The sequence below is a fragment of the Gymnoscopelus microlampas genome (genome assembly GCF_963454915.1).
Source record: "Gymnoscopelus microlampas genome assembly, chromosome: 7".
NCBI lineage: Eukaryota > Metazoa > Chordata > Actinopteri > Myctophiformes > Myctophidae > Gymnoscopelus > Gymnoscopelus microlampas.
This window is the reverse complement of record NC_139944.1, coordinates 54,369,438-54,513,616: the sequence shown is the minus strand read 5'-3', so window position 1 is coordinate 54,513,616 and position 144,179 is coordinate 54,369,438. Positions and strand designations below refer to the sequence as shown.

Here is a 144,179-nt window from a genome sequence, read left to right as displayed (position 1 = left end):
AATAAACCAAATCAAAGCTTAATGTCACACTTTATCATCATCTTCTATTCTACTGCACTGAGCAGCAAACACACATTTAGACCAGTTGTCTGAATGTTAAGGCTTTTACTTTGATAGGAATGTTTACAGCTAGCATCGTTAGCACAACAATGCTAGCTTTATAATGTGTTATCAGAGTCATAATGTTTGTATGGGTGGATTCCATCAACACACTATGTTGTCATCAAGCTGTCATAATGTTGTTTTTATGGAAAGTAGCATAATTGTAAATATTGGTCGTTGCAGGTTGTGTTTTTTGGACTTTAATTGTTTCTGAAGTTTAGTTGTTTATCTGGACTTGTTTCATAATGTTTAAACTTTTTATTTCATTGATTGCATACTTTATTAACAGTTTGCAGTTTTTAAATACATGTTTGCCAATTTAACATGTATTTGTTATACAAAGTTTTCAAGATTTGTTTTGAAATAAGCAGATCTACAAGCTCTCAACTCAACTTGAAATTAGTGACAAAACAGTCTTTTTATTGATTGATTGAATACTTTATTTAGAAGTTTGCAGGAAAAAAAGCACATGGAAATACAGTTCACAATACAAGGTCAACTAAATAGGATCGAAAAAGCCCAGAAAAGATGCTTGTTTCAAATGGTGTCCTCATTTACTCAAAGTCATATGTAGAATATTCAAATGGACCACGTATTTTAGTTTTATTATTATTATTTATGTAAGATTCATACTTTAATACAGTGGTTCTCAACCTTTTCAGGCCCACCAAATAATCATATTTGAACTGGGACCCCCCACCCTGACAAGCACTTAGCATTGTAGGCATTAAATGTAGTTTAACTCGGTTCCACAGATAAATATGCGAGGCATTTAGAGCATGTAGATTGGCTATTTTTTTTTTTTGCCTCTTTCCTAGTTAATATTTGACAATTTGGCCAATGTTTGACCATTTTTATAGTATAATTTGTTCATTACTTTTAAAACAGTAATGGTCAAAAGTAATCAATGTGTAGATACCCTGTATACACTTATGCTGTATGTTGGTTTGTTTACTGTTGAGTGAGAAAACAATGTTGCACATTAAGCTAGTCACCCCCCCCCCCCCCCCCCCAAACGATTGGTTTATCTTTAACCTGTTTAAGAAAAAAGAAAATAATAGGGGAATATACAAAAAAAAAACAAGAGACATAGTATATTTGGGATGGCTCAGGGTAGAAGACGGGGTTAAGCAATATAAATGGGTGAATAGATGTGATGGCATTCACTGCCGACAGTTTTATTTCTTCTTTTTTCTCTTTTTCTACTTTGTACATGTATACTACACTACATGATGTAGTGTTTTATATTTGTCTCCGCCAGGCCAAAAGGCTATGTTTTGCGCCCTGTCTGTCTTTCCGTCCATCCGTCCGTCCGTGTGTGGTTCTGTCTGTGAACAGCTTATCTCCGGCACCGTTGGCTTAATCACAGTGAAACTCCCTGGATGCCAGAGCAGAACCTCTGCCCCAAATGTTCCACATGGGGCTGTTATAGCTCGACCACCAGGAGGCCGATTTTTGACATTACTCCTACAGATTTTGCCCAAACATCACATAAATCGGTACACAGTATCTCTATAGTCATTAAACAGAACTGGTCTTTCAGATTTTTCATGTTACATCCTGATTGGCTAAGATTGTCTTCCAAAGTTTGCAGGAGTGCTCCGTTTTGAACAAAATGCCTCAAATCATGAACACAGCATGCGATTTCTGTGAAATATTGCACGCTCATTCCCACTAGGCCGAGGAAGACATGCCACTTGAACATTTTCAAATTAGCCTCATGGTGGCGCTATAACAGGCCGATTTGTGTTTTTAGCTATGACTGCACCAATCTATGTAAAACTTTGTATGCGCACTCCCTTTTCCACCTTCTACCACCAGACGGATCCGTCCGATTTTTCATATTGAATATTCTATCCTGATTGGCGAATTCCGAACATTGCTGAACCACAATAACCTACCTGACCTGGCGGAGACCTGTGCTCCGAGGAGCATTTTTCTAGTTGTTGATAATATTGTATTTTGGTGTTTTTTTATGCTATGTTGATGAATTGAATACATAGGACCACAGTGGAAACAAGTCCCCAGGACCTTTTGTCTCCACCAGGCCGAAAGGCATGGCCGAGAGCACTTTCTCTAGTTTGTGTTATCCTTTTAGCTCAAATGTCTGACTGTACCTCCTGCTGTTTACATTTCTGTCTAAGTATTCAATCAATCAAAAAAACTGTACTTGTGGAAAGAAAATGGACATCAAATGAAACATTGTAATCGTAGGCTACCTGTGTACATTTCTGATGCTACATTCTCTATGAAGCTGCCAAAGAGAAAGGCAGCAAGCGTATTGAAGTCTCCTCTTTTCAGGGCGTAACATTCTCAGCTGGTTGACAAGATGGAAGGAGCTGCATGGATGCATTCGGGGGCTGTGGAGACCAGAGAGACTGGCCTGGAGACGTTCACAGGGGGAGGAGGAGGAGGAGGAGGAGGAGAACATATTAGCACCCCCCATGGCCTGGAGGATCACAGTGATGGGAAAGTGTCTGGACATCCCAGTGAAACAGAGGTTAGTGGATTCAATGTGATCTCCTTCCTTTTGAAAAGGTTCACCTAGAATGACATGACCAACATAGCCTGGACGCCAGGTTGAAAGTCTTCAGTGTATTGTGCAACTACATTTATTTTAATGATGATATAACCATAGTCTAAATGGAATAATCGTGTGTGTGTGTGTGTGTGTGTGTGTGTGTGTGTGTGTGTGTGTGTGTGTGTGTGTGTGTGTGTGTGTGTGTGTGTGTGTGTGTGTGTGTGTGTGTGTGTGTGTGTGTGTGTGTGTGTGTGTGTCCAGAGAAGTGTCTGTATTATAGATAGCCTGCACCTTTGACACTAGCCTAGAGGAAACTTTTATATCCAAGGTAATTTAATCACTCCTACATACCAACCACTCCTACATACCATCTCAGAGCTGGGCTATAGGTACAGACTATTTGTTTTTATATTTAGCAGCCTAGGACATTATACCCACAGACTGGTTGTTAGAGGGTTTCAACAACTTGCTGCCCAAAAAGGAGGCAAAAAGGCTGTCAAAGTACTGAGCTGTCAAGGGGCACGGTGGCGCAGTCGGTAGCGCTGTCGCCTCACAGCTAGAAGGTCCTGGGTTCGATTCCCGCCGTGGACGCTGGGGGCGTGTCTTCTCCTCCGCGTCACCTGCACCCATACCCTAGGTGGGGTTGGCGTAAGGGCCCACTCTGTGTGCAGTTTGCATGCACCACAACGATATATATATAGCCCGATTTCAACAGAGAAACTCGTGAAATGCTTAACAATCTGTTTACTCGCCGACCATTTCAAATGTCGGGCAGTGTGTAGGGGCCCTTACACCCACAAGTCAGTCTGTCTCTCCACGTTCAACCTCACTTCATTCTCATTCGCTACAATGTAACTCACACACGCCTTCATTCCCACAATGCATCTCAGGAGGTCTTTTTTAAGAAGACCAACATCTCTGTTCATTCTACATGCTCATCATTGTTTTTGATTGATTGAATGAATACTTTATTAACAGTTTGCAAAGAAAAGCACAGTAAAGTACAGTTCAATACTAAGAGGATTAAACCCAACAAAGCACTATGGCTTGTTTCCATTGAGGTCCACCTCCCCGGCCTCCTCCCTGTGGCATTTAGTTTCCATATTAATGTATGATTCTGTGGATTGTACTGTGATCTGTGGTATCTTAACTGTTCATTGAAAGGTTCAATGTTATGTTAATTTAATAACTATTTTAGGCTCTGCTTCAGGGGCTTTGTGATCTCAGATTCTGTGTCATGCTTGTATAGGTAATTATAGAATCACAGGAGCAGAGTCGCACTGCCAAACTGAATGCAATAACGTTGCAATAAATGCAGTAAAATAGCAGTGTTTGTGTGTGTGTGTGTGTGTGTGTGTTTGTGTGTGTGTGTGTGTGTGTACTGTATAAAGCAGATGTCTACCAGTGATGTCCAACTACCAGCCCTGAGTCAGGACCTGAGCTCTGCTGCCCCCTGGAGGACTGCTGTCTGCATGACTCCCATCTACTGCACTGACTCTGAGACAGGCTGTGAGTCTCTCACACGCGCACACACACACACACACACACACACACACACACACACACACACACACACACACACACACACACACACACACACACACACACACACACACACACACACACACACACACACACACACACACACACTGTTTCAAGCCCCGTAAAGTTGAATCCAGACTTTGTGAAGAGCAGAGTACATCCAAGGAGGTCTTTTAACAAAATAAATACAAGTGAAATAGAGAATTCTATTTATTATTACATTTTCTTAAAAACCTTTATTCAAAAATTACAAAAACATATGTTGCTATATACTGTACATGGTAACAACATCCCCAAAAGGGGTTCCCGTCTTTAAAGGTATAGTTACAAATAGGGGTTCCCGCCCTAAATGGGTTAAACACATTTCTGCCTCGCTGTCACAAGTTGAGGATAATGTCCATGTATATGACAGACTGAGCACTATGGTGTAACGTATACAAGTGATCAGAACTTGATCGGGCTGAATTTGATCATTAACGATCAACATTATAAAGTCTGACCAGATCCATAGTTTCACATTGGAATGGAGATGCTTTACTCCGTGCCGATTAGGCTTTACACTGAGTTTTATGAGCTTAGTAAACCTTTTCATAAAGACTTTTTCTTTTTCAATCACTAGTTTCAAGTCTGGGTATACTTGTGATTGGGTTCTACACTGGTTGCAGTCAGTTGAAATCTTTTTTTTTTCACACAGCATGATGTGTGTTTTTATAAATGATCGTCCCATTCATTTTTAAATTGATGATAAAGCAGGGTATGCTTGTGATTGGGTTCTAATGAGTCTTCGAAGACCAGGGCAGGAATTTCAGGGAGGCCTCGAGGGCCATGGCCGTCGTTGTCCTTCAGTTTGGCCTTGTGCCCCTCAAAAAAATGTCATACCCTGAGGCCACAGTGGCCTTAATGCCCCAACTGACTGGACCACTTTCTCCTCTGTCTCTTTCTCCTTAATTTTTTTATCCCTCGATTTTGTAACCCTTTTTTCATCCGGTGCCAATTTGCTAAGTGATCCTGGGCACTACACTCCCCCCCAGCCTAGGGAGGCCAGGGCCGAGCTCATGCCTCCTTTAATGCATGAGAGCCAACTGACCTTCTTGTCACCTGACAGGGGGGAGGTTCCCTGGTTAGACGTAGCGCGTGGAAGGAACACGTTATTCCAACCTGTTCCCTTCTCCTCCATCAGGCGCCCCGGCTGACCAGGGGGAGGCAGTATAGTGACCAGTATTACTACATGTTTTTGTGAGGGTATCAACTACCCTAAGAGACACAGGGAGAACATGCAAACTCCACACAGAGTAGGCCCTTTCGCCAACCCCACAGGGTACCCCCCCATAGGGTATGGGCACTGGTGACGCGGAGGAGAAGACACACCCCCAGTGCCCACAGTGTCCCCGGCGGGAATCGAACCCAGGACCTTCTAGCTGTGAGGCGACAGCGCTACCGACAGTGTCTCTTTCTTGTCATGTAGACACCAGTGTCTCTTTCTTGTCATGTAGACACCTGTGTCTCTTTCTTGTCATGTAGACACCAGTGTCTCTTTCTTGTCATGTAGACACCAGTGTCTCTTTCCTGTTAATATGTAGACACCCGTGTCTCTTTCTTGTCATGTAGACACCAGTGTCTCTTTCTTGTCAATATGTAGACACCAGTGTCTCTTTCTTGTCATGTAGACACCAGTGTCTCTTTCTTGTCAATATGTAGACACCCGTGTCTCTTTCTTGTCATGTAGACACCAGTGTCTCTTTCTTGTCATGTAGACACCAGTGTCTCTTTCTTGTCATGTAGACACCAGTGTCTCTTTCTTGTCATGTAGACACCAGTGTCTCTTTCTTGTCATGTAGACACCAGTGTCTCTTTCTTGTCATGTAGACACCAGTGTCTCTTTCTTGTCATGTAGACACCAGTGTCTCTTTCTTGTCATGTAGACACCAGTGTCTCTTTCTTGTCATGTAGACACCAGTGTCTCTTTCTTGTCATGTAGATACCAGTGTCTTTTGATGAGATTCTGAATTCTTATCTCCCCTGAGTCCCCATCTTTAAACCAACCCAGTGACTAGTGCAGGGCTGAGCATAGATCAGATTGTAAATACCATTATTTATTTCACTGCAGATAGTCTACATATTCAAATTAAAATCATCCTTAACCCTAAAATGATGTTAATTCTTTCTAAAAGACTAAAATCTTGTTTTATTTGATGGCCTTTGTGCCTTCAAAAAATGGCCAAGTGGCCTTACCCCTAAAATGTCGATATTCCAGGCATGGTGAAGACCCACCCCTCGCTCCTCTTTACACCAATAGCACACTGGTTGCAGTCAGTTGAACTCGTAGCCATTTTTCACTGAAATAGAGGCTTCCAAACATGTCTGTAGAAACCAATAGTTGACGTCAGGGTGCTTTGGTCCTTTTTACACTTATACACGTAATGACAGCGGGCTCATATCAGGTGTAACACCCATTCGGATGCCATCAATGCATTGAATGGGACATTATCACGTTTTATCAGACCATTGAATGGGCCAAGTAGGCGACATACTGACCTACCCGATTTGTCAGACCATTCATTGGGTGTTATCAGGACATACTGACCTTCCGACGGAGATGATTTATATAAGTTAAGTTTCGTTTTTGGACCATGACGGAGGTGCGGCGTCTCAAGCGAACTGGAGCCATGTGAAGCACCACTGAGCAGGCTAAAACGAGCGAGTTGCCGTGCTGAACGTTGCGACGTTCGCTTGAGCCTACTCGGCGCCGTCCGAGTTATGTACTGATAGGCACAGAAAATACGAAATCGCGGGTAGGTCAGAATCTCGCCTATTTCGCCCATTCAATGGTGGTCTGGTAAATCGCGGGTAGGTTAGTATGGTGCCTACTCGCCCATTTAATGGTCTGATAAAATGTGATAATGTCCCATTCAATGCATTGATAGCATTCGAAGCCGGTGAATCGTGAGAGAGTCAGAGATACGGCCATTGCTGCACCACGGACAGACACAGGGAACCTAGACACCGGGCACCTAGGCTCTGGAACGCCCTACCTGAGGAGCTACGGTTATCAACATCAGTGAAGACGTACCTTTATGTAAAGTGTTCTTCCTAAGTGGCCCGTAGGGCTCTAGTGTGGAGGGACAAAATGAGAGCTTTTGAGCTCGTAGATCAGCAATTTCTGGCAAATAGAGATGGTGTAGAGAGCGAAAACATTAGCTTCTGTGAAATCCATCCTATTCAAAGCTTTTTGCACACCTATGTATACTGCCCACTTGTGGCGGCGCTACAGAAAGAGCAGTATGCCGAAACCCAATGTGGCTTATAATGATGGCATGAGACTGCTGCTTAAAGACAGGGAAGCACCATAGAAGACAGGGAAGCACCATCAACCACGGCTGCCGACCCGGACGGAGAAAAACACGTTTATAAAATAAGTGACCAAAGATAAAACCGAGAGCTGGATTAAGAAACTCCTGTCACCATAGTAAGCACAATAGTAAGCACCGTGGAATGCCACTGTCGCTTGACAAAAAATAAAAAAGACAAACAATAATCATTACAAAAAAATGCAATCAGTAGAAGAATAAATATGATACAATCAGAAAATACATGTAGTTGTTCTCTGCTGACATAACCTCTCTCCTCCTTCTAGGTCTCTCACTCCTTCATGTGTGCAAAGAGGAGGTTTCCCCTGAACAGCAGGAGAGGAGTCCCAGTCTGGTCCAGGTGAAACTAGAACCTCCACAGATTAAAGAGGAACAGGAGGAGAGGAGTCCCAGTCTGGTCCAGGTGAAACTAGAACCTCCACAGATTAAAGAGGAACAGGAGGAGAGGAGTCCCAGTGTGGTCCAGGTGAAACTAGAACCTCCACAGATTAAAGAGGAACAGCAGGAGGAGTTACTTCAAAGACCAGATGAGCCTGCAGCGTCATGGTTGACATTACTAACAGTGAAAAGTGTAGATGATGATGAAAACAGAGAGGCAGAGCCTCTAGCCAGCAAATCTACTGAACACATGAAAACACAAGCTGATGTAGAGGACTGTGGAACATCACAACCAACTAGTGATGACCAGCTCCTCTCTTCACACTGTTCTGAATCTGACATTACTGAGGACAGTGATGACTGGCCTTCACACTGTTCTGAATCTGATACTGAAGACCGTGATGAGTGGAAGCCCAGTGAACAGCAGTCCGCTTTAAACACACTGAAATCACACAAGACACAATGTGTGGAAGGACAAAGATTGTCTTTTAGCAACAAGTTGTCTCAGAACATGAAATCGTCAAAACAAATACCATCCATGAAGAGTCAAACAGGAAAGAAAAGCTTTTGTTGTAAAGAGTGTGGCAAAGTCGTTCGTTCCAATGGTAATCTGAAAAAACACATGATGATTCATACAGGGGATAAGCCCTCTTCTTGTACAGTTTGTAGCAAAAGCTTTAGTCAAACTAGATATCTGAAAATGCACATGAGGATTCATACAGGGAAAAAGCCATTTGCGTGTTCAGTTTGTAGCAAAAGATTTAACCAACTTCATCATCTGAAAGGACACATGAGTACACATACAGGGGACAAACCCTTTGCTTGTTCAGTTTGTGAAAAAAGCTTTAGTTTAACTTGCTCTCTGAAAAAACACATGAGGACACATACAGGGGGAAAATCCTTTGCTTGTTCAGTTTGTAACAAAAGCTTTAAACATGCTTCAAGTCTGAAAGGACACATGAGTACACATACAGGGGATAGACCCTTTGTTTGTTCAGTTTGTGGAAAAAGCTTTAGTGTAACTCAATCTCTGAAAACACACATGAGGACTCATACAGGGGACAAGTCCTTTGCTTGTTCAGTTTGTAGCAAAAGGTTTAGTCATACTAAACAACTGAAAATACACATGAGGATCCATACAGGCGAAAGGCCCTTTGCTTGTTCAGTTTGTAACAAAACATTTTGCCATGCTCATCATCTGAAAACACACATGAGTACTCATACAGGGGACAGACCCTTTGTTTGTTCAGTTTGTGGAAAAAGCTTTAGTGTAACTCAATATCTGAAAACACACATGAGGACTCATACAGGGAACAAGCCCTTTGCTTGTTCAGTTTGTAGCAAAAGGTTTAGTCATACTAAACAACTGAAAATACACATGAGGATCCATACAGGCGAAAGGCCCTTTGCTTGTTCAGTTTGTAACAAAACATTTTGCCATGCTCATCATCTGAAAACACACATGAGTACTCATACAGGGGACAGACCCTTTGTTTGTTCAGTTTGTAACAAAAGCTTTAAATATGCTCAAACTCTGAAAGAACACATGAGGACTCATACGGGGGAAAAGCCCTTATCCTCCAGATTGTGAAAAACCCTTAAATCTAAAATGTTACCTGAAGATGCACATGAGGACACGTACATGGTAATGAAAAACTTTAGTTGCAGTTTGTGTGCTAAATGTTTTGGTCAAAGGTAACTCATTCACTGCCAGACTTATTTTTGGCTGCGTTTGCCCACTGCCAGTTATTTTCGTTTCTTTTTACCTTTCAACTGGTAACAGAACATTTATATTCATTATGATCACTTGTTGGATCGTTTGTAAACACACACATGTCTAATCCGTGTGCATCACCCAGAGGTGATGCACTGGATCATTCAAAATAAGTTCCTCATTATCTTACATTGTACGGTGAAATGTCTCTCAAAGTCACTCTTTCAGCACATAAACGAACACGAACAAAGTTGATTTAGACAATACAGAACATCACAAAACCCAGTACTGTTTTTAAATAAAGAAATTCACTTACTGTTGATTTTGCTATTTTTATTAAGAAGAAAACCCAGACTGGATCAGCGGATCTGGATCTTCAAATATTAAAATCAGCAGGAAGTTGACATTTATATAAAAGAAAAACAGTACTGGATTTGGTGATGTTCTATATTGTCTGAATCAGCTTTATTTGTGTGTGTTTGTTTATGTGCTAAAAGAGTGACTTTGAGAGCTGTTTCAGCATACAATGTAAGTCAATAAGGAGCATATTTTAAATGATCAATTTCTAATCAATGGAGCAATTTTTTTTAATTTCTCGTCCAACTTTGTAGTTGGCAAGCTAACTACACAACCCAAACCTGTACCAAAGTGTTCTTTCCCTTTAAATTGTGTCACATCTGTATTTATATTCTTTTTTTTAAATATTTTTTTCTTACTGTTTGCCATAGCCTTTTACTGAGGTTGATTCATTTAATTATGTATTTTATTTTATTCTTTTCTATTTCAAATCCTTATTAGCTAGTTTTAATTGTATACAAATGTCCTTTTATAATGCATTTCTGTATTCTGACAATTGTATTCATAGCAAAAGTAGCAGATCTACAAGCTATAGATAGATATGATGCATCTATCTATGTTTGTTGTGTTTCATGTTCAATTCATGTTTGCTTTGGCAATGTAAACATGTTTCCTCATGCCAATAAAGCCCATTGAATTGACATACAGAGGAATCAACAGAGGACGGGGTGATGACAGTGGCTTTGGATACAATAATAAGTCCTGGACTCGTGAATGTAGAGTAATTTAAAACCGTTTCATTGTGCGTTACATTTATAATAAAAAGTAAACTGTCCTCCCTGTCTGTCCTTACTATCTGCACTCCAACAGAGTAGGAGAGCATCTCGACTGCATCTCACCTGTACACCTTCCAGTCCACAGTCACTGAACCCCGGCTGAAATGATAGAGTGAATACACACTGTACAGGATCTCTCTTTCACACACACACAGACACACACACCCCATTAAAGTGTAACAAATGTCAGAAAGCGAAGTGTAACAAATGTCAAACAGCGACATCTAGTGTCATGAGCATCGAGGTCACAATGCGTCACATGACGCATTTTTTATACATTGTATATGTTTCAAAACTTGTGAAATGGGACATTCTGCATAATGAGTACTTTCTACTTTTGGAATTACATTCTGATGCCAATACCTTTGTACTTTTACTCAAGTAAATATTGAATTCTGGACTTATACTTGTAACAGAGTATTTGCACATTACAGTATTGATACTTTATTACTTTTACTTAAGTAAAAAAATTGAGTACTTTTTCCACCATTGTATAGGTGTCTCGATGCAGTGATGAGGAGGACAGCAAGAGCCCTGTGGGGTGGATAGCCGGGGAGCCCATTACTGCCCCAGTGACAGAGACATCGACGGCCTCAAGGACGGCTGGGACGAGCTATTGGCCAGCGGCCGGCCTGTGAACTTCCGGACGGTGAAGGAACTCGCCCTGAACCACGGGGTGCTCGGGGGGGGAAGTGGATGATATTTCTGGACACTGCAAGACGGCAAGATCAGACCCTGTATAGTGAGCCCCCATGACCCCAGCATGACCCCCATGACCCCAGCAGCAACAGGCATGTCATCTGTGCCACGATGAGAACTTCACGGAGGAGAACCAGGTCATAAGGTTAGATTCGGCCATCCGTGCCGCGGGGGGTCAAGTGTTCGCTTTCTTACAAGCCCGACGTGTACACCTGCCTGACTGGGGATCTACCGCAACAACTGCTGGAAGCTCCGCCCGACCTTAGATGAGAGCCAGTTATTGTGTAACCAGGCGTTACCTCATCATCAACACAGTCACCGATCTGGAAGTCACATGATCGGGCCCGTGAGAGCAAGAAGGTGCATCTAGCCCAGAGGGTGTGTAGATAAACCCATTAAGACCTGAGGCGATTCTTAAAAATGTTTTCTAAATCCTAACAGTTTTTTGAAAAAAAAAAAAAGTTAAAGATTTTTCAAAAATAGCAGATCTACAAGCTCATAGCGCGGCACTCGGTGCCGCGCTATGAGCTTGTATATCTGCTATTTTTGAATAGCCAAAGAAATCTAAAGTGACACTGATGCGTTCCAGGTGGGTTAAAAGGAGAAGCTCTTAAAATATAGTCACATATAGGCTAATGCTGTGTGGTTCTACAACTAATCATGACTGCTAGGACCTTTACTGTTCCTGATATACGGTATGTAAACGACATGTCATCAGCTTGTGACTGCAACCTGTTCCTGTTCACGGATGACTCGGCTCTGCTGGTCTCGGACAGGGACAGGCTGCCGGTTGAAAAAGCTCTCAGCTCTGACCTCTGTACGATCCACATCTGGCTCAAGAGTAATCAAATATAAGTATAGGATTTCCTCTCTAGTCAGTAAGAATACTTTGAGGACTCTAACAGGTGCCCTCATCCAAGGTTACTTCGACTATGCATGCTCCTCGTGGTACCATGTGGTATCTTAAAACCACAGACTTTGCAGGTTTTAATGCACTATACTAATTGCCAACAACGCCATATTGTAAAGTTAGTTTGATGTTCCAGAGATGTGAATAGATGTTTGAAGAATGGATTTGAGTCATCACTCCGTAGTGAGGTTCGTTGCTTCGGATTTATTTCATGGAACAGACAGAGTACAAACAGCTTTCCTGGGGAGCCTCAGCTCCCCTAAGCGCGGCCCTCCGGCCTCTGACACACTAAAGTTAGTTACTTTTCAGTCCATCTTTTATAGTAGTGAGATCTAAAGAATAAGAGGAGGTACGTGTTGGGTGTGACAGCCCTCAAAGGTGAACCCCCACTTCCCCTGGCCCTCCACATTTGCAACTGTAAAGAGGCAGGAAAAGAACGGTGTCAGCCCTGATCCCAAATGCATAGCCGCTATGTCTATCAACTAGAACAATAGCCAATGTTAATTGTCACCCCCACCAGGCTCCTCTCTGTCTGCAGCTTACTTGTGAAGTGAAGTCATCTTACATCTATGAAATATACTACAACCACAACACCACTAAGGCCTTAAAAACAAGGCTCCAGACATCCCAAAACAAACTGGTAAGGCTACTTCTTCGCCTTACACCCACAACTCATCTAACCCCTTGATAGATTGCTATATCATTTTACAAACACCTTGGGCTCAGATTACACATTCGAATAAACACACACGGACAACTTTGAGATCTCAGTATTTGACTTGCCGGACAAGGAGGTGCGCTGACAGAAGTCTAGTCACAACTGGTCTGCCCACCGACTCACACAAGCTTTATTACAACACAAGACATTAGGGTCGGCCCACAAAGTACTCAAAGTATCACATAGACAGGGCGGTACTTAGAAAGTACCCAAAGTAATAAGTACAAAAAGTAATCCATATCAGAGTATTCTCTCCCTGTCAGGTTAAGTACCAACAGGGGACTTGGAGAGTGGAGAACAGAGAGGAGATAACAGACCCTGTGGAATGGTCAACACCGAAACTCACATAGCCCATGTAGCCATAACATGACCACACAGTATTGCAAACTTGACACCTCGCCATTCCTCACTCCCAAGTCCTACCTACACACACATATTAAAATGAATATACTCATATATCAAATTAAATGAACACATTAACAAAATGAATACACATTAACCCAATTACTTTATGTCAGCATACTAAACTTAAAAATCGGTTCCTACACCCCTGCTCACTTTACTAGGGTGGGATGGCTCAGGGTAGAGGACAGAGTACAGCAACTTGCAATGGGCCTGGTCTACAAGATACACCACAACGTTAAGACACCCATGTAGGCCTACCTGACAAAGTTCTTCAAAAGCGTAAATGAAGTCCACAATCACAACACCAGATCAGCTCCACTGATCACGTCCAGCCCAGATTTGGCACAAACAATGGGTTGAAACTGTAAAAGTCATAACCTAGTCCTCATTACCCCCCCCCCCCCCCCCCTCGTTTTAAACTGCTTATATTATGTTCTGCATAGTAATGTCTGTCATTTAATGTCACTATGAATTGAGTACAAAGGGCCCTAATGGAAACAAGCCAATAGCTTTCTTGTTTTTTTTGTATTCCTATTAGCTGACCTTGTATTGTACTTTTGTGTGCTTTTTTCTGCAAACTTCTAATAAAGTATTCAATCAATCAATCAATCAATCAATCAATGACATACATGTTGATTGTCAGGCATTGAAGATGGCCTACAAAAAAAAGTAGTTTTTGTTTCAAGTTTGTCTTATAATTCTGAGCCATTTCTTAATGTCTTTAATGGATGTTGTTCAGCTATTCTGTTTAAAACAAATAATCAATGGTTCTTTCTTTAGAGACTGGAGAAATGTTTGACAAAAATTGATTGAAAGAAAAATTCTAAGACAGGATATGTTCATAATATATGCAATTTCTTTTTTACTTTTCTTTTCTTTTACCTCTGTAACTTCTACCCCAAAAATGATTGACAATACTGTTGCTTGTCAGGGATTAAATGTGTACTTTATACTTGTATCTTACAAACCAAAAAGGTTTTGTTTCAAGTTTGTCTAAATCCTTCTGAGCTGTTAATGTCAATTTAAAACAATCAGTGGTTGTTTGAAAATACACTCAAGCTACCTGTCTGACCCCATACTGGAGAACTAAACTTGCTTTAAGGAAAATGTGTGAGGCAGGATTATGTCTCTCTTCATAATGCATGTATTTCCTTTTTTTTTGCATAGCTGTTATTAAATAATTGCCAAATACAGATTGATTATGAAGTGTCTTAAAAAAAACTCATAGGTCTCTATATGACCTAACATTGAAAAAGTATTTTTGCAATATCAACATTGCACATGGTGGTCTTGGCAGTCAGGAGGCATCAAAAGCAGATGCATGGATTGAAGAATGAAACAATTTGCATTTTTGGATTATCTATTTTATTCATGTTTTGAAATGTACTCGTGACCCATAATAATGTGTAATGGATCCAGACCCACTGTTTGGGAAACAGTGCACTAGACTACAGACACACCACTCATTAGAACTATTCATGCTTTATATTCACTGTTGATGGATTATACTTTATACCTATAGAATAGCCTGTACATTACGTTAGCTCAGTCTGAGTGAGGGTGTCTAGTGTCAGCATTTATTTATTCATTCATTTGTTATCTTTAGTTTAGCATCTATCTACATTTTGTAGGTGGCAATTTGGCACCACAGTGCCCTCTAGTGGACGATGTTGTTGACGTTGTGTCAGCATCATTGCAGTTATAAATAGCAGTGGTGTAAAGTAACTAAGTACATGTACTCAAGTACTGTACTTTCCTTTTTTTTTTTACTTTACTATAGTATTTCCAATTTTCAGTACATTTACTTCTACTCCACTACATTTCAGAGGCAAATATTATACTTTTACTCCACTACAATTATTTGAAAACTTTAGTTACTAGTTTACTTTGCAGATATAGATTATTACATTATAAAACATACATTAACCACTTTAGCCCTATTTTATACATAGGCTATTTGAAAATAGCAGATCTAAGGTCCAACTGCAAAAATATACTTTTTGGCCAGAAAATAAAATATTTCACCGGAAGGAAAAAATGTTTTTGGTTGCTCCACTGCGCCCTCTACAGATCCGGTCAATGGAATTTTTCTATTGACCAGATTTTTCCTTCCGGTGAAATATTTTCTTTTCTGGGCATGAAGTGTATTTTACAGAGAAGGTGGGGTTCTGAGAGGCTTCCCACCTCCGAGAACAGACTTTCAACAACACAAAACAGCCTTTGTTTCGGTGAGTAATGAAGTGGTTTAGTTTATTTTTACTACAGATAGAGCCCTCACAGGACAGTGGAATTCCTTGTCTATGAGCAGAGCCGAGCGCCTGGCAGAGCGTTAGAGAGAACTCACTATAACGCTCTGGACCAGAGCTGTGCTCTACCTCATTGGTTCTGAAAGTGGGGTCAGGGGACCCCCAGGGGTCCTTGAGGGAGTTCCAGGGGGTCCCCAGCTAAATGATGGATAGTTAGGAACCAAATGGACCCTTATGGGTCGGTAACTCTGATAGTGTAACAAATGGAACCAAATGGAACCAAATGGACCCTGACGGGTCCATTTGGTTCCATTTGTACACTATCAAACTGGGGTACCAGAGAAAGAAATGCCATTAAATGGGGGTCCGTAGCCCTAATGCATGTCAAACTCGGGGTCCTTGAAATTAAAATGAATCACTGCTAGAGCCGTAAATATCTTCTCTTATGGGGGTCCCTGGCATATCTTTTCAAATGGGGGTCCGCGGGCTAATAAGTGTCAATTTGGGGGTCCTTGACATGAAAAAGTTTGAGAACCACTGGTCTACCTAGCCATGGTTCACATGACGCTATTATGACGTCATGTTTCAGAGCTATGCTCTACCATGGTTCTGGGGACTTGCGTCTCTATGGGTAGATCAGGGCATTGCAGGTCTGATGCTAGTGCGGCACAATAACACTCTGGTCTGCGGGTTTTGTTTACGTTTCGTAACCCTGGTGATTATTAATGTATCTGCACTAAGCGGTGAGTCAAAGCTGTGTTTATTATTATCATTGTTCATTGGTTGATAATAATGTTTGTTTGTGTATTTATTTATTGCTGCTCCCCGTTAGCCTTACGCTTTGATTTGGTTTATTTATCAAAGCTAGCAGCTACCTCTAGCATAGCTAGCAGAAGCTAGCTATGCTAGAGGTATCTGCTAGCTTTGATAAATAAACCAAATAAAAGCTTAATGTTCCACTTTATCATCATCTTCTATTCTACTGCACTGAGCAGCAAACACACATTTAGACCAGTTGTCTGAATGTTAAGGCTTTTGCTTTGATAGGAATGTTTATAGCTAGCATCGTTAGCACAACAATGCTAGCTTTACAATGTGTTATCAGTCATAATGTTTGTATGGGTGGATTCCATCAACACACTATGTTTTCATCAAGCTGTCATAATGTTGTTTTTATGGAAAGTAGCTTAATTGTAAATATTGGTCGTTGCAGGTTGTGTTTTTTGGACTTTAATTGTTTCTAAAGTGTAGTTGTTTATTTGGGCTTGTTTCATAATGTTTAAACTTGTATTTCGTTGATTGAATACTTTATTAACAGTTTGCAGATTGTACAGAGGTACGGTTTACAATGATTATTAAAAGGATAACACAAAAAGCCCTATAGGGGCTTGTTTCCATTGTGGTCCTGTGTATTCAATTAAGATTAACCAGTGGTTCTCAAACATTTTCATGACAAGGAAAGAGAGAGAGAAAGGACCCCCAATTTAACATGTATTTCTCCACAGACCCCCATCTGAAAATATACACATTCTTCTGCTTTAAAAGAAAAAAAAGATCTGTTTTGAAATTAGCAGATCTACAAGCTCACAACACAACAACTTTGAATATAACATTGACATAAAATAATGGTTACTGATGTATTTTAGCTTTATTATTATTATTTATGTTTATTCATTAAGATTCATACTTTAATACAGTGGTTCTCAACCTTTTCAGGCCGTTACTCCCCAAAATAATCATATTTGAACTGGGACCCCCCACCCTGACAAGCACTTAGAATTGTAGGCATTAAATGTAGTTTGACTCGGATCCACAGATAAACATGCGAGGTGTTTTGAGCATGTAGATCAGCTATTTTAACATTTTTTGCCTCTTTCTTACCTAATAATTGACAATTTTTATAGTATAGTTTGTCCATTACTTTTAAAGCAGTAATGGTCAAAAGTAATCAATCAATGTGCAGATACCCTGTATACACTTATACTGTATGTTGGTTTGTTTACTGTTGAGTGAGAAAACAATATTTCACATTAAGCTAATCTCCATCAGGCCGAAAGGCATGGCTGGGACTGTGTTTTGCACCCTGTCCGTCTGAGACCTGTGCTCAGAGGAGCACCTTTTCTAGTTTGTGTTATCCTTTTAGCTCAAATGTCTGAATGTACATCGTGCTGTTTACATTTCTGTCTAAGTATTCAATCAATCTAAAAAACAGTGTATTTATCTGTGGAAAGAAAATGGACATCATTGTTGAAATGAAACATTGTAATCGTAGGCTACCTGTGTACATTTCTGAAAATGCTACATTCTCTATGAAGCTGCCAGAGAGAAAGGCAGAAAGCGTATTGAAGTCTCCTCTTTTCAGGGCGTAACATTCTCAGCTGGTTGACAAGATGGAAGGAGCTGCATGGATGCATTGGGGGGCTGTGGAGACCAGAGAGACTGGCCTGGAGACGTTCACAGGGGGAGAAGGAGGAGGAGAACATATTAGCACCCCCCATGGCCTGGAGGATCACAGTGATGGGAAAGTGGCTGGACATCCCAGTGAAACAGAAGTTAGTGGATTCAATGTGATCTCCTTCCTTTTGAAAAGGTTCACATAGAATGACATGACCAACATAGCCTGGACACCAGGTTGAAAGTCTTCAGTGTTCAATTGTGCAAATACATGTCTTTTAATTATGATATAACTATTAATAAAGAAAAACACCACATGGATGCAACTGGGACGTATAATCAGTGTTGTAGCCTGGGGTCATCGGGTAGTCTAAATGGAATAGTCACTTGTTCTTTTTACTGTGTGTGTGTGTGTGTGTGTGTGTGTGTGTGTGTGTGTGTGTGTGTGTGTGTGTGTGTGTGTGTGTGTGTGTGTGTGTGTGTGTGTGTGTGTGTGTGTGTGTGTGCAGAGAAGTGTCTGTATTAGAGATAGCCTGGGCTGTAGGTCTTACAGGTGTAGACTATTAATAGTTTTTATATTTGGCAGCCTAGGACATTATACCCACAGACTGGTTCTTAGAGGGTTTCAACAACTTGCTGCCCAAAAAGGCTGTCTCTGCTATAATGGCAGACGCTGCTACTTATACCCATAGAGTGACATGCTTATTGTAACACATATGCCATGTGAATGTAACCTTAAATCTAGCTTAGTGATAGTTCAGGCACAGAAAGCAGGAGGAGGTCTGCAATGTTAGCTCACCCCCCCCCATTCATTCATTAACATGTTAATTCATACTTACACCCACAAGTCAGTCTGTGTCCACGTTCAACCTCACTTCATTCTCATTCACTACAATGTAACTCACACACGTTTCCCACAATGCATCTCAGGAGGTCTTTTTAAGCAGACCAACATCTCTGTTCATTCTACATGCTCATCATTGTTTTGATTGATTGATTGAATAGTTTAATGCAAAAAAAAGCACAGGAAAGTACAGTTCAATACAAGGTCTGCTAAGAGGATTAAACCCAACAAAGCACTATGGCTTGTTTCCATTGAGGTCCTTTGTACTCAAAAAGCTTCGTTCTGCAGCTGTCAGTGTTCAGACTCCCTCCACCTCCCCGGCCTCCTCCCTGTGGCATTTAGTTTACATAATAATGTATGATTCTGTGGGTTGTACTGTGATCTGTGGTATCTTAACTGTGCATTGAAAGGTTCAATGTTATGTTCATTTAATAACTGTATTTTAGGCTCTGCTTCAGGGGCTTTGTGATCTCAGACTCTGTGTCATGCTGCACAGGTAATCTATAGAATCACAGGAGCAGAGTCACACCACCACACTGAATGCAATAACATTGCAATAAATGGTCAAATGTCCTTATATGCTCTCCTTTATGTGGACATGGATACATTGTGTGTGTGTGTGTGTGTGTGTGTGTGTGTGTGTGTGTGTGTGTGTGTGTGTGTGTGTGTGTGTGTGTGTGTGTGTGTGTGTGTGTGTGTGTGTGTGTGTGTGTGTGTGTGTGTGTGTGTGTGTGTGTGTGTGTGTGTGTGTGTACTGTATAAAGCAGATGTCTACCAGTGGTGTGCACCTAGCAGCCCTGAGTCCGGACCAGAGCTCTGCTGCCCCCTGGATGACTGCTGTCTGCATGACTCCCATCTACTGCACTGACTCTGAGACAGGCTGTGAGTAACCACACACACACACACACACACACACACACACACACACACACACACACACACACACACACACACACACACACTTTTTCAGACCCTGTAAAGTTGAATCCAGACTTTGTCAAGAGCAGAGTACATCCAAGGAGGTCTGCGCTCAAGCCAAGGACGCCATAAAATGTTATACAAGTCAAATGGAGAATTTTATTTATTCAAATTTTGTAACAGCTGGTCAACATTTTATCCTGCTAAACATTAAACACATTTAGACCTGAAGCCCATTCTAAAAACACCTTCTAAATCCTGACCTAAGTTTTCTTAAAAACTTGTATTCAAAAATTACAAAAATATATGTTCTATATACTGTACATGGGAACAACAACCCCAAAAGAGGTTCCCGTCTTGAAAGGTATAGTTACAAATAGGGGTTCCCGCCCTAAATGGGTTAAACACATTTCTGCCTCGCTGTCACAAGTTGAGGATAATGTCCATGTATATGACAGACTGAGCACTATGGTGTAACGTATACAAGTGATCAGACCGAGAGCTGGATTAAGAATCTCCTGTCCGGTGGTTCTGGCAACATATTTTGGCTAAATATGCTTCAGTTTATATGTGTGTGTGTGTGTGTGTGTGTGTGTGTACAGACACACTTCTGCTGCTTTTATTGGTATTGTAGCGTTTTAGTGCCCTGAGCTAGAAGTGAACCCTGTTCTCCAGCTCTGTCAGCAGCAGACTCAACTGCGTCAAGAAAACTCACGTGGGGGGCGAGTCGCTATCGCTCATTCATTCATTTGTTTCATTGATAAGATAGGCCCACAAATCAGCAGGAATCAATGCTGTAATTTCATTTTCCAATAAATATTCATATTTAAAGCGAGGCCAGCAATGTATGCTTTTATTTTAAGATATTATTTATTTCCACTTTGAAATTAAACTATGAATAAAGTGTGTTGGGTCGCCAAGAAATTTCCCCCATAAAATGGGGTTGTGGTATAAAAAAGTTTGAGAACCCCTCCCATAGATGACAGGGAAGCGCCATAGTGAGCACCATATAATACAGGGAAGCACCTTAGAATACTCTCTGCTGACATAACCTCTCTCCTCCTTCTAGGTCTCTCACTCCTTCCTGTGTGTAAAGAGGAGGTTTCCCCTGAACAGCAGGAGAGGAGTCCCAGTCTGGTCCAGCTGAAACTAGAACCTCCACAGATTAAAGAGGAACAGCAGGAGAGGAGTCCCAGTCTGGTCCAGCTGAAACTAGAACCTCCACAGATTAAAGAGGAACAGCAGGAGAGGAGTCCCAGTCTGGTCCAGCTGAAACTAGAACCTCCAGAGATTAAAGAGGAACAGCAGGAGAGTAGTCCCAGTCTGGTCCAGGTGAAACTAGAACATCCACAGATTAAAGAGGAACAGCAGGAGGAGTTACTCCAAAGACCAGAGGAGGTTAATGGGTCAACATTAATATTACATGGGGTCATATATGGATCTGGATACATCCGCCAGGTGGAATATGCAGGTAGATAACTTTCTCAAATGAGCTCTTCATTCATTGTAGCTGGTTTAAGGGTCAAGCTTATACTATAGAAGGGGGGAAAACATGTAATAGTTAACTTTAATTGTTATCTTTTGCTTAGAGTTCCAACACCTCCCTGTGTGTAAAGAGGAACAGCAGGAGGAGTTACTTCAAAGACCAGAGGAGGCTGCAGGGTCATTGTTGACATTACTAACAGTGAAAAGTGAAGATGATGATGAAAACAGAGAGACAGAGCCTCTAGCCAGCACATCTACTGAACAAATGAAAACACAAGCTGATGTAGAGGACTGTGGAACATCACAACCAACTATTGATGACCAGCTCCTTTCTTCACACTGTTCTGACTCTGACATTACTGAGGACAGTGATGACTGGCCTTCACACTGTTCTGAATCTGATACTGAAGACAGTGATGAGTGGAAGCCCAGTGAACAGCAGTCCGCTTTAAACACACTGAAATCACACAAGACACAACGTGTGGAAGAACAGAGGTTGTCTTTGAGCAACACGTTTTCTCAGAGCATGAAATCGTCAAAACAAACACCATCCATAAAGAGTCAAACGGGAAGGAAAATCTTTTGTTGTAAAGAGTGTGGTAAAGTTTCTCTTTCCAAAGGTACTCTGGAAACACACATGATGATTCATACAGGGGATAAGCCCTCTTTTTGTACAGTTTGTAGCAAAAGCTTTAGTCAAACTAGATATCTGAAAAGGCACATGAGAATTCATACAGGGGATAAGCCCTCTTCTTGCACAGTTTGTAGCAAAAGCTTTACCTGGTCTGCACAACTGAAAATACACATGAGGACTCATACAGGTGAAAAGCCCTTTGCTTGCTCAGTTTGTAACAAAAGCTTTAAACAGTCTGGACATCTGAAAGGCCACATGAGGACACATACAGGGGAAAACTCCTTTGCCTGTTCAGTTTGTAACAAAAGCTTTACCTGGTCTGCACAACTGAAAATACACATGATGACACATACAGGGGAAAAGCCCTTTGCCTGTTCAGTTTGTAACAAAAACTTTAACCGATCTCATCATCTGAAAACACACATGAGGACACATACAGGGGAAAAGCCCTTTGCCTGTTCAGTTTGTAGCAAAAACTTTAACCAATCTCAACATCTGGAAGGACACATGAGGACTCATACAGGGGAAAAGCCCTTTGCCTGTTCAGTTTGTAACAAAAGCTTTAAACTTGCTCAAACTCTGAAAAGACACATGGGGACTCATACGAGGGAAAAGCCCTTATCATCCAGATTGTGAAAAACCCTTAAATCTAAAATGTTACCTGAAGATGCACATGAGGACACGTACATGGTAATAAAAACTTTAGTTGCAGTTTGTGTGCTAAATGTTTTGGTCAAAGTTAACTCATTCACTGCCAGACTTATTTCTGGCTGCGATTGACCACTGCCAGCTATTTTCGTTTCTTTTTACCTTTCAACTGGTCAGAGAACATTTATATTCATTATGATCACTTGTTCGACCGTTTGTAAACACACACATGTCTAATCCATGTGCATCACCCAGAGGAAAAACCTTTCAACCGCGATGGCCCCTTTTCTCATAGCAGCATGTGAATATACCATCTCTTGCCAAAGATGCACGCTTTTCTTACCTTTTCAACTGGCCACATAAAATGTATATCCCTTATGATCACTTGTCCGACTGTTTGTAAACTATGACGAAAACTATCGACTACCTTTTTTCACTGATAAACTAAGCTATGACGAAACAGGGGACATGACGTCTGTGAGCTTGTAGATCGGCATTGTGACGCCATCAAAGCCTGCCAAATTCATCTTTTGTTGACTAAATCAACTGTAGATTTATACTAGTCGACTAAAATATGCATCAGAAAGCTGGTATCTTCCTTCATCTTCATAAAAACAATAAAGCAAGATAACATGAAAACAGTCTTCAAAAGTCTGTCTGTAACCCTGCCTAACCTTAAAGGGCAAGACTACTTTGGTAGAGGTTTGGGTTGTGTAGTTACTTTGCCATGATGTAATTCCAAAGGTGGACAAGAAATCTAAAATAATTGCTCAGTTGATTAACTCTTTCAGCACATAAACGAACACGAACAAAGTTGATTCAGACAAAACAGAGCATCACAAAACCCAGTACTGTTTGTTTTTTAATTAAAAAAAATCGCTTCCTGTTGATTTTGCTATTTTTATTTAGAAGAAAACCCGGACTGGGTCCGCGGATCTGGATCTTCAAATAGTAAAATCAGCAGGAAGTTGACATTTATATTAAAGAAAACAAGTACTGGGTTTGGTATATTTTCTGAATCAGCTTTGTTTGTGTTCGTTTATGTGCTAAAATAGTGACTTTGAGAGCTGTTTCAGCGTACAATGTAAGTCAATAAGGAGCATATTTTTAAAGATCAATTTCTAATCAATGGAGCAATTATTTTGTATTTCTCGCCCATCTTTGGAGTTGGCAAGCTAACTACACAACCTGAACCTCTACCAAAGTGGTCTTGCCCTTTAAATCCTGTCACATCTGTATTTATATTATTTTTTTATTTTTAAATGCAAGACCTTTCTGTTTGCCACAGCCTTTTACTGAGTTTATTGATTCATTTAATTATGTATTTTATTTTATTATTATTTTCTATTTCAAATCCTTATTAGCTAGTTTTAGTTGTATACAAATGTTCTTATATATTGTGTTTCTGAATTCTGACAATTGTATTCATAGAAAAAGAAGCAGATATACAAGCTCGCAACGTGTCACAATGCGACACGTCAGCTTGTAGATCTAATATTTTTTAAAAGGTGTGATAACACATAAAACACACAATTGTTTGCCAAGTTGAAATATTGATTAATATTGTATTTGTTATAAGATAGATAGATATGATGCATCTATCTATGTTTGTTGTGTTTCATGTTCAATTCATGTTTCCTTTGGCAATGTAAACACGTTTCCTCATGCCAATAAAGCCCATTGAATTGACATACAGAGGAATCAACAGAGGATGGGATGATGGCAGTGGCTTTTGATACAATAATAAGTCCGGGACTCGTGAATGTAGAGTCATTTAAAACAATTTCATTGTGCGTTACATCACATACATTAATCCGCCCGACTATATATGAGAGCCAGTTATTGTGCACCCAGACGTTCCCTCATCATCAACACAGTCACCGATCTGGAAGTCACATGATCGGGCCCGTGAGAGCAAGAAGGTGCATCTAGCCCAGAGGGTGTATATTAAAAGGAGAAGCTCTTAAAATATAGTCACATAGGCTAATGCTGTGTGGTTCTACAATTAATCATGACTGCTAAGACCTTTACTGTTCCTGATATATGTAAACGACATGTCATCAGCTTGTGACTGCAACCTGTTCCTGTTCACGGATGACTCGGCTCTGCTGGTCTCGGACAGGGACAGGCTGCAGGTTGAAAAAGCTCTCAGCTCTGAACTTGATACGATCCACATCTGGCTCAAGAGTAATTAAAAGTCAACCAAACAACACTTTTTTTGTATAGATTTCCTCTCTAGTCAGTAAGAATTCTTTGAGGACTCTTAACGGGGGCCCTCATCCAAGGTTACTTTGACTATGCATGCTCCTCGTGGTACCACAACACCACTAAGGCCTTAAAAACAAGGCTCCAGACATCCCAAAACAAACTGGTGAGGCTACTTCTTCGCCTTACACCCACAACTCATCTAACCCCTGCTCGCTTTGCTAGGGTGGGATGGCTCAGGGTAGAGGACAGAGTACAGCAACTTGCAATGGGCCTGGTCTACAAGATACACCACAACGTTAAGACACCCATGGAGGCCTACCTGTCAAAGTTCTTCAAAAACGTAAATGAAGTCCACAATCGCAACACCAGAGGTAGCTCCACTGATCTCGTCCAGCCCACGATTTGGCACAAACAAGGGGTTGAATTTGTTCCCCTGCTATGCCACAAAAATGTGGAATGCCCCACCAAAAGGGCATTCCAGGAGTGTAAACCCTACTCTCCTTCAAAACTGCCCTAAAAGAGTAGGCTACCTTCCGGTGGCTGCCTTTCGAAACTGGCCCCTGTAAAAGTCATAACCTAGTCCCCACTACTAATACAAATAATCAATGGTTCTTTCTATACTGGAGACTGGAGAAATGTTTTACAAAAAATGTTTGAAAGAAACATTCTAAGGGCGCGCTCCCACCGCACTTTTATTTTACCTCTGGGGTGGCGACAGGATATGTTTCTTCATAATATATGCAGTTTTTTATTTTTATTTTATTTTACTTCTGTACCGATACTGGAGAACTAAACTTGCTTTAAGGAAAATGTGCGAGGCAGGATTATGTCTCTTCATAATGCATGCATTTCCTTAAAAAAAAAAAAAAGATTCTTGTTTTTTTTTATATGTTTTACACACATACAAGAATTGCCAAATACAGATTCATTTTGAAGTGTCTTAAAAAAAACTCTTAGGCCTCTATAATATATGACCTAACATTGAAACAGCATTAAACTCAACTCAAAAATGAATCAGCTTTTTCTTTTTGCAATATCAACATTGCACATGGTGGTCTTGGCAGTCAGGAGGCATCAAAAGCAGATGCATGGATTGAAGAATGAAACAATTTGCATTTTTGGATTATCTATTTTATTCATGTTTTGAAATGTACTCGTGACCCCATAATAATGTGTAATGGGTCCCGACCCAATGTTTGGGAAACAGTGCACTAGACTACAGACACACCACTCATTAGAACTATTCATGCTTTATATTCACTGTTGATGGATTATACTTTATACCTATAGAATAGCCTGTACATTACGTTAACTCAGTCTGAGTGAGGGTGTCTAATGTCAGCATTTATTTATTCATTCATTTATTATCTTTAGTTTAGCATCTATCTACATTTTGTAGGTGGCAAATATAAATAGCAGTGGTGTAAAGTAACTAAGTACATGTACTCAAGTACTGTACTTTACTTTTTTTTTTTTACTTTACTAGAGTATTTCCAATTTTCAGTACATTTACTTCTACTCCACTACATTTCAGAGGCAAATATTGTACTTTTACTCCACTACAATTATTTGAAAACTTTAGTTACTAGTTACTTTGCAGATATAGATTATTACATTATAAAACATACATTAACCACTTTAGCCCTATTTTACACATAGGCTATTTGAAAATAGCAGATCTAAGGTCCAACTGCAAAAATATACTTTTTGGCCAGAAAATAAAATATTTCACCGGAAGAAAAAAATGTTTTGGTTGCTCCACTGCGCCCTCTACAGATCCGGTCAATGGAATTTTTCTATTGACCAGATTTTTCCTTCCGGTGAAATATTTTCTTTTCTGGCCAAAAAGTGTATTTTACAGAGAAGGTGGGGTTCTGAGAGGCTTCCCACCTCCGAGAACAGACTTTCAACAACACAAAACAGTCTTTATTTCGGTGAGTAATGAAGTGGTTTAGTTTATTTTTACTACAGATAGAGCCCTCACAGGACAGTGGAATTCCTTGTCTATGAGCAGAGCCGAGCGCCTGGCAGAGCGTTAGCTACGCTCTACCTCATTGGTTCTCAAAGTGGGGTCCGGGGACCCCCAGTGGTCCTTGAGGGAGTTCCAGGGGGTCCCCAGCTAAATGATGGCTAGTTAGGAACCAAATGGACCCTTATGGGTCGGTAACTCTGATAGTGTACAAATGGAACCAAATGGACCCTAACGGGTCCATTTGTACACACTCAAAGTGGGGTTCCAGAGAAAGAAATGCCATTAAATGGGGGTCCGTAGCCTAATGCATGCCAAACTGGGGGTCCTTGAAATGAAAATGAATCACTGCTAGAGCCGTAAAAATCTTCTCTTATGGGGGTCCCTGGCATATCTTTTCAAATGGGGGTCCGCGGGCTAGTAAGTGTCAATTTGGGGGTCCTTGACATGAAAAAGTTTGAGAACCACTGGTCTACCTAGCCATAGTCTCGCGTAACCAGACCCCACAGAAAATGAAAAACAGCGACCTCTGTTTTCTGATATTGTCTGTGGGCAGAATCTGTTCTTGAGAGATTAACCTAGCCATGGTAGATCAGGGCATTGCAGGTCTGATGCTAATGCTAATGCTAATGCAGCACAATAAGACTCTGGTCTGCGGGTTTTGTTAACGTTTCGTAACCCTGGTGATTATTAATGTATCTGCACTAAGCGGTGAGTCAAAGCTGTGTTTATTATCATTGTTCATTGGTTGATAATAATGTTTGTTTGTGTATTTATTTATTGCTGCTCCCCGTTAGCCTTACGCTTCGATTTGGTTTATTTATCAAAGCTAGGAGCTACCTCTAGCATAGGGTCACCAGACCTGTCGACCCAAGACAGGTCAACCCGGACCGGTCGACCCGCTGTCGACCCGCTTGGACCCGACAACTCGACCCAAATTCGACCCGGACAGAGAGAGAGAGAGAGAGAGAGAGAGAGAGAGAGAGAGAGAGAGAGAGACACAGACAGAGACAGACACACAGACAGACACAGACAGACACACAGACAGAGAGAGAGAGAGAGAGAGAGAGAGAGGGAAAGAGACATAATAATAATAATATGTACATTGATTTACCAAAGAATTATTATTTGTCTGTCAAGGCTTTCAAGCAAGCACAGCCATTGAGATAGACACCTCCTTACCTCAAGCCCTATTGTCTTCTTGATGTGATAAGGCTTTCAAGCACAGCCATTAGACACCTCCTTACCTCAGCTCTAAATCCTTACAGTGTGTCTATTATCAATTGGTTCAGCCTGGCGATCCTCAATCTGTGTTGTCTGACAATTATTCTTGCACTCACTTTATTCTCCCCTTTTCAGGTAAAGTGCAAAGTTGCCATGTTATAATACGTTTCTATGAATGCTTTAGCTTCAAGACTGTATTGGTTTTTGTTGCACTCGTTACAAAGCTAATGGAGGCTAATGGAAGCTAAAGGGAGCCACCCAGAGGCCGTTTACAGAACATCATAAAGTGACGTTCAGTCTACACATTAGCAGCAGCTCAGTCAGTGTTGTCGTATATGAGATGCAAATATTATAATTGGGATTTCATTTATATTGCATATTTCATCTTACTTACATTTTGTTTACCAGGTGAATATGTATGCTACACAGCATATGACCGTGTCCTTGTTTAAGGAAGGATAGGCTATCATAAATGTTTAGCTTCAGCCTATTTCCTTTTGATCACCTCAAACACTGATGGATGTAAGACTTGTATACATGTATGCTTGTACTGTCACAGCATAGCAGAGTAAGACCTGTCCTAGGGGTTTTGTGAATAATCACATGAAGTATAAAAGTCTGATATATAAGAAGTTATAGTTATAATGGTAGCAGCTCTGTGTTGTCTGACAATTATTCTTGCACTCTATTTCCTTTTCATCACCTCAAACACTGATGGAAAGTAACTAGTAACTACAGTTACTATAGGCTTTTTTGGTTGGTTATATCATTTTAGTTGACCTTGTAACAGTAAACTCATGTACTGTACTGGTACCTTTTCCTGTGCAAACTTCAATCAATCTAAAGGATCTGGTATTTCTATTATTGGCATATCTTTTTAATGTTAATAATGAGAGCTATACATTTAAGGAAGGATAGGCTATCATAAATGTTTAGCTTCAGCCTATTTCCTTTTGATCACCTCAAACACTGACGGATGTAAGACTTGTATACATGTATGCTTGTACTGTCACAGCATAGCAGAGTAAGACCTGTCCTAGGGGTTTTGTGAATAATCACATGAAGTATAAAAGTCTGATATATAAGAAGTTATAGTTATAATGGTAGCAGCTCTGTGTTGTCTGACAATTATTCTTGCACTCTATTTCCTTTTCATCACCTCAAACACTGATGGAAAGTAACTAGTAACTACAGTTACTATAGGCTTTTTTGGTTGGTTATATCATTTTAGTTGACCTTGTAACAGTAAACTCATGTACTGTACTGGTACCTTTTCCTGTGCAAACTTCAATCAATCTAAAGGATCTGGTATTTCTATTATTGGCATATCTTTTTAATGTTAATAATGAGAGCTATACATTTAAGGAAGGATAGGCTATCATAAATGTTTAGCTTCAGCCTATTTCCTTTTGATCACCTCAAACACTGATGGATGTAAGACTTGTATACATGTATGCTTGTACTGTCACAGCATAGCAGAGTAAGACCTGTCCTAGGGGTTTTGTGAATAATCACATGAAGTATAAAAGTCTGATATATAAGAAGTTATAGTTATAATGGTAGCAGCTCTGTGTTGTCTGACAATTATTCTTGCACTCTATTTCCTTTTCATCACCTCAAACACTGATGGAAAGTAACTAGTAACTACAGTTACTATAGGCTTTTTTGGTTGGTTATATCATTTTAGTTGACCTTGTAACAGTAAACTCATGTACTGTACTGGTACCTTTTCCTGTGCAAACTTCAATCAATCTAAAGGATCTGGTATTTCTATTATTGGCATATCTTTTTAATGTTAATAATGAGAGCTATACATTTAAGGAAGGATAGGCTATCATAAATGTTTAGCTTCAGCCTATTTCCTTTTCATCACCTCAAACACTGATGGATGTAAGACTTGTATACATGCTTAATGTCCCTTTAAAGTTAAAACTGTATATAGAATGCAGATATATGCAGAGAAACACAGAGACACTGGCCATCAACAACATCAATCATATTCCTAAGGCTAGCACCCATCATCAGCACCATCATTCATCCCCATAGCTTGATGGATGTAAGACTTGTATACATGCTTAATGTCCCTTTAAAGTTAAAACTGTATATAGAATGCAGCTATATGCAGAGAAACACAGAGACACAGGCCATCAACAACATCAATCACATTCCTAAGGCTATCAGCCATCATCAGCACCATCATTCATCCCCATAGCTTGATGGATGTAAGACTTGTATACATGCTTAATGTCCCTTTAAAGTTCTTTTGACAAGATAATTTCAAGATTAGAATTGTTAACCACATTTTCACAACTGAGGGAAAAAGGTTTGATTGGCCCATACTCATTGTGCTTGAGAATGGAGGTTTCCAAGTGATGAGCAATGGTCATCTGATGCTTTTTAGCCAGTGATTTTGTTATGTTTTTGAATTTTTTAGATTAGACAAATAACACTTTAAAACAGTTTAAAACATTTATTTTGGCAATAATATCCCAGTCCAGTCAGTTTTTCTGTCATTCATTCCAACATTATGAATGAAGGTATAACATACAAACTTTCATCTGAAACACTGTATGAGCTCTGAACATCAAATGGTGTATACATTTTAAGTTCAGACAGTTTAATTATACACCTTGCCTCACTTTTTGATACTCTGAATGCATGATGATGCTCATCAAACTTCTCTGTAAATAGCTTGCTTGAAAAAAACAAAATGTGGTCCTCTACTAAAAGTATGTCACTTATTTGACAAAAGACTAGCATGTCTTCTTCTATTGCACTGCAAACAACAAGTCCAGCTTTATACTCAACACCATCTACTTTAACCCAAGTGGTTGAGAAAACCTCTTTTGACAAGATGCTTTTTAGCCAGTGATTTTGTTATGTTTTAGCGCGAACCCTACATGGCGTTGCAGTGTGCGTAACAAAGCGATGTTATGTCTCGCTACGGTTAAGCAAATTGGTGTTGTCTTTACGCCTGGGATACACGAACACATTCATTGCGGGGAGCCTGGAAAGGAAACAAAGGTGAACATATACAAAAACACCATTGCAATGGCTAAGGAAAACCCGTTCCGGTCCGCTGGAGGCATTGTGGAGTCTGTACTGAGAGACGACATGCCTCAAGATTCGACGTGCACAATCAGGCTGGATCATCTCACGAGGGCAGCCAATAGACACAGAGAGAAGGGCAGGCCCAAGCATCCCACAGATGTGAACTTTGAGGTGAATAATCTGCACATACCAGAGGACTTTCTCCAGGGCGACATCACCATCCCAGCGGCACGAGAGGCAGACAATGCCCGGCACCTGATTTTCGCGACACCCCAGCAACTTGATCTTCTGCAGTCTGCAAAGCAAATCTTTATGGATGGCACTTTCAAGGTAATTACTATTGCATTATTGTAACAAAAGTACGAGTAGGCTAATATGTGCTTATTTAGCTGCATTTTTATTGATTGCACATTGATTTTAATATTTGATTTGTTTGTTTTGTTTTAAGGTGGTGAAAAAACCGTTCACTCAGCTCTTCAGCTTCCATGCCTTCCTGAATAACGACCGAGGCGAGGACATCAAACAGGTGCCTCTGCTCTTTGCCCTGATGACGCAGAGGAGGAAACGGGATTACGTCGCCGTTTTCGAGGCTGTCAAACGCCTTGCGCCTAGCCTTAACGATGTTAAGGTTGTGACTGACTTTGAAGTAGCTATCTGGCAAGCTGCAACCACAGTTTTTTGTGGCCCTGACGCTGGAGTCCGCGGATGTTCGTTTCACTGGGCTCAGGCGGTGTATCGGCATGTCCAGTCGCTTGGTTTGTCTGTGGCCTACAGACACGATGAAGAAGTCAAAAGTTTTATCAAGCAATTGTTTGCTTTGCCCTACATCCCGGCCGGTGAGATAGTAGACGCATTCAATCGCCACACATCGACGTCGACAGAACGGCTAGAACCTCTTGTGGACTACATCCGTGACACCTGGATGAATGGCCAGTGGAAACCACAGCAGTGGTGCGTTTACCGACAAGCCATCCGAACCAACAACGACGTGGAGGGATGGCACTACAGACTCAACAACGCAGCACAGCGGCCAAGCTTGAATCTGTACCTGCTTGTGTCGTTGTTGTACAAAGAAGCTGGTACAATCTCACACCTACAACGTCTCGTCACAATGGATATGGTGGCACGCTACCAGCGAAAGAAAACTAAGGACACACAGGGCAAACTGGTGAAACTATGGGATGCCTATGCAATGAAGGAGTTGGACATCACCCAGCTGCTGGCAGCTGTTGCTGAGGTGAACACGATGCCACACGGGGTCGGACTGGCAAGAGCGGACAGCGAGGTCTAGCCTGGTCTCCTTTCTCTTTTTTATTCCCCCATTTTTTGTATATAACTATTTTTGATAGTTTGATAGTATGACTGAAATAGTGCACATTCGATCAGACTCAGCCTTTTTGTAATATACTACTATTTTTGACCTTTTTTTCAATCATTGAAATTGTTTTGATAGTATGACTGAAATAGTGCACAAAGACTCAGCCTTTTTGTAATATACATTTTATTTCACATTTTTTTGTATATACTACTATTTTTGACCTTTTTTTCAATCATTGAAATTGTTTCACACTGCCCTGTTTTGTCAAATAAAAGAACAGTTACTTTAATTCATTTCACCTCTTGTGTTGTGTTTAATGATGGCAACTAGTGTAGATCTGCTACTTTCAAATGATTTTAGAGGAGAGGAGGACAAAACAGGCTTACAATATTTACTCTTAAATATACTATAACACTTCTTCAAAAAAAGTATGCAACTGGGGGAGCATGCTTACAATATTTACTCTTAAATATACTATAAATACACTCAGGACCTCCCTCACCGTCACCTTGTACCTTGTACTCTACTACCCTCTAGGGGTTACACAGATATATACTCAGGACCTCCCTCACCGTCACCTTGTACCTTGTACTCTACTACCCTCTAGGGGTTACACAGAGCTACTACTTCAGACAACCAGACCCGGTCGATCTGGGTCGAGCTGTCTCAAAATCGCGGCTGGTCGACCTGTCTTGGGTCGACATGTCTGGTGACCTAGCATAGCTAGCAGAAGCTGCTAGCTTTGATAAATAAACTAAATAAAAGCTTAATGTTGTCATCAAGCTGTCATAATGTTGTTACTTAGGCCTTGTTTTTATGGAAAGTATCTGTCGTTGTGCTTTTCTGACTCTTAATAGTTTCTAAAGTGTAGTTGTTTATTTGGGCCTGTTTCACAATGTTTAATCATTTTTATTTCATTGATTGAATACATTATTAACAGTTTGCAGATTGTACAGAGGTACGGTTTACAATGATTGTTAAAAGGATAACACAAAAAGCCCTAGGGGCTTGTCTCCATTGTGGTCCTGTGTATTCAATTAATTATAGCTGTACAATACAACTCTCGTAGACGTATTTATGATTCTGACGTTTTCAATCTACGAGAGTTGTAGGGTTCACCCCCCATGGACACAGGGACTTTCAGCGCTATACCCCGTAGACACTCCAAACATGTACACATTGAAAATAAAGGTGCTTACCCCCACGCCCCAAATGTTAACTCTCGCTACGGGGTAGTAGTTTAATGTAATAATCCATATCTTTCAATAAAGAAGTGTTTTAATGCCGTCTGTGGCCGAACGCCATTTTTTTCACCCTCGTTTACTTCCTGTTTACATTGAGTGTAATTCCGGGTTTCGCCAGATGGGGCGCGTCACTACCGCCCATTGGGAACTTCCGACAGAATCAGCCACAGACGGGCATTAAAACACTTCTTTATTGAAAGATATGGATTATTGCATTAAATTACTACCCCGTAGCGAGAGTTAACATTTGGGGCTTGGGGGTAAGCACCTTTATTTTCAATTTGTACATGTTTGGAGTGTCTACGGGGTATAGTGCTGAAAGTCCCTGTGTCCATGGGGGGTGAACCCTACAACTCTCGTAGATTGAAAACGTCAGAATCATAAATAAACACGTCTACGAGGGTTGTATTCTACAGCTAATTCATTTAGATTCATTAAGATTAACCAGTGGCTCTCAAACATTTTCATGACAAAGAAAGAGAGAGAGAACGAGAGAAAGACCCCCAATTTAACATGTATTTGTCCACAGACCCCCATCTGGAGATATACACATTCTTCTGCTTTAAAAAAAAAAAGAAGCTCTGCTAATTGTTTTGAAATGAGTAGATCTACAAGCTCACAATGCAACAACTTTGAATATAATGACAAAATGGTTACCGATGTATTTTAGTTTAATTATTATTATTATTTATGTTTATTCATTAAGATTCATACTTTAATACAGTGGTTTTCAACCTTTTCAGGCCGCGACCCCCCAAAATAATCATATTTGAACTGGGACCCCGCACCCTGACAAGCACTTAGAATTGTAGGCATTAAATGTAGTTTGACAAGGATCCACAGCTAAATACGTGAAGTGTTTTGAGCATGTAGATCAGCTATTTTATTTATGTTGGCCTCTTTCTTAGATAATATTTGACAATTTGGCCATTGTTTGACTTTTTTTTATAGTATAGTTTGTTCATTACTTTTAAAGCAGTAATGGTCAAAAGTAATAAATGTGCAGATACCCTGTATAGACTTATGCTTTATGTTGGTTTGTTTACTATTGAGTGAGAAAACAATATTGCACATTAAGCTAGTCACCCCTCCTGGCCCACAGGTTGAGAACCACTGCCTTAATACCTCCAAACTTACATTACTTATTTGATTGGTTTAACTTTAACCTGTTTAAGAAAAAATAATACAGGAATATACAAAGAAAGTAAAGAGAAACATATCATTATACTTGGAATGGCTCAGGGTAGAAGACTGGGTTAAGCACCTTTCTCCCTTTTTCTTTTTTGTACATTAATTATATTTGTCTCCGCCAGGCCGAAAGGCATGGCCCAGACAATGTTTTCCGTCCGTCCGTCTGTGTGTGGTTCCGTCTGTGAACAGCTAATCTCCGGCACCGTTGGCTTGATTGCAGTGAAACTGTGCACACGCACTCCCTGGGTGGATGCCAGAGCAGAACCTCTGCCCCAAATATTTCACCTGGGTTACAGCGCCACCAGGAGGCAGATCTTTGCAAAACACATTTTTTGACAGTACTCCTACAGATTTTGTGCAAACATCGCATACATTGGTACACAGTATCTCTATAGTCTTAAAACCAAACAGGCTTTCAGATTTTTCAAAGTACTGAGCTGTCACTGCTATCATTGGCAGCCGCCACACATGGCGGAGACGCTGTTACTTAATATCCATAGAGTACTGAGTGACATGCTTATTGTATCGTGAAGACATGCCATGATTTTGTGAATGTAACCTTAACTGTACCGTGTGTGTGTGTGTGTGTGTGTGTGTGTGTGTACTGTATAAAGCAGATGCAGATGTCTACCAGTGATGTCTATCTATCCAGTCACAACATGTTTCCTCAGCACTGCATGAATTCCTACGACTGCACTGACACTGAGACAGGCTGTGAGTAACACACACACACACACACACACACACACACACACACACACACACACACACACACACACACACACACACACACACACACACACCTTTTCAGGCCTCATAAAGTTGAATCCAGACTTTGTCAAGAGCAGAGTACATCCAAGGAGGTCTGCACAGGTCTGTTTAACAAAATAGCCAAGTCAAATACAGAATACAGAAAATTATTTATTCAAATTTTATAACAGCTGGTAGTCAGGGGATATTAAAACAAGTCTTGGAATAAATTCCTTACCAAAAGATATCTTCACCAATGTGTTTGCAAAGGTGTCTAGTAACACATCTCACAAAGACTGAAATTCAGTATCCCTAGGAGAATTTCTGACAGCTCCTTAAAGTTGGGGTACCCACCATAACCTTGGTTAAAAAAAAATCCCCCAAAGAAATCAAAATTTAATTCTGTTTTAACACATCGGGTGCCAGCATTTTTTCATAACAACTTACCGTGGGTGCCAGCATTCTCCCCATTGACTGCGCTTTGCTGTTTAAAATGTCCGCGTGCGTTACAAGCAAATCCACGCAAAAAAAAAGCATCGATTCATGTTCTGCCATGAGCCTGGCTACTGGCTGGAACCATAACATTCCCCTCGCGGGTTACAACGGGGGGGGATCGCGCATCGCGCATGACCATTTTTCCCCACAGGAAACAGATTTGGAGATATAGGCGTTTCAAAGTAGGAAATAGACAGGAAGCGGATGGGGGGGGAAAAAGTGTTTCCGGTGAGCGATCTGGCACTTCCTTCGCAGGATTACAATGGGTGCTCCCAGAGCTGCTCTAGCCCCGCCCGCGCGGAGAAAAACGTAAAAAACAAAAAGACTGAAATCACGGTTCAGACCGTGAACGGCACCGAAGCTTCGGAACCGCCACTAAGTAAACACACGGTTCAGACCGTGTTTGGCACCCGATGTGTTAAGTAGCATGTGAGGGGTCAAACTAGGGTGTTTTTATAATTCTGAATCCATTGCAATCATTTGTTTTGCACCAAAACCACTCCTTGGGCTAAAAACGGCCCAATCTCTCAATGGGCTTTTTACACACAAAGTATACATGGCTATGGCCAGAATTAAATTTGTTTTTTTTGTTTTTTTAAACCAAGGTTATGGTGGGTACCCCAACTTTAAGGAGCTGTCAAAAATTCTCCTAGGGATACTGAATTTCAGTCTTTGTGAGATGTGTTACTAGACACCTTTGCAAACACATTGGTGATGATTATTTTTGGTAAGGAATTTACATTGGAAAATATTCTGCTAATATCCCCTGACTATGGTCAACATTAGCCTGGTAAACCATCCCTCCGGAAATCTCTTTGGTAATTTATTTCAGGAGTGAGTCTGGCATGATCGCCCATTCTGCAATATTGGCTATTGCGGCTGTTTAAAGGGCTGCAAGGAGCTAAACATGGGAGAGAGACACTTGTATGACATGCATACACAAGAATTCAGGTCCACTCCAATCCTGTGCGTTTGACCATTTATTCTCCACAAAGCACGTTAAGTACAACAGTACCAGCATGATACTATTATACCTAAACGTGGATGTTACTGTGCGATATGATACGTTACTTTGTTGCGGTCAACAGAAATGATCGGCTCCACACGCTCACCCCCTCTCTATCCAGATTCCCCTGCTACTATGCCCAGGTGAACGCCATGTTTCATTATTAGAGTGGCAGTGCCCCAGCTCCTGTGATCACGCCCACCACCACTAACAGTGCAGTGCCCAATCTGTCAACAAAGTGTGCAATAATAATGTCAATAATGATAAAACACTAGACTAGGCAGAAAGTCACATACGGCTCCTACATTGGCTGTAGGCTGGAGTTGGGCGGGAGTAATACCGTTGACTGACAACCCCTTCAGCCAATGATCGTTGTTCCCCTTCAGCCAATTGCAGTGCATTTTTACCACCTCCAGACTAATGTGACGCAACGGGACTTTTGAGATGCCCAAAATAGGTTGCCTTATTCGGATACATGCGTGTCACTGCCCGCCCCTGCCGGTTCTCTGAATTTTCATTTTTAAATAGGCTCTGTCATGATTAATTGACCACATATATGAAGTTAAACAACTAAATTCTATCCAAAGGATATCTTATAAGTAAATTCCGTGCCTCAAAAAATAAGTTTGAGAGCTTTTTAAAACGAAAATAAAAAGTAGAAACTGCCCACAGAAACAATGGCTGCCGTTCGTGTTTGGTCGGCTGCACTCGGGTCCATTCGGGCTCACTCGAACTCGCCACCTGATTGGCCAACTTTTGCTGTCAATCACAGAACGATGAGCGACGACGCTGATAGGCTCGTTTTTGTGGTAAGGTAATGCGCTAGAAACGCCCAGACAAGCCTTCATGCCAGACTCCTTCCTGAAATCAAATAGAAAATATAGCTGCAAGCAGCGATAATACGGGGCCAGGAGAGAGAAAGAGAAATGATAATTCCTTTAACAGGTCAGTTCATGAAAGTCCTTGCGGTCTTGTTTCCAATGAGGGCCTGTGAGCAATTAGGGGTTAAGAGTCTTGCTTGTGTCGATGACAAATTTCATAGACACATTTGCTGACCTGGCCTGGAATCGTACCTGGGCCAACCAGAGCCTCTGGCTCCCTAGGCGGGCTCACTAACCACTCAGCTATGGCCGCCCGAGAGAGAGAGAGAGAGAGAGAGAGAGAGAGAGAGAGAGAGAGAGAGAGAGAGAGAGAGAGAGAGAGAGAGAGAGAGAGAGAGAGAGAGAGAGAGAGAGAGAGAGAGAGAGAGAGAGAGAGAGAGAGAGAGAGAGAGAGAGAGAGAGAGAGAGAGAGAGAGAGAGAGAGAGAGAGAGAGAGAGAAACGGAATAGATTGAAGATAGAAACGGAATAGATTGAAGAGACAGAGAGAGAGACATGGAAACGGAATAGATTGAAGAGAAAGGCATGGAAACGGAATAGATTGAAGAGAGAGAGAGAGAGAGAGCCATGGAAACGGAATAGATTGAGTCATGTTTTTTGCAATTCAACTTAAATGAGTGTGCATCAAGTGAGGCTTGAACCAGCAACCTTGTGGTCGTGAGGCACTCTTAGGTAGCTGCAACACTACCTATAGTGCTATAGCTTTGTCCAGGCTGATGTTGTCTGTTGAGGATAACAAACGCTTGCCTTCTGTCATGACCCAAGCCCCTGTTTCACTAACACTAAGATCACTCGTTCACAAACCATTTACCAATGAAGAAATTGTACATCTCCTCAGAAGCAAAACTAGTGAAAGTAGCCGATCTACAAGCTCACAAACCATTAAAAGTTGTCAGATTGTACATCGGCTATTTTCACAATGAAGTATGTTATACATTGAAAAAACATACTCTCATTGCTATCTGAAAAGTTGTGAGATTGTAGATCAGCTGTATGTAAAAAACACTCAATTAATTATTTCATGTTATCTTTAACAATTACAGATGTATTCATTGATAGTCATGTTGTGTGAAATGCACCTTAGATGAAGTCCGCACCAAGTGAGGCTTGAACTGGTGACCTTCAGGTTGTGGGGCACACATTTAAGCGAGAAGCCACCAACAGACAAGAACCTGTGAAAGGAGATCACACAGATGATACAGTTTCACGCAAATAGCTGAAAAATCCTGGGTTTAAGTGTTTTTCAAACTGCTCAAGATTGCGGACAATCTAAGGGCGGTGCTTACTGGTCAACGTGATAGATGTGTTCCTCATTAGTCAAGGCACATGTGTAAGCAGGTCTAATGGCTGTCGGCCAAACGAGGCATGACTTTTGCCTGTTTAAAGTTTGCATTTTCAAAAAATTGCTATAGCGCCCCCGTTTGACCAATTGGAGTAAGATTGGTTTCAGTGATATTTGGAATGGCCCTTTACATTTCTGCAAAGTTTCAAAGAATGGTAAGTCTGCATGTATGTGTTAGGGGCAGATGAATAATTGTCATAAAACTGCAATGTTCATTGGCTCATTAAAGCTTCATTTTTTCACTTATGGAAAATATTTTGCAAACGTTTTTTGGCATAGGTCCAAAGTTCATGTGTAAAATGTTTCGTGCAGATTACTCAAAAATCCCAGGAGGAGATAGGTTTTAACTGTTTTTCATATAATTCAAAATGGTGGGAGATCTAAAGGTCAGAGGTCAAAAGTCAGAGTGTGAAAGTTGTTCAGCATGAGGAGACGCATGTGTGCATCGAAGTTTCATGGCTGTAGGTGAAACAGAGCATGAGTTGTACCTGTTCAAAGTTGGCATTTTTCAATTGAGTGCTATAGCGCCACCTTTTGACGAAAGATTGTGAGAATTATTTCTTGATCGTTTTTCATGACCATCTATCATATGGCCGAGTTTCATAAAAAGCGACTGCACGGTTCAGCCAGAACTGCCAAAAGTGGCAGAAGAAGAAACGGAATAATCAGAATAACAATACGGGTCCATGCTGGAAGCCTGGCCCCGTAATGAGATTTTCCGGAGGGAGGGGCTTTACCAGGCTAGGTCAATATTTTATCCTGCTAAACATTTAAACACATTTAGACCTGAGGCCCATTCTAAAAATGCCCTCTAAATCCTGACCTAAGTTTTTTTTAAACTTCAAATATGTTTTCAAAAATTACAAAAATATATGTTGCTTATATATGTTCTTATAATACAATTGGCATGCAGGCGCATGCGCGAGGTAATGGGTTTGTCCCAACCAAAAAAAAAACTGTGCATGTTAGGTTTCGCTTTTGGTTTGCATGTTGCAGTTAGGTTTCGCTTTCGGTTTGCATGCTGCAGTTAGGTTTCACTTTCGGTTTGTGCGTTGCCAAAATCATGTGCGAGAAACAAGCACCGGTGTTGCAATGAACATCTCTACACGCTCCACTGTCTCTGTCGCCGATGTGCGGGCCAGTCTACTAGACGGGAGGGCCGCGTAGCGGCCAGACCTTCTAGTACTGTACATGGCAACAACAACCCCAAAAAGAGGTTCCCGTCTTGAAAGGGATAGTTACAGTTCAGCCCTAAATGGGTTGAACACACTTCTGCCTCGCTGTCACAAGTTGAGGATAAAGTACAGAAGTCCTGATATCACTCGTTCATCCCCTGGGTCGTAAAGTAATTTCTCTATGGAGAATAACATTGGGTCATCTTAGAATCGTCTCTCATAAGAATTGTGGTCCAAAAATAAACAAACTGTCTCTGCGATATTATCAGGGAGGTGGCTCTGTATCGTTTATGATAGTCAGTCACTCATATTTGATACAGTCTGTTTCTGGCAAAAATGTAACCAATTCGGCGGCGGTAATATTAGCGTGTTCTGACCGTCAGTTGATGCTTCATATCCATAAGAGTCAAACCGCCGGGGTCATTTGTTTATTTTTGGAACACACTTCTTATTTGACGCAATATTAAACACGTCTATGGGAATTCAGAATGGGGTGGAAAACCGCGACCCAGGTAGGATGCGTAAATTACGTCAGACTTCGGTGCTCTATAATGTCCATGTATATGACAGGCTGAGCACTCTGGTGTAACATATACAAGTAGGGATGTCCCGATCACGTTTTTTTTCTCCCGATCCGATCCCGATCTTTTGATTTTGAGTATTTGCCGATCCCGATCTTTCCCGATCCGATCTTTTCATTTAAAAAAATATATATTATAATTTATGCATGTAGAATTTATTTTTATCATTTATTTTGTAGCAATAAAAGACAATATGTCTCAAAACACTGGCTGACAGTTGAATTATTGCCAACAAAATAAATGTTAATTAAAGAAATGAAGACAAATACTGAATATCTGAACATTGGCTTGCAGTTATCGCACATAGCCAAAATACAATAATAATAATAATATAGCTGCAAGCAGCGATAATACGGGGCCAGTGAATAGAGAGAGAGAGAGAGAGACATGGAAACGGAATAGATTGAAGAGAGAGAGAGTGACATGGAAACAATAGATTGATGAGAGAGAGAGATGGAAACATAATGGTTTGATTGGACATCTCAACCTACTGCCATTAACAGGATTCGAACTCTCAACCTTCAGACTAATAGGCTGCAACACTACCTATAGTGCTATAGCTTTGTCCAGGCTGATATTGTCTGTTGAAGATCATAAACTCTTGCCTTCTTTCATGAACCAAGCCCCTGTTTCACTAACACTAAGATCACTCGTTCACAAGCCATTTACCAATGAAGAAATTGTACATCTCCTCAGAACCAAAACTAATGAAAGTAGCCGATCTACAAGCTCACAAACCATGAAAAGTTGTGAGATTGTAGATCAGCTATTTTCAGAATGAAGTATGTCATACGTAAAAAACGTACTCTCAAATAAGCATTTCAGGTTATCTTTACCATTTGCACATGTATTCATTGATACAGTCATGTTGTTTGCAATTCAACTTAAATTAAGTCTACATCAAGTGAGGCTTGAACTGGCGACCTTGAGATTGTGAGGCATTCATTTAAGGGAGACGCCATTGGCCCAACAGACAAGTAACTGTGAAAAAGGAGATCACACAGATGATACAGTTTCACGCAAATAGCTGAAAAATCCTGGGTTTAACTGTTTTTCAAACTGCTCAAAATTGCGGACAATCTAAGGGCGGAGCTTAATGGTCAAATCGATACGTGTGTTCCTCATGAGTCAAGGCACATGTGTAAGCAAGTTTCACGACTTTCGGCCAAACGAGGCATGACTTATGCCTGTTTAAAGTCTGCATTTTCAAAAAATTGCTATAGCGCCCCCTTTTGGCCAATTGGAGTAAGATTGGTTTCAGTGATATTTGGAATGACCCTGTACATTTCTGCAAACTTTCAAAGAAATGTGAGTCTGCATGTATGTTTTAGGCACAGATGAATAATTTTCATAAAACTGTAATAGTTAAAATCTATCTCCTCCTGGGATTTTTGAGCAATCTGCACGAAACGTTTACCACTTGAACTTTGGACCTTTGCCTACAAAAATTTCCAACGGATTTTCCATAAGTGAAAAAATGCAGAAGTTAGGAGCCAATGACTGTTTTTCATATAATTCAAAATGGTGGGAGATCTAAAGGTCAGAGGTCAAAAGTCAGACCACGAAAGTTGTCGGGCATGAAGAGACGCATGTGTGTATCGAAGTTTCATGGTTGTAGGTCAAACAGGGCATGAGTTGTACCTGTTCAAAGTTGGCACTTTCAATTGAGTGCTATAGCGCCACCCTTTGACGAATGAGTGTGAGAATTATTTCTTGGTAGTTTTTCATGAGCATCTACCATATGGCCGAGTTTCGTAAAAAGCGTATGCACGGTTAAGCCAGAACTGGCAAAAACAAGTATTTTTCAAACTGCTCAAAATTGCGGAAAATCTAAGGGCGGAGCTTAATGGTCAAATCGATACGCGTGTTCCTCATGAGTCAAGGCACATGTGTAAGCAAGTTTCACGACTTTCGGCCAAACGAGGCATGACTTATGCCTGTTTAAAGTCTGCATTTTCAAAAAATTGCTATAGCGCCCCCTTTTGGCCAATTGGAGTAAGATTGGTTTCAGTGATATTTGGAATGACCCTGTACATTTCTGCAAAGTTTCAAAGAAATGTGAGTCTGCATGTATGTTTTAGGCACAGATGAATAATTTTCTTTAAACTGTAATAGTTAAAATCTATCTCCTCCTGGGATTTTTGAGCAATCTGCACGAAACGTTTAGCACTTGAACCTTGGACCACTGCCTACAAAAATTTCCAACGGATTTTCCATAAGTGAAAAAATGCAGAAGTTAGGAGCCAATGACTGTTTTTCATATAATTCAAAATGGTGGGAGATCTAAAGGTCAGAGGTCAAAAGTCAGAGGGTGAAAGTTGTTCAGCATGAGGAGACGCATATGTGTATCCAAGTTTCATGGCTGTAGGTCAAACAGGGCATGAGTTGTACCTGGTCAAAGTTGGCATTTTCAATTGAGTGCTATAGCGCCACCTTTGGACAAAAGATTGTGAGAATTATTTTTTGATCGTTTTTCATGACCATCTACCATATGGCCGAGTTTCGTAAAAACCGACAGCGCGGTTCAGCCAGAACTGCGAAAAGTGGCAGAAGAAGAAGTGACAGAATAATGCGAATAACAATACGTGTCCAGAGCAGAGCTCTGGCCCCGTAATTAGACTCGTCATTCAGGATGGAAAATAAAGTTGTCATTTTGGGGAGAAGTGGAACTTAGAAGTCATTTAAGTTTAGCGTGAGGGACAGGGTCTACTCTGATTACTACAGCAGGGGTCCCCAAGGTTTTTTAGGTCAAGGACCCCTTAGCTAAGGGAGAGATGAAGCAGGGACCCCCAATACATATTGTATAACATTTGTGTTGCAGATTAAACCTTTTCATAGATTTTATAGATAGCTCCATAGACTTGTTTAACAGCACTGTCATCAGTGTATTTATCAGACATGTCAAACTCTCAGTACTTAGTAAAGTTGAGCCTAGGCTCTGTACTTGGTCTGCTCTTTTCCCCTCTACCTCTTCTAAAGTTCCCCTCAGAATATAGGGATATTAGGGTTCATGTGGTTAATGTAAATAAAATAAAAAGGTCCTATCACGCAAAGATTTGGAGACCCCCCTGTAGTAACTCTGAGAACCCCCTAGGGGTCCCCGACCCCCTGTTGAAGACCCCTGCTCTACAGGGAATTACTTGATATCTACACCAGGGGTCTTCAACAGGGGGTCTGGGGGGGTCCTCAGAGTTACTACAGGGGGTCCCCCAAATCTTTGTGTGATATGATTATTTGTTTTTACATTAACCACTTGAACCCTAGCATCGCTTTTCTGAGGAGAACTTTAGCCAAAAATAGCAGATCTACAAGCTCACAACCCCTCGCGCTGCGAGGCATTGTGAGCTTGTAGATCGGCTATTTTTGGCAAAGAGTTATACAGTAGGTGTGTAGAGGGAAAAAAGAGCAGCAAAAGTTGAAAAACGTTGAAGACCCCTGATCTACACTACAGAAAACATTCAGTTGGACATTAAACACACACACACACACACACACACACACACACACACACACACACACACACACACACACACACACACACACACACACACACACACACACACACACACACACAGCTGACATTAATTAGTGATGTTGATTGCTATGTGGTCAAATGCGCATACAGCCTCAACGAGCCATCATTAACCAGTTACACAGCTGACTGGCAATAATATGCGCATTTGTGTTGAAAACGCATCGCATCTGATCACTCTTATCTAATGCAAGGAAGTTGGAGCAACTCTCTAAAATGGTGGATTTTAGTTTGGCTGGTCAATTTGAGATGACAACAGCAACAAAGGTTAGTAGTTGACTATTTGAGATGTAAGATGATCAGTTATTATTCCAGTCAGGGTCCCCACGGTCATGAAATTCCTGGAAATATTTTGAAATAAAAAAATAAAAAATCCAGTACTGGAAAAGTTTTGGAATTGATCAAACTTCATCAAAGGTCCTGGAATTTATCAAGGGTCCTGGAAAAATATTTGGCTATGCATTGTTTTTGGCTATAGATTATTTTTAATACAAAACCTTTTCATAAACATGTATAACATTACACGAAATATGTAACATAAGTAGTTTTTCGCCGAACAGGCTGTGTAACACCCCATCCGCACTGCCAGCGATGCGACGTGACGCGACGCGAGCGGGCGATGGAATCTCATTAAAATACATGTTTTTGAATGAGACCGTCCTGACCTACCGCAAGCGACAACGAACCGTGCAACGACGTCGTCCACCCCTCCTATTTTCGCTCGCAGGCTCTATTTGAGCGAGGTTTCGCGGCTGTGCCCCACCCCCAAACACTTTTTATTGTTTTTTATTTATTTATTTTGCTACACTGCCTACCTTTGGGCATTGTACATAGGAGTAAGAGACACATTATTGCGCTGAATGATTGTTATATAGGCCTGGAAATTGGGCTAAATATTCTGGAAAAGTTTTGGAAAAGTTTTGGAAATTCATTGCTAAAAATGTGTGGGGACCCTGTCCAGTGGTCTATCCAAGATGTTTTAAAACGTTGACGACCAGCGCTACTCCTCCTGTGTGCGTCTCCCTCTATGAACGCCACGGGGCCACCGTGTGTGTGTGTGTGTGTGTGTGTGTGTGTGTGTGTGTGTGTGTGTGTGTGTGTGTGTGTGTGTGTGTGTGTGTGTGTGTGTGTGTGTGTGTGTGCGTGTGCGTGTGCGTGTGTGTGCGCGTGTGTGTGTGGAGAGGGGAGGGCTGGAGAGCTCAGCCTGCAGATACAACACGTTTACAGACAGAGACGAGAGAGACTTCTCATTACGAGGTGTTTTACCGAGGGAGAACACTTCTCCATATGACGCTGTTAATGATGACTTTAAGAACGTATACAATAATAAAAATATTTTATTAATAAAATGTTTTTTAAAAATATGAATATTTTTTTATTTATTTTTTATTCCCGGTCCCCGATCTTTTTTTGCCGATTCCGATCTTTTGAAAATGACGTGGTCGGCCCCGATCCCCGATCACGTGATCGGATCGGGACATCCCTATATACAAGTGATCGGAAATTGATCGGGTTGAATTTGATCATTAGCGATCAAAGGAGTGGAGATGCTTTACTCCGTGCCGATTAGGCTTTACACTGGGTTTTATTAACTTAGTAAACCTTTTCATAAAGACTTTTTTCGCTAGTTTCATATATTTTTTTCACAATGCATGATATGTGTTTTTTGATGATAAAGCAGGGTATGCTTGTGATTGGGTGAAGAGTCAAGACCCACCCCTTGCTCCTCTTTACACCAATAGCACACTGGTTGCGGCCAGTTGAACTCGCAGCCATTTTTCGCTGAACTAGAGGCTTCCAAACAGGTCTGTAGAAACCAATACTGTAGGTGATGTCAGGGTGCCTTGGTCCTTTTTATACGTATACACGTAATGACAGCGGGCTCATATCAGGTGTAACAGGTAGGATAATAATGAGAGAGTCAGAGCTACGGCCATTACTGGAGGAGCTAAGGTTAGCAACATCAGTGAAAATGTACCTTTATGTCAAAGTGTTTTTCATAACCCATTTGGGGCGGGAACCCCTATTTGTAACTATACCTCTCAGGACAGGAACCCCTTTTGGGGTTGTTGTTGCTTTGTACAGTATATGTCAGCATACATGTGTTGTAATTTTTGAATAAATATTTAAAGTTTTTCAGAAAACTTCAGGTCAGGATTTAGAAGCCGTTTTTAGAATGGGCCTCAGGTCTAAAATCGGGTCCCACAGGGCTCTAGTGTGGAGGGACAAAATGACAGCTTTTGAGCTCGTAGATCAGCAATTTCTGGCAAATAGAGATGGTGTAGAGGGGGAAAACATTAGGGGCCAAGCTTCTGTGAAGTCCACACTATTCTACTGACCACTTGTGGCGGCGCTACAGAAAGAGCAGTATGCAGAAAATGTGGCTTATAATGATGGCATGAGACTGCTGCTTAAAGACAGGGAAGAACCATAGAAGACAGGGAAGCACCATAGGAAATACCATAGATAAGCGGTTCTCAAACTATGGGTCGCAACCCCAAGTGGGGTCGCGGGAGGGTGCCGTTGGGTCCGCGCTTTGGCAGCCTAAAAATAAGATTCATTCTTTTTCTATCGAGAAATGGGAAAAAGTAGGGTCGTGACCAGCGTGAAGAGGTGTTTTTATTTATCTACAAATCATTAAATGGGCTGGCTCCATTCTACCTCTCCGCACTCGTAGAACCATATGTCCCAACCAGGGAATTGAGGTCTGCTGATAAATCTTTGCTCGAGGTTCCAACCCGAAAATTCAAAAAGACCAGGGGTGACCGCTCTTTCATGGCCACGGCCCCACGCCTCTGGAACAGCCTGCCCCTCCACATCCGATCCCCCCCAATCTTTTAATAGCATCTAATTTACATGGTTTGCTTTTTATCTTACTCCATTCAAAATTATGTCTATGTACGTATTAGTTATGTACCTAGCCTATATGTAATTTCCACTTATACATATTTCTCCTTCCCTCTTTTATGTTATCTTTTAAAGTGTTTTCCTTTGTTGCTCTTAAATGTTTTGTGAACTTGCTCTGTTGTTTTGCATTGATGTTTTTGAATTTGCCTGTACAGCACTTTGGTTCAGCTTGCCTGTTTGTAAATGTGCTATATAAATAAAGCTTGATTTGATTTGAAGAGGGCGTCAAAGACGGCCACTCGACTCCTCATACACACATACAGCTTCAACATACAGAGAACCCACAAACACAAAGCCCTTGCAGAGGTATACAACTGATTTAGTTCATAAACTATATAGTTATATGAAGTTCAATAGGAGCGTGTGCCCGGTGGCTTAAAATAGTTTTTTGTAACTCTGAGAGCGAGAGGGTAAATACATGGACCACAAGTCCATTTGGTTCCATTTGTACCCACTCGGAATGAAATAAGCGCTGGAGGGGTTACTGACTGTGTACATTTTACAGAAACACTTCCGCTTCTTTTATTGGTATTGTAGCGTTTTAGTGCCTGAGCTGGAATCGAACCCTATTCTCTAGCACAGTCAGCAGCAGACTCAGATGTGCCAAGAAAACTGCGTCAAGAAAACTCACGTGGGGGCGAGTCGCCATCGCTACAATATTATTCATTAATTTGTTTCATTGATAAGATAGACCTACAAATCAGCAGGAAAAGGAATCACTGCTGGTAATTTCATTTTCTAAAATATCCCAGGGCACACTTATATATTATATATATATATATATATATATATATTCATATATATATATTCATATATAAAGCCAAGTCAGTAATTTATGCTTTTATTTTAAGATATTCTTTATTTCCACTTTGAAATTAAACTATAAATAAAGTGTGTTGGGTCACCAAGAAAATTCCCCCATGAAGTGGGGTTGTGGTATAAAAAAGTTTGAGAACCCCTGCCATAGATGACAGGGAAGCACCATAGTGAGCACCATAGAATACAGGGAAGCACCATAGTAAGCACCATAGGAATAACAATGACTGACCCATATGTGTTTTCCAGTGTCGCTTGAAAAAAAATAAAAAAGGCAATCAATAATCATTACAAAAAAATGCAGTTAGTAGAAGAATAAATCTGATATAATCAGAAAATACATTGAGTTGTTCTCTGCTGACATAACCTCTCTCCTCCTTCTAGGTCTCTCACTCCTTCCTGTGTGTAAAGAGGAGGTTTCCCCTGAACAGCAGGAGAGTAGTCCCAGTCTGGTCCAGGTGAAACTAGAACCTCCAGAGATTAAAGAGGAACAGCAGGAGGAAGCAGAGGAGGCTGATGGGTCAACATTGACATTACATAGATTTATAAATGGATCTGGATTCATCCGCCAGGTGGAATATGCAGGTAGATCAATTTCTCACACCTCTCTGTCTCTGATTTAAATGAACTCTTCATTCATTGTAGCTGGTTTAAGGGTCAAGCTTATACTATAGAAGGAGGAAAACATGTAATAGTTATCTCAAATTGTATCTTTTGCTTAGAGTTCCAACACCTCCCTGTGTGTAAAGAGGAACAGCAGGAGGAGTTACTTCAAAGACCAGAGGAGGCTGCAGGGTCATTACTAACATTACTAACAGTGAAAAGTGAAGATGATGATGAAAACAGAGAGACAGAGCCTCTAGCCAGCACATCTACTGAACACATGAAAACACAAGCTGATGTAGAGGACTGTGGAACATCACAACCAACTATTGATGACCAGCTCCTCTCTTCACACTGTTCTGAATCTGACATTACTGACGACAGTGATGACTGGCCTTCACACTGTTCTGAATCTGACACTGAAGACAGTGATGAGTGGAAGCCCAGTGAACAGCAGTCTGCTTTAAACACACTGAAATCACACAAGACACAACGTGTGGAAGAACAAAGACTGTCTTTGAGCAACAAGCTTTCTCAGAACATGAAATCGTCAAAACAAACACCATCCATGAAGAGTCAAACAGGAAAGAAAAGCTTTTGTTGTAAAGAGTGTGGCAAAGTCTATAGTTCCAAACGTAATCTGAAAGCGCACATGATGATTCATACAGGGGATAAGCCCTCTTCTTGTACAGTTTGTAGCAAAAGCTTTAGTCAAACTAGATATCTGAAAATGCACATGAGAATTCATACAGTGGGCGAGCCCTTTGCTTGTAAAGAGTGTGGCAAAGTCTATAGTTCCAAACGTAATCTGAAAGCACACATGATGATTCATACAGGGTATAAGCCCTCTTCTTGTACAGTTTGTAGCAAAAGCTTTAGTCAAACTAGATATCTGAAAATGCACATGAGAATTCATACAGTGGGCAAGCCCTTTGCTTGTTCAGTTTGTGCCAAAAGCTTTAACCAAACCCATCATCTGAAAAGACACATGAGCATTCATACAGGGGAAAATCTGTTTGCTTGTTCAGTTTGTAATAAAAGCTTTAACCAACCTCAAAATCTGAAAAATCACATGAGGACTCATACAGGGGAAAAGCCATTTGCTTGTTCAGTTTGTTACAAAAGCTTTCACCAACCTAGTACTCTGCAAAGTCACATGAGGACTCATACAGGGGAAAAGCCATTTGCTTGTTCAGTTTGTAACAAAAGCTTTAACCACCCTCAAAAATTGAAAAATCACATGAGGATTCATACAGGGGAAAAGCCATTTGCTTGTTCAGTTTGTAACAAAAGCTTTTACCAACCTACTACTTTGAAAAATCACATGGGGATTCATTCAGGGGAAAAGCCAGTTGCTTGTTCATTTTGTAACAAAAGCTTTAACCATCCTCAAAAATTGAAAAAACACATGAGGATTCATACAGGGGAAAAGCCATTTGCTTGTTCAGCTTGTAGCAAAAGCTTTGCCCAGTCTGAAGAACTGAAAGGACACATGAGGACTCATACAGTGGAAAAGCCGTTTGCTTGTACAGTTTGTAACAAAAGCTTTAGTCAAACTAGATATGTGAAAAATCACATGAGTACACATACAGGAGACAAACCCTTTGCTTGTTTAGTTTGTGCCAAAAGCTTTACCCGGTCTGATACAATGAAATTGCATATGAGGATCCATACAGGCGAAAATCCCTTTGCTTGTTCAGTTTGTAGCAAAAACTTTTCCTGGTCTAAAGATCTGAAAAAACACATGAGGATCCATACAGGAGAAAAGACTCAAACAGGCTAAAAGCCCTTTACTTGTTCAGTTTGTAGCAAAAGCTATAGTGATACTCAAAATCTGAAAAGACACATGAGGATCCATACAGGCGAAAAGCCCTTTGCTTGTTCAGTTTGTTACAAAAGCTTTACCCAGTCTGAACAACTAAAAGTACACATGAGGACTCATGTGGACTTTTGTTGTAAAGAGTGTGGTAAAGTTTCTCTTTCCAAAGGTAATCTGAAAACACACATGATGATTCATAGTTGCAGTTTGTGTGCTAAATGTCTTGGTCAAAGTTAACGCTCAAACTCACTACTGTTAACTCATTCACTGCCAGACTTATTTCTGGCTGCGTTTGCCCACTGCCAGCTATTTTCGTTTTTCTTACCTTTCAACTGGTCACAGAACATTTATATTCACTATGATTGCTTGTTCGATCGTTTGTAAACACACACGGTATCCGTGTGCATCACCCAGAGAAAAAAACTTTTCAACCGGGATTTTCTTGTAGCAGCATGTGAATATACCATATCTCGCCAAAGATGCACGCTTTTCTTACCTTTTCAACTGTCAAAATAATCTTTTGTTGACTAAATCAACTGTAGATTTATACTAGTCAACTAAAATATGCATCAGAATGCTGGTGTCTTCCTTCATCTTCATAAAAACTATAAAGCTAGATAACATGAAAACAGTCTTCAAAAGTCTGTCTGTAACCCTGCCTAACCTTAAAGGGCAAGACCACTTTGGTAGATGTTTGGGTTGTGTAGTTACCTTGCCATGATGTAATTCCAAAGGTGGGCAAGAAATCTAAAATAATTGCTCAGTTGATTACAACAACTCTTTCAGCACATAAACGAACACAAACAAAGTTGATTCAGACAATACAGAACATCACAAAACCCAGTACTGTTTGTTTTTTAATACAAAAATTCACTTCCTGTTGATTTTGCTATTTTTATTAAGAAGAAAACCCGGACTGGGTCCGCGGATCTGGATCTTCAAATAGTAAAATCAGCAGGAAGTTGACATTTATATTAAAGAAAAACAGTACTGGGTTTGGTGATGTTCTATATTTTCTGAATCAGCTTTGTTTGTGTTCGTTTATGTGCTAAAAGATTGACTTTGAGAGCTGTTTCAGCGTACAATGTAAGTCAATAAGGAGCATATTTTTAATTATCAATTTCTAATCAATGGAGCAATTACTTTTTATTTCTCGCCCATCTTTGGAGTTGGCAAGCTAACTACACAACCCAAACCTCTACCAAAGTGGTCTTGCCCTTTAAATCCTGTCACATCTGTATTTATATTCTTTTTTTCTTTTTTTTTTACGCAAGACCTTTCTGTTTGCCACAGCCTTTTACTGAGGTTATTGATTCATTAAATGATGTATTTTATGTTATTGTTTTCTATTTCAAATCCTTATTAGCTAGTTTTAATTGTATACAAATGTCCTTTTATAATGTGTTTCAGTATTCTGACAATGTATTCATAGCAAAAGTCGCAGATCTACAAGCTCATAGATCTAATATTTTTGAAAAGGTGTGATAAAATATAATATGCCAATAAAGCCCATTGAATTGACATACAGAGGAATCAACAGAGGACGGGGTGATGACACTGGCTTTGGATACAATAATAAGTCCTGGACTTGTGAATGTAGAGTCATTTAAAACAGTTTCATTGTGCGTTACATTTATAATAAAAAGTAAACTGTCCTCCCTGTCTGTCCTTACTATCTGCACTCCAACAGAGTAGGAGAGCATCTCGACTGCATCTCACCTGTACACCTTCCAGTCCACAGTCACTGAACCCCGGCCCTCTATCCTGCGGGTTCTCGGTTAGTTACGGCTCTTCAGTGTCTCTGTCAGTTAGAGTAGGTACAGTAGCATCCTGTGTCCTGCAAGTACACACACACACTCCTTCACAAAAACACCTGCTGAAATGATAGAGTGAACACACACACACACACACACACACACACACACACACACACACACACACACACCACCAACATTAGTGTGACAAATGTCCGAAAGCCTGTTAAACAGCGACATCTAGTGTCATGATGACGTAGGACTAGTGCTTACACCCACCATTAGCAAATCATACATCGAGGTCACAATGCGTCACATGACGTATTGTGAGCTTGTAGATCGTCTATTTTCAAAGGATTTTTTTATACATTGTATATACGTTTCAAAACTTGTGAAATGGGACATTCTGCATAAAGAGTACTTTCTACTTTTGGTACTTAAAGTACATTCTGATGGCAATACTTTTGTACTTTTACTCAAGTAAATATTGAATTCTGGACTTAGGGCACGGTCCCACTGCACTTTTATTTTACCTCTGGGGCGAAATCTGCCAATGCTTTGTCAATGCAACTGCGTGGATTCACTGCGCAGGTGTCTCGATACGGTGACGAGGAGGACGGCAGGAGCCCTGTGGGGTGGATAGCCGTGCGGGGACCCCATTACTGCCCCAGTGACAGAGACATCGACGGCCTCAAGGACGGCTGGGACGAGCTATTGGCCAGCGGCCGGCCTGTGAACTTCCGGACGGTGAAGGAACTCGCCCTGAACCACGGGGTGCTCGGGGGTTGAAGTGGATGATATTTCTGGACACTGGTTTCAAGGTCGACCACGCCTGTGGGAGAGCGTGGCCAGAGCGACGGTGGACGGCAAGATCAGACCCTGTATAGTGAGCCCCCATGACCCCAGCATGACCCCAGCAGCAACAGGCATGTCATCTGTGCCTACGAGGAGGAGAACCGGGTCATGAGGTTAGATTCGGCCATCCGTGCCGCGGGGGGTCAAGTGTTCGCTTTCTTGCAAGCCCGACGTGCACACCTGCCTGCCTGGGGATCTACCGCAACAACCGCTGGAAGCTCCGCCCGACCATATATGAGAGCCGGTTATTGTGTACCCAGGCGTTACCTCATCATCAACACAGTCGGCGATCTGGAAGTCACATGATCGGGCCCCGTGAGAGCAAGAAGGTGCATCTAGCCCAGAGGGTGTAGATAAACCCATTAAGACCTGAGGCGATTCTTAAAAATGTTTTCTAAATCCTAATAGTTTTTTGAAAAAGATTTTAAAGATTTTTCAAAAATAGCATATCTACAAGCTCATAGCGCGGCACTCGGTGCCGCGCTATGAGCTTGTATATCTGCTAGGAGGCATCAAAAGCAGATGCATGGATTGAAGAATGAAACAATTTGCATTTTTGGATTATCTATTTTATTCATGTTTTGAAATGTACTCGTGACCCATAATAATGTGTAATGGATCCAGACCCACTGTTTGGGAAACAGTGCACTAGACTACAGACACACCACTCATTAGAACTATTCATGCTTTATATTCACTGTTGATGGATTATACTTTGTACCTATAGAATAGCCTGTACATTACGTTAGCTCAGTCTGAGTGAGGGTGTCTAGTGTCAGCATTTATTTGTTCATTCATTTGTTATCTTTAGTTTAGCATCTATCTACATTTTGTAGGTGGCAATTTGGCACCACAGTGCCCTCTAGTGGACGATGTTGTTGACGTTGTGTCAGCATCATTGCAGTTATAAATAGCAGTGGTGTAAAGTAACTAAGTACATGTACTCAAGTACTGTACTTTACTTTTTTTTAAACTTTACTATAGTATTTCCAATTTTCAGTACATTTACTTCTACTCCACTACATTTCAGAGGCAAATATTATACTTTTACTCCACTACAATTATTTGAAAACTTTAGTTACTATTTACTTTGCAGATATAGATTATTACATTATAAAACATACATTAACCACTTTAGCCCTATTTTATACATAGGCTATTTGAAAATAGCAGATCTAAAGTCCAACTGCAAAAATATACTTTTTGGCCAGAAAATAAAATATTTCACCGGAAGGAAAAAAAAATGTGGTTGCTCCACTGCGCCCTCTACAGATCCGGTCAATGGAATTTTTCTATTGACCAGATTTTTCCTTCCGGTGAAATATTTTCTTTTCTGGACAAAAAGTGTATTTTACAGAGAAGGTGGGGTTCTGAGAGGCTTTCCACCTCCGAGAACAGACTTTCAACAACACAAAACAGCCTTTGTTTCGGTGAGTAATGAAGTGGTTTAGTTTATTTTTACTACAGATAGAGCCCTAACAGGACAGTTTAATTCCTTGTCTATGAGCAGAGCCGAGCGCCTGGCAGAGCGTTAGCTACGCTCTACCTCATTGGTTCTCAAAGTGGGGTCCGGGGACCCCCAGTGGTCCTTGAGGGAGTTCCAGGGGGTCCCCAGCTAAATGATGGATAGTTAGGAACCAAATGGACCCTCATGGGTCGGTAACTCTGATAGTGTACAAATGGAACCAAATGGACCCTAACGGCCATTTGTACACACTCAAATTGGGGTTCCAGAGAAAGAAATGCCATTAAATGGGGGTCCGTAGCCTAATGCATGTCAAACTGGGGGTCCTTGAAATGAAAATGAATCACTGCTAGAGCCGTAAAAATCTTCTCTTATGGGGGTCCCTGGCATATCTTTTCAAATGGGGGTCCGCGGGCTAGTAAGTGTCAATTTGGGGGTCCTTGACATGAAAAAGTTTGAGAACCACTGGTTCTACCTAGCCATGGTTCACATGACGCTTATGACGTCATGTTTCAGATGGTTCTGGGGACTTGCGTCTCTATGGGTAGATCAGGGCATTGCAGGTCTGATGCTAGTGCTAATGCTAATGCGGCACAATAACACTGGTCTGCGGTTTTGTTTACGTTTCGTAACCCTGGTGATTATTAATGTATCTGCACTAAGCGGTGAGTCAAAGCTGTGTTTATTATCATTGTTCATTGGTTGATAATATTGTTTGTCTGTGTATCTATGTATTGCTGCTCCCAGTTAGCCTTACGCTTCGATTTGGTTTGATTTATCAAAGCTAGCAGCTAAGCTAGCTATGCTAGCGGTAGCTGCTAGCTTTGATAAATAAACCAAATCAAAGCTTAATGTCACACTTTATCATCAGCTTCTATTCTACTGAACTGAGCAATAAACACACTTTTAGACCAGTTGTCTGAATGTTAAGGCTTTTGCTTTGATAGTAGCTGTAGAATACAACCCTCGTAGACGTATTTATGATTCTGACGTTTTCAATCTACGAGAGTTGTAGGGTTCACCCCCCATGGACACAGGGACTTTCTGCACTATGCCCCGTAGACACTCCAAACATGTACACATTGAAAATAAAGGTGCTTACCCCAAAGCCCCAAGTGTTAACTCTTGCTACGGGGTAGTACTTCAATGTAATAATCCATATCTTTCAAAAAAGAAGTGTTTTAATGCCGTCTGTGGCCGAACGCCATTTTTTACATCTTTACATTGAGTGTAATTCCGGGTTTCACCAGATGGTGCGCATCACTACCGCCCATTGGGAACTTCCGATAGAATTGGCCACAGACGGCATTAAAACACTTCTTTATTGAAAGATATGGATTATTACATTAAACTACTACCCCGTAGCGAGAGTTAACATTTGGGGCGTGGGGGTAAGCACCTTTATTTTCAATTTGTACATGTTTGGAGTGTCTACGGGGTATAGTGCTGAAAATCCCTGTGTCCATGGGGGGTGAACCCTACAACTCTCGTAGATTGAAAACGTCAGAATCATAAATACGTCTACGAGAGTTGTATTCTACAGCTACTTTGATAGAAATTTTTACAGCTAGCATCGTTAGCACAACAATGCTAGCTTTACAATGTGTTATCAGAGTCATAATGTTTGTATGGGTGGATTTCATCAACACACTATGTTGTCATTAAGCTGTCAAAATGTTACTTTGGCCTTGTTTTTATGGAAAGTAGCTTCATTGTAGAGTGTAGTTGTTTATTTGGGCTTGTTTCCTCATGTTTAAACTTTTTATTTAGTCAATTGAATACTTTATTAACAGTTTGCAGATTGTACAGAGGTACGGTTTACAATGATTGTTAAAAGGATAACACTGAAAGCCCTAGGGGCTTGTTTCCATTGTGGTCCTGTGTATTCAATTCATTTAGATTCATTAAGATTAAACAGTGGTTCTGTTCATGTCAAGGAAAGGAAAGGACCCCCAATTTAACATGTATTTCTCCACAGACCCCTATCTGAAAATATACACATTTTTCTGTTAAAAAAAAAGATTTGTTTTGAAATGAGTAGATCTACAAGCTCACAACACAACAACTTTGAATATAACATTGAAATGACAAAATGGTTGCCAATGTATTTTAGTTTTATTATTATTATTTATGTTTATTCATTAATATTCATACTTTAATACTGTGGTTCTTAACCTTTTCAGGCCGCGACCCCCCAAAATAATCATATTTGAACTGGGACCCCCCACCCTGACAAGCATTAGAATTGTAGGCATTAAATGTAGTTTCACTCGGTTCCACATATAAATATGCGACTATGCAAGGTGTTTTGAGCATGTAAATCGGCTATTTTATTTATTTTTGCCTCTTTATTAGATAATATTTGACCATTTGGCCAATGTTTAACTTTTTCTTATAGTATAGTTTGTTCATTACTTTTAAAACAGTAATGGTCAAAAGTAATCAATGTGCAGATACCCTGTATAGATGTATGCTGTATGTTGGTTTGTTTACTATTGAGTGAGAAAACAATTTTGCACATTAAGCTGGTCACCCCCCCCCCCGCCCCCCCTCATTTGAGAACTACTGCCTTAATACCTCCAAACTTACATTACTTATTTGATTGGTTTAACTTTAACCTGTTTAAGAAAAAAAACAATACAGGAATATACAAAGAAGTAAAGAGAAACATATCATTATCATTATACTTGGAATAGCTCAGGGTAGAAGACTGGGTTAAGCACTTTTCTCCCTTTTTCTTTTTTGTACATTAATTATATTTGTCTCCGCCAGGCCGAAAGGCATGGCCCAGACAATGTTTTCCGTCCGTGTGTGGTTCCGTCTGTGAACAGCTAATCTCCGGCACCGTTGGCTTGATTGCAGTGAAACTGTGCACATGCACTCCCTGGATGCCAGATCAGAACCTCTGCCCCAAATATTTCACATGGGCCTGTTATAGCGCCACCAGGAGGCAGATCTTTGCAAAACACATTTTTTGACAGTACTCCTACAGACTTTGTGCACACATCACATACATTGGTACAGATTATCTCTATAGTCTTAAAACCAAACGGGTCTTTCAGATTTTTCATATTCCATCCTGATTGGCTAAGATTGTCTTCCAAAGTTTGCAGGAGAGGTCCGTTTTGAACAAAATACCTCAAATCATGAACACAGCGACACCTGTGCTCAGAGGAGCACTTTTTCTAGTTTGTGTTATCCTTTTAGCTCAAATGTCTGACTGTCCCTCGTGCTGTTTACATTTCTGTCTAAGTATTCAATCAATCAAAAAAACAGTGTACTTACCTGTGGAAAGAAAATGGACATCATTGTTGAAATGAAACATTGTAATCGTGGGCTACCTGTGTAACTTTGTGAAAATGCTACATTCTCTATGAAGCTGCCAGAGAGAAAGGCAGCAAGCGTATTGAAGTCTCCTCTTTTCAGGGCGTAACATTCTCAGCTGGTTGACAAGATGGAAGGAGCTGCATGGATGCATTGGGGGGCTGTGGAGACCAGAGAGACTGGCCTGGAGACGTTCACTGGGGGAGAAGGAGGAGGAGAACATATTAGCACCCCCCATGGCCTGGAGGATCACAGTGATGGGAAAGTGGCTGAACATCCCAGTGAAACAGAGGTTAGTGGATTCAATGTGATCTCCTTCCTTTTGAAAAGGTTCACCTGGAATGACATGACCAACATAGCCTGGACACCAGGTTGAAAGTCTTCAGTGTTCAATTGTGCAGCAACTACATTTATTTTAATTATGATATAACTATAGTCTAAATGGAACAGTCACGTGTCTGTGTGTGTGTGTGTGTGTGTGTGTGTGTGTGTGTGTGTGTGTGTGTGTGTGTGTGTGTGTGTGTGTGTGTGTGTGTGTGTGTGTGTGTGTGTGTGTGTGTGTGTGTGTTTGTGTGTGTGTGTGTGTGTGTGTGTGTGTGTGTGTGTGTGGTGTGTGTGTGTGTGTGTGCATCCAGAGAAGTTTCTGTATTATAAATAGCCTGCACCTTTGATCCTAGCCTAGAGGAAACTTGTATGACCAAGGTCATTAAATACCAACCACTCCTACATACCATCTCAGAGCTGGGTTATAGGTGCAGACATTATACCCACAGACTGGTTGTTAGAAGGTTTCAACAACTTGCTGCCCATAAAGGAGGCAAAAAGGCTGTCTCTGCTATAATCGCCAGACGCTGCTACTTATACCCATATTGTAACACATATGCCATGTGAATGTAACCTTAAATTCAGCTTAGTGTTAGTTCAGGCACAGAAGGCAGGAGGTGTACAATATTCGCGCACTATCCCCCGGATACACTGTACGATATTTGACCCGATTTCACTGTCGGGATGTTTTTTGGTGATCGCCGAGAAAACCACCGATCTCAATCAAGATCGGGCGTTCCTCGGCGAGGTGATGCTCGCGCAGTGTGTAAGGTACTCCGAGAAGATCCACCCCGATAAAGTGCGGTTGGCAAGGGGTTCCCGACAACTTTTAAATATCCAACATGTTGGATATTTGGGGCTGTCGGACCCGATCTAGAGCCACGCTACAGGTAATGAGAGCACATTACAGCCACGCAACTACACTTTAGAAATAAGCTAAAAAAAACAACCACCAATATTTTTTACAAGCAACTCGCTTATAATAAGTGGACACGGCAACACTGCTTCTGATCTGAATTGCACCGTGGTTGACTTTTTGAAGTCAGAGAGAGCGAGAGAGAGACATACAGATAAATAGAGAACTATTTAATGTCAATCATTAGCCTTTCACGTTTTCGTGAGACGTTTGGAATAAAAAACAAATGTATGTATTGGGTCGGGATCACATCGTGGTAAAATATCTTGCAATGAGTGAACCCCTGTCGCCGACCAATATATATATTATATATATATATATATATATCCCGATTTCAAGAGAGAAACTCGTGCAATGTGAAATGCTTAACGATCGGTTTACTCGCCGACCATTTCAAATGTCGGGCAGTGTGTAGGGGCCCTTACACCCACAAGTCAGTCTGTCTCTCCACGTTCAACCTCACTTCATTCTCATTCGCTACAATTTGACTCACACACGCCTTCATTCCCACAATGCATCTCAGGCTTTTTAGTATTTTTAAGCAGACCAACATCTCTGTTCATTCTACACGCTCATCATTGTTTAGATCAGGGCTACTCAACTTAAGATGGCTCAGGGGCCACTCAGCAAAATACCAAAAGTCCAAGGGGCCGCAAGCCAAAAATGACGGTCCTATTTTGGATTTTTCGATTTTGGAACACACACTACACATTGTTATTGTTATAAGAAAATGTACATTTTGACATCATATTCTTTTCACTGGACCTGTTTATTTTGTGTGTATGTCCAGTGGCATCAGTTAAGCAAAAGCCAAGGTATGGCAAGGTTAGGGTTGCCAACTCCCAGAGATTGAAATAAGGGACACCTATCCTGGGCGCGCGGCAAAGGCGCGCGGCCGAAAAAAAAATGGGGGTCAAACCCCCCCAAAAACCCGAAATGCATAGAAAACTATGCATTATACCTGTAACAATTGATGTTTGTTTTTGAAAGAAAAAATAGCAACCCATATATTTGAACGGAAATGTATATTTTTTATCCTGTGCCTTTTTTTTTTTGGTTTGACCACAAGGGGCCGCCAAGACGCGGGCCGCATGCGGGTTGAGTAGCGCTGGTTTAGATTGATTGATTGAATACTTTATTAACAGTTTAAAAAAAAAACACAGGAAAGTACAGCTCAATACAAGGTCTGCTAAGATAGTACGGCGGGAAATTGACGTTTTCAATACACGATAGTGCACTTGGTGATACAAGCGAGAAATTTGGCACAGATGTCCTTCATATGACCCTAATTGATAATCAATCTCTGGCCACGCAAAAATCCTAAGATTTCAAGATGGCCACCACCAGTTGGCTGCAACTGGGCCAACATTTTGGACTACATCACTTTGCTGTGGCTGTAAATCTTTGATTTCCCCTTTATTTTAATGTAGGAGAATATGTTCTGAGGGTATTTCTACCAAGCAAGATAAAAACAATAATATTAGGTTCCAATATGGCGGCATATTTTCCAATATGGCTGCCGATTAATGAGCTTGTAGCACATGTATTTGTATTAATTACCATACACAGAATCAATTTATAGCACATTTTAAAGTGATTTGGTAGCTTTTTAATGACCTAGGGCAACAGACTTTTCAATATGTTCACCAGTAAAAATACAAAAACTTGTATATGATGAAAAAATGTATATAGGGATATTTTCTCAAACAGGTGCTGACCTTTTTCTCTTTCCGTGGAAGGACAAAACTGTATGGCATCTGCTGAATGCATGAAAGCTGATGCATTTTCATGAAGGGGGTCCTTCATGAAAATGAGGTCCTTCGACAGCTTTGTGTCTGGGTAGCTCAGTTGGTAGAGCGTTCACCTTCGGATCACATGGTCATGGGTTCGATGGTTACATGGCGGCTTTCCGACATGTCGCCTTTCCGACGTTAACGAACCCTATACCTAACCCTCACCCTAACCCTAACCGCACGCGGAAGCCACTAGTCGGAGTGGCGAGATGTCGGCATGGAAGACGGTTACCGTTTCGATTAGGATCAGTGTATGAGTAGGTACGGTGAGTGTGGCGCTCCACCTCAGCAATACCAGGGGGTCTATAAGACCCCTGCGTTCTCAGCTGATACTGACAATAAGTCTCAGACTTACTTAATATGAACAAGTGCAACTGCTATGACAACAACGTCAGTATCTGAGCTGCGAATCATGATGTGTCAGATGCTATGCTCTGCAGCTCTGCCTCAGATACTGACATTGTTGACATAACAGTTTCAACTTGTTCAAGGACTTGGCTTGAATTATCTGTGGATTGCCTTTGGAAGGAGGGAAGGATCTCAGATGGATCCCCGTTCTTGAAATTGCATCAGCTATTGAATCAAAGTCATCAGGTCTTTGCTTCTTTCATGCATTCAGGGGATGCCACACAGTTTCGTCCTTCCATGGAAAGGGAAAAAGGTCAGCATGGCAGACAACTTCTCCAAATTAGGTTCAACACCTGTTGCAATAAATGATAAACGTATGCAAGTCATTGAGGAGTTCATAGTACTCATGTACGATAGAACTTCATAGAAGTAGTTTCTTTAAGGAAGTGAATGCAAGTGAAGTGCATTCCAAGCAGGACATATATGGGGCCAGTCACTCTTGTGCAGTCCTGTTTGCCAAATTATGCCAGAAGCTGACACGATGTGGATGTAAAAAAGCATGTTCTGGACACTGCAAATGCTTTAAGTTTGGACTTGTCTGCACACTCCTCTGTGGTTGCAGTTGCTAGTACACTGGCCTGTCACTTGCCCAGCCACCATTGTAAATGAGAATGTGTTTATAATGACTTGATAACAAAACAAAAAGTAAGCACTAAGCTTTACCAAGCTAATAAATCACTTTCAAATGTTCCATAAATGGATTCTGTGTATGGTAATTAATACAAATGTACTACAAGCTCATGTGGATAAACCATAAGCATATGCAAATTTCTGCAATTTATCGGCAGCCATATTGGAAGGCATGCCGCCATATTGGATCCTAATGTTATTTTTTTATCGTACTTGGTAGGAATACCTCCAGAACATATTCTCATATATTAAAATAAGTCCCAGCAAAGTGATATAGTCCAAAACATTGGCCCAGTTGCAGCCATTTTGAAAACTGGTGGTGGCCATCTTGAAATCTTTGGAATTCTGCGTGGCCAGAGGTTAATTATCAATTAGGGTCATATGAAGGTCATCTGTGCCAAATGTCGCGCTTGTATCACCAAGTGCACTATGGTATCAATGTCCCACCTTACTAAGAGGATTAAACCCAACAAAGCACTATGGCTTGTTTCCATTGAGGTCCTTTGTAGTCAATTCATCCAAAAAGCTTCGTTCTGCAGCTGTCAGTGTTCAGACTCCCTCCACCTCCCCGGCCTCCTCCCTGTGGCATTTAGTTTACATATTAATGTATGATTCTGTGGATTGTACTGTGATCTGTGGTATCTTAACTGTGCATTGAAAGGTTCAATGTTATGTTCATTTAATAACTGTATTTTAGGCTCTGCTTCAGGGGCTTTGTGATCTCAGACTCTGTGTCATGCTGCACAGGTAATCTATAGAATCACAGGAGCAGAGTCACACCGCCACACTGAATGCAATAACATTGCAATAAATGGTAAAATGTCCTTGTATGCTCTCCTTTATGTGGACATGGATACATTGTGTGTGTGTGTGTGTGTGTGTGTGTGTGTGTGTGTGTGTGTGTGTGTGTGTGTGTGTGTGTGTGTGTGTGTGTGTGTGTGTGTGTGTGTGTGTGTGCTGTATAAAGCAGATGTCTACCAGTGATGTCCATCTAGCAGCCCTGAGTCAGGACCTGAGCTCTGCTGCCCCCTGGAGGACTGCTGCCTGCATGACTCCCATCTACTGCACTGACTCTGAGACAGGCTGTGAGTAACACACACACACGCCATTTACTTTTTCAGTTCTTGTAAAGTTGAATCCAGACTTGTTTAACAAAATAAATACAAGTCAAATTAAGAATTTTATTTATTCAAATTTTATAACAGCTGGGTCAACATTTTATCCTGCTAAACATTAAACACATTTCTGCCTCGCTGTCACAAGTTGAGGATAATGTCCATGTATATGACAGACTGAGCACTATGGTGTAACGTATACAAGTGATCAGAACTTGATCGGTCTGAAGTTGATCATTAACGATCAACATGTTAATGTCTGACCAGATCCATAGTTTCACATTGGAATGGAGATGCTTTACTCCGTGCTGATATGTGTTTTTGTAAATGATCGTCCCATTCATTTTTAAATTGATAATAAAGCAGGGTATGCTTGTGATTGGGTTCTACTGAGTGAAGAAGACCTATCCCTCGCTCCTCTTTACACCAATAGCACACTGGTTGCGGTCAGTTGAACTCGCAGACATTTTTCGCTGAAATAGCTGATATTTCAACAACATATGGAAACAAGCCCAAATAATCAACTACACTTTAGAAACATGCCCAAATAATCAACTACACTTTAGAAACATGCCCAAATAATCAACTACACTTTAGAAACATGCCCAAATAATCAACTACACTTTAGAAACAAGCCCAAATAATCAACTACACTTTAGAAACATGCCCAAATAATCAACTACACTTTAGAAACAAGCCCAAATAATCAACTACACTTTAGAAACAAGCCCAAATAATCAACTACACTTTAGAAACATGCCCAAATAATCAACTACACTTTAGAAACAAGCCCAAATAATCAACTACACTTTAGAAACAAGCCCAAATAATCAACTACACTTTAGAAACATGCCCAAATAATCAACTACACTTTAGAAACAAGCCCAAATAATCAACTACACTTTAGAAACAAGCCCAAATAATCAACTACACTTTAGAAACATGCCCAAATAATCAACTACACTTTAGAAACAAGCCCAAATAATCAACTACACTTTAGAAACAAGCCCAAATAATCAACTACACTTTAGAAACAAGCCCAAATAATCAACTACACTTTAGAAACAAGCCAAAAAAAAACACAACCCGTAGCTACCAATATTTACAAGCAAATGTGCAGAAAAAGAAGCCCAATGTCGCTTATAGTAAGTGGACATGGAAACACTGCTGCCGTAGTATTTACATTTTACAGAGACCCGTGTGGACAGACACAGCTGTGAGGGATGGATTCTCCGACCAATCAGTAGCAGCAGCGTTATACGTCACAGCTTTAGCCCCGCTTAGCCTTGCTCAGACCTACCCAGGACTGGGTACTTTTTAGGCACTAGTTTAGTACCACTTACACACCACACTACCCACTTCATTGTAGTGGAAATTGTGGCACAAGTGGGCGGTGTGGGTTGGGCCTGGTTGAGGCCATGCATATGGAAAGCTGCCTATAATGGCCAAAACATCTTGAAAACGGCTACTTTCGCCGGTTTTCAATCGCCGATTTTCGATTGAGTTTTGGCCATTGTCACCCGTTTTTCTTTGATAACACGGGCTAGGAAGGTCGGATGGCGACAAACTAAATACTTAAAGGTAGGGTAAGTGATATTTTTTGGTTAAAACAAAAAGTATGTTGTTAAAAGGTTAAAACACTATATTCTGATAGTAATCATTGCTATAGAGTGTTTGTTCAGTAAACAAAAAAATTGACCCAAAGACCAAGGAGATATGATTTGTCGAAAAAAAAAGTACTCAGGAGCTGAGATACAGACTTTTTAAGCTTTAAGTTAACAAGGAAGTGGATGGGAGTCTTTTCCTTCGAAAAAATCATATCTCCTTGGTCTTTGGGCAAAAAAATAAAAAATAAAAATTACGTTTTTTACGTCTGTGGCAGGGTTGGTAAACGGGAATAATTACGTTTATTACGTCAGTGGCAGTGGATGAGTTAATGAGTTAATAAAGAGGTGGAGAGACAAGGAGACTCCTGTTACTGAACAAACACTCTATAGCAACGAGTACTATCAGAATATAGAGCTATTTAACACTTATTTTAACCAAAGCAAATCACTTACCCTACCTTTAAGTATAAGTTCACTTTGAGCTGCATCCAATACATCCACGGCCATTTCCGTCTGCCTTACTGTTAGGCCGCTAGGGGCAGTTGAAATGTATTTTTTTTTGGGGGGGGGGGGTAGTTTTTTTTCATTCAAAATTTCTAACCGAACAAGGCATCTCAGACAGCACACTAAAGGGCCACGGATCGGCGGTTGGGAAACGTTGTTCGAATACATCTAACTATATAAATGGCGAGCGACTTCCGCACCCTAGGTGCGACACCCCACAGCTCTGTTATCGAATAAACAACGCACCGCCACACCACATGTCGCCACCTGACTCGCCACGGCGGCCGTGCTGAATTTACGCGTCGCGTAGGGGACATCTCATTGCTCACTACACCTTTTCCACCGCGCAACATAATTAATTCTACTCACCAAATGTCGGACAAAACGGAAGGGGAGGCAGCTTCGTACCGTTTACCGTGCACACCACCGACACCGCACGGCGACGGGTTTCGCCGAAACAACACGAGCGGCCGCCATTGCACTCTGCCCATGTCCTCCACAACAGCACACACACAGCTCCTTTGCTTCAACCCCCCCCCCCCCTTCTTACGTACCTCCTTTGTTCCACCCAGGCCGTTACTTTCACTTCACTCATGTCTCGATCACAATATGTCCGTCCTTCACGTGCCATGTTCATCCCAAACACAAAAACAAACAGCCACAGCACAGCACGCTGCCCACGCTAATGTGGTAAACAAACCTGCCTAGGTTCATGACACCACAGGACTCGACAGTGATGTCATCATTATGCAACCCGGAAGTACAAATACCAAGGATAGGTCCGTGATGTCAGTCGGGTTGCCAAGTTTGCTGCCAGGTTTTAAAAAACAAGCGACAGAAACAAGCAAACCGTGCATGAAAAAAAAAAAACCTGCCGAAGGGGTCCGCCATGTTCCAGGGGGGTCCCCGGGGGTCCCAACACTCACAGGGGTCGGCGGACCACCAGGGGGTCCGCGGACCACCAAAGTAACAATCACTATTAACATTTTTTTTTTTTTTTTTTTCCTTTTGGACACTTTCACTCCGCCGATTTGGGTACCCCAATATACACACACCCACGCTGGGCCCCGTGCGCGGCTGGGGTTGAGGGGGGCCGAAACTCTAGTATTCATATATAAAGCCAGGCCAGCAATGTATGCTTTTATTTTAAGATATTCTTTATTTCCATTTTTAAATTAAAATATAAATAAAGTGTGTTGGGTCGGCAAGAAAATTCCCCCTTAAAATGGGGTTGTGGTATAAAAAGGTTTGAGAACCCCTGCCATAGATGACAGAGAAGCACCATAGTAAGCACGATGGAATACAGGGAAGCACCATAGGAAGAACATGGTCCACATGTGTTCCAGTGTCGTTTGACAAAACATAAAAAAGACAATCAATAATAATTTCCAAAAAAATGCAATCAGTAGAAGAATAAATCTGATACAATCCGAAATAAAACATTGAGTTGTTCTCTGCTGACATAACCTCTCTTCTTTCTAGGTCTCTCACTCCTTCCTGTGTGTAAAGAGGAGGTTTACCCTGAACAGCAGGAGAGGAGTCCCAGTCTGGTCCAGGTGAAACTAGAACCTACACAGATTAAAGAGGAACAGCAGGAGAGGAGTCCCAGTCTGGTCCAGGTGAAACTAGAACCTCCACAGATTAAAGAGGAACAGCAGGAGGAGTTAATTCAAAGACCAGAGGAGGCTGCAGGGTCATCGTTGACATTACTAGTAGTGAAAAGTGAAGAAGATGATGAAAACAGAGAGACAGAACCTCTAGCCAGCACATCTACTGAACACATGAAAACACAAGCTGATGTAGAGGACTGTGGAACATCACAACCAACTAGTGATGACCAGCTCCTTTCTTCACACTGTTCTGAATCTGACATTACTGACGACAGTGATGACTGGCCTTCACACTGTTCTGAATCAGATACTGAAGACAGTGATGAGTGGAAGCCCAGTAAACAGCAGTCCACTTTAAACACACTGAAATCACACAAGACACAACGTGTGGAAAGACAAAGACTGTCTTTGAGCAACAAGTCTTTGAGCAAAAACTTTAACCGATCTGATTGTCTGAAAATACACATGAGGACTCATACAGGGGACAAACCCTTTGTTTGTTCAGTTTGTGGAAAAAGCTTTAGTTCAACTCACTGTCTGAAAATACACATGAGGATCCATACAGGCAAAAAGCCCTTTGCTTGTTCAGTTTGTAACAAAAAAATTGGCCATGCTCATCATCTGAAAACACACATGAGTACTCATACAGGGGACAAACCCTTTGTTTGTTCAGTTTGTAACAAAAGCTTTAAACATGCTCGAACTCTGAAAGAACACATGAGGACTCATACGGGGGAAAAGCCCTTATCCTCCAGATTGTGAAAAACCCTTAAATCTAAAATGTTACCTGAAGATGCACATGAGGACACGTACATGGTAATGAAAAACTTTAGTTGCAGTTTGTGTGCTAAATGTTTTGGTCAAAGTTAACTCACTGCTGTTAACTCATTCACTGCCAGACTTATTTCTGGCTGTGTTTGCCCACTGCCAGCTATTTTCGTTTCTTTTTACCTTTCAACTGGTCACAGAACATTTATATTCATTATGATCACTTGTTCGATCGTTTGTAACCACACACATGTCTAATCTGTGTGCATCACCCAGAGGAAAAACCTTTCAACCGCGATGGACCCTTTTCTTGTAGCAGCATGTGAATATACCATCTCTCGCCAAAGATGCACGCTTTTCTTTTTTCAACTGGCCACATAAAATGTATATCCCTTATGATCACTTTTCCGACTGTTTGTAAATTATGACGAAAAATGTTCGTCGACTACCTTTTTTTACTGATGAACTAAGCTATGACGAAAACAGGGGACATGACGTCTGTGAGGTTGTACATCAGCATTGTGACGCCATCAAAGCCTGGCAAAATAATCTTTTGTTGACTAAATCAACTGTAGATTTATACTAGTCGACTAAAATATGCATCAGAAAGCTGGTATCTTCCTTCATCTTCATAAAAACTATAAAGCAAGATAACATGAAATCAGTCTTCAAACGTCTGTCTGTAACCCTGCCTAACCTTAAAGGGCAAGACTACTTTGGTAGAGGTTTGGGTTGTTCACAAGGCGGGATTTCGTCACTATACAATATCATATCTTCTCTGAAAGTGCCATCGCTCGCGGGGGTCAGAGGTAAATGGGAAACGGAGCTTGAGTCCGACCTGGCAGATGCACAGTGGGAAGAGGCAGTCTTCAGTGTCAATAACACTTCATCATGTGCTCGCTTAAGCCTAATACAGTTCAAAACCTTGCATAGGGTACATTTCACAAAAGCCAAACTCAGTAACATTTTCCCAGGAACGAGCGATGCCTGCGACAGGTGCGGCCTGTCACCTGCCAACCATACCCACATATTCTTTTCCTGTCCCAGGCTGGCCGATTTCTGGTCCAACTGTTTCGACACGCTAGGCAATGTGCTAAATATTAACCTAGATCCATGCCCCCTGATAGCCATCTTTGGGCCCGTAGGCGTATCCTCCTGCATTGGAAAGGCCCAAACCCACCATCTACCACTTCCTGGCTCAAGGACCTAATGTCATTTCTATCATCAGAAAAGGTCAAATACGCTCTACGAGGCTCAACTGCTACTTTTTATGATAGATGGCAACCACTTATTTCATTCTTTAACACCCTCACGTCCCTCGACCCAGACTGATTCTATAGAAAAGAAATACTCCTTCCCTGAGGTGAGCACCTCGGACATTACAGTAACCCCGCCTTATAGTATCCTGGTTATAACCATATGTGAGTATGTAGGTATATGTATGCATACGTGCTTATGTATGTGCACATGCATATTTACTTATGTTCGGTCTGTATAAAACTCTGTCCTGTTTTGTTTTGTTTTGTTTACTTTTGTTTTTTTGTTTCTGTTTTGTTTAGTCCCTTGTTGCCCCTTGTCAATTCCCAGTCTTGTCAATGTCCTGTCTTGTCCCATAAAAGCAAAAAAGAAACACGGTGATATGTTAATACCGTTACCCATCTCTTCTTTCCCTGTACCACCTGTTTCACCAATAAAAGATATATATAAAAAAAAAAAAAGAGGTTTGGGTTGTGTAGTTACCTTGCCATGATGTAATTCCAAAGGTGGACAAGAAATCTAAAATAATTGCTCCATTGATTACAACTGGATCATTCAAAATATGCTCCTCATTATCTTACATTGTACGGTGAAACGGCTCTCAAAGTCACTCTTTCAGTACATAAACGAACACAAACAAAGTTGAATCAGACAATACAGAACATCACAAAACCCAGTACTGTTAGATTTATAATAAAACATGTAACTTGACTCCGAACCGCAAGTTAACATTTGGGGCAACCTGGTAAGCACCTTATATATTTTTTTTTGTGCATGTGTTTGTTCGTAGAAGTAAGGCCTTTACTGGTGAAAGAGCAGAACTCGCTGGGGGTTGCAGGTCAAGACTATGTAGGTACGAAAGTAAAAGTCAGACTTGATAAAATACATCTATGATAGTCTTGATCCAAGGCTACCTGACCGCCTCAGGGGGAAACCAGGCTTGAAGGAACCATTGCGACTAATAGGTCAATAGTTTGTTGTCACGGACAGAAGGAATTGATGGTTAAGGGAAGGACGGACATCCATTAAACGTACAACCAGTGGTGGAAAAGTTATATATTTTTTTACTTAAAAAGTATCGATACTGCAATGTAGAAATACTCGGTTACAAGTCAAAGTTTGGTAATCAAAATGTTGTTGAGTAAAAGTACAAAGGTATTCGTATCAAAAGTTACTTCAAGTACCAAAAGTAAAAGTTGCTTAAAGGCTACTCATTATGCACAATGTCCCATTTCACAAGGCATCATTTTGCATACAATTTATCAAAATATTTTCAAATGGCCAAAGTTTAAATAGGGCTGAAGTGGTTAATATATGTCTTGTAATAATAATCAAAATCTCCAAAGTAACTAGTAATTAAAGTTTTCAAATAATTGTAGTGGAGTAAAAGTACAATATTTGCCTCTGAGATGTAATGGAGCAGAAGTAAAAGTACTGAAAACTGTAAATACTGCAATTAAGTAAAAAAAAAAAACTAAACATTTGACTTAAGTACAGTAGTAATGTAATGTACTTAGTTACTTTACACCACTGCGTACAACTACAGATGAACACATTTGGAACTGTCTTGAGAGGACATGAGTGTCCACAAACATGGGGGACAAGGTATATTTCTGTTTAATGATTTTGCTTACATTGCTTTTGGTCTTATTGTTGAGGGATATTGATCTTATTGTTGTCAGTGATGATGTATTTTTTATTGTCTTGAGGGTTAATGTTATGATGTTGTTTTTTTTCCCATATTGCATTTTGATATGGTGCTTTATGCATGAATGTCTAATTGTATTGGTAATGAAGGCCTATGTATGGGAAAACATGCAACTTATTCATGTTAAGACGTGGGGTTTGACATGAATGTTTGCCAGTGAGCGATTATGTATTTTGTCTTTTTTCTAGTTTCTATCTTGAGTAACAAAATAAATAATCAAACTCATCAGTCAGTCTTCACCCTTTACATTACATTACATTACATTACATTACATTACATTACAGTACAGTCATTTGGCAGACGCTTTTATCCAAGGCGACTTACAGTAGCATTCAAATAGGTAGGCAGGAAAACTACTAATCACCAGAAGTCTTTAGTGCATTCTCTTCCAAAACAAGCAACTAAGAGAGTATACCCAGCGCTGAGGTAAAAGTGCAATATATAAGCTAGCTACTTAAACAGATGAGACAAAATAGGAAGATCAAACACGCAAGAGTTAAAACAAATACGTGTATCAAATAAACAAGATCCAATAAAACAAGAGCTCGTACAAATAATTGACAACAAGTAGGTCAGGGTAGTGTTTCCTGAAGAGGTGGGTTTTCAGCCTGCGGTGAAAGATGGGCAGTGACTCTGCTGTCCTGACATCAGTGGGGAGTTCATTCCACCACTGTGGGGCCAGAACAGAAAAAAGATGTGACCGTGTAGATCGGCCAGAAGGACCACTGAGCGACGAGGCAACCAGTTGCCCCGAGGCGGCAGACTGAAGTGGTCGGGCAGGGGTATAAGTAAGCCTTGACCATAGCCCACATTTTAATGGCCATGCTGGGTCTGCTACACCCTCCTACCGTGTGTCCATCTCATCTACCCCTGGTAACCCCAGCAGACTGGTATATTTCCTTGTGTTTTCCCTGCTGTGCATACACACGTTCGGGACTAAGACTAAGATAAGATTCTTTATAGACTACGGGTGAAGTGTGCGTTCGTTTGGGGGGGGATTATACATTTTACTTTGTTTAAAGGGATAGTTCACCCCTTTTGCTTTTGTCACATTTCTAAGCCAATAATTTGATGACCGGCAGCGGTTCCTGTAGGAGACACAAAGAGTCTCCTTTGTGTCTCCTATCGGAATTATTATCTTAGGAATGCGACAAAAACAAAAACATATTTATGAATTCAAGTCTCCATGGGGTGAATAATCGATAGAAAACAGTATTTTTGTGGGTGGAATATCACAATTACATTTTTTTTTTCCTGGACATAAACTTTTCAGGAAATGCAATACTGCCTCATCAAAGTTGGTTTTAGGGTGATAGCAGGGCGGGAAATTGCCGTTTTCAATACACGATAGTGCACTTGGTGATACAAGCGCGAAATTTGGCACAGATGTCCTTCACATGACCCTAATTGATAATCAACCTCTGGCCACGCAAAAATCCTAAGATTTCAAGATGGCCACCACCAGTTTTCAAAATGGCTGCAACTGGGCAAATGTTTTGGACTATATCACTTTGCTGGGGCTTATTTTAATATATGAGAATATGTTCTGGAGGTATTTCTACCCAGTACGATAAAAAATAACATTAGGTTCCAATATGGCGGCATGTTTTCCAATATGGCTGCCGATAAATTGCAGAAATGTGCATCTGCTTATGGTTTATCCACATGAGCTTGTAGTACATGTATTTGTATTAATTACCATACACAGAATCCATTTATGGAACATTTGAAAGTGATTTATTAGCTTGGTAAAGCTTAGCGCTTACTTTTTGTTTTGATATAAGTCATTATAAACACATTCTCATTTACAATGGTGGCTGGGCAAGTGACAGGCCAGTGTACTAGCAACTGCAACCACAGAGGGGTGTGCAGATAAGTCCAAACTTAAAGCATTTGCAGTGTCCAGAACATGCTTTTTTACATCCACATCGTGTCAGCTTCTGGCATAATTTGGCAAACAGGACTGCACAATAGTGACTGGCCCCATATATGTCCTGCTTGGAATGCACTTCACTTGCATTCACTTCCTTGTAGGAACTACTTCTATGAAGTTCTATCGTACATGAGTACTATGAACTCCTCAATGACTTGCATATGTTTATCATTTATTGCAACAGGTGTTGAACCTAATTTGGAGAAGTTGTCTGCCATGCTGACCTTTTTCCCTTTCCATGGAAGGACGAAACTGTGTCATCCCCTGAATGCATGAAAGAAGCAAAGACCTGATGACTTTGATTCAATAGCTGATGCAATTTCATGAACAGGGATCCATCTGAGATCCTTCCCTCCTTCCAAAGGCAATCCACAGCTAATTCAAGCCAAGTCTTTGAACAAGTGAAACTGTTAGGTCAACAATGTCAGTATCTGAGGCAGAGCTGCAGAGGATAGCATCTGACACATCATGATTCGCAGCTCAGATACTGACGTCTTATAGACCCCCTGGTATTGCTGAGGTGGAGCGCCACACTCACCGTACCTACGTACTCATACACTGATCCTGACCGAACCCATGACCATGTGATCCGAAGGTGAAAGCTCTACCGACTGAGCTACCCAGACACAAAGACTTGGCTTGAAAAAGCTGTCGAAGAACCTCAGATGGATCCCCCTTCATGAAAATGCATCAGCTATTGGATCAAAGTCATCAGGTCTTTGCTTCTTTCATGTGTTCAGCAGATGCCATACAGTTTTGTCCTTCCACGGAAAGAGAAAAAGGTCAGCACCTGTTTGAGAAAATATCCCTATATGTATCTAAGTTTTTGTATTTATTGGTGAACATATTGAAAATTCTGTTGCCCTAGGTCATTAAAAAGCTACCAAATCACTTTAAAATGTGCTATAAATTGATTCTGTGTATGGTAATTAATACAAATACATGTGCTACAAGCTCATGTGAATGTACATTTATGCAATTTATCGGCAGCCATATTGGAAAATATGCCGCCATATTGGACCTAATATTATTATTTTTATCTTATTTGGTAGAAATACTGTCAGAACATATTCTCCTACATTAAAATAAGGGGGAAATCAAAGATTTACAGCCCCAGCAAAGTGATATAGTCCAAAATGTTGGCCCAGTTGCAGCCATTTTGAAAACTGGTGGTGGCCATCTTGAAATCTTAGGATTTTTGCGTGGCCAGAGGTTGATTATCAATTAGGGTCATATGAAAGACATCTGTGCCAAATTTCGCGCTTGTATCACCAAGTGCACTATGGTATCAATTTCCCGCCCTGCTATGACTTTGTACATCTGGTGCAACGCTCGGGTCCTGGACCTGGTGAGACGAAGGAGGCCCGCAGAGCCTATAGTCCCTCCACGTGCCAGAGCCTCTCCCCAGCCCCGGCAGAGTAGTTCCGGAGAAGTGGATTGAGTGACCCTGTCTTTCCCTAAGAGGACTGACTGTGGGTAGCTACTGGGACGTAAGTCGGAGTGTGTGTTGTTGCGAGACCCGAAACACCCGTTGAGCCCAGGCTACAACACTGATACGTCCCAGTTGCATCCATGTGATGTTTTTCTTTATTCTGTGTTAATGAGAATCATGTAAGTATAGATTTTAATACTTTATGTTGTTCGCTTACACTGTAATGTAGCCTAGTTGTTAAATCAAGTATGTAGCCTATGTTTATTGTTTAGTGATTGTTAATTGATTGAGTCAGAGTCCCGACATAGTTTGCTGGTAGGATTACATTCTGGTTAGTATATTACATTATATTACATTCTGGTTAGTATCCAGTAATAGTTTGAATTTGTTTCATTTGGCATGTTGTTTGTGATGTTAATAGCTAGCCTTGGATCAAGACTATCATAGTTTAATCCATTTTGACATTTGCATACGAAAGTAAAAGTCAGACTAAAATACATCTGTGATAGTCTTGAGCCAAGGGCAAGGCTAGTTAGCTCGTCCGTCACAAGCGTCATGGCTGAACTTCAACCTGGTGTTTGCACTTTCTCCATTTACATCTACATAAACGTTCAGATTTCAAATATAAAGTGCTTACCCCATGGCCACGGATGTTATAATTATGTACGGGCCCTCAAAAGTACCTGTATGTTCCGTATTGTTCAATAAAAAGCATTTTAACCCAATTGGTGGCCATTTTCTCATGAATATGATATAATGTATTGGAGTGCAATACACCTCTCAACCGATAGGGTTATGTAGTAGAAAGCATAGGTGTGGGCTGATCTGGCCGTAGCCCACACTGCCCACAATAATGAAGAAATAGCCTAAACATATCTGCTAGTTTCTAACCAGCCTACAACATGGTTAAATTCCTCAATGTTATATCCTCTTTTTTCATGCAGATTGGAGATGGAGGTTGTCTGGTCATTACATTTGTGTAGCTGTCCCAGAGATGGGTTGTGAGTTATTTTATTTTATTATTTATCTTTTTTGTGTGATCAACAGTATTGATTATTTTTTACATTACTGCAGTGCCATCTACTGTTCAGGTCATGTCATTGTATTACCTGGGCAGATATGTAACATGGGTTCATGTGAGTCTGTGAGCTAAAGTGCAGGTAATCAGATTCAGAACAAACAGAGTTTCAGAGCTGAAAGGAGCTCTTTCTATGTCAAGAATAATCTACAACATATATAAAAGGATAAAAAGTACTAACTACTCCTAGATATTCTGTGCAGAAGGCCGTATGTCTCTTATTTGCTTGTCTGTACAAGTTTTCTTCATTGCAGTTCCTACTAGATATTTTACTTAAGTAAAAGTAGCAATACCACAATGTAGAAATACTCTGTTACAAGTAAAAGGCCTGTGTTCAAAATGTTACTTGAGTAAAAGTACAAAAGTATTGGCATCAAAATATACGTAAAGTACCAAAAGTAAAAGTACTAAAACATTTTGAAAATAGCGAGCTACAAGTTGTGAACTTGTAGATCGTCTATTTTTAAATAGCTTATGTATAAAATAGGGCTGAAGTGATTAATGTATGCTTTATAATATAATAATTTATGTCTGCAAAGTAACTAGTAACTAAAGTTTTCAAATAATTGTAATGGAGTAAAAGTACAATATTTACCTTTGATATGTAGTGGAGTAGAAGTAAAACATATTGCAAATTGGAAATACTCAAGTAAAGTAAAAAATACCTAAACATTTTACTTATTGTACAGCGCTTGAGTAAATGTACTTAGTTACTTTACGCCACTGGTGTTTAGGCAACTGAAATATGGACGATTCATGGACACTTAAAAGGATGACGCAAATGGCTGCCAACAAGGACATTTAATTCATGATGTTTGTAATTCATTGTGGTTTAAAAAATAATATATATTGTATTTAATCAGAATGCATTCATAACAGGGGTGCTGCACTAGTTCATGTCCTGTAGTAGCTGTACAACTCTCGTAGACGTATTTATGGTTCTGACGTTTTCAATCTACGAGAGTTGTAGGGTTCACCCCCCATGGATACAGGGACTTTCAGCACTATACCCAGTAGACACTCCAAACATGTACACATTGAAAATAAAGGTGCTTACCCCAAGCCCAAAATGTTAACTGTCTCTACGCGGTAGTAGTTTAATGTAATAATCCATATCTTTCAATAAAGAAGTGTTTTAATGCCGTCTGTGGCCGATTCTGTCGGAAGTTCCCAATCGGCGGTAGTGACGGGGCGCATCCGGTGAAACCCGGAATTACACTAAATGTAAACATGAAGTAAACGAGGGTGAAAAAATGTTGTTCAGCCACAGACGGTATTAAAACACTTCTTTATTGAAAGATATAGATTATTACATTAAACTACTACCCCGTAGCGAGAGTTAATATGTGTTGCGTGGGGGTAAGCACCTTTATTTTCAATTTGTACATGTTTGGAGTGTCTACGGGGTATAGTGCTGAAAGTCCCTGTGTCCATGGGGGGTGAACCCTACAACTCTCGTAATTGAAAACGTCAGAATCATAAATACGTCTACGAGAGTTGTATTCTACAGCTAGTCCTGTAGAGGGCAGCGGCTGCCATGAGATGCCTCTATGCTGCCCATGTCTCAGGAGAAGAATTTACAGGAGATGTAAACAACACATAGCTGTTAGCCTGCTAGCTGCTAGCAGAGAGAACACATTACGTTATACATTCATGAATGTCTAATTCACTTCATTGGTAAAGCATAATGTTTTATGCTGTTTAATGGACTCTATAACGCAGACACACAACCTAAACATCATGTCTGGTCATGAAGCAGAAGCAGAGTTTAAACGGGAGGAGAAACGGAGCCATTGTGCCGCAGCCTCCAGGTCAGTGTTGTTCTCATGTCTCGCGACATTTGGAACCTCTGTCTCCGCTCTAATGGCTCCGAAATGCATGATTTTAACACTTTTCCTCACATCGTTTCCAAAAAGTAAAGGTCAGCCCCTATTGTCTCAGATGTTTTAAATGTTAGCGGTCAAGATTTATTTACCGACTGGTTGAAACGAGCTTTTAAATAGTTTTTCTAGTCAGACCGTCCCATGTTTTTCCAATGCAATCTTACGGGAGCAGTACTGCGCATGATGCGGACGGGGTTGACTGGCCAGTGGCCACAGGCTGACTAAAAAGCCATTTAAACGCTTGTTTCAACCCGTCGGTAGAGAACAAATCTCGGCCGCTAAAATGTAAAACATCTGAGAGCAGGACGGCTGACCTTTACTTTATGGATACGATGTGCAGAAAAAGGTCAGAATCATACATAGTGGTCAATGTTCGCCGGTGTCGTCACCTGCCTCCACCCGACGCTGTGGGACCTCATCATCTCTGAGCTACACAGCGGAGGGAGAGGTTCCGATTGGAGCTTTGTTGTTGCCATGTCTGCTTATTAGAAGAGACTGATTTGATTCAATACTTTAGTTTGCAAGAGGTACAGTTATACAATGATTGTTAAAAGGATAACACGAAAAGCCCTGAGGGCTTGTTTCCACTGTGGTCCTGTGTATTCAATTCATCAAGACATTAAAATACATACAATAACTCAAATCATCAACACTGGTAACAATACATGTACAGATAACAATGAGGGGAGGGGGGTTTCTCTGCGACTTTGGGCTTGTGTTTTGTAAAGTTTCTTGTCATTTACATGAAACGCAACCCGCAACTACCAGTATTTTTAAAAAAATCAAAGAGATATGTTTGCGTGGAAAATAGCAGATCTACAAGCTCACAACGCGTCGCATCGCGAGCTACAAGCTGCTATTTTCAAATAGTCGTAGCCTATATAGTCTCTTCTTTTGGGCTTGTTTCTTTTCATAGACCTGGTTGCTTATTTCTCTCCTCCAGGTTCCTCCATCATGTTGAAACGGGCGCAGAGATTAAACAGGAGAAACAGGAGGACCATTCTTCTGCAGCCTGTAGGTTCTTCCATGTTGAAGAGTTTAAACAGGAGAAGCAGGAGGACCATTCTTCTGCAGCCTGCATGTTCCTCCATCTTGACACACAAGCAGAGTTTAAACAGGAGAAGCATCAGGACCATTCTTCTGCAGCTTCCAGGTTCCTCCATGCTGAAGAGTTTAAACAGGAGAAGGAGCAGCAGGACCATTCTTCTGCAGCCTGCAGGTTCCTCCATGTTAAAACAGAACCAGAGTTTAAACAGGAGAATCAGCAGGAGGACCATTCTTCTGCAGCTTCCAGGGTCCTCCATGTTGAAGAGTTTAAACAGGAGAAGGGGCAGCAGGGCCATTCATCTGCAGCCTGCAGGTTCCTCCATGTTGAGCTGGAGCTCAACGCCCTCCTGAGGGGCCTGGTGTTCAGCGAGCCGGTCCGACACATCTACAACCCTCTGGAGTACGCCTGGGAGCCGCACCGCTGCTACGTGGAGACCTACTGCCACGGCGGGCAGAGTGTTCTGTTCCTGGGCATGAATCCTGGACCGTTCGGCATGGCCCAGACAGGGGTGAGAATGATGGATGAAGGATGATGATCCGCCATCCATCGTACAAGCGGTCAAAACACAGAGAAGACAATGAATGCTTCATTCATTTCATAGTTCATACAGCTGACAGTAGCTTCAAGGAATACCAAAACGCTCGCCCCAAAACACAGTCGCCCCGGGGCATATCCGGTGGTATTCACCTGGTATTCCTAACCCTAACCTCAGTAAAACGGTGCCAAAACCTAACCTTATTCCTAAACTTAACCTCAGTAAAACTATGCCTATAACCCTAAACTTATTTCTAACCTTATCCTCAGTCAAACAAATACAAGAATACAAGAACCGCTGGTCCGCGGGAAGAAATGGGGGCGGGAGTGTTTTGGGGCGAGTCTTCCGGTTACCCCTTCAAGCTGTTGGAGTAATCTCTTACCCATAAGTAGCCACAAGCAACTTGCTGTTGGAGACCCCTGATCTAAATTGTTTGGGATTAATCCATAACTTTAAGCCGGGGGTTCTCAAACTTTTTCATGTCAAGAACCCCCAAATTGTATTTGGCCACAAACCCCCATCTGCCAGGGACCCCCCAATTGAATATTTGTGTTTTTTTTTAAAGAATCCAAATCTTTGACAATTCTTCAAGACTTTCAAATTGTTTAAAAAATAACAGCTATATAATTCAGTATATATAATAGAGGCTATACTGACGTATAAAATGGCTAAACTGCTCCTCATTTTGCTGGGGACACCCTGGAACCCCCTCAAGGATCCTTGGGGGTCCCCGTACTCCACTTTGAGAACCACTGCCATAAGCAGTGTTGGGGAGTAGCTAACAAGACTTGCCATCTCCGGCTTAAAGTGTTCGATTTTTAACCTAAATAGCAGATCTACAAGCTCACAAAGACTAGGTAGGACCGGGGAAATTGGGATCGGCGTCAGACCCAAACAAATCTGCCATCTGTTTAGTGGCTCTAAAATACTGCCTTTCCACCCTCAGGTCCCGTTTGGTGAAGTGAAGTCGGTTCGTGATTGGATGAAGATCACGGGAGAAGTGAGCCACCCCCCTGATGAACATCCCAAGCGACGAATCACGGGGCTGGCCTGTACGCAGAGCGAAGTGAGCGGAGCACGCTTCTGGGGCTTCTTCAAGAAGGTGTGTACTGTCCTGTGGCACAAATTATTAAATATAATTGCCTGATCGCGATTATTTTTGATAATCACAATTATTTTGCATAAAAGTCAGTATCATTTCTGTATGCTGTCCATTAATCTGTTGGAAAATAGCTAAATGTGACTTGCTATTTCCACACTTTTCCAAACGTTTTTAAAGTTATTATTAAATAGTTAGGAGGTTTTTGACTATTAATGTGGAGACAGTTGTTTTGTCCATCATTGATTAGAATGACCAAGTCAGACAGAAAAAAAACATAAGTTGGAATTAGAAGGTTTGACTGACATTTTGAGGATCCAATGGAGTTAGGAGGTTTAGTTAGAAGCGCTTTTTAATACTTTTCATTGGTTCAATATTTGTAAAACCCACACACAGACGTAAAGGGTGTTCAATAGCCCTGATTTATTAAAGAAAATAAAAAAGATGTTTAGTAGAAACTCAGCTGTACTGAGTTAGTTGCCGTTTATTTCACACAGATGCATCCATGGACATATGATCAGTCCATGGGCTTTTATACTCCCAAGTCACTTTCCTTAAACTCAGACCATATTATGCTTGACCAATCAAGATGAGCTTATTCTTAGCCATACACAATTATTACAACACATTCACATGATATTTTGCCATAGCATGTCCTTTTTTGCCTGCCAGTGTATCTTAGTACACAGGTTGTGAGCTAGGAAGGGTCGCATCGACCGATGGCCACATTCTGTTCCTCTCTGGCTCCAAACGTGATCTCTCCGGCTAAAGATACCCAGCCGGTCTCCTCTGCTCCTTCTATCACTCTATCCTAACCATCTGACCATAGACCCTAAAACATGAATGGTCTCAGATATTTCAATAAGAGCAAAGGTTAAAGCCTCAATCTGTGATTTCTTCAACCATGGGTGGCTGTAAAGTAGAACAGCAGGGACATACGGTTTAGGACCATGATTCCTGAATCATCAGTCATGAGATTTTATTTTGCTTTGATAATTGGCTGTCAGTTGAAATGCACACTTTATACATCAAGCTGCTTCTCACTTTTGAAATAGTTAAAAATACAGTGCCAAAGTATTTGAAAAAATATTTTAAACTTGTGAGAGAGCCACCAATATTCCACCAGAGATAGCAAAACCGACTTCATCCCTGTACACACAAGAAACTAAATTAGTGATTTAAAAGACTGTTTGCCACGAAACTGTAAAGGTGCTGCCTGATTTTACTACATGTGTCATAGTTAGTGATATGTTCTTGTCTCTGTTATTTTGTGACTGTTCTGTGTTTTTCTTAGAGCAGTGGTTCTCAACCTTTTCAGGCCGCGACCCCCCAAAATAATCATATTTGAACTGGGGACCCCCCAAATTAATCATATTTGAACTGGGGACCCCCCAAAATAATTTGAACGGTGCCGTGTCATTGTTCCGACGGCGCATTGTTCCGACGGTTACTAATCCTATACCTAACCCTAACCGCACGCGGAAGCCACGTAGTCGGAGTAATGCGATGTCGGACTTATGGGCAGTCCCCATTTGAACTGCATGGGGACGCCCCACCCTGAAAGTAGGAGTTGAGGCATTACATTTAGTTTGACTATTTTCACAATTGCAAAAAGGTGTTGTGAGCTATTCTCTTTCTTATATTGTTTGACAATTTGGCCAATGTTTGACCAGTTTTTATAGGTAATTTGTTGATTACCTTTGATGCAGTAATGGTCTTTTTCTTTTCCTTTATTTTTTTTAGGGATTAAAAAATGCCTTAAAAGTCCTTAAATTGTCACTGTCAGCTGACCCCCCCCCCCCCCCCAAAAAAAATAAAAATAAAATCATGTGGGGAGTGGGACCCACAGGTTGAGAACCACTGTCTTAGAGAACCATAATGGAAATAAGCCTCAGAGGTTTATTGGCCCTCATTTATCAACGCAGCGTATAAACCGGCGCATATTTTTCCATATATTCGGCCGTACACCAACGTCGAAGTCACATTTATCAACGCATCCTACACAGCTGATCCGAGCGTACACTTGGTCCCAGCGTTGATAAATGTCACGGCTGAAACCGAGCGTCATTTAAATAACACGCCCTTAAATATTCTCAAAACGCCCCGATTTTACGACATGAAGACGAACCAGAATACGACCAAAGACATGAAAAGCCAATAAGAAACAGTTTCCCCCGCTGGCCTCGCCGCACACGCCTCTCTCTCTCGCTCTCTCTCGCTCTCTCGCTCTCTCTCTCACACACACACACACACACACACACACACACGCGCGCGCGCCCGCCCAACTTTGTCTTTCATGTCCGTGTCCGTAGCGTAGCGGTACATGAGACTCGGGCGGAATGCAGTGATTCCGTGCCGCCACGTTAATATTGGAGCGTCCTACACAACCCAGCCAGGTTGTGTAGCCTACATAACTCTCTATGGCATAACTCCATAACATAGGACAAGCTACTGTAAGTTTGTAGACCTCACTGTCCATGAAAAGGTGCCCGGGAGTCCCGACCGACCGCGGGACTCCCGGCGCAAAAGCGCTCGTATATTTTTGAAAATAGCAGATCTACAAGCTCACAACGCGTCGCGATGCAACGCTGGCTTGTGAGCTTGTACATCTGCTATTTTCAATACAGACAGATCTACAATCTTATCTGAATGACTGTTAAAGCAGTTTGTTTAAATTACTTTATAAAATGTTATATTTTCACAGGGCTTATTTATTAGTGTAGATATACAGATTTATGAGTGGATTATGAGTCTGGTTGCCTGTCAGACAGTCAGACAATGCTGCTCCGCAGGTCTAGAATGGAATAAACGGGCGCAGCCAACGTCAACAACTGGTCTCGACCAGACGTGAGATTTCAGCCTACGGTAGGATGAAGCCCACGTCAGGATGTATTGATAAATGGCGAAAGGTGCGGTGATCTCGCCGTGCGGCCATTATTTGGGCTGCACCGCGTTGATAAATGAGGGCCATAGTGTTTTTATCCTCGGTGACATTTTGTCTGCTGTATCTTGTGGAAGTGCTGATGTGCTCTTTCCTTTTATCGCCAAATACATTCATTCATTCATTCACATCCCTACAGGTGTGTGAGGACCCCCAGCTGTTCTTCCGCCACTGCTTCGTGCACAACCTGTGTCCGCTCATCTTCATGAGCGCCAGCGGGAAGAACCTGACGCCGCCGGAGCTGTGCAGAGGGGAGCGCGAGGCTCTGCTGGCCCTCTGCGACGCGGCTCTGTGCCGGGCCGTGGAGGCCCTGGGCGTGTCCATGGTCATCGGGGTGGGCCGGGTGGCCGAGCAGCGGGCGCGGCGCGCCCTCGCCGCGGCGGGCGTCGGCCACGTGCGCGTGGAGGGCCTCATGCACCCGTCCCCCAGGAACCCGCTCGCCAACAAGGGCTGGGAGGCGGTGGCCAGGGCCAAGCTGACGGAACTGGGCGTCTTGTCCCTGCTGAGCGGAACGTGACGACCCCCTGATCGAGGCCCTGATTTTATGCCCCCGCCACGCTGGGTTAAAATAGCAGATTTACAAGCTCACACATCACACTGCACCCCCGCTGTGCAGTGGTGGGAAAAGCGGTCACATTTGTTACTTAAGTATAAGTAAAAAAAAGTCCGGAGTACAAAAGTGTTGGCATCAAAATGTACATAAAGTACCAAAAGTAAAAGTACTCATTATGCAGAATGTCCCATTTCAAGTTTTCAATGTATAAAAAATCTTTTGAAAATAGACAACCTACAAGCTCACAACGCGTCGCATTGCGACGCATTGTGAGCTTGTAGATCGGCCGAAATATATATAAGGCTGAAGTGGTTTAATGTTTGTTTTGTAATAATAATCAAAATCTATAAAGTAACTAGTAACTTAAGTTTTCAAATAATTGTAATGGAGTAAAAGTACAATATTTGCCCCTTTGATGTAGTGGAGTGGAAGTAAAAGTACTGGATATTGGAAATACTCAAGTAAAGTACAAATGCCTCAGAATTGCACTCAAGTACAGTGCTTGAGTAAATGTACTTAGTTACATTACACCACTGCTGCTGCGTGATGTGAGCTTGTAGGTCTGCTACTTTCTTTGTGCGACAGACACCGTCATGCTACGAAGTACGAACTGGGCTTCAGACTGATCTGACCTCATCCTTAGCACCTTATTGATCGACTCTTTGGTGTGTTAAGGTGGCTCTCCATCAAACGGACCACTTCAGACTTACTACAGATTGGCAGTTGGGTTCAACGTCGGATGATGTCGGATTTTCAGGTGTCCAAAAGTTCTGCTCGCCACAACGCACACATGATGGCACACAAACTATTGCAAACGTTCGGCCGATGGCACCTTGCTTGTGCGCATGCGTCAGAGGAAATCAGATGAAATAACTCTACACACCAGGAGGTGGCAGTAGTCTGTAGGAACCTAAGAGAGCTTGGACCAAAACACAGACATCAAATGTGCGATGTACAGGAAATGTCTCTGGCTTATCTAGGCTTGCTCCTGCACCAGAAGCAGAGGAGTCAGTCAGTTTCTTCTCTAAAAAGTTTAATAAGCTTAAAAAAAAAAAGAATCAGAGCCTGGTGTTGTGGTCCCTGGCCTGTCCTGCTCCTTGACAGCCCTATTGTAAGCTGAAACACCTGGATCCAGCTGTTGATAGTCGGCTTTCGACACATCTTTTGTGGAGTTTTCAAAAGCACACAAAGATCATTTTATCTGCTTCAATTCTAACGCGGTCCAGTCTATAGTAATGAATACTATCGGAGGCTACACTCATTTTAACACAGACATATCATTCACCAGCTTTAAAAGCTGAATGAATTCCTCATATTTCTTGTGTTTTGTTAGCTGACCAGTAACTGACCGTGGCTACAGCCAGAGCCAGGGCTTTGTTGCAGTTTGAACATCCATGAGGGATGTTTAATGTTGTTGTGTGTTGGGCGCCAACGCTCATTAAGCATTTCAACTTATTTTGGGATCAATACTTCAAATATGTGCCATATAGGAGCCACATACAGTAGATTACTGTAGAAAGTAACATTTCTAAATGACGTTGGCATGGCATAGCACTACACTGAAGAAAGGTTAGATGACTAAGGACACAGTTATCACTGTGTATGTATATATAAGAGGCCTAAAAATATAACTATGAATTTTGCAATTACATTGTGAAAAATGCTGCGGAAGATTTGCAGGGATTTGGATCCAGAAGGCAGATGCGTGGGCAAACGCTGCTGGGACACAGATCCACCTGGGACCCTTGACTCAAACTGACCAATAAGGACACTTAACGGGTTGTACGAGCCGTAGTGCACATAGTGGTAAATGAGGATGAGGAGGAGTGTCCCAATGATGAAGACCACAGTCTGGACCCAGAAGGCAGTTCCTGTCTCTCCACCGTTGTTGTACTAACGGGGGTCAGCATGGAGGGGAGAGGAACTGGGTATTTGTATGTAACCGGTCTACCTGCGGCTTCCTTGATTGGCCTCCGGCAGGTGAGAATTTGTATTTATATTATTTAATAAAATAAAAGTGATTTTAACCAGGAAAAGGTAATACCTACTTTATGCCATATCACCAAATCCAAACTCCCAGAGAATATCTGGTCTGTTATCACGATGTACAGTGGCGTGCACAGACATTTTGAGGGGCAGGTGCTCAAGTAAATTATACTTTTTTTTGGTTTACTTGGTCTGCTCTTTTTTCCCTCTACACCTATACCTCTTTGCCAAAAATAGCCGATCTACAAGCCCACAACGCCTCGCAGCGCGAGGCGTTGTGGGCTTGTAGATCTGCTATTTTTGGCTAAAGTTCTCCTCAGAAAAGGGATGCTAGGTTTCGAGTGGCTATGGTAAAAAGAAAAATCATATCACATAAAGATTTGGCGGACTCCCTGTAGTAACTCTGAGGACCCCCCGTTGAAGACCCCTGCTGTAAACTGGAAGAAAAAAAAAAACGTTTTTTTTTCTTTTTTTCAAAAGGGCACTTCTGGTCAAGAGTGCAAAGGGCAGGTGCTCTAGCACCACCTAGAGTCTATCTGTGCACGTCCCTGACGATGTATTGATATACCTTAATATATCGATATATTGCCCAGCCCTAATTAAACATGGGTTATTGTGTTAGACTGAGAGGAGAGGTGGAACAGATCTCTTAAGTTCAGTGCGTTAGCCCTGGTTCTGGTTCTCTGGCTGTGGCGGTCCCAGGAGGGAATCTGGTTCTTGTATTGCTTGTTCTGAAACTGACTCTTCCTCCTGCTGTGCGTCGGCCTCTTCCCCGGGTTCGAACCTCTTCTTCCTCGCTGTGGGGAGTACAGAACAGCTTGACTGCCATGTGAAGGGCCTTCACGAGCCTCTTGTACGTTTTGTTTTTTAATTGTACGAGCTGTTTATTGTGAACACAGGTTAAATGCAGAGAAACTTTAACCATACTCTTGACTTTTAGTCTCAAACTATTAACCGGCTGTCTGCAAGACCTTAAAACAGGGGTCTTCAACAGGGGGTCCGGGACCCCTAGGGGGGTCCTCAGAGTTCAGAGTTAGATCCCCCAAATCTTTGTGTGATATGTTTTTTTTTTTTTACCTTAACCACTTGAACCCTAGCATCCCTTTTCTGAGGAGAACTTTAGCCAAAAATAGCCAATATACAAGCTCACAACGCCTCGCGCTGCGAGGCGTTGTGAGCTTGTAGATCGGCTATTTTTGGCAAAGAGATATATAGGTGTAGAGGGGAAAAAAGAGCAGACCAAGTAAACTAAAAAAGTTTAATCTGAAACACAATTTTATACAATATAGAGTAGGGGGGCCCTGCTTCATCTCTTTCTCAGATAGGGGGTCCTTGGCCTGAAAACGTTGAAGACCCCTGCCTTAAAAGGTCAGGATGAGTTAAATCCAGGACAAACACTTTTGAGTCTGTCCCACATTTGAAATAATGCGTGTAATATTTGAGTTGGATGCATTCCGTGTGTGCACTGCTCTACTCTTAATCACCCAGTTTAACTTTTGTTTAATTTCTCACAAAACGTGTCAACATGTTTAACAATTCTTTGAACCTGCAGATGCTGCATGTGTTACATCTGACAACCACCTATATATCGGAGACCCCAAAGAAACATTTTCAATATAAATGACAACTTCATATGTAACGGGGTCCAATGTTAACCCCACATTTGAGCAGCGCTGCCCTGAGCTCATCATCTGTCCGTCCACGGGGATCCAGCCATCTGTGAGTCCTCCGAGTGCTTTGTCTCTTCCTTTCCCTGTCTCCTTTATGGCAGTGGTTCAGGTGGGGTAAAGCCGGTTCGATTCCCAGCACCCCCTGCCCCTGGGTTATTGTCAAAGTGTCCTTGAGCAAGACACTGAACCCCCCCGACTGCTCCTCATGGAGCAGATTGGTGCCTTGCATGGTTTCCTCCGCCGTCGATGTGTGAATGTATAAATGCACCATTTACCATTCATACTTGGTTGACAGAGTACCCCAGGGCTCTATACAAGGCCTCCTCCTGTTGTCACTCCGGCTACAGACTTAAATATCTTTGCCAAAAATAGCCAAATCTACAAGCTCAAAATTGTTGCGACACGTTCCGAGTTTGTAGATCTATTTTTTACCAAATGTTCACCCCAAGAATAACAGCGCTAGGGTTCACTAACAAGCTCCCCACGGGCACTCATCTGAGCCAAGCCAGCTGCTGGGTGAATGATGACAATACTGAATACTCCTTTGTCCTGGTCTCTCTTGTTTTGACCTCAACCACAGCTCAGGGAATGAGAAATAACTTCTGAGAAATAAGTACTGGATAGAAAGTAACGTTTAAAATTTCAAGGACCCCCAGGTTGGTATGCATTAGGGCCACGGCACAGACCACCATAACTCTGTCAGTGTACTCCTTACGGGTCCATTTGGTTCCATTTGTACACTTGTCAGTTAGACCCATGAGGATCCATTTGGTTCATGTCTATCAATCATTTAGCTGGACCCGACTTCGAGAACCACTTACTTATAGCATCGGTTCTCAAAGTGGGGACCCCCAGGGGTCCTTGGAGGGGTTCCAGGGGGTCCCCAGCAAAATCTGTTACCGTGGCTATTTAAAAATAGCAGATCTACCAGCTCACAGTTTGAATAATATAGATTTGTTTAACACAAATATTCTCTTCTGGGGGTCCCTGGCACAAAATCAACATAGATATCAATTTGAGGGTCCTTGGCACAAAAAAGTGTGAGAACCTCTGACTTATAGGCTAGTTATTGTGTCATACTTCAAATGACCATGTATTAGTCATGCTACTCTGCTTTCTGTTTGTATGATTATGTTATGTATTGTTGTACCGTACGTGTTTTTTTTACTATTGCTCTTTATCTTTATTACTGGACATGTATGCTTAAAGATGAGAATGTGTCCTATTTAAATAAAAGTTCAACAAGGAAAGATTTCATTCAGTCAATCAATAATTCCCTTAACATTCTACAGAGACGAGAAGGCCTACAATTTAAGGGAAATATTACATAAGTGATAGTACGAGTAATTAAGTATTTCATGCCCCCTAATGTGATTCATGTAGAAATGATCATCTCAAAATGAAATGCAGACACACATTTTTAGTCTTACAGTAAATTAGCATCACTGCTCTTTTCTTTGCAAATAGATTTTATTTTAATTGCCCACATCAGCCAAAAACAAACCCAAAACCAGAACCATACAGTATTATTGAATACAGAATATAATTTCTGCCTAAATAGTGATAATGATGATTAATAAGGGACACCAATTAATTGCTGTTCCTATTAACTATTAACAAAAAGATAACTGATGAGTTATTTAATAGCATCATTAGTCATTTATTAATATCATAGCGCGGCACGGAGTGCTGCGCTATGAGCTTGTATATCTGTTATTTTTTAATAGCCAAAGAAATCTATAAATGCCACAGATGCGTTCCTGGTCTTCAGGGGTCAACCAGGATCACGTTTCCGTGTGTCCATGTTTTTCTTCCTCGACAGCCCCAGTGACACATGATGGAAAACAAACCCAGGCCCTGGTTTGTGTGTCGAAATGTGGGACAAGTTTACTTTCCCCCAGACAGCTGATGCCTGGCGGTGAACTTGCAACGCACGCCGCGTTTAACCCCGATTTATACTTGGCGGTACAACCGTGCCTCGCACCAAAAATAGCTCCATCTAGGAGCTCACAGGGCGCTGCGAGGTGACCTTTGTACCACTAAGCATATATTGGGCATTAGAGCATAGGTCAGTGTCTGTAGTGCACTGCCCAGTGCTCAGTGCTGGTCAACAGGCCAAGCACTGCACTCTAAGAGCTGTTTATTTTTGTACAAACTGTATAAAAGATCCAGGTTTTGGAGCTGAAACCAAAACCTTATTTTAGATTTGAGACATAAAAATCATACTCAGATGTTTTACTCAAAAGTATCAATACTGCAATGTAGAAATACTCTGTTATAAGACTTATACTCTGTAAAAGCTCAAAATTGTGAGCTTGTAGATCTGCTATTTTCAAATAGCCGAAACGTATATAGGGCTGAAGTGGTTAATGTATGTTTTGTAATGATAATCAAAATCTACAAAGTAACTAGTAACTAAAGTTTTCAAATAATTAAAAGAGCAAAAGTACAATATTTGCCTCTTCGCGCGTCTTACTTGTATATGCTACTATGCTGTAACAACAAGCTATACTCAAATATATATATACCCTATGTACAGTATACTTTTCTATATCACTCACAATGTGATGCATTGTGAGCTTGTAGGTCTGTGGAATGTTTTTTGTGAAAATATATACCAGTGAAAGATTATACCAAAAATAGCTTTTATTTAATTGAAACGGTTACTCAGTGTGACTTTAAAAAGGGAATATTTACTCGTAAACCATAGAAACGGGTCCACGGCCTATGTTTGGTAGAACGCTGTATGATATATATATATATAGATACAGTAGATAGATAGATAAGATATACTGCTGCTGTCTATTTTCTGTCCACACAGGGCCAGTGGGGTTCATGGCAGAGGTACAGCCATGAGGGTAGTGCAAGGTAAGTTGCAATTGCAAATTGGGGGGGGGTTGTTTTTTTGCATTGCAAAACACCCCCCCCCCCCCCCCCCCCCCCCTCCCCCCCGCCCCCTCCCTCCACTTCCTCTTATTCCACTACTTAGAAAATGCAAGGAGCATCATCATCAACAACAACTAAAGCTGTATCTGGTAACCATATAGTATCCGGTAACCGTGTTTGTAAACAAAAAAAAATGGGATTTGAAGTCCAGTCTTCACAGATCTGCTTTGCATAGCAATGTAAGGGAACTGCATCTCCCATGAGTGAGCACAGCATCCACTAAGTGTACATATTGTCTGTCCATCATCCAAGGTGCTTCAGTTGATGATAAGGTGTTGAACCAGAGAGGAGCTCACTACTCTACCAAGACAGACTGAGAAGCTTCAGAAGATAGAAGAAGATAGAAGGAGATAGAAGACAGATACATCTCTTCAGAATTTCTGCTCACCATCAGGTAAGTGTTAAGCCACACCTGTTCTTACACTAGTTTTATTGAGTGATTTCCAAATATTGTAATCTTTATTAACAACTTTTTCTCTAAACAGGAGGAACACACTTGTACATACTTGTGTGAGTGACTTAAAACCTCTTTGAATCTTTGAATAACAAGGATAGATCTACCAATTTCTTCCTCAAGTGTTCAGTCTTAAGGACTTGTCTATTTAATGGACCACAACTTATAAAATGAATTTCTCCTCATTATTTAATCAATGCATTCTTTGACTTGGCATCTATAGATCTATTATTATTATTATTTTATGTTTTCAAATGATACTGAGATGTGCTTTTCAGAAAGCCACACACTTTTTTTAAGGAAATTAATATTACAATATGATACATTTATCTATGCTTTTGTGATATTGATATATAGCTTGCTTACTTACATTTCTTGTTGTTATGTGATTGAGTAAGGATCTAGTTGACTAGGTCACTAATCAAAGAGAGAGAGAGAGAGAGAGAGAGAGAGAGAGAGAGAGAGAGGGCACCTGGGTGACCTGATAGCTGGATGCTTTAGGACACGTTCCACACGGGCTCACAGTGCCCTCATCACTGTCCCTGGGTTGACTCCTGTCTGTCCTCTGTCTTCTAGTAGATGTCTGTCCCCGGCTCTGTCTGCATCTCCTCTCTCTCTCTCTCTCTCTCTCTCTCTCTCTCTCTCTCTCTCTCTCTCTCTCTCTCTCTCTCTCTCTCTCTCTCTCTCTCTCTCTCTCTCCATTATGTCTATCTGAAGAAGGCATAAAAATGCCAAAAATGTATATTTAAAGAAAAGAGAGTGAGGGGCATCCTATTATATTACCCACTTAACCCAATAAGACCCGAGGCCGATTCTACAAATGCCTTCTAAATCAGTGGTTCCCAAACTTTTTTGTGCCAAGGACCACCCTAAGAGATTTGTGTTAAAAAAAATCAAAATTGTTAAACATTTCTCAAACACTTCCAAGATATTTCAAAAAGTCTACAAAATAGCAGATAAGCTCACAGTCTACAAAAATAGAGAAATATAGAAATATTTGAAAAACTTATGTTGCTCCAGAATATCTATGTATAGCTAAAATTACAGGGATGCTTTCCCAACTTTAATGGGTTAATGAGCTGGACCTGAGTTGGCTCTGTAATAGGACCCCCCCCCCCCCCCCCCCCCCTCCCTCCCTTACAAGCTCTCAACATGTCGCAGACATGTGAGCTTATCAATCGACTATTATTGGCAAAATCTTCCCGCCAGAATATTTCCAGCCAGATGCTGAGGCTCATATATCTGCTGCACAGTGTTGACTGTTATTCCTGCACCAACGAGTCAGCTTAACTGACCCAACAGCTTAACTGACCAGACATCTTAACTGACCCAACAGCTTAACTGACACGAATTTTGACCTGATGGTCAAGATTCAATTTTCCCCTGAGGAAGCAATCAGGCTCGATGGTAAAAAAGAATCAGCACTTGCGCAGGAAACGGGGTTCAAATCCAGGCTGGAAGAGGAAAGTTACAGCTTTAACCGCAGCACAAGAATGCAGATTTTATGGTATACCGGTAATCTAATCATATCATGTTTGCTGATGCGTAATGATGTTTGTAAACAACATGGTATGGTCATCACAGGCTCATGTGGTGCGTTGACCAACGCTGCATTCCTGAACTGACTCTCATATCACATTTCCATCAGCTGTTTTCCTCAAGGCCTCGACGGGAACACATTTCTGGGTATCATCCATGTTTTCTTCAGGCCTTAACCAGGATCACGTTTCCGTGTGTCCATGTTTTTCTTCCTCGACAGACAGACAGCCCAGCGACACATCATGGAAAACAAACCGGCCCTGGTCCTGTTCAGAAATGTGGGACAAGTTTACTTCCCCCAGAGCAGAGTGGAATGTCACTACAGCCTGACCTCTGAGCATCACTGGAGCAGCAGTGACTGGATAGGACTGTTCCAGGTACCATGACACCTCCTCATATCTCCTCATATCTCCTCATATCTCCTCATATCTCCTCACCTCCTCATAATATCGTTGCTGTCTGGCAGAAACCTCATATCTCCATATTTTAAACTTTTTGTGTTTTCTTTGTAAATGAATGCCCTACTTCAGTGGTTCTCAAACTTTTTCATGTCAAGGACCCCCAAATTGACACTTATTAGCCCGCGGACCCCCATTTGAAAAGATTAGCCAGGGACCCCCCATATAAGATACGATTTTGTACGGCTCTAGCAGTGATTCTCAACCATTTTAATTTCAAGGACCCCCAGTTTGACATGCATTAGGCTACGGACCCCCATTTAATGGCATTTCTATCTCTGGGACCCCAATTCATATTATAAAATCAATGTTAATTTAACTCTGAGAGTGTACAAATGGTACCAAATGGACCCTAACGGGTCCATTTGGTACCATTTGTACACTCTCAGAGTTACAGACCCATAAGGGTCCATTTGGTTCCTATCCATCATTTAGCTAGGGACCCCCTGGAACGCCCTCAAGTACCCCTGGGGGTCCCCGGACCCCACTTTGAGAACCAATGCCCTACTTGATCATACTACAGCATCAGACAAAAGCAAGCTCGTGCCACGCTTTGAGCTTGTAGATCTGCTACTTTTGCTATTTTTTTTTTATTTGAATCCTGAAACGTAACAGTTTTGGACATATGAGGTTTCCTCCCGACAGAGACGATATACAACATACTGAGAGGGATGGATGGACATATTTTAACATATAGGTTCATAAGCGGTGTTGGAAACTAAGTAACAAAAGACATTTACTCAAGTGCTGTACTATTCTGAGGTTCTTTTTACTTCCATTTTTCATACTCTATACTACTCCAATACCTTTCAGAGGCAAATATTGTACTTTTTTTTTACTCTACTACAATAATTTGACAGCTTCAGTTAAGAGTTACTTTGCAGATTTAAACATACATGATTTTATTTTATTTTGATTACATTTTTTTGTTTATTTAACCTTTATTCATGCAGGTAATCTCATTGTTCATGAGTTTATAAAAAAATGATAATGAGGTTGTTCTTTGATAACCAGGTGGGTTGGACATCACTGAAGGATTACCACACATACGTGTGGGCCACGGCTCCAGAAGGTAATATGATCGATTACACAGAGGGAACCGAGGTCAACGGCTGTGCACTTTTCACTGGTAAGAGTACATACAACAAAGTGTTGTCTTGTTTTATAGGTATTGTTCAAAAATACATATGTAATAATATGACTGTAACCCAATGTAAAAGGATAAAGGAAAGCAATTCTCCCACCACAGGAAGACTAAAGATATGTGTATGCTGTTAGAATTTAAAAGATCTTGGCACATTTCCGTGGTACATTGTGTCTAAACTACACAAGTCATAGAGGGATTGTCTTATTTTTTTTAGATTTGTTTAATTAATTAACCTACTATAGATTTTCTCTGCGCATGTGCGTACAATCTTGTGTTCAGTTAACAGTTTACATAAAGTATGAGAACCAACCCAAAACTACTACCCATTTTTTATTTCACTCTCGACTAAACTTTAACTTATTAATTTGTTTTAACATTTGTTTCTAACTTGAATGTAACGCACTTTGAACTCCATTTATGTCTGAAAGGTGCTCTATAAATAAAGATGATCATTATTATTATTACTCCCTGCAGCTTTCTACCTGCCGGTGCCCAGTGAGACACAGTACCAGTTTGTGTACGTGGCTGGCAGCGGGGAGGTGTGCGGTCAGAGCGTCTCCTTCACCTTCTCTGCTCCCAAACCTCTGGAGGAGCTGGAGACTCTGAAGGAGGACCAGGACGGGGAGGAGATGCTCCTGGTCGTGTCCAGAGCTCAAATGTTACAGGTGACAATAATAATGTGTTGAGCATAATAGATGAAATAAGACTATTATGTCTATAAATTGACATGAATAATAATACGGTATGAGTGGAAGAACAAACGTTATTATAAAGTTAAATTGCTTCCCACCGTTGCATTCATACCAGTGCAGATTTTGACAGCAAATTTGTATTTAGTTTTAGTCATTTAATCATCTGAAATGTTTTAGTTTTTGTCTAGTTTTGTCGACTAAATATCATAAGATAGTTGATTTAGTCGACTAAATTGTCGCAGCACGACACGCTGTGAGCTTGTAGATATGCTATTTTCAGAGCGCAACTCCCGAGCGCAACCAAACAAACATAAAATGACTTGTCTTTCAGTTCTACTGGATCTCTTCTCCACTCGTCCCTCACTAACATTTTGGTCTAGTTGTTATTTGTTGACGAAATTGTCAATATATCTAGTCATAGTTTTAGTCATCATAGCTTAGTTTTTATTTCGTTTTTCGAAAAAAGGTAGTCAACGTTTTTCGTTTTTCGTCATAATTTTAGTCGACGAAATCAACACTCATTCAGACTAGCAGTTTGGTGACCATTGGATGAGCACTTATTAAAATTACACTTGTCAGCCAATAATTTTTATTATTAGGATATACTGTACTGTACATTATGATCTCTGATATTTAATTTAAATAACCACCTCCGATGGATTGAAACGTTGTCGGTACTGTTCAGTGAGGTGATTCTTAGGCCCTCATCCTCTCTCTCTCTCTCCATGTTGTGAACAGACTCAGCTGGAGGAATGCCAGCAGCTGCTGGTAGATGTCAAACAGGCTCTGGAGCAGGAGAAGAAGGAGGTGGCCGGAGAGAAGGAGAACAGCAGGAAGGCCAAGAGTGTGTGGGAGCACGAGAGAGAGGCCATGAAGGAGGTGATCTCAGAGCTCAGGGAGAACCTCAGGCTCAGCCTGGAGAAGCTGAGGAAGATGGAGGGGAAACACCAGGTACAGCAAAGCACCCTGCAGGGTTATAACAGTAGTAGGCTGGACGGGGTTATGATTGACACGTAAAAGCGCTGCGTCAAGGACCCCCTAATTGACACATATTAGCCCACGGACCACCATTTGAAAAGATATGCCAGGGACCCACATATAAGAGAAGAATTTTACGTCCATATGAGTGATTCTCTGCCATTTTAATACCAAGGACCCCCAGTTTGAAATGCATTAAGCCGCAGACCCCCATTTGTTACATTACATTACAGTCATTTAGCAGACGCTTTTATCCAAAGCGAGGATAAGGATAATTCCTTTTAACAGGTCGTTCATGAAAGTCCTTGCGGTCTTGTTTCCAATGAGAACCTGTGAGCAATTAGGGGTTAAGAGTCTTGCTCAGGGACAAATTTCATTTCATCGACACATATGCTGGCGTGGCCTGGAATCGAACCTGGGGCAACCAGGGCCTCTGGCTCCCTAGGCGGGCTCACTAACCACTCAGCTATGGCCGCCCCCCAGCCACTTACAATAAGTTACCATTTGGGCCCTCCCCCCCCCCTCCAATCTACACTGTAGTATCGTCAGTGTTAATTTAACTCTGAGAGTGTACAATTGGAACCAAATGGACCAGTTAGGGTCCATTTGGTTCACTCGTGGAGTTACTGACACATAAGGGTCCATTTGGTTCCCAACTATCAATCATTTGATTATAAAATAAACAGACAAAGACTGAGAACATCAGGTTTGTCAGGTCGCTTTGTCAGCTTTGTTGTGAATTCCATTAATAGAAAAGAGTCTTAACACGTGCTGTATTTCTTCTTTTTTTCCCCCAAAGGATGTGCAGTACACTCGTGAAAACTTGTCCTCTGAGTTGAGTTGCCTCTGGGCCGAGAAAGAAGGGAATCAGCAGGCGATCAAAGAACTGGAAGACGAGATCAAGATACACAATTACAGACACACAAATGCAGACACACAGTTAGAAAGGTAATGCGAATATTTACATTGTTTTTTTTACAATCTATAACATCGATTGGTTGGATGAATTGTTGCACCCCTACGTTCACCATCAGGGTTGTATTTTTGAAGGGCTGTAACCGACCGTTCCTTTGTAACCCCGCAGGATGAAGGAGCGAGAGAATAAACTGTCCAGTCAGCTGAAACACGAAGAAGAGAAGAGAAAGTCTCTGCAGGTCAGTGTTTATAGGCTAGAGATGGATCTCTTCTTCCTAGTTCCCACGGACGACCCACTCAGCCTGGCCCGATATATCATAACTCTATGATACACACATGGCAGACATCTTTGTAAGCCATCCATCCCGCACCACATTTACATTATGAGGTGTCAGCAGTGACCTTAAGGACACGTAACATCAGTTTATAGATGAGCAGCATACCGTCACCTCATATGCCCTTAAGACTTGATTTATACTTCGTTGTGCGATGCATTGCGTGCTGCAAATAGCCAATCTATAAAGTTACAACGCGTTTTGCTGCGAAGCGTTGTGGCCTTTTAGATCAGCTGTTTTTGGCAAGAAGTGACACCGGCGCACAACAAAGTATTTATTTATTTTTCAATAACGTTCTATTGTTTTTTTTAGAAACAATAATAAAATCCTATGATATTTAGTCGACTAAAACTAGATTATAACATTTCTTGCACCGTCCTACCTCTATGACTGCCTAGAGAGACATGTTCCAAACCGGACCCTCAGGTCTTCAAGTGCTGACCTACTCGAGGTGCCTAAAATGACATATAAAAAATACGGTGAAGCAGCATTCTGCTTTTACGGACCAACAGTGTGGAATAAACTCCCATTACACCTAAAACAGGCAGCCTCTGTCGATAGCTTTAAAGCACAGCTCAAGACCTATTTCTTCACTCTTGCTTTTAGCTGACTCTTTGGTTGATTTTTAAGTCCTCACTGTATTGCCTATTTTAATGTTTTATGCTTTTGCTTTTATTTTATTTTATTTTTTGTTTGCTTTATTGTTAAATTGGTTGTAACTGTAACTGTATTCTTGCTCTGTAAAGCACTTTGCGCTGCATTTCATGTCATGAAAGGTGCTATACAAATAAAGTTTATTATTATTATTAGATGACCAAAATATGGCTAAAACTAAATGGAATTTTATTCAAAAGACTATGACTAAAACTAAATAAAATGTTGCTGTCAAAATCAACACTGCCACACCCTCCTGTGTAGCATCAGGGTCTTGAGCTCTACAGTGTTAGCTAAGCTGTCGCGCCGTAGTGCATCTACGTAGGTGGAACGCTTCATGTCTTTCCTGGCTTAGGCCTGGGTTGGCTCCCATAGTGTCAGTTTGCTTGCCACTAGTTCCGAGTGCCTGACGCAGCACCCTGCCAGCCTCATCCTACCACCTCACCCGTGGTAGGTCCCCGTAGAGCAGTGGTTTTCAACCTTTTTGATATCAAGGTCCATTATTTATTCACCATTTGAGCCACAGACCACCATTTGATGAGATTTAGACTCTCAGACCCAAAACTTAGAATATTTTGTTATCGTTGGATAAGATTTTGTCCACAATTCCATGTTGTATTGATGTTGGTATCATAGGAGAGATGACAGGCAAACGTTGATCAAAATAACAATTCTTTAATTAAGTAATGCAGATGTTTAACAATAATTGAAGTGTGTAAAATGTGTAAAATGAAACCAAATGGACCCGTAAGGGTCCATTTGGTTTCATTTTACACTCTCAAGAGTTAAACATCTATAAGGGTCCATGTGGTTACCAACTCTTCCATCATTTAGCTGGTCCTCAAGGGCCACTGGTGGTCCCTGGACCACTGGGTTGGGAAACACTGCTGTAGAGGACCACATATCTGATGTGGTCCGTCCATGTGACACCTACAGTAGTGCCATTCGTAGCGTTCTTGTGTAGAGACTCCCATCAGAGCCATACCGTAAAAAAAATGACTATCCTCTCCTGTCCTGACCCCTCCTCCTCCTCCTGGCAGGTGGATTCCGAGGCAGAGATCCGGGAGCTCCGTCAGCGCCTGGCGTCCGGAGAACACGTGTGTGAGAGCCTGCGCAGGGAGCTGTGTGAGGCGGGGATCCAGCGGGACCACACCCACAACGAGCTGCACCAGGCCCGCCTCCACAAGGCCCAGCTCACCCTGCAGATGTCCAATGAGAACCTGGCCTTAGCTGAGGGCCGCGCCGCCTGGGCCCAGGAGAGAGAGGCCTTCAGACAGGCTGCTGAGGTGAGAGCCGTATAGTGCTACTGCAGTGGTTCTCAGACCTCTTCATGCCATGGAACATTCATAACAGAAAATATATGTAAAACAAAATCAGAAATGTATCAAAATCTTTCAAGATTTTCAAAATGTTTCGCCGATTTACAATCTCACAACCGCGTCGCACTGCAATGCGCTGTGGGCTTGTGTAGATCGGCTATTTCCGAACCTGCGAAGTATAAAACGTGGTTCCTCATTTTGCTGGGGACCCCCTGGAACCTCCTCAAGGACAACATTACATCAAAAGATGTAATGTTGACAGATTGTAGCAAATGATGAAAACATTTTGATGCAAACAGTTGCTATAGTGTGATTGGAAAAAACATGCAGCCCAAAATCCCTCTGCAAACATAGTCTGGGCCTTAGTCTAGTTTATGCTCATTAAAGCTACTGTACTGTATTAGCTGACTGGGGTCTTCCAGCGAGCGCTGACTGTTTGCCACAGAATAGGGGATGCTACTGTATATGGTCTTATGTGCTTTAATGTAATATTTCCGATGCCACAGATTGAACAAAACAAATTGCAGCAATTAAGCGGCGAGTTGCAGCAGAAAGAGGAGTGGCTTCAAGAGGAGCGGGCGGAGAGGGAGAAGCTGGACGTGGAGCTGACCAGAGAGAGAGACGACGACTACAGGGTGAGTCCATCACAGCATGTGGCAGTGGTAAGCTCACAATGCGACGCATTTTGAGCTTGTAGATCGGCTATTTTCAAATGATTTTTATACATTTGAAAACTTGTGAAATGGTACATTCTGCACAATGACTACTTTCTACCTTTGGTACTTTAAGTACATTTGATAGCAGTACTTTTATACTTTTATTCAAGTCAATTTTGAATCCCGGACTTTTACTTAGTTGTAACAGAGTAGTTCTACATCGCAAGTATTGATACTTTTACTTAAGTAACAAATGTGAGTACTTTTTTTCCCCCCACCACTGGCATGTGGCAAACACCTCTCATTCATTCAGTGCAAAACACATTCAGCTCCAAATAGAAACGCTCACGCTTTGCATCGTATCACGTTTCGGAAACTGGAGAAAGCCCAGGACAGATTCCATGTCAAAGTTTATCGCCTCTCTCTCTCTCTCTCTCTCGTGCATCTATCTATATACAAACAACAGACACAAATAGACAGGCTGGCACTGATATCACATCAACAGATATGTGTCACTGTGTCATGTGATCATAGGAGAGAGGACTATGTCATGTTAGACCCCCGACCTCCAGGGTTGCCAGATCTGCTTATTAAAATTTCCCTGCAAGATTTTATTTTAAAATAGCCGATCTACAAGCTCACAACGCGTTGCATCGCGACGCGTTGTGAGCTTGTAGATCGGCTATTTTCAAATAGCTGATGTATATGTTAAAGTGCACATGTGGCCCCATAGTCGCTTCTTTTGGTCTGGTTTTCCTAGGCCTGGTTGCTTGTTTCTCTCACATTACATTACATTACATTACAGTCATTTAGCAGACGCTTTTATCCAAAGCGACTTACAATAAGTGCAATCAACATAGGTAGGGAACGAAAACTACTAATCACAAGAGGTTATAAGTGCATTTTCTGCAAAAACAAGCAACCAAGAGCATCTCACAGAATCTGGCAACACTGCCGACCTCCCCTTGAACTGAAGCAGAATGATATGTCGGCAGAAACCAACTATGTTCAATATGTTAATTTTTCAGGAAATGAAAAAAATATGTTTTAAAAACAACACAATACTGCCTCATCAAAGTTGGTATGGTGACCTTATACATCGTCAGATACTTGAATGTGTCCTTATATCAGTGGTTCTCAAACTTTTTCATGTCAAGGACCCCCAAATTGACACTTAATAGCCCGCGGACCCCCATTTCAAAAGATATGCCAGGGACCCCCATAAGAGAAGATTTTTTACGGCTCTAGCAGTGATTCTCAACCATTTTAATTTCAAGGACCCCCAGTTTGACATGCATTAGGTCCGTAGCCTAATGATTAGGCTACGGACCCCCATTTAATGCCATTTCTATCTCTGGGACCCCAATTTATATTGTAAAATCTATGTCAATTTAACTCTGAGAGTGTACAAATGGAACCAAATGGACCCGTGGACCCATAAGGGTCCATTTGGTGCCTAATCTATCATTTAGCTGGGGACCCCCTGGAACTCCCTCAAGGACCCCTGGGGGTCCCCGGACCCCACTTTGAGAACCAATGCTTATATTATCATCACTTTACCCAAATACAGCTCAAGTGGAGTTAGGAGGTTTTTGAGCATTAATGTGGAGATAAAAAAAGACATGAGTTGGAGTTAGGAGGTTTGACTGACAGTTTGAGGATCCAATGGATTTATGCTCAATTTAGTCAGAAGCACTTTTTAATACTTTTCATTGGCTCAATATGTGTAAAACCCAAAGGGTGTTCAATAGCACTGATTTATTCAATAACATTTAAAAAGTTGAAAAACGGAGATAGTTTCTGTCCAACAGTGAGAATATTCAGATGGTAGGACTGTGGTTAACCACTTTCAACCTGGCATCCATATTCTGGGTATGTCATTATAGGCTAATAGTAATAATAATTATCATTACCATTACCATTATCATTACTATTGTCCATAGTTTTCAGAATAGCCCATCTACAATATTCACAGCGTGTCAATCTTGTAGATTAAATGGTCTATTTGAGCTAATTTTTACATTTTTTGAAAGACATAAAACAGGGTCTTACGGTTGCATGATACTGCCCCCAGCAGGTGCAGCTGAACTATACCAGGCAGGAGTTGCAGGAGTTGAAGGCCAGGCTGAGGAGCCTTCAGAAGGAGAACCAGGCAAGAATTCTGTCTGTTCTACCATCATATATCTATATACATTCTGTCTGTTCTACCATCTATATATCTATATACATTATGTCTGTTCTACCATCTATATATCTATATACATTCTGTTCTACCATCATATATCTATATACATTCTGTCTGTTCTACCATCATATATCTATATACATTCTGTCTGTTCTACCATCTATATACATTCTGTTCTACCATCATATATATATATATACATTATGTCTGTTCTACCATCATAACACATGATCATATCTATAGGTGTCTCTGTTGAAAACAGCCGTCCCCCTTTTTCCATTTCAGTATAAACACACACACATACATGCATACATACATGCATTAACGCATGTGAATAAATACACCCCCTCACAGGACCTCATCCATCAGCTGGAGCAGAAGCTGGAGTCAGAAGAAACCAAGTCAGATGAAGAACCTCCCTATTTTGACTGTGAGTAATTAAAGTGCTGCCATGAGAATCGCTGCTTTATTTAATGAACGCCAAAGTAACGGCGTTACCTGCTCTGATCCTCTCACCTCATTGGCCCCTCAGCTGTGGAGGAGGAGAAGGAGGAGGAGGTGAAGGAGGAGAAAGCTAGCCCCGTCATCGTGCTCACGTCCTCTTCCCATCGGGAGTTGGAGAAACCTCTGGAGTTCCTGAACGACACCAAAGGAGAATTTACATATGATGACATGCAGGTGTGTTTCACACTACAAATGAACAGATACATTTTTTATACCTTGTACCTATCCGATATCTGTGTGTGTTTGATTTGAAAAGAATCTAGGACTAGTCAGTGGTTCTCAAAGTAGGGGTCCAGGGACCCTCTGGGTTCCCTAAGGGGGTTCCAAATGGACCCGTCCCTTACAGGTCTGTAACTACGAGAGGTTATACAAATGGTTATACAATCCATTTGGTTCCATTTGCACACACTCAGAGTTACGGGGATCCTTGAAATTAAAATTCTCAAGAACCACTGATTTAGGAATAAATAATTGTTAGAAAATAATTTGTAAACTTAAATTAATGATGAGTTATCAGTGATTCATTCTGCAATTTAACATGACTTAGTGCTCTTGTAGCCTATCTCTGTAGTCTTCTTATCTCTGTGTCTCTTCCATCAGGAGGAATGGAGATGCACTGAAAGCAAGGCCTTGATTCTGCCTCAACGCACTGAGCCACTCCTGAGGTGACCACACCTTCATTTACGTGTTTTAAAGCTGCAATACGTAACTTATTTCAGTGAATACAGTACATTGAGTTCCACTGTTTTGTCTCATCATGTATGTTCTGTCTCATCATGATCATGTATGTTCTTCTGTCTCATCATGTATGTTCTGTCTCTATCATGTATGTTCTAGTAATCACTGCTATGTTCTTGACCTTCACAGTGACAACGATATCTACATGTGGTAATAACGCAGAGAAGACAGATGATGGCGCTGTTGAGACGGATCTACCAGAGGAATCCATGATGCATTGCAAGGCATCATCAGGAGATGTTCTTACATTTTATTGTCTGTTTGTTTGCACTGGTTGTTTTGAGGATTCACATTGAAAAGAATAGGGGCTTTACCTCATGATGTGTACTGTACTTTAAAAGAAATCACGGCACTATTTCTTCTGTTGTCTTAAGTGTCCTGATGACTTGACTTGTTTCTGTTTTTAATGTTTGTAGAGAAGATTATCTTATATTATGTTGTTATATCCGTAGGACCGGCTGGTTATGGGGGGCGAGCTGGCCACGCTTGAGACCACAGTGTCTTATGTGGAGTAGATTTGCCCCTAGTGGCACAAGATAGAAGTATCTTTCTTGCTTGCCTTCTTCTTTCTAGAGATGGAGGTTGTAAGGCTCGATCTCGTGGTTTGGTGCAGAGATATGTAGGTTGTAAGGCTAAGGTTCGATTCCTAGTTCTATCTTCTGGACCTCTTGAGAATACCTGGCATTGCCCTGTTCTATCTGGTTGTTTGGAATAGATATGGTGATATCCAACTAGCTGATTAACTAAGAATACTTGTCTCCGGTAGAAATATGATGCATTCCTCCTCTATTTCTGTTCAATACCAGTATTTATCTCTAGAGATGTGACGTCATGCCGTGACGCCATGCTGGCGTTGGCCAAATTAGGCGATCTTCATGCTGGGCGTGGTATCCTTGGTAACAATGTTTGATTTTCTAAGAAATGTGATTTTTAAAAATGTAGTACAACTACATGTGTGTGTGTGATGAAGCATAAAGTAAGTTATAACTTGCAGTATAGTTTAAGTATATTATATAGTACAAATGATATTACGTCCATATAGACGTAAATTTGCAACTACAGAAAAAGATCAGATGATAAGATCTTCTCTACATCTTCTTAGCTATTAGCCATGACCTTGCACGAGTGTGTAGATGTTAGAATGTGTATGGCAGGATGATGAAGTGGCTAAGTTAAGTGATTGTGTGTGAATGTATTGATTTGAACAATTGTTGATATGAGAATGTTAAAAAATTAAAGAAAAAAATAATAAAATGAAAGTGAACAAACACAGATGTAATGTTTTGATTTGCCCTGGTGAGGGGAAATTACTTTTCTTCATTCATCTAGCTGATGGCTGCTCAGGTGGCTCAGATTAGCGCACAGGGGGAGCTTATAGAGGTTGGAGTGATCAAGGGACACTTCATAAGTTTAGCTGGGATGAGTCGAGGGTCGAACCTGCAAAAGTCGATATAGACATAAATTTGCACACAGGAATACGTGCAATGATCAATAATTCCCTCCCCACTCAGCTTACCTTCCCCGAACATGAGTCAATGGTGTTCATAAAGATGCCCGATAAAGCCGGATGCATTCGGTGGATTCGAACTCCCAACCTGCGTGTTGGTGGGCAGGGACTTTACCACTGCACCACCCGAGCGCCCGATGTAGAATGCCATGGGATATGGTGACATCAGTGGTGTTTATATCAGAGGGTTACAGTGACTGAACATTGGAGATGTCAGAGTGCTAAAGATAAAATGGAGATGGAGCAACATGCGAACACAACATGATGAGGTGATACTAGGGTAGCAAGAGAATAGATCTACAACTTAACAGGGAGACCTGTCCCCCTGTAAAGGGACAGGCTTGGCAGTTCTTCCTTGGCCTACTGTGAGTGTGTGCGTGCAAAGTGTCCCTGCAACAGGCCGCTGTGTTCATGATTTGTGGCATTTTGCGCAAAATGGGCCACTCCTGTAAACTTTGTAAGTCAATCATGCCCAATCGGAATGGAATATGTTGGAGTACTTTAGAATGTTCAACTCAAAAGCATTAGAAGACACCTGCTGAGGGCCCAAAGATGCCTTGGTGCAATGGTGTGGTGTGCTTGATCGGTTGCCTCTGCTAGTCCCGTTCCATCAAGGTACTGGAGGACCACCACACATATCCCCCTGTTTCCTGAGAAGTAACGGTGGGCGGTTATGTTTGAAAGAACTCTGTCCAGATGACTTTTTATAGAAATAAATTATTATATTTTGTGCCACCGACCCCATAAGTGAAAAATGATTCCAGATTTATTCGACAAGCTGCTTGTTAACGTTTCTTCTAACATCAAAGACAATCAAAGCAAAGTGTCCCATGGGGGTTTTGAACATAAGTTTGAAGTTTCACTGGCAGTTGCACTAACTAGTTGGCTAAAGAAGCACCAGGCCCACTAGGGAGCAGACATGCAGCTACTGGTCATTTATACCAAGCTCATGGAAGCAATGTCATTTGGCATCCAGGTGTCAATCAACTTAGCAGGTTCTGACAGGGGGTGGGACTAAAAAAAAGAAGGAAGGAAGACAGTCTGAGAGAGAGAGAGAGAGAGAGAGAGAGAAACAGGTGAAAACAGAGGTGTTTATACATCTGATGGACTTGTGGCTGGTCAACTAACACACTAGCCTGGAGGAGAAGAGAGTGTGTGAGACATTTCAACATGTTTCTGAGTGAGTATGGACGCTATCTGAGAACTGTAATGACATTTGGTTAAAGTATAGGACCTTTACAGCCCTAGAAGGCTCTGACAGACAGACAGACATGTGGGGTACTGGGTTCTCCAGCACACAGACTGACAGGTGACCACTGCTTCTTTCTCTTTCTCATCTGTGATTGAAGTGTCACACTTATGATATAATCGCCGTCATAATCGTTTCCATTTTGCAAAATATTCCTATATTTTCAAACGTTTTTCCAAAGTAGTGGAAATAGCTGATCTATAAGCTCACAACACATCGCAATGTGACGCGGCTTGTAGATCGGCTATTTCAACTACTTAAAAAAAATAAAGATTAAGTTAAAAAATATATATATAAAAAAAAAGTATTACATATGGCCTAGTTTGGCCATAGTATATTATTTTTGGGGGATTATTGGTATCATTCATTTCTTCATATATTTAAGTTATTTGTCATATGCAGTTTTTGTTTACGAAGCCTAAAAGCTAGACATAAATGTAATTTATATATTCCAATGTTCAATGAAAAAAGACAATTAAATTGTTAATCGCAATTATTTGTAAGACATTTAATCGTCAAATGAAATGTCATGACAGCCTAGTCACTGATCTAGGATCTGATCCTTATACTCCTTACTATTGGTTGATTGTAACAGTTGTAAACACTCTGTTTCTCTCTCCACCCTCTGCCACTCAGGTTGAAGAGCCTCGCTGCATGTCTGGCTGACATCTCAGTGGATGTCTTGTCACCACCTTCACTCATTAAGACCGGGAACGCATCTGTGTAACCACTTTAACCATTATTTTATACTTTGGCTATTCAAAAATAGCAGATCTACAAGCTCATATTGAGCTATGAGCTTGTAGATCTGCTATTTTGGAAACATCGTAAAAATGTGTGCAAATCTTTGAATATATATATTTTTAAAGCAAACATTTGTAACTCAAATCTTTGCTTCTGGGGGGTCCCTGGAACAGCATATCTTGAGATGGGGGCCCGCGGCCAAATACATATAATCTTGGGGGTCCTTGACATGAAACAGTTTGAGAACCACTGATTATAGCAACATATGTTTTTTTTTTTAAACTGACATTTGTAGAATCCCCCAGAAGCAAAGATTTGAGCTACAAATGTTTGCTTTAAAAAATATATATTCAAAGATTTTTTACATTTTAAAAAAATAGCCAAAGCATAAGATAATGGTTAAAGTGGTTAAAATCTAAAATGACAGATGCTTTCCCGATCTAAATGGATTAAGCTGAACCCAGACAAGACCGAGAGTCTCTTCTTCCCAGGTAAGTCCTGCCCCATGCAGGATCTCACTATGTCCATAGACAACTAACATCACAACACCAACAGGTGGCTTCTGTTGGTGTTGTCCTGGACAGTCAGCTCTCATTCAAGGCACACATTACAGCGGCCACTCGATCCTGTAGGTTTACACTCTATAACATTGGAAGGATCAGACCCTTCCTCACCCAGGAGTCAGCCCAGCTCCTTATCCTGGCTTCAGTCATATCAAAACTTGACTACTGTAACTCGCTCCTTACTGGCCTCCTTAAGGATCAGACCCTTCCTCACCCAGGAGTCAGCCCAGCTCCTTATCCTGGCTTCAGTCATATCAAAACTTGACTACTGTAACTCGCTCCTTACTGGCCTCCCTTCATGTGCACTTAAAGCCCATCAAATAAAGCGTGCCTGGTCTTCAACTAGCTAACTAGTTTTCAGGTCTCCCCCCTGTTCAGCTCCCTCCATTGGCTCCCAGTTGCTGCCTGCACCGAGTACAAAACACTGATGCTGGCCTACAAAGCAACCAAAGTCATAGTCCGCTCTCTCAGATCAGCTAACACAGGGAAGCTGTCAGAACCTTCCCTAAAACATCCGGGACAACGCTCCACACGTCCCAGACTCTTTTCCTTGGCCTTTCTGGCTCCCAAACTGTGGAATGAACTCCCCATTGCAGTTAGAACTGCAGACTCACTCCCAATGTTCTGTCATAATCTGAAGACTCACCTCTTCAGACTGTGCCTCAGCCCTTAGCACTTCACTCTCCCCATACTCCTTCACTCAGTAATTCCACCATAACCAGCTGATATTAGTAACTACAAAGTGGGCTGTGGCTGGTCGACTGAGACAGTGGTTCTCAAACTGTGGGTCCCCACATGATTTTGGGGGCGTCCTCAGCTAGTTTAATACCTACAAAAAAAATAAAAGAAAGAAATGAAACCATTCCTCCATCAAAATTAATCAACAAACTATATGAAAACATTTTGAAAATAGCTGATCTACAAGCTCACAGCGCCTCACGCTGTGAGCTTGTAGATCGGCGTGGCGAGTGCGAGACGTTGTGAGCTTGTAGATCTGCTATATTCACAATATTTGTCCTTGGAACCGAGTCAAACTAAATTTAATGTCTCAACTGAACTAAGTGCTCATCAGTGTGGGTGCCCAGTTCAAATATGATTATTATGGGGGGTCACGGCCTGAAAGGTTGAGAACCACTGGACTAACACACTAGCCTGGAGGAGAAGAGAGCGTGAGACCCTTCACATTCTGCTCCATTGATGCTATAGTGACTGACCTAGATATGACGACCATGCAGACACACCCTGGTCATTTGTTTGTTACTTAGGCTTGTTTTTTCTTGACCACAATGTTAAAAATGTTAATTTAGATAGCATGTTATTTAGACAGATACTAGGTTCAGTGTTTACCTGGTATCCTATAGTTTCAATGTACAGATAACATTGTCATCAGTGTTGACAGCACTGTCATCAGTGTTGTGTTGAATTCATGTTAATGTGTATTTTCATACATTTAACCACTTAAACTCTCAATATACTTAGAAAACCTGACCTTTGGCTCTGTGCTTGGTTCTGTTTATTTTTCCCTCTACACCAAAGGTTTGGGATGCGTTGTGAACTTGTAGATCGGCTGTTTTACGGCGAACGCTTCCACCAGAAGAGAAGAGAATAAATACCTAAAAGTTTTACTTAAGTACAGTACTGAAGTACTTAGTTACTTTCCACCACTGTTAACTTCTTTGAACACAGTTGTACATTAGAGGTGCAATCTGAATCACTCACAAAGGGCCGTAGTTGACCCAACATACCACAGGTGGGCGCTAAACTACAATAACCTTCCCCACCACCCCACAAGCCCCAGTGTGACCGCTCTGGCTGCTCTGTCTATGTCTGTAGGATCTGATCATTATTCTACTGTTCAAAGAGCAACAGTGAAATTAATGGATTATAAATATCACTGTGTGCATCGGTTTGTGACCTATGTCCTTTGTGTTTGACCTCAGTGTGGATCCATTGTTGAGGGAGTGGATCAGGATCCTGATGCAGGGAACTCCACCTTCTATAGACCATGCACACCCTGGTTGAATGCTACCAGAGGGTAATAATTTAACCCTAGCACCACAAGAATATATACCCTGACACCACCCTAACACCACAAAAATATACCCTGACACCTCCCTAACACTAGCCTGGCATTGGCCAGACTGATAACGTGGATTCACTCTCACGTTCCTCCCTGCATCAGTCTGGACTTCGGGAGCGAGTATGAGAAATCAGAAAATGATCGGGCCAATCAGTGACTGCGTTTCTGCTGTCCGTACAACAGTGAAAAGCATCAAAATCATTTTCTGATTTCTCTTACTCGCTCCCTATGGGCCGAAGGTAAGTGATTTACTTTGGTTAAAATAAGTGTTAAATAGCTCTATATTCTGATAGTACTCATTGCTATAGAGTGTTTGTTCTGAAAAAGGAGTGTCCCATGTCTCTCCAGCTCTTTATTAAACAGAAAATGCATTTTCAGTGCTCTCTCCTGAAGTTTTGTCACCTACCTGAAAATGTACTGTTTACTAAAGAGCTGGAGAGACCCATGTGACCGAACAAACGCTCTGCAGCAATTATTACTATCAGAATATAGTACTTTAACCTTTTTAATAAAAACTAAGACAATGCCCAAAACACATCAGTCCTACTGCATTCCTTATGGTTTAAGCTGCATTGCACAGCCATCAGTTTGTAAGCAAGAAATATCCCTGATATTAGACATAGAGGAACAATTTCTCTTATTGATGGAGTGATTCAAATTCAACAGCTAAAAACTCACTCAACAGTAGCTCTCACTCTCGATAAAGCAACTGTTAATTAAAAAAAATATATATATTTTGTTTTACAATACCCGACTCTGTCTTTCGCACCACTACCTGAAGGCCGTTTCATCCACAGCCAGCACCTTCCTGGCATTTTTGCTTCCAGTAGCTGGACCCTACATTGAGAATAATGCAGAGTCAAGCTAGCACATTTAAGAAGGTGCTCATTTACTAATGACACTAATTTCAGATCATTTTAATTACAACATTCAGCAATGCATATATGAGCACAAATGACATGAGGATTGACCTGTAAAACAAACAATAGTTAAGTAAGCCAAGCTAAGACAACATGTAGTCTACACTGCAGTGAATCATGTTGTCTAGCGACAGACCAAAGTGAGACTTATGCACTTGACAGACTTTATGCTGCTGTGAGAAACATGGGATTAAACTAACGCATTAAAGTAACTGTTTTCCTGTTCTCTGTTATACATTATAGTTCCTAAGTACAGTAACCAGGTTAAAGTTACTAAAGTTAAAAAAATGGCATTACTTGGGTGAGGCCTTCACTGAAATCTGTCATGCACGTCCCAGCAGAGTGATTCAAATTCAACAGCTAAGAAGTATCACAGTAGCTCTCACTCTCGATAAAGCATATGTTAATTCCAAATATTAACACCTCAGTCTACAGTCTTTCTATGCTTATGTGTTCACTAATGATTATTTGTCCTAGTGTCTATGCTGACCTGGTATTGGCTAGACACCTGTCACTCCCCTTCTCAGCTCATGTGTGATTAGAGCCTGACACTATTAAGAGGAGCTGTAGCCAGCTCTCGGCTATTCCCCCCCCAGCACCCCAGCAGAGCACAAGAGTTTATTGGTTCCCTTGACTATTTGTACTTTCTTTATTTCAGTTACGATGGGCTGATTGTAAGTGTTTTTAATGTCTGGTATGATTTTCGTTATTGGTTACTTTGTACTTTGTGTTTTGGTAGTTCATGGGAGTCTGGTGAAAGGACACAATTGTAACTTTAATTAGAAATATAAATAAAGATTCTTTATTTAACTGCTGTCCCTTCAGACTCAGTGATTTCATTTCCCATAGAGTGTGAGGACGTAGTCTTCTTCGTTTTCCACCTTCACCTTCTCGACGATGACAGGGAGTACTGCTTCTGCTTCGACAAAAGGACCCGCAGATTAACATGTATTTGTCCACAGACCCCCATCTGATAAGATTTGGTTTTAAATATACTTATTTTCAGGTTTGTGTTTGCTAAAAATGTGTGTTAGCATAATTTATACACTAGTCTTGACTTTCTGTTCTGATTCAGATTACACGAACTAGGTATACCACCTGTTTGATGAATGTAACCGATATAGGGTGATGAGTTAAACAAAGGGGCTTTGAGGAATGTTCAGGATGATCTTATACAAGACCATAGATGTAATATAGTTGGATGATTACATTATATGATAAGATGGCGGACAAGATTCAAATAACTTGATCATTGAGAGACAAATCCTTTAAGGTGTGCATCTTTTTTGGAAGCATATATTCATTCTGTAGATTTATTATTCACTGTAACACCTAATACAAGGGCACAGAAATGTGGCAGTCATAGGGGTCTTAAACGTTTTCAGGCCAGGGACCCCCGTTGGGGGGTGGTACAGCATATATTGTATAATGCAGGGGTCTTCAACGTTTTCAGGCCAAGGACCCCCTAGCCCTAGCTGAGAGAGAGAGATGAAGCAGGGACCCCCTCTATATTGTATAGAATGGTGTTTCAGATATACTTTTGCTGCTCTTTTCTCCCTCTACACCTATAACTCTTTGCCAAAAATAGCCGATCTACAAGCTCACAACGCCTCGCACTGCGAGGCGTTGTGAGCTTGTAGATCTGCTATTTTTGGCTAAAGTTCTCCTCAGAAAAGGGATGCTAGGGTTCAAGTGGTTAATATAAAAAAAGAAAAATCAAATCACACAAAGATTTGGCGGACCCCTGTAGTAACTCTGAGGACCCCCTGTTGAAGATCCCTGGTATAATGTATAACATTGTGTTTCATATGTATAGACATACGTACCATGTTGTGCATTCAAGCTATTCAAATAATAGATTAATATATTCATTCATATCCACTGCCATTAGTAAACATACTTTACTAACTGAGAAGAATGTAATACTATCAACAATCTACCACACTTTAAGTATATTTTGATGCCGATACTTTTGTACTTTTACTCAAGTACATTTTCATTACCAGACTTGTACTTGTAACAGAGTGTTTCTACAATTGCAGTATTGATATAATTGATTCATTGATATTCATTGTTAAATAAATATTACAATGTATGTCTATTACTATTATTATTATTATTATTATTATTGCTGTTATATATTTCGCTAACTTCTTCTCTTTAACTTTTAAATTAGTGAAATGACGTTTGCATTGAAAACAAATGTATCTATTTTTGGTTCGTGCGCATGTGCGTGCTTGTAATAGTGTGTGTGTGTGTGTGTGTGTGTGTGTGTGTGTGTGTGTGTGTGGGGGGGGAAGGGGGGCGGGGCTTGTGTCGTGTTCGTGTCGTGTTTGTGTGTGCACGTCATAGAGTTGTGTCGGTGCGTGCGCATGTGCGTGCGTGTAACAGCGTGTGTGTGTGGGCGGGGGGGCTGTGCTTGCGTACACGCGAGAGGGCATTCCTGGGGATGCCCTCTCGCATGTACGCATGTCTGCTTGTCAGACCAATCACAGCCCTTGTTGTGTTGTCCCGCCCCTTAAATCTACCGTTCCCGCAGAGCTCGGCTCATTTCTCAAGGTTTACAGCGGATGCTAGGTCGCTCGATACTAGGTCTCTCCGGTCGATGATAGATTACTATTGGAAACTGTTCTACTTGATTTCGGTTCATATATCACTGATCTACTTTCATTTCGTCGTGTTTTGTCTGAGGTGAGTAATATTACTTGATATATACTTTTTTCCCGCCTTTATTGCTTTATTTTAATTTTTCCCCTCCTTTTTTGGACTACATGAACGTTCAGATTTCATACACAGTTTTTACCCCATGGCCACGGATGTTATAATTATGTACGGGCCCTCAGAAATAGCCGTAGCTTCCGTATTGTTCAATAAAAACGCATCTTAATCCGATTGGTGGCCATTTGCTCATAGCTGGCACAGTCTATCAGAGTGCAGTACACCTACCAACCGACGGGTAATGCAGTTGAAAGCATATGGCGGACATGCTGAGAAAATGGCCATCGATCGGATTAAAATGCTTTTTATTGAACAATACTGAAGATACGGTTACTTTTGAGGGCTCGAACAGAATTGTCACATCCGTGGCCGTGAGGTGAGAACTTTATATTTGAAATTTGAACGTTTATGTACATGTACGGGCCTTAAATGAATTAAGTGCAAACGCCAGATTACGTTTGTTTCAGGCCCCAGGACTCTGTTGGTTTGTTTTCATAAACTCATGTCACAATCGACCTGTCCATAACAATTCATTATACAACGCAGAATGCAGATTTTAATCAACATGGCATTTGTTATATCTTGTTGAGCTTGTAGATCTGCTAAAACTAACTTTAAGCAGCCTCTGAAACTGGGTTAAAAACAACCTAGGCTAACCAGTGCTAACGACTATAAACGTATGCCTACAACTTCCGCATGGCAGTGACGTAAATGATTACGTTATCAACAGTATTGCTATCATGTTTATGTATTTACCAGGGACACAGTGCACATTAATCAATGTTGGTTTCCACATCCGTGTAATGAACCAGAGTTAGCCAGAAGCTAGCTTTCATCTGTAGTCCCTGAGCAGGCTGTTAAAAGTGGTGATATAACTCATTGGTTCTCAAAGTGGGGTCCGGGGACCCCCAGGGGTACTTGAGGGGGTTCCAGGGGGTCCCCAGCTAAATGATGGATAGGAACCAAATAGACCCTTATGGGTCTGTAACTCTGAGAGTGTCCAAATGGAACCAAATGGACCCGCATTTGGACACTCTCAGAGTTAAATTAACATTGATTTTACAATATAAATTGGGGTCCCAGAGATATAAATGCCATTAAATGGGGGTCAATAGCCTAATGGATGTCAAAGTGGGGGTCCTTTGAAGTTAAAATGGTTGAGAATCACTGCTAGAGAGCCGTAAAACCCTTCTCTTATTGGGGTCCCTGGCTTATCTTTTCAAATGGGGGTCCGTGGGGTAATAAGCGTCTATTTGGGGGTCCTTGACATGAAAAAGTTTGAGAACCACTGGTATAGAGTAACACGAGTTTAACGCTAGAAGGAGATGCTGTTGTAATTTGACTGTTTTACTAGCAGTAAATAGACATTCATTTGACGCACTGTTTGGTTCAACAAGTGTTTATCTGCACCGAGCATTGTACTGGGTTGACTAATGTTAGAGGACGCCGTGGCTTTGTTGTTTGTTGTTGTTTCTCTCGCTGAACCTGGAAACTGCCATGTCCGCTTATTGTAAGCGGATGGTCGCGCTTCTTTTGGGGCTTGTTTTGGGGTTGAAAAGGACCGTAATGAGAGTAGACGGTACACGGTCGGTCGTACCGTGTCGGTCGCGCATGCGCGCCACTCTCAATTGTATATTAGGATCATCATATTTATGATTATGTGCCCACATTTGCCTCTAAATTGTGGAGAAACTGTCGATGCGGAACCAAACTGTCAAGCAATTGTTTCCGCCCAGACACGTTTCACTGTCGCACATGTCGAAAATAGCAGATCATTGTGAGCTTGTATCGGCTATTTTCAAATAGACTATGTATAAAATAAGGCTAAAGTGGTTAAGGTATGTTTTATAATGTAATCATTTATATCTTAAAAGTAACTAGTAACTAAAGTTTTAAAATAATTGTAGTGGAGTAAAAGTACAATATTTGCCTCTGAGATGTAGTGGAGTAGAAGTAAAAGTATTGGAAATTGGAAATACTCAAGTAAAGTAGAAATACCTCAAAATTGTAGGCAAATAGGTTTTATAAAATGTTCATGAATAGGAATTAATATTCACATTTATATTCATGAATAACTTTGGTTAACTAGAACACTGACCTGACTTACTTGCAAATCTATGCCCACATCAAGACTTTATTTTAGTCTAAATATTTGTCCCTTCCTGCTCCAACTTAGAAGGACAGAATTCTGGAAAGTGGGCAGGAATCACGATGTAATCTATTGGTTGCTTCATGCCAGTGTTAGACTTGATTTAAGAAGTAGTGCTTTTCCAGTCAGAAGACAGATTGAAAGAAGCAGTCTGATTCAGTACACACTGTGCTTTTTATATCGTCAAAATTGCCTTCTGGTGTCCAGATGCTTCAGTTATCACAAAGCAGCTGAATGCCGTAAATAAATCCCCTCTTCTTTATTCTTTGCTTTTTCATTTAGCAAGGATTTTAAGGATGCACGATTTTGGCCGATATCCAATTACCGATTATTTATTTCTTGGTCAAATGAATACTGCTATTTCTATTTTCGTCTATTACTATTATAGCCTACCCTGATTTGTTTTTCCCTGCATCAGGCTTATTACAGTTATTCATTTAATATTATGTCGCAGATTGAAGGGAAGATGGAAATATTCTTTCCTTAGGGCGATCTTAAACACTAAGTGTTTACACAACATGACCGGCACTTTGGCTGCCATAGTCTGTTGGACACCTGTAAGGGGGAGGAGGATAGTTTGCTTGTTTGGACAGCAGCATAATTCCCCATGTTCATCAGCGGTGACCATGTATCACACAGACTATGAAATCATGTCCGTTAGAGCAGTGGTTCCCAAACCTTTTAGCTCGAGACCCAAAATAAATCTTATGTCTCGCCGTGACCCAAACTAGTGAAAATAGCCGATCTACAAGCTCACAAGATGCGACATGTTGCGAGCTTGTAGATCTGCTATTTTCACAAATTCTTAAAAGTACTTTTCCCCCTCTAATTAATGGATTTTTAAATGTATTTGTATGCTTTCGAAAAAAAGTTTTTTGTTGGGAATGTTTTGATAATCTTTTGAAATAATAAAACATTTTAGGAAGTTAGGAAACACAAAATAAACATATTTACTCGCGTGACCCATACAACACGACCCACATATGGGTCCCGACACACTGTTTGGGAAACGGTGGGTTAGAGTACCTCTTTCTCAAGTGGTATGGTAACGGCCGTCTCTCTTTTGTCATGAGGCGGATCGCTGCTTGGAACAAGATAACAATAAAATCAACAGCAAGGGAAAAGCTGCCATTCAGCTATTGATTTTGTGTCCAATATTGTTTGTTCTGAAAATAATAATACATTGATTGTTTGACTGTGCTATGGAATCTAGCAGCGCAGGTATGGTTTTCAAATGGCCTATACTATAAACATTGCTTGTGGTGTTTGCCTTCTGCAGGACACATATTCGTATGTGCGGTCTACAGCCTCGGCTGTCGCTTATGACCCCAAGCAATACTACCAGCAGCCCATCGCTACATCAGCTGTGGCCGCAGCACAGCCCCAGCCCACAGTGGCAGAGTCCTACTATCAGACAGGTACGTTCAACTCGCCACTGACTGCACTCGTCATGGTGAAGAAAAGTCCTCCTAGAGCTGTCATTCTCAAAGCTTTTTAAAAACTTTGATGACCTCCAGTTTGGTGTGCATTAGGCCAGTGGTGCTCAAACTTTTTAATTTCAATGACCCCTCATAACTCTGAGTGTACAAATGGAACCAAATGGACCCGTACGGGTCCATTTGGTTCCATTTGTACACTCTCAAAAGTTCCAGACCTGTACGTGCCATCGAGGCCATCGAGAGGGTCCAACGCAGGGCGGTGCGGATTATCTTGGGCAGGGATTTTACATCTTACAGGAATGCCTGTAGCCGCCTAGGACTCCCCTCCCTCAGCTTGCGGCGCGAGGACCTGACCAGGGCGTTTGCGACCTCCCTCAGACAGTCTGACCACTTTAGGAGCTGGCTTCCACCTGAGCGAGGCGAAATAAGCCAACGCCAAACCCGCTCCTTAAATGACCTAGACCTGGCCTTCTGCACAACAGAGCGGTACAAAAAAAGTGCCATCCCCTACATGATCAGACTTTTAAATAATTAACCTGACTGTATGTTTGTTGTTTGTTTGCCCTTTTATGCTTTTATTTGTAACGATGTACCCACAATTCAATCTTTGATCCAATCTATGATTTTATCTATGATTGCTACTTGTACATCTCCTTTTATTCTCAAATAAAAAACGTTTACTACTACGTGTCCATTTGGAACCACCTCAAGGAACCCTGAGGATCCCTGGACCCCCACCACTGTATTAGGGTCCATTTGCTTCCATTTGTACAAAAAAGGTCAATCTATAAGTGTGGTTCTCACAACGCTTGTATACTCGGCTACTTTTGAAAATGTTTCACAATGACCCGACCACAACAAACATTTATTTCTTAAAACATCAAAGAGTCACGGCACACTCATGGCTGCTGATGCCAAACCAGTTTATTAAGGACAAGAGAACAACAAAAACATGTGTTGTTTATATCCCACATGGTTTTTGGATAATGGATATGTTTTGTGTTTTGTGCAACCTTAAAAAAAAAAAGTCATCGTTTTGTACTATTCTCTATTTCCCCACTTAGCCCCCAAACCAGCGTACACGCAATGTATGACGCCGTACACCCAGACCCAGCAGACGCGCCAGGTGACTGCCATCAAACCGGCCACGCCCAGCCAGGCCACCTCCACCTTCTCCATCTACCCGGTGTCGTCCACCGTGCAGCCCGTACCCTCTGCTGGAGCGTCCGTAGTGCCGTCGTACTCCAGAGCCCGACCTACAGCACCAACGCTGTCACATATTCTGGTAAGGAAATGCCCGGCCGTCACCCACACATACAAGTTACCCACACGCTAACGCCAAACGTAGTCGAGCAATATAGTAGAATGTGAGCTGCAGAAACACATTTAATTGATCTGGGTGCCATCGTTATAATAATAACCCATAAAACCGGGAAAGCATCTGTCATTTTAGATTTTAGCTGTATAGCAAAACACGTTTTAAGAACACTTAAAAGATCTCTCAATAAATGTTCAAAAATAGCAGATGTACAATCTCACAGTCATCACTTCGTGCCGCGCTGCGAGCTTGTACATCTGCTATTTTTGAATAATTTTGAATGGATGCAACGTGTTTATTACTTTGCAACGTTCCCCATACATAGGCTGTCGCTCGTATTCGCTTGCGCAAAATTCACTTCAGTCGAACATAATTATTCAACGTACGCGAGTTGTGTCGCATCGGGCGTAGATGCAGAATCTTGTCACTCAAAACACAGTTTAGCTAGACTGCACATTTTAGAATGGAGGAGGAAGCCAAAAGTTCCCAGTGTTAAACACTGACGCATTTGATTTCTTTCTGAGATGCTGTGGCTTGTAGACTTAGAATAGGCTCTATGCACAGCAGCCATATTATCACTTCTTTCATAGGTGTTACCAATGATACTAATGAAGGCTCTGTTCCATTTAGTGTAGCACAGTGGTTTCCCACGACCCCCATAACTCTGAGAGTGTACAAATTTACATACATTTGTACACTCTCAGAGTTACACACCTGCAAGGGGCCATTTGGAAGCCCATGAGGGTCCCTGGACCCCAACTGTAGACCCACTGGTGTAACAGAGTGTTTCCAGTGAGCCAACATGCACAATATCAGCACCCTGACTCTGTTTGACCAGAATGGAACAGAGCTTTCATTAGTATCATTGGTAACACCTGTGAATGTCTTCATGATATGGCTGCTGTGAATAGAGCCTATTGGTATCTTTAAAAAATATATTTCTTCATCACTGCCCCTATTCCTGCTCCATAGGTACGTCTTACTCGGGCTACGAGGCTGCCGTGTACTCTGCTGCCTCCACATATTACCAGCAGCAACAGCAGCAGCAACAGAAGCAGGCGGTGGCCGCGGTAGCCGCTACAGCAGTATATGTGGTTTCTACACTGTTACAGGTGGTCCAAATGCTGGCGACAGAGCTCCCGTCTGTGAGGAAAACCAGCTAACCACAGAAACCCAGTGTCGTGAGGCCATTGTATATGGCTGTATGTATGTATGTATGTATGTGGCTCTTCAACTGCCTTGCATTAACCCACTAAGACCTGAGGAAGCGTCTGTGTCACTTTTTCATTTGAGCTAAAAAGCATTATTTTACACTTTGACTATTCAAAAATAGCAGATATACAAGCTCATAGCGCGGCACCGAGTGCCGCGCTATGAGCTTGTAGATCTGCTATTTTTTGAAAATATATATTCTTTTAAAGCGAACAATAACTCAAATCTTTGCTTCTGGGGGTCCATGGAACAAAATATTTTGAGACGGGGGTCCGCGGCCAAATTCATATCATTTTGGGGGGTCCTTTACATTTTGCAGAATATAAATTATACAGCAGAAAATGTCCTTATGGTTCATCTTGCATATTGTGGCAATAAAAGTGATTCTGGAGGCTACCTAATCGTGACCAAAACATCCCATTGCGATCCGGCTCTAAACTGTTTGCAAACAGTGACTAATTTTAATAGCAAGACTAATAAAGTTCTCTTTTCACAGACTGGGACCAGTGTCCAGGGGCATCTGGACAGCATCACAGAGAGCCTTCAACCCTATCTGCTTGAAATTTTCAGCTGTGGCGTGGCTGTACACTGGATCTGATATCTTGGCCAACACAGCTGTGGACTGAGGGGACCGTCCCAGACTGCACTACTGCAAGGTTTGTTTAACATAACATGACACATGTGCAAATCAAAACCTTTTAGATCTAACTATCTAATGTTAGCATATGGACATTTTCTTGTGGTCAGTCCATTGTCTGTTTTTAAGGAGGCATTGCCAATATATATACTCTGTAGCTTAACTCTTTGACTGCCATATGAACAGTGTACCGTAATAGTGTGCCACTGCTGCCAGCAAAAACAGTGATTTTTACTGTATCAGTTTGCATAGAAAAATACTGTACTTGTACTTCTATCCACTACAGCTCAGAGGCAATATTGTACTTTTAATCCACTACAATTGTTAGAAAACTTTAGTTACTTTGTAGATTTTGGTTATTGTTTAAAAAAACATAGGGTACATTAACCACTTCAGCCCTATTTAAACTTTGGCTATTTGAAAATGGCAGATCTACAAGCTCACAATGCAACATGTTGTGAGCTTGTAGGCTTACAAGCTCACTTGTCAGCTTGTTGGACACTTGTGAGCTTGTAGATCTGCTATTGTCTATTGATATGCATGTACTTTCATAGCTTTGTGTCTAAAATATTGTATTTCTTTTTTTTACAGCTCCTGCTGCGGACACAGGTGACAGACACACCATCCCAGACCTACTGCAAGGTGTGTAACTATCTAATGTTGGCTTATTGACATTGTCTTGGGGTCAAATACTAGGTTGTGGGGGTCTGTGGTTTAATGCATAGGCTAAAAAATGGAAGCTCTTTGACATTACAATAGTTTGAGAACCACTGGTATTCAGGTGACAAGTATATGTTGCTTACATTTTCTATAGTTGTCAGCTAATAATAATAATAATGATACATTTTACGCACTTTACATTCTCACGGATGTCAGAGTGCTACAGATTAAAAGCAGAGCATAAAAACAGCATAGGCAACAAAACAATTACAATAGACCCAACCAGGCTAAACTAAAGGGCCAATTTCTTTAAATTAAAACTCAATACGAAAAACAAACAAAGTCCATGAAAAATTAGAAAAATGCTTTTTTTAAAAGGTAGGTTTTTTTAAAAGCATCAGTGGACTGTGGCGCTCTCAGGTGGTCTGGGAGGGCATTCCACAGACATGGGGCTGTGTGGCAGAAGGCCCGGTCGCCCATGGTGCGGAGGTTGGTGTCAGGGACAACAAGAAGGTTGGTGTTGTTGGAGCGGAGGCTTCGGGTGGCAGGTTTTGGGATGAGGAGTTCTTTGAGGTGGGGGGGGGCGGGGCGTTGCCGTAAATGCACTGATGGGTGAGAGGGGAAATCTTGTATTGGGTCCTGAAGGAGATGGGGAGCCAGTGAAGTGAGCGGAGGGTGGGTGTGATATGGTCATATTTTCGCACTCTCATCAGGACCCTAGCAGCGCTGTTTTGGATGTATTGGAGCCTTTGGAGGCTCTTGTTAGGGATCCCGATGAGTAGTGCATTGCAGTAATCCAGCCTGGAGGAGATAAAGGCGTGGACGAGTCAGCTGACTGAAAGGTGATAATAGGGGGGTGATTAGAGGTGTGGTTATCCATATATGGCCAATATTTCAGCACAATATGACAGTTTTCAAGATGGATCTTGGCAGTTTCTTTGCTATTGTCCAGTTTATAGAAAGCTATATGCTGATAGCCATCATTGCTTGGTGTTTGTTTAGTAACAGGGAACAGCCTGTCTCTGCAGGTCCTTTTTAAACAGAAAATTAAGGGTGTGTTGGCAATTTCATCCAACCATAATCAACAACTTGATTGTATAGGATGTGTCCTGTATGAGTTCTCTCTCCTGATTGGATGAAATTGGTCTCTCAAAATCACAATTTAGTTTTAAAGGCAGTTACTGTATTCACCCAGAAGCAGTATAATAGCAGTCGCACCCCTACTTAAGTAAGACTGTGTTTGCATACTGGTACAGTGGTGTAGTTAACTGGTATAGTTGCTGTGTTGTCACGTCGTGGATGCAATGTATTATTTAGTATATTCGTTTCCATTTGAAAGTATGCTTTAATAAGTACCTGGCATACAAACATGCTCACTTCTGTGTGCCTACGTGTCTTTGGGTCCTACCAGCTAATGTATCCGGTAGGAGACACAAAGTAGATTATTTGTGTCTCCTACCGGAAATACACACGGTCATCAAATTATTGTCTTAGGAATGCCACAAAAACAAAAATAAATCCATGAAATCAAGGCATAAATCACAGTATTATTCATATTGTAGCATTGTTTTGCCTTATTCATATTATAGCATTGTTTTGTCTTATTCATATTGTAGCATTGTTTTGTCTTTTTTCATAACTATTGATTGTGAAGCATTTGTTTGAAAAGAACACTAACACTTGTTTCCCTGTTTTTCAGAAGCCGTCCAGCACTGACATTTTTTTTTGCCTTTAACCTTTTTCTACTTTTCAGGAATGTTCTTTGTGAATAATTGTCATATTTCTAAGATAATTGCTTTCCATTTATGTTGTGGCTCGTGAACCGGTAGTACCCAATTTCTATAACACAATATTGGCCATCCCTGAATTTAATAACAAACTCACACATGAAATAATCAATTCTTACAAATGCATAACAAACTATTTTGGATTGTATACTGCCTTTTCATGACCCACTACCTTATATTTACATGTGCATGTTGTAAATGTTTAACTCACCATTTGTTTTTAGGGCTGTAAGACTGTAACACTTATTAGGACTAAATTATTCATTTTGACAAAAAAAATAATTTTATTCAAACAGCCAATATACACTTATTAAAATAGGACTTCATTTCTTAATTAAACTAATAAATGTAATCCCAAAATAATTATGGAAAATGTTACACATTGATTCATTGATAAATACAAAATTAGATATCTACAAAATACACTTTGAGATAATTAACTTAATCAATATAGTTGCAGCCCTACAATTTGTACCTATTTTTCAGAATGTTACATGTTGTTTAATAATATATTAATATATTTACCAGGAGCTTGCTTGATCCCCTTTTTTAACAAATGGGTCGGTGCAAGAATTTTTTTCCCCGTGCACTCCTAAATTGGCTGAAATAGGAGGCGGGTTTTTTGCTTCACCCTGGAAAATATTGAATTTACTTAAAAGTTAGAATATAATTTTGGATAATAACAGTAATAGTAGTAATAATAATCATTATAGCATCAACAATATATCTGTCAATAATAAACTGTTTACAGGCATTGTAATAGTTGCCATACTATATAATTGTATAATTATCAATAATAACTATAATTAACCTATATATAGAATCATAAAATATAACCATACTATTATTACATATATAATCATAATAACAACAACTATAATAACAATAATTGATAGGACATTATACCAAATATATTGATGGTGTTGCTTACAGTAAAGGTACCAATAATACAATTGTGTTAATAAATACTTTAAACTATATCTGCTCTGCTTTGTCTCTACTTATTATTCTTTTTACCATGTGGTTGAAAAGTGAATCTATATGTTTGGTAATGTATTTAGTCGCATGTATTTAACATTTACAATGAATACAGATGTGTGTTTTTTTTTTTTTTTGGAATTACTATTCATAATCAGAAGGGTTCTTCACTACTAAAGCTGAACAAAAAGTGAAACTTTGGAATGTAACATCTCTTAATACCTAAGCCCATACACATATGAACATAATACACAAAAGTTTTTTGTTTAACTGACAATAATTTTTGCCTTCTACAATCTGGTGTTTTAATTTATTTGACCAACTTATCCACTTAACGGTTTGATCCATGCAAGAGTCAAAGCTTGTAATTGAAAGTGTTGTCAGACTATAATCTCTGCCTGCTGGACAAAATGGACTTCAATCCCTCTACTGTGTGTAAAACTGTGAAGCAATCTACATGGACATTAGAGCTTAACCAAAACTCCTGCCTGGTGATGACAAGTCTGTCACAATGTAGGCTAAACAATAGTTTTTCATTGTGGTATTGACGCCATTCAGTAACATTGATGTGCCTGATATGCTGGGGAGTATCTATTTTACAATATACAAAATGGTATGGCTTCAACCCAGCTACTAGCCAGGTCGACATGTATCGTAATGGTTCCACATGTATTATATGGTGAGACATTCCCAAGTACATTACAAGGTATTTAATATCTATTATCAGGCTGGGGGAAAATAGGTGCTGAATCTTATACTCACAAAACATGACATCATAATATAAGGAAAACGTGAAATGTCTTCTGAGTATTTACAACTTGTTTGCAAATAGCAGATATGCCATTTACTCTATATACACAGGGTATTGTCTCCTCTCAATATCTCAGATCAGAACAATAAGGTAAAAAAAAAAGGCAAGTTTGCTTTAACAATAATTTATTTTGAGATCTTCAACACCACTGGAGACTGGACTGTGAACTATGTGACGATGGATTCCTTGGACCCCCATGGCCGCAACCCAGAACTCTGCGTCGGCGCAACCACACTTTGCAATTGCCCTGAATTGTGAAAATTCTAGTTCAGTCTTATGCTAGATGTGCTTCTGTTTCTGCTCAACATTGTAACAGGGCCTTTTATTTATATGGTATATATTTTACCACGAATGTTCCATTTTCGTATGAAAATCTTGTACATATTGTGTGTCTTGTGACGATTGGGTCCAATATTTAGTTCAGTAACCATGGAGCTAAGGAATGGTTCAGAAGCTGTGTTCACGTTCACAAAATGAATATTGGAATTGGTCTATTTGTTCTATTTGATGCCTCTTTGTTATGCATCTTTTGGGAGGCCAAATACAGGCTTATATTTTTGTAACTGTCATTATTCGACTGTTCTCTTGGGATAAAAAAAACTAAAACAAAACAAAACAATTAAACGTCAACGGTATAGTTTGAATTAACGGCTTGCTCCTCCGGACGCGAAACGTAACGTCTGGGGGGTGACAGATACATTTTTTACACCCACCCTTTGTTATTGTGGTCCAAGTGAAGACAATGATTACTTTTAATTGAAAGTCATGTGTAATAATTAAAAGTAACTTCCCCTACACTGTCTATGAATTGACCTTCCTTCTCTCCGTGTCTTCCGGGTTGCAGTTGGAGGTTCTTCACCTGCTGTCTCCAGAACAGAAGGCTGAGCTGCTACTGAGGCCTGAGGTTGCAGGCCTGGACAACGGGACCCTCAGCCTGATCTTCCACAGCTTGATGACCGGTGGTCCTGGGCCCACCCCCACCTCCACCCCCGGATACACATACACCTCACATAGCCCCTACTCACCACCACCACCACAGAATAGCTTCAGAGAGGTTGCATAGCTTTAAATATTATACATTTCTTTCATCCAATTAAACTTTTACCAGATTGTTGATGGTAATCTTCATAACCTTAAACAATATTATTTTGTTCTTTTTGAAACACTTGCAGGTGGTGAATGGGTTGATGGGAGCTTTCAGACCTGTTGGGAGCCTCGTCAGTGAGTTTGTGTCTCTCACACGTGAGGTACATACAGCGTACATACATATACTATATGCATATATGAGAAGCCAATTACTTGTTTTTATATGACTAGTTTATTATGGTTATGCATATTACATCTGCTAACCTGACATGACCCTGACATTCCTATCTATCTGTTGCTCTCCAGAGAAATGTATCCGAGATCGGAAGCATGACTCTGACCCAGACCCTGCTGAACTGGACCCTAGCTGAGCTGGCTGGCATGTACACGCCACATAATACGTCCATAGCCCAACCAATGGAAGAGTTTGATGTGACAAATGTGGAGGATTGGTTCAACCATGTTGTACCGCCACTATTACAGAGATTCTTACCCCATGGGCAACTCCCTGACCAAATCAAGTATGCCTTCCACCAAGTGTTGTAAGTACAATTCATATTCTTTCATACAGTGAGTAGATGCATGTACAGTCCAGCGTCCATGTCTTTCCAATTATGTTGTGCAGGCTAGTCTTGACCAAAGTCACAGATTTTCCTGGATGAGCCGAACTAGTTTAATTAAGAGTGCCGGTGGTGTTAGTGGACTTCTGTTTCCTTTCACATTCAACACAACACAACACAAAATAATGGAAATCAACAAAAGGGCAACGTTTATTTATGGATTAACTCAAAACGTATCTTTGAATATTACATGCGAGATAGCAAATATTGAGTGAGTAATAACTGGAATTGTTGATTGTAACCTTAAACAAGTGACCTAATCAAGGCAGGACACAAAGATTACAAAAGGAAAGACAAACACAAGCCCTTTACTAAGATGTGAACACAGGGTAGGTGGCTGAACAAAGTTAAAATTATTAAAGGGAACTTAAATGCAAACCGACACAAGGAATTTGTCACTTTGTGATAGTGAACCTAACAAGACAAAGGTCAACAATGTCCTGCTTTTGGAGTGATAACAAAGGTCAGCCTCTGGGCACCCTCTGGTGGCCATCCAGAAATATTGCAGGTTATGTCCTTTGTAAGTCCCTTGTTTCGTCCACTGTCCATTATCTATGAATATGATGCTGATTATTGTGCTTGCTTGTTGAACAGCTATTTGGACATGGGCAATGACACCACTGAGGTCCAGGACACTTGCAGCATCACCCTTGAAGAAAGATCATGTGGCGTGAGAAGGCTTTATTAATTGTTTCTGAATTTCTTTAATTTAAATGTATTACACAAAGGATTCCAAATTCTATTCTAGATGTCGTCGGATAGGAAAGTCATGCCTGTACATCCATTATCCTTCTCCCCATCTCTTCTACCAGCTTACCAACGCAGTGGAAAATGTGGCCCGTTTCATGCACTGTGCTGCCCGTAGCAACCTCACTATGTCAGAGTCGATGATACCCAGGAGAACCTGGAGGACCCAGACTTCATCAGGATGTGGTTCCAGATCAAACTGCTGCCTCTGCTGCCTACAGTTCCCATAAGCCTCCTCGACTGCCTCAGCTTTAAGAACTTCACCTGTCCTGTTTGCCAAGCCCTGTGAGTTGTCCCGTTTATAAAGGGAATGCTATCTTCTCTAGAACATAACTGTTTCCCAAACATTTTCAGCTTGAGACCTGAAAGATACATTTGGTGACTTCCTGGGACCTAAACCTTTAAGAAAAATCATTATGAATTATAAAGTATGCATATTTAAAAAATGTATTTCTGAAAATCTTCTGAAAATCTTTTGTATTCCTTTTCCTTTTCTTTCATTTCTGAAAATCTGTTGATTTAAAAAACTTTACCTTACTTTAATTCATAAAACCTGGTCTGTGACCCAAAAATGGGTCAAGAGTAAGACCCTACGTTTGGAAAACACTTATAGTCGAAATACACAAAATAGTCCCGGAATAATGATACATTTCTTTGCATTGCTGGGTCCAGAGTAAAAGACCTGAGTCATCATATGCGTCTCATGGATCCTGATCACAACCACAGCCCAGTGATGTACGAACACTTCATCCATTCCTTCTTGCTACATCACAACACGTCCGGTAAGTGAACCAAGTAGCCATAGCTAGAGACAAGCTCAGAGGACCATTTGTCTGCAGATGTACAGGAATTTCTGTTGCTTTCAGGGTACATTTTTGAGTAAAACATTACTCTATTCTAATACTATACTATTATAGCCTACACTGACTTGTGTATTTATCTTCAGATCCTCAGTGTGTCTCCTCATCCAGCCATAGTGCAGAATGGCTGGAGGAGAACTTTGGATTCTTCTCCATGTTCGCCCCCATCACAGACTTCTATGACCTCAACCGTGACTTCTCTGGAGTGAGTGTGGATAATCTGAACATTTTTACTGAAAACATTGATTTGATTGTTTGTACTTGACACTACAATTTCAGTAACTTAATAACCTTTCAACCTGGCGTATATTTTGGGCATGTCATCACAGGATTGCAAGATTTTCAAAAACGTAATAGCTGATTTGCGAGTGTGACATTATAATTCGATTACGTATAAAATAGGGCTTCAGTGGTTAAATCTCATATCCTGCCCTCTCCCATTATGTCCTGTCTGTCTGTCTCTTGTCTTAAACGTGTCCAGATTCTACACCTCCTGACTCCGAAGCAGACTGCAGAGATGCTGCTGGTGCCTACTCCTCCAGAGAAAGACGTCATCATCCATGCAGTGTTTGACCATCTGACACAGTCTCAAGGAGACTTTCCTGAGTTCCTGCACCACCTGGTTCTGCTCGCTAGAGAGGTAACCTCATCTGTAGAGCGTCTTATGACAGCTTAAAAAACGTACAGCAAAATATAATAGTAATTATAATAATTATTATTATTATTATAATGCATGGACTTTTATCCACCCTGTGATGTCTACCAAGTCATGTGAGTGTGTTGTGATGATGTTAAATGGCTTACATTTTAAAGGGGCTACACCACGAATGTAAAAAAATATATATTATATATAAATATTGCCCGCCAACAACCCCGTGGTCAACAATTGGTATTTTCTTGTGCGCCTGGCGTATTTCATCCAATTAAATGATAACTTCATGAAGACATTTGGAAAGTCTGTTTCCAATGTATTTTGCATTGTATTCTTGCATGTGAGGCTGTTGTCCTTTTACCATAATATTTAATATTGTCTGACCACATTACCACCAAGATAAAAGTCTTGTAAATGTATTGCATGAATGAACAGGTATCGCAAATGAAGTGATTCCAGTTGCATTTCTGATCTGGTGTCCCGTCTAATATGTCTCTATCCACTAATATGTCTCTATCCACAACGTCAGGCCTATGTCAGTGAGTCGTTCATCCCAGAAGAGAAAGTCCAGGAGCTGGGGCCTGCGTCACGCAACGCCACTACTGATGACATCAGCATGTGGAACATCACACAGATTGACACACTGTGTTCTTTAATGGACTCTTCAGATGGGGAGTGGGATTCAGCTCTGGTAAGTATACAAATGATCTTTCATTGATTGATGGTGTTATTGACAAAAATGCATGGGGCGGCAGTGGCTCAGGAGGTAGAGCGTCTGTCTGTTTGTCTGTCTGTCTGGCTGGCTGGCAGGCAGTGTAATCAGTGTAGAAGTGAGAAAACATAATGCGTTGTGATTATATTTACACGTTTTTGCATGTGTGTTCGTAAATGTGTGCAGTACATGTATATGGCACTAACACATTTTTTGTCACCATCAAGGCCAAGGCCATCATTTCCAAGTATCTGACTAAGGCGGGCAACAGTCTTGGCAGTGCAGAGCTCAGTTGTGTCAAGGGACCCAACCTGTGTTCCCTGGATACCAGTGTCCTGCAGACCATCTCAGAGGACACCCTCAGGTGAGGGGTGTTGGGGAGGGAGCCAGTAGTATCGTAAATCATGTTTACTTTAGTATTTCTTCACTTCTTGCACACACTTGAACATCGACATTAAAAAACTATTATTATAAAAAATGAATTGGGAATATTTGTGGGCTTTATTGACAGTGTATAGTAGAGCGAGACAGGAAACAGGGAGAGAGAGATGGGGAATGACATGCAGCAAAGGTTGTCGGGACTGGGATTCAAACTCGCGACACTCTGTCAGACTGTATTAGAGCCTATATATGGTATGCGCCTGGACCGCTAGGCCAACGGGCGCCCCACCCAAAACTATTTTTAACCTAATTAACCCTGGCATCCGTATTTTGGGCTGGCAAAAATAAGAATCAATTATTATTTTATAGAAATAAAAGTCCTAATAATAATAATTCACGCATTTTCACAAATAAAAAAGAAAGTAGTAAAATTAGCATACATTTCTACAAGCAACATCGTACAACAAATTATAAAAGAGTGATGTGTGTGATTCCATGACATATTAGCCAAAAGGTAAATAAGATATGTAAGGGACTGAATTTTAGAGACTGAATAAATTACATTTGTGGTTGAAAATGTGGTAGCACTCTTTTGAGATGTGTGCTGTGTGTCTCCTGGTGTTTCCAGTAATTCCAGTTTGCTGGTAGTGTCCAGCTGTACGCTGGAGAAGAAGAAAGTGCTCTTTAACATCGCAGAAAAAGCCTTCTCTGGACTCAGCCGCACTACAGCTATCAGCACTACCAGCTTCCAGAATACAGAGCCATTTTTGGGTAAGCAAGCATTCATTCACATGTACATGCGTACAAACACATACTGTATATTGCAGTGGTTCTCAAACATTTCCATGTCAAGGACCCCAAGTTCATACACAACTGTCTGTACTGTACTGTATACCAGTGGTAATAGCCTAACTCAAACATCCTCACAATGTCTCAAATTTCTCACGCACGCACGCACACGCACGCACGCACGCACACAACACACACACACACACACACACACACACACACACACACACACACACACACACACACACACACACACACACACACACACACACACACTTTAGAGATGGATAAATTCAGTATTTTCTTTATGACCTGTAGGTGGTGCATCCCTTTCCTATGTGAGAAGTGCCGCTGCCTCCAATGTCAACATGGACCTGGATACCTTCGTCAATCTGGACCCGAGTGTTGTACAGGTTAGTGGCGTGTGCGTGCGTACGTGCGTGCGGCCTTGTGGTTGTACATCTGGGAAAGGCAAGTGGTTAATGTATGTTTTTTAATATAATAATTTATATCTACAATAACTAGTAACTAAAGTTTTCAAATAATTGTAGTGGAGTAACAGTACAATATTTGCTTCTGAGATGTAAGTAAAAGTATAGACAATTGGAAATACTCCAGTAAAGTAAAAGTACCTTCTAATTGTACTTACAATGCTGCGAAGTCCAGAGCTCGATGAATGTTAGGGACCAAAAAAAAAGTCACTACCAATCAACTTTAAATTGCCTGAAACGTACTCCTAACAGGTTTTTGGGGGATTTTTTTTTTTTTTGACACAATGGTGTCACTACCGAAACGAAAAAAAAAATTACTAAGTCCAGAGCTCGATGAATGTTAGGGACCAAAAAAAAAGTCTCTACCAATCAACTTTAAATTGCCTGAAACGTACTCCTAACAGGTTTTTGGGGGAATATTTTTTTTTTTGACACAATGGTGTCACTACCGAAACGAAAAAAAAATGACTAAGTCCAGAGCTCGATGAATGTTAGGGACCAAAAAAAAAGTCTCTACCAATCAACTTTAAATTGCCTGAAACGTACTCCTAACAGGTTTTTGGGGGAACATTTTTTTTTTTGGCCTCCACACTTAGTGATTTTTTCGGATTTAACTTCGTTTCGGTAGTGACACAATGGTGTCACTACCGAAACGAAAAAAAAATTACTAAGTCCAGAGCTCGATGAATGTTAGGGACCAAAAAAAAAGTCACTACCAATCAACTTTAAATTGCCTGAAACGTACTCCTAACAGGTTTTTGGGGGAACAATTTTTCTCTCTCTTTAACATCGCAGAAAAAGCCTTCTCTGGACTCAGCCGCACTACAGCTATCAGCACTACCAGCTTCCAGAATACAGAGACATTTTTGGGTAAGCTAGCATTCATTCACATGTACATGCGTACAAACACATACTGTATATTGCAGTGGTTCTCAAACATTTCCATGTCAAGGACCCCAAGTTCATACACAACTGTCTCTACTGTACTGTATACCAGTGGTAATAGCCTAAATCAAACATCCTCACAATGTCTCAAATTTCTAACGCACGCACACACACACACACACACACACACACACACACACACACACACACACACACACACACACACACACACACACACACACACACACACACACACACACACACACACACACTTCAGAGATGGATAAATTCAGTATTTTCTTTATGACCTGTAGGTGGTGCATCCCTTTCCTATGTGAGAAGTGCCGCTGCCTCCAATGTCAACATGGACCTGGATACCTTCGTCAATCTGGACCCGAGTGTTGTACAGGTTAGTGGCGTGTGCGTGCGTACGTGCGTGCGGCCTTGTGGTTGTACATCTGGGAAAGGCAAGTGGTTAATGTATGTTTTTATAATATAATAATTTATATCTACAATAACTAGTAACTAAAGTTTTCAAATAATTGTAGTGGAGTAACAGTACAATATTTGCTTCTGAGATGTAAGTAAAAGTATAGACAATTGGAAATACTCCAGTAATGTAAAAGTACCTTCTAATTGTACTTACAATGCTGCGAAGTCCAGAGCTCGATGAATGTTAGGGACCAAAAAAAAAGTCACTACCAATCAACTTTAAATTGCCTGAAACGTACTCCTAACAGGTTTTTGGGGGAATATTTTTTTTTTTGACACAATGGTGTCACTACCGAAACGAAAAAAAAATGACTAAGTCCAGAGCTCGATGAATGTTAGGGACCAAAAAAAAAGTCACTACCAATCAACTTTAAATTGCCTGAAACGTACTCCTAACAGGTTTTTGGGGGAATATTTTTTTTTTTGACACAATGGTGTCACTACCGAAACGAAAAAAAAATTACTAAGTCCAGAGCTCGATGAATGTTAGGGACCAAAAAAAAAGTCACTACCAATCAACTTTAAATTGCCTGAAACGTACTCCTAACAGGTTTTTGGGGGAACATTTTTTTTTTTGACACAATGGTGTCACTACCGAAACGAAAAAAAAATTACTAAGTCCAGAGCTCGATGAATGTTAGGGACCAAAAAAAAAGTCTCTACCAATCAACTTTAAATTGCCTGAAACGTACTCCTAACAGGTTTTTGGGGGAACAATTTTTTTTTTGGCCTCCACACTTAGTGATTTTTTCGGATTTAACTTCGTTTCGGTAGTGACACAATGGTGTCACTACCGAAACGAAAAAAAAATTACTAAGTCCAGAGCTCGATGAATGTTAGGGACCAAAAAAAAAGTCACTACCAATCAACTTTAAATTGCCTGAAACGTACTCCTAACAGGTTTTTGGGGGAACAATTTTTCTCTCTCTTTAACATCGCAGAAAAAGCCTTCTCTGGACTCAGCCGCACTACAGCTATCAGCACTACCAGCTTCCAGAATACAGAGACATTTTTGGGTAAGCTAGCATTCATTCACATGTACATGCGTACAAACACATACTGTATATTGCAGTGGTTCTCAAACATTTCCATGTCATAGACCCCAAGTTCATACACAACTGTCTCTACTGTACTGTATACCAGTGGTAATAGCCTAACTCAAACATCCTCACAATGTCTCAAATTTCTCACGCACGCACACACACACACACACACACACACACACACACACACACACACACACACACACACACACACACACACACACACACACACACACACACACACACACACACACTTCAGAGATGGATAAATTCAGTATTTTCTTTATGACCTGTAGGTGGTGCATCCCTTTCCTATGTGAGAAGTGCCGCTGCCTCCAATGTCAACATGGACCTGGATACCTTCGTCAATCTGGACCCGAGTGTTGTACAGGTTAGTGGCGTGTGCGTGCGTACGTGCGTGCGGCCTTGTGGTTGTACATCTGGGAAAGGCAAGTGGTTAATGTATGTTTTTATAATATAATAATTTATATCTACAATAACTAGTAACTAAAGTTTTCAAATAATTGTAGTGGAGTAACAGTACAATATTTGCTTCTGAGATGTAAGTAAAAGTATAGACAATTGGAAATACTCCAGTAATGTAAAAGTACCTTCTAATTGTACTTACAATGCTGCGAAGTCCAGAGCTCGATGAATGTTAGGGACCAAAAAAAAAGTCACTACCAATCAACTTTAAATTGCCTGAAACGTACTCCTAACAGGTTTTTGGGGGAACATTTTTTTTTTTGACACAATGGTGTCACTACCGAAACGGAAAAAAAATTACTAAGTCCAGAGCTCGATGAATGTTAGGGACCAAAAAAAACGTCACTATCAATCAACTTTAAATTCCCTGAAACGTACTCCTAACAGGTTTTTGGGGGAACATTTTTTTTTTGACACAATGGTGTCACTACCGAAACGAAAAAAAAATTACTAAGTCCAGAGCTCGATGAATGTTAGGGACCAAAAAAAAAGTCACTACCAATCAACTTTAAATTGCCTGAAACGTACTCCTAACAGGTTTTTGGGGGAATATTTTTTTTTTTTACACAATGGTGTCACTACCGAAACGAAAAAAAAATGTACTAAGTCCAGAGCTCGATGAATGTTAGGGACCAAAAAAAACGTCACTATCAATCAACTTTAAATTGCTTGAAACGTACTCCTAACAGGTTTTTGGGGGAACAATTTTTTTTTTGACACAATGGTGTCACTACTACTAAATGGCATAACAACCAGTCACTCCCAGTAAGACGCATCCTGGACATGTTTCCCCGGTCACACCACCGACCGTCGCTCATCACCATCCCATCCTTGGTCCAACCAGTGCAAGGGAGGGATATCAAGAGGTGGAACTTCCGGAGAGAAAACTGGGCAGGCTTCACTAAGCAAGTGAACAAGGCAGCTGTTGGTCTACCACACCCGTGCCCCAACAACTTGAACGATGCCTACAACTCGTACTGCAAAATGCTGCTGGCTGCCGCCAAAGACAACATCCCCCGCGGTGTGCGCAAAGCCTATGTCCCCTGCTGGGATGAAGAATGTGAACAACTTCTTCGCTCCCATTCAGGAGCACAAACCAGCGAAGACAGGGACAAAGCAGCAGACAACCTATTCTGCAGGTTAAATGAGAAACGTAGGCAACGATGGACTGAGACAGTAGAGTCAATTGACTTCACACACTCCAGTCGACAGGGGTGGCAGACCCTGAACAAGCTGACTGGAAGGTCAACAACTCCTCCGCAGTGCCCCATCACTGCAAACTCCATCGCGTCGCTCCTGCTGAGTAATGGCCGCTTCCCTAACGCAGACAAGGACTTCAATAGAACAACATCAGCAAGAGTCCACGAGCTGCTCAGGGCCCCAGGATGCGATTCCAACCTATCCATCAACTTCACGACGAAAGAGATCGATCTGGCCACACAACGCCTGAAGACTGGTAAGGCACCAGGCATAGACGGCATCCACCCAGAGTACATGAAACATCAAGGCAAGAAGGCAACTGACTGGCTCTGTTCCTTCCTTTCTGCATGCCTCCAGTACTCAAAGCTGCCAAAGATCTGGCGTCGTGCTAAAGTGATCGCCCTGCCAAAGCCAAACAAGCCGAGCGATGACCCAAAGGGATACCGGCCCATCTCACTTCTGTGCGTACCCTTCAAGCTACTTGAACGCCTCATCCTGGCACGCCTCACCCCAGTGATCGACCCCCAGCTGTCCAAAGAACAGGCTGGCTTTCGAAGCGGTATGTCAACAACAGACCAGGTGACCCTTCTGTGCCACGACATAGAAGACAGCTTCCAGGCAGGAGAGAAGGCGGGTGCCGTCTTCCTAGACCTCACGGCTGCCTACGACACTGTCTGGCTGCGTGGGCTACATATGAAGCTTCTGGAGACCATCCAAGACAAGCACATGGTGAGCTTCATAATGGAGTTGCTGAGCAACCGCAGCTTTCGGCTACACACCAGTAACGGCCAAAGCAGCAGGGTGAGAAAGCTCAAGAACGGTGTCCCGCAGGGCTCAGTGCTAGCACCGATGTTATTCAACATCTACATCCACGACTTACCCACAACAACATCAAGGAAGTACGGCTATGCAGACGACCTGGCCATTTTGCTCAGCAAGCCATCCTGGGAAGCAGTAGAAGAGGGCCTCTCTGAGGACATGAACATTCTGTCTTCATACCTGAAGAACTGGCGCCTGAAGCTCAGTGTTGAGAAGACCGTATCAACAATGTTCCACCTTTACAACAAGGAAGCAACCCGTGAAATTAACATCATGGTTGAAGATGCCCGGCTACAGTCTCAGTCCTCCCCGACTTACCTTGGGGTGAAGCTGGACAGAACACTGTCATTCAAACAACACCTGGACAGTGTCAAGGGAAAGACCACCGCCCGTGCCGCATTGATACGCCGTCTAGCCGGTACTACGTGGGGAGCCACCACAAAGACACTGCGCATCTCCACCGAGGCTCTGGTGTTCCCCGCCGCTGAGTACTGTGCCCCAGTCTGGAGCCGTAGCCCTCATGTGAAAAAGCTGGATGCTGCCCTCAACACCGCCCTACGGACCGTCTCCGGATGTCTACGAGCCACCCCATCATACCAACTACCTGTCCTCGCTGGAATCGCTCCAGCAGAGGTCAGACGAGAAGCCGCCACGCTGGCCCTCGCTCGGAAGGCACAGATGAGTGAATCCCACCTCCTCCACAAGGTCGTCACGGAGACACCACAGCGCGTGCGCCTCAAGTCCCGGCGCCCCTTTGCCACACAGGCCCAGGAACTGCCCCGCACAACACCAGCGGACACCTCCAAGGCTTCCTGGGTGAAGGCAAGATGGAGGGACCAGTGGAAGGCAGCAGAACCATCCAGGCTCCACAAATACATCGAGGACCCAGCAGATGTTCCTGGCCAGCACCTCCCACGCAAGGAGTGGACAACCCTCAATCGCCTGAGGACAGGTGTTGGACGTTTCAATGCATCAATGCACAAGTGGGGTCTCACAGACAATGCCCATTGCGAATGTGGGGATCCAGAACAGACTGTGGAACACGTTATGACCAGCTGCCCCAAATACCGGCCACCTAATGGTGATCGTGGTTTAATTGACCTAGACAATGACACACTGGACTGGCTTGCTGCAACGGAGCTGAAGGTCTAAGGACATACGACAGAAGAGAGAGTCACTACCGAAACGAAAAAAAAATTACTAAGTCCAGAGCTCGATGAATGTTAGGGACCAAAAAAAAAGTCACTACCAATCAACTTTAAATTGCCTGAAACGTAGTCCTAACAGGTTTTTGGGGGAACAATTTTTTTTTTTGCCTCCACACTTAGTGATTTTTTCGGATTTAACTTCGTTTCGGTAGTGACACAATGGTGTCACTACCGAAACGAAAAAAAAATTACTAAGTCCAGAGCTCGATGAATGTTAGGGACCAAAAAAAAAGTCACTACCAATCAACTTTAAATTGCCTGAAACGTACTCCTAACAGGTTTTTGGGGGAATATTTTTGTTTTTGACACAATGGTGTCACTACCGAAACGAAAAAAAAATTACTAAGTCCAGAGCTCGATGAATGTTAGGGACCAAAAAAAAAGTCACTACCAATCAACTTTAAATTGCCTGAAACGTACTCCCAACAGGTTTTTGGGGGAATATTTTTGTTTTTGACACAATGGTGTCACTACCGAAACGAAAAAAAAATTACTAAGTCCAGAGCTCGATGAATGTTAGGGACCAAAAAAAACGTCACTATCAATCAACTTTAAATTGCCTGAAACGTACTCCTAACAGGTTTTTGGGGGAACATTTTTTTTTTTGACACAATGGTGTCACTACCGAAACGAAAAAAAAAATTACTAAGTCCAGAGCTCGATGAATGTTAGGGACCAAAAAAAAAGTCACTACCAATCAACTTTAAATTGCCTGAAACGTACTCCTAACAGGTTTTTGGGGGAATATTTTTGTTTTTGACACAATGGTGTCACTACCGAAACGAAAAAAAAATTACTAAGTCCAGAGCTCGATGAATGTTAGGGACCAAAAAAAAAGTTTCTACCAATCAACTTTAAATTGCCTGAAACGTACTCCTAACAGGTTTTTGGGGGAACATTTTTTTTTTGACACAATGGTGTCACTACCGAAACGAAAAGAAAATTACTAAGTCCAGAGCTCGATGAATGTTAGGGACCAAAAAAAAAGTCTCTACCAATCAACTTTAAATTGCCTGAAACGTACTCCTAACAGGTTTTTGGGGGAATATATATATTTTTTTGGCCTCCACACTTAGTGATTTTTTCGGATTTAACTTCGTTTCGGTAGTGACACAATGGTGTCACTACCGAAACGAAAAAAAAATTACTAAGTCCAGAGCTCGATGAATGTTAGGGACCAAAAAAAAAGTCACTACCAATCAACTTTAAATTGCCTGAAACGTACTCCTAACAGGTTTTTGGGGGAATATTTTTGTTTTTGACACAATGGTGTCACTACCGAAACGAAAAAAAAATTACTAAGTCCAGAGCTCGATGAATGTTAGGGACCAAAAAAAAAGTCACTACCAATCAACTTTAAATTGCCTGAAACGTACTCCCAACAGGTTTTTGGGGGAATATTTTTGTTTTTGACACAATGGTGTCACTACCGAAACGAAAAAAAAATTACTAAGTCCAGAGCTCGATGAATGTTAGGGACCAAAAAAAACGTCACTATCAATCAACTTTAAATTGCCTGAAACGTACTCCTAACAGGTTTTTGGGGGAACATTTTTTTTTTTGACACAATGGTGTCACTACCGAAACGAAAAAAAAAATTACTAAGTCCAGAGCTCGATGAATGTTAGGGACCAAAAAAAAAGTCACTACCAATCAACTTTAAATTGCCTGAAACGTACTCCTAACAGGTTTTTGGGGGAATATTTTTGTTTTTGACACAATGGTGTCACTACCGAAACGAAAAAAAAATTACTAAGTCCAGAGCTCGATGAATGTTAGGGACCAAAAAAAAAGTTTCTACCAATCAACTTTAAATTGCCTGAAACGTACTCCTAACAGGTTTTTGGGGGAACATTTTTTTTTTGACACAATGGTGTCACTACCGAAACGAAAAGAAAATTACTAAGTCCAGAGCTCGATGAATGTTAGGGACCAAAAAAAAAGTCTCTACCAATCAACTTTAAATTGCCTGAAACGTACTCCTAACAGGTTTTTGGGGGAATATATATATTTTTTTGGCCTCCACACTTAGTGATTTTTTCGGATTTAACTTCGTTTCGGTAGTGACACAATGGTGTCACTACCGAAACGAAAAAAAAATTACTAAGTCCAGAGCTCGATGAATGTTAGGGACCCAAAAAAAAGTCTCTACCAATCAACTTTAAATTGTCTGAAACGTACTCCTAACAGGTTTTTGGGGGAACAATTTTTTTTTTGACACAATGGTGTCACTACCGAAACGAAAAAAAAATACCAAGTCCAGAGCTCGATGAATGTTAGGGACCAAAAAGAAAGTCACTACCAATCAACTTTAAATTGCCTGAAACGTACTCCTAACAGGTTTTGGGGGAACAATTTTTTTTTTGACACAATGGTGTCACTACCGAAACGAAAAAAACATTACTAAGTCCAGAGCTCGATGAATGTTAGGGACCAAAAAAAAAGTCACTACCAATCAACTTTAAATTGCCTGAAACGTACTCCTAACAGGTTTTTGGGGGATTTTTTTTTTTTTTTGACACAATGGTGTCACTACCGAAACGAAAAAAAAATTACTAAGTCCAGAGCTCGATGAATGTCAGGGACCAAAAAAAAAGTCTCTACCAATCAACTTTAAATTGCCTGAAACTTACTCCTAACAGGTTTTTGGGGGAACAAATTTTTTTTTGGCCTCCACACTTAGTGATTTTTTCGGATTTAACTTCGTTTCGGTAGTGACACAATGGTGTCACTACCGAAATGAAAAAAAAATTACTAAGTCCAGAGCTCGATGAATGTTAGGGACCAAAAAAAAAGTCACTACCAATCAACTTTAAATTGCCTGAAACGTACTCCTAACAGGTTTTTGGGGGAACAATTTTTTTTTTGACACAATGGTGTCACTACCGAAACGAAAAAAAAAAATGACTAAGTCCAGAGCTCGATGAATGTCAGGGACCAAAAAAAAAGTCTCTACCAATCAACTTTAAATTGCCTGAAACGTACTCCTAACAGGTTTTTGGGGGAACAATTTTTTTTTTGGCCTCCACACTTAGTGATTTTTTCGGATTTAACTTCGTTTCGGTAGTGACACAATGGTGTCACTACCGAAACGAAAAAAAAATGACTAAGTCCAGAGCTCGATGAATGTTAGGGACCAAAAAAAAAGTCACTACCAATCAACTTTAAATTGCCTGAAACGTACTCCTAACAGGTTTTTGGGGGAATTTTTTTTTTTTGACACAATGGTGTCACTACCGAAACGAAAAATTTTCTCTCTCTTTAACATCGCAGAAAAAGCCTTCTCTGGACTCAGCCGCACTACAGCTATCAGCACTACCAGCTTCCAGAATACAGAGCCACTTTTGGGTAAGCAAGCATTCATTCACATGTACATGCGTACAAACACATACTGTATATTGCAGTGGTTCTCAAACATTTCCATGTCAAGGACCCCAAGTTCATACACAACTGTCGGTAGCACTTTACAATAATGACCCGTTATAAAGCATTTATAAACGTTTATAAGTAGTTTGTAAACTATTAACAAATCACTAACAACCTGTTTGTTGACATTCGTAAATGATTACTAAAACCTTTATAACTACAGTTACAAATCATTTGAAAAGTATTAGTAAGTAGTGAACTATTCATGAATAAGCCATTTATATACATCTGTAAAAGATTATTAAATCATTTGTAACGACCCATTCTAAAGCATTTATAAACGTTTATAAGCAGTTTGTAGACTATTAACAAATCATTAACAACCTGTTTATTGACATTCGTAAATGATTACTAAAACCTTTATAACTACGGTTACAAATCATCTATAAAGGTATTAGTAACTATTCATGAATAAGCCATGTATAATACATCTGTAAATGATTATTAAATCATTTGTAACTGATGTTACATAATATATACAAGCTATTGGTAGCTTGTTCATGTTTAACATATGCTTTGTTAAACATTCCTAAAGTATCTATAAATCCTTAGTACATGTTATTATGTGCCCTATAGTAAAGTGAAGACAGTTCATCATTTACAACTGTCTGTTAATGTGTTTGTTCATGTTTAACATGCTTTGTAAAACATTCCTAAAATATCTATAAATCCTTTGTACATGTTATTATGTGCCCTACAGTAAAGTGAAGACAGTTCATCATTTATGACTGTCTGTTAATGTGGACTTTCTCCTTACCTGTTGCAAACTACCTGGCTTTCATGAATGCAGACACCAAACAATTACTAGAATTATCATTCATGTTAAGCAAATGATGCGTAAGACATTCGTAAAGAGTATGTAAACCATTTAGAGTTGATTGGTAGTACTTTGTAGTGACATTTTTTTTGGTCCGTCATCCTCCACCCTTCACATATCATCATTTTGAAGCTTAGGCTACTTAAGCGACTAACCAAGGGGCAACTTGAAGACCTGTTGAGTGTTGTTCAAGTGTGTATTTGCACTTTGTGAAGAAAAAAAAGCTGACATGGCCAACGAGCTCAACTACATATTCTCCCACGCCCAAGTTCCCCAAAATAATCTCCTGGTCACAAGTTGGTGTACAAATTGAATGAACACTGGGGATTTGACTGTGTACGTTGTCCTCTTGCGTGTCTAGGACCAGCTTTGTGGGCGAGATCCCACCCTCGTCGATGACCATCCTGACCGAGCTCACCCAGCTCAGCAAGACGACCAACGCCATTCAGCTGAAAGAAAATGGTATGTGGCTACAGCACACATACAAAGATGCCCCATGTGAAACCGTTAAGTCACCACTTAATCATTAAGGGGTGACTTAGCAGGATGCATTAAGGTTTAATGCATCCTGCAGCAGCTATATTAATTCATGACCAACTGAAAATAATTGATGCCCAAATTATTTTACACTCCCCCAGGTGCTGATAGCCTCCCACCTGCCCTCCTATGAGCTCAGGCACAACCAGGTGGCCTACACTTGACGGACAGCACTTCAAACTCAGGGTGGAGCGACAGCACCTGACAGTCCATGTCATAGGTATGGTATGAGCTCAATACCCTTGATCTGCTAATGATTTGTGAAATGTTTCAGTTCCAGAACTGCAGGCACTGAGGCAGCATGTGGGCGACCTCAATCACTCTGTTGGGACAGATTTGACAAATTTAAAAAAGACCTCACCCAAGTAATGCCATCTTTTTAACTTTAACCTGGTTACTAAAAGTTTTATGAGATTACAATTTCATTTGCGATAAACAAATGGTATGTTGTAATGCAAATGAGCTGAAAGTAGTGGCGGTAGTGACACCATTGTGTAAAAAAAAAATTGTTCCCCCAAAAACCTGTTAGGAGTACGTTTCAGGCAATTTAAAGTTGATTGGTAGTGACTTTTTTTTTGGTCCCTAACATTCATCGAGCTCTTAGTAATTTTTTTTTCGTTTCGGTAGTGACACCATTGTGTCAAAAAAAAAATGTTCCCCCAAAAACCTGTTAGGAGTACGTTTCAGGCAATTTAAAGTTGATTGGTAGTGACTTTTTTTTTGGTCCCTAACATTCATCGAGCTCTTAGTAATTTTTTTTTCGTTTCGGTAGTGACACCATTGTGTCAAAAAAAAAAAATGTTCCCCCAAAAACCTGTTAGGAGTACGTTTCAGGCAATTTAAAGTTGATTGGTAGTGACTTTTTTTTTGGTCCCTAACATTCATCGAGCTCTGGACTTAGTCATTTTTTTTCGTTTCGGTAGTGACACCATTGTGTCACTACCGAAACGAAGTTAAATCCGAAAAAATCACTAAGTGTGGAGGCAAAAAAAAAAAAATGTTAACATTCATCGAGCTCTGGACTTAGTAATTTTTTTTTCGTTTCGGTAGTGACACCATTGTGTCAAAAAAAAAATTGTTCCCCCAAAAACCTGTTAGGAGTACGTTTCAGGCAATTTAAAGTTGATTGGTAGTGACTTTTTTTGACACCATTGTGTCAAAAAAAATTGTTCCCCCAAAAACCTGTTAGGAGTACGTTTCAGGCAATTTAAAGTTGATTGGTAGTGACTTTTTTTTTGGTCCCTAACATTCATCGAGCTCTGGACTTAGTATTTTTTTTTTCGTTTCGGTAGTGACACCATTGTGTCAAAAAAAAAATGGTTCCCCCAAAAACCTGTTAGGAGTACGTTTCAGGCAATTTAGAGTTGATTGGTAGTACTTTGTTGTGGAGTAATTTTTTTTCACCATTGTGTCACTACCGAAACGTTTTTGTGTCACTACCGAAACGAAAGTTAAATCCCAAAAAATCACTAAGTTTAGAGGCCAAAATCGTCCCCCCAAAAACCTGTTAGGAGTACGTTTCAGGCAATTTAGAGTTGATTGGTAGTACTATGTAGTGGAGTAATTTTCTTTTCACCATTGTGTCACTACCGAAACGAAAGTTAAATCCCAAAAAATCACTAAGTTTAGAGGCCAAAATCGTCCCCCCAAAAACCTGTTAGGAGTACGTTTCAGGCAATTTAGAGTTGATTGGTAGTACTATGTAGTGGAGTAATTTTCTTTTCACCATTGTGTCACTACCGAAACGAAAGTTATATCCGAAAAAATCATTAAGTGTGGAGGCCAAAATCGTCCCCCAAAAAGGAGTACGTTTCAGGCAATTTAGATTGATTGGTAGTACTTTGTAGTGGAGTAAAAAAAATGTCACCATTGTGTCACTACCGAAACGTTTTTGTGTCACTATCGAAACGAAAGTTAGTATGTATCACAATGTAGAGCTTTAACTTTTTAACTTACCTAAAAAAAGGTATCTTTAAAGATTACTTAAATGTGAATGTATATGAAGACACTGTATCCAGATGAATACTTCTCAACTCTGTGCATAATGGGTTATTTGAAAGGTGTTAAATAATCATTTTTGGTTGGCTTTAAGTTAAAGCTCTATATTCTGACTTTCTGATCTAATCAGTGCTATGGTCTTGTAGGGAATCGACGGACTGTGCCGACTGCAGTGGCCGAGCCTTGAACCTGTAACCTACGGCTCACCAGGTAGTCACACTAACCATTCAGCTACAGCTCTACTTAGATCTGTGGTTCTAAAACATTTTGTTGTGAAGGGCCCCCCAAATTAACACGTATTTGGCAGTGGACCTCAATGTGAAAAGATGTAGTGTCAGGGCCCCCCATGAAAAAGATTTATATTTAAAACTTTAAAAGAATATATATATTTATTTTCACACAATGTCAGGGTTAAGAATCAAACTCCTAACCTTTTGTTTCTCAGGCAGGCTCTTTATCCAGTGGGCCACTGTGCCATGCTAAAGATTGAAGGCCAATTAGATAATGACAGAAAAGCCAAAGGCTTGTTTCCATTGGGGTTCATTAAACATTCAGAAGTAACAGCACAACAAACCATAGACAAAATAATATGCTGTAAAGATCTTTTTTTTTTGTTTTTGTATTGTTGTGTGTTGTTCGCCAAGGAGGAATGAAGACCTCATCACAGCAAGGCAGCTGGTAGCACAGTGGGTTGAGTCACTGTCAACACTGTTAACATGTTCCAGAGATTGTGTGTTCAAACCCCACTGACTCTTTACCCCGAAACCTTCCTTTAAAGACTGAGTTCCAGAAGAACTACTCTAAAGCCGCCCGGAAAGCAGTGAGGATTGGCCGGCACCAATGGCGCAGCGGACTAGTCACAGGGCTAGTGGCGCAGGGCACCTTGTACAATGTACTTGGTTCAAGCCTCATGTCAGGTACTGAAAAATAACCCATCGATGCGCGAGCAGTGGGCACCGGGAGGGCCGTCTCCTCCCGGTGGTTTCCAGACAATAAAGCAGAGGGGTTATATTAAAATTCCAAACGGACAGCTGGAATATTACTGAAAGGTAATATATATATATGAGAGAGAGAGAGAGAGAGAGAGAGAGAGAGAGAGAGAGAGAGAGAGAGAGAGAGAGAGAGAGAGAGAGAGAGAGAGAGAGAGAGAGAGAGAGAGAGAGAGAGAGAGAGAGAGAGAGAGAGAGAGAGAGAGAGAGAGAGAGACCCTTGCATGCTAATATACATACTTACTACTATATAACTTACTACTATATAACTAATATACTTACTACTACTATATAACTAACTAATATACTTACTACTATATAACTAATATACTTACTACTACTATATAACTAACTAATATACTTACATGATCCAGAGGCCATGAGTTCAGAAACAAGTTATAACCACCAGGAAACCTGTAACTCTCAGCCAACAGCATAGCTCAACTGGTAGAGCGTCTGTCCAATAACATGACTTGACTTGACTTGACTGGGTTCGATTCCCACTCGAGTCAAGTGTCCCCGGTAACTTGGGGCAACGGATAAATTGACTGATATCCTTAGTGATGCTTCCTTTTGCAGACTGACTTCTAGAAAAACAAGTTAATTCCAAAAAAAAAAAAAAAACAAGTTATAACCACCAGGAAACCTGTAACTCTCAGCCAACAGCATAGCTCAACTGGTAG

General features: G+C 41.1%; 2 protein-coding genes, 1 long non-coding RNA gene and 1 pseudogene across 7 annotated transcripts; all 4 read left to right on the top strand.

Moving 5' to 3' along the window:
• Nucleotides 1–53,088: 53,088 nt before the first annotated feature.
• On the top strand, nucleotides 53,089–53,685 carry LOC311048654 (UPF0696 protein C11orf68 homolog; annotated as a pseudogene). Its single transcript has one exon. The product of its transcript is annotated as a UPF0696 protein C11orf68 homolog (transcript).
• A 23,186-nt stretch (nucleotides 53,686–76,871) lies between these two features.
• LOC311049141 (single-strand selective monofunctional uracil DNA glycosylase-like) lies at nucleotides 76,872–83,347 on the top strand. Of its 2 annotated transcripts, XM_084062617.1 has the most exons (5): nucleotides 76,872–77,062; nucleotides 78,078–78,215; nucleotides 78,354–78,690; nucleotides 79,664–79,819; nucleotides 82,897–83,347. In XM_084062617.1, the coding sequence occupies exons 1-5, from the start codon at nucleotides 76,956–76,958 to the stop codon at nucleotides 83,272–83,274; spliced, it is 1,116 nt and encodes a 371-aa protein (XP_083918743.1). In that variant the 5' UTR covers nucleotides 76,872–76,955; the 3' UTR covers nucleotides 83,275–83,347. The 2 variants fall into 2 exon arrangements, with proteins under 2 accessions (XP_083918743.1, XP_083918742.1); XM_084062616.1 differs by having other exon boundaries at nucleotides 78,078–78,690.
• Nucleotides 83,348–90,161: 6,814 nt separating this feature from the next.
• On the top strand, nucleotides 90,162–103,754 carry LOC311049070 (calcium-binding and coiled-coil domain-containing protein 1-like). Of its 3 annotated transcripts, none has more exons than XM_084062508.1 (14): nucleotides 90,162–90,306; nucleotides 92,130–92,282; nucleotides 93,378–93,492; nucleotides 93,985–94,175; nucleotides 94,941–95,153; nucleotides 95,980–96,128; nucleotides 96,265–96,334; nucleotides 98,125–98,370; nucleotides 98,910–99,038; nucleotides 101,134–101,211; nucleotides 101,599–101,674; nucleotides 101,777–101,922; nucleotides 102,349–102,413; nucleotides 102,616–103,754. In XM_084062508.1, the coding sequence occupies exons 2-14, from the start codon at nucleotides 92,148–92,150 to the stop codon at nucleotides 102,638–102,640; spliced, it is 1,638 nt and encodes a 545-aa protein (XP_083918634.1). In that variant the 5' UTR covers nucleotides 90,162–90,306; nucleotides 92,130–92,147; the 3' UTR covers nucleotides 102,641–103,754. The 3 variants fall into 3 exon arrangements, with proteins under 3 accessions (XP_083918634.1, XP_083918635.1, XP_083918633.1); XM_084062509.1 differs by having other exon boundaries at nucleotides 92,126–92,282; nucleotides 101,137–101,211; XM_084062507.1 differs by having other exon boundaries at nucleotides 92,126–92,282.
• Nucleotides 103,755–124,826: 21,072 nt separating this feature from the next.
• Nucleotides 124,827–125,846, top strand: LOC311048757. The gene is made up of 3 exons (XR_014601113.1): nucleotides 124,827–124,886; nucleotides 125,559–125,634; nucleotides 125,777–125,846. It is a non-coding gene; the product is annotated as an uncharacterized lncRNA (long non-coding RNA).
• Nucleotides 125,847–144,179: the final 18,333 nt, after the last annotated feature.

What these genes read in the sequence shown, in the direction of transcription:
- LOC311049141 (XM_084062616.1), top strand. Translation starts at nt 76,956, where the DNA reads ATGGACTCTATAACGCAGACACACAACCTAAACATCATGTCTGGTCAT. An exon ending in TCGGCATGGCCCAGACAGGG is followed by an intron (nt 78,691 to 79,663) that starts GTGAGAATGATG and finishes TTCCACCCTCAG; the next exon opens with GTCCCGTTTGGTGAAGTGAA. An exon ending in TCTGGGGCTTCTTCAAGAAG is followed by an intron (nt 79,820 to 82,896) that starts GTGTGTACTGTC and finishes ACATCCCTACAG; the next exon opens with GTGTGTGAGGACCCCCAGCT.
- LOC311049070 (XM_084062508.1), top strand. Translation starts at nt 92,148, where the DNA reads ATGGAAAACAAACCGGCCCTGGTCCTGTTCAGAAATGTGGGACAAGTT. An exon ending in ACTGGATAGGACTGTTCCAG is followed by an intron (nt 92,283 to 93,377) that starts GTACCATGACAC and finishes TTTGATAACCAG; the next exon opens with GTGGGTTGGACATCACTGAA. An exon ending in CGCACTGAGCCACTCCTGAG is followed by an intron (nt 102,414 to 102,615) that starts GTGACCACACCT and finishes TGACCTTCACAG; the next exon opens with TGACAACGATATCTACATGT.